Source organism: Elephas maximus, chromosome 15 (genome assembly GCF_024166365.1).
Source record: "Elephas maximus indicus isolate mEleMax1 chromosome 15, mEleMax1 primary haplotype, whole genome shotgun sequence".
Lineage (NCBI taxonomy): Eukaryota > Metazoa > Chordata > Mammalia > Proboscidea > Elephantidae > Elephas > Elephas maximus.
In genome coordinates this window covers 10,256,892-10,400,773 of record NC_064833.1, presented here as the reverse complement: position 1 = coordinate 10,400,773, position 143,882 = coordinate 10,256,892, and the positions used below count along the sequence as shown (strand labels likewise).

At 49.1% G+C, this 143,882-nt stretch overlaps 1 protein-coding gene across 2 annotated transcripts; it reads right to left on the bottom strand.

The window, feature by feature from the left end:
* Positions 1–34,978: 34,978 nt before the first annotated feature.
* On the bottom strand, positions 34,979–139,296 carry ST3GAL1 (ST3 beta-galactoside alpha-2,3-sialyltransferase 1). Of its 2 annotated transcripts, none has more exons than XM_049853565.1 (8): positions 139,004–139,296; positions 112,306–112,459; positions 54,878–55,776; positions 48,634–48,830; positions 47,387–47,566; positions 45,630–45,675; positions 41,319–41,438; positions 34,979–40,137 (listed from the first exon to the last, which is right to left on the bottom strand). In XM_049853565.1, the coding sequence occupies exons 3-8, from the start codon at positions 55,181–55,183 to the stop codon at positions 39,964–39,966; spliced, it is 1,023 nt and encodes a 340-aa protein (XP_049709522.1). In that variant the 5' UTR covers positions 55,184–55,776; positions 112,306–112,459; positions 139,004–139,296; the 3' UTR covers positions 34,979–39,963. The 2 variants fall into 2 exon arrangements, with proteins under 2 accessions (XP_049709522.1, XP_049709523.1); XM_049853566.1 differs by having other exon boundaries at positions 112,306–112,456.
* Positions 139,297–143,882: the final 4,586 nt, after the last annotated feature.

Sequence of the window (143,882 nt, the reverse complement as noted above, 5' to 3'; positions counted from 1 at the left end):
TTCATTCCGATCTGGTGTGTCGTTCTCCACAGTCCCTTCCTCCTGCTGTGGAAAGCAGAAGGTCAGGATGGGGGCCTCTGTCAGCCTGCCTCCCTGGGTGCTTATGATGACCAGGTACCTCCCAGCCCCATTATCCACATTGTACATGTGGCACGAACCAAAAAGAAACTTCTATTGTTTTAAGTCACTGAGATGTGGGGTCATTTGTCACTGCAGCATAACCTACTTTATCCTGACACAGTGCCTACTCTGTGCCAGGTACTACTTACTAGGTATAAATTGGTAAATAAAAACCAAAGCCAAATCCTTTGCCGTCAAGTCAATTCCAACTCATGGCAATCCTACGTGTTACTGAGTAGAACTGCTCCATAGGGTTTCCTTGGCTGTAATCTTTCTGGAAGCAGACATTTCTTCTGCTGGGTGAGTTCGGATGCCCAGCATTTAAGTTAGTTATTGTTGTGGTTGTTAGGCGCCATCAAGTCGCTTTCAACATATAGCGATCCCATGTGGTAGAGCAGAACTACCCCACAGGGTTTTCTTGGCTGTAATCTTTATAGATGCAGGTTGCCAGTCTTTTCCTTCAAAGAGCTGCTGTATGGGTACGAACCACCAGCCTTTAGGTTAGTAGTCCAATGCAAATCGCTTTCATCCCCCAGGGCCTCACTTACTTGGTGAAGAGGAAAGACGTAATCATTGCCCCTGGTGAATGTACCATTTTGTGAGGGAGAACAACAATAAACAAGAGAACAAACAAATAAATACATGCCTATACATAAATAAATTGTGATAAATGCTATTCTTTTTTTTTTTTTAATGCTATGAAGGAAAAGTAAAAAGAGAAAGGTCCGTGACAGGGGTTGGGGAGGGGGCAAGGGAACCACCTTGGACAAAGTGGTTTAAAAAAAAAAAAAAGGAAACATTTAAGTCCAAATTGGAGGGTGACATGAAGGTAGCCTGGCAGAATGGGCTGGGATGTGAGAACCAGAGGCAGGCAAGGCTGGTTTGCTGTGGAAGTGAAAGGAGGCCCGTGTGGCAGGAGTAGGGGCCAAGGGAGGGTGTAGAATGAGGATGAGGAGGGGAAGGTGGAGGCCTGCAGGCTCAGAGCAGGGCTGAGGCGTTTGGGTCTTGTCTGAGGTGCATGGAAACCCCTTTCAGTGCTGGGCAAACCCTTGTTCGAAGCTTCCTCTTCCCACTGAGATGGGTTGCTGGTCACAAGTCCCCTTCTCCTGAGCATAAACCCTGGAGACTCCAAAGCTCACACCAGCCCTCTCAGCTGCCTCAACGAAAGGGAAGTGTGACTTCCCCCACAGTATTTTTAACACAGCACAACAAACAACGCCTCTCTTCCTGCTTGGCTGAGGCGCGCCTGGCCCAGTGGAGACTGGTCATAAGTCCTCCCTGAGCCCCTGGTGCAGCCCTGGAGCCCGCAGAGGGTGGGGTGGACCAGGGAGTGACCGGGGACCCTGCCTGCAGCTGCCCACCCCCTGACAGGCATAGACAGGAAGGAAAGGTGGGCCCAAGCCTGGCAGGAGGGACACAGGGGGTGCTTAGAAGACAGCACACGTTGGCCAGACCTCTGGGAACCACGGGCGTCCACCCGTGAGCCCATCCTCCCCATAGCCTGTGAGCAAGGCGGTGTGGTGTCCATTTTACTTATGAAGACTGTGGCCAGGGGGGCTCAGGGACTGAGATTTGACTGTGAAAAGCCATTATTCCCGCTCAGCCCATCCCCAGGCTGTGTTATTACCTCTGTGATGGCCACTGCTGGTGAGTATGTCAGGGCCTAGAGGGAAGGCTTATCTGCTGGACGGCAGCTGGGTGTGGACGTGGAGAGGTACGTTCCACTCTCCTCATTTCTGCCTGTGCACAGACACACAGACACCATACACATACCACACACCACACATACATGCACACACACACCACATCACACACCGTGCACATACCACACATACACACACACTACACATACAGCATACACATACATATACGTTCTACACATACATACTATAAATATACCATGCACACACCACACACACAATCACCTTGTATACACCACATGCGCCTCCACACACTACGAACAGCACACATGCCATACACACACACACACTGCATATACATACCACACATACACACCACACATACCACACACACTACACATACACACACACACCACACACACACCACACATAGAAACATCACACACACACCACACACACACGCCGCACATACACACACCACACATACACACCACACATACACACCCCACACACACCACACATACACACACACTACACACACCCCACACACACACCACACACACACACCACACATATGCACACACCACATACACACACCACACATACACACACTACACACACACCACACACACCACACATACACACCACACATACACACACTACACACACACCACACATACACACCACACACACACCACACATACGCACACACTACACACACACCACACATATGCACACACCACATACACACACCACATATACACAACACCCTTATGCACACACCGCATTCACACGTGCACGCACACATTATACATACCAGCCCCCCAACACACACACCACCCCCTGCCCTGTGCACCTCAGAAGGACAGTAGTGGGGCCTGCAAGGGGCGAGGTGTTTCTTACATCTGGTTGTCTTTATCCTTCCAGACATTTGATTGCGTGTGTTTAGAAGCGTTACTCTGAGGAAGGGCCCCTGGGCTTCAGCTGTCTGAGAAAGGGGGTCCTTGAGTAAGAGCAGTGAGCCTGCTTGCCTCTCTGAGCCCACACGCTGTAACGTGGGCTCCTGGTACCTTCTTCGGGGCTTCCGTGAGAAGCCAGGCAGAGGGAGGCTGCCCTCTGGGTGGCAGGGAGCTTGCTGAGGTCTTTCCCCCCTCCCCTCGGTATGTAAGGATGGGGCCTTAGTCGAAGTTGCTCCAAGCTCTGTTGACAGATGAGGAAACTGAGCCCCATAGACAGCAAGGTGAGGCTCAGGCCACATGCCAGTCACTGACAGAGCTAAGAGCCTGCCGGGGCGGGGTTCTGAGAGCTTCGGGTGCCCTGTGCAGACCCAGAAGCGAGGACGGGCTTGGCTGGTCTGAGGCACTGGGCACGGGAGGAGGCTGCAGGCGGCAGGGAAGGGCCCCCTCCAGCCCTGCTGAGCCCTGGAGGAGGAGGCCCGCTGCAGCCTGGCGGCCTGCTCTGGGATCGCTCCCTTGAGAGGCAGCTTGCCGGCCTTCTTAATCAGAACCTGCCTTCAAGGGAGAGGCCAGGAACCACTTCTCAGGAAGGCACGAAGGTGCGGTCGGGACGTGGTGAGGGCAGACCTCTTCAGAGCCACAGACTCCTCGGGGCCAGGATGCTGAGAGGGTGCCCCCTTAGGGACTCTGTGTCTCCCCTGCACTCCACAGACAAGGCAGCTGGGTTCAGAGAAGGGGCCCGAGTTGCTCAAAGTCACACGGCCAGGAGTGGCAGAGCTCCGGTGTCCCGGGCTGCTTCTAGCGAGCACTGGGCCTCTACGTGGCATTCATGCAGTCCCAAAGTTCTCATTTCACAGCCGAGCAAGCTGGGGCTGCTGAGGAGCACAGCTTTTTGATTTGGGAGCAAAACAAACAACGTGTGATGTAGGCTCTTGTTTTGCTCACAAGCCCAGGTCTCCCAGGGCCCAGTTCTTGCTGGGCCTTTCTGAATTGTTGATTCTGGGCATGAAGGTCTTGTTTGGAACAGCAGGCCACAGAGAGGGAGAGAGAGAAAAGCCAGCCAGAGAGGCGGAGAGAAGTTCTGGGGGTGGATGGGGCAGGGGGATGGGAGTGTCTTCTTCCAGCCCCCGGGGGCCAGTCCCTGGCTCCCGACACGTGACCCAAGCTACTTCCCTTCTGAGAGTTCCTTGAGGGGCCACAGGGGCTCTATGGTCTGGCAGAGCCAAGTTTGTATTCTGGGAGCCCGTCTCACTTGCTGTGTGACTTCAGTCAGGTTCTTAACCTCTCTGTGCTCTGTAGTCACCTGAATGTCCAGCTCAGGCATGGGGAAGGGGAAGGCCCCCTCTGTCCAGTGTCGGGCCCCATGAGAGCTAGCTCCCTCCACTGCACCCCCGACCGTGAGGGCGGTCCCTTTCCAGAGGTACAGACAGAATGCTGAGCAACTGGAATGACTGTGTAAAAGAAGTTTCTGGCTGAGAGGGTGTGTCTGCACAGCTTGGTTCTCTGCCCCCAGGGCTCTGGGAAAAGGTCCAGGCCTGAGCAAGTTTATCAAATTCCATTCTTTACCCACCCAGCCTTGGATTTCATGGAAAACAAAACAGAGAAGGAAAAAGAGCCTAATGCTTGATGTGTCAGTGCGCGGACTTGAGTCTTTTGAAGCAGGGTTTCTGTGCTCACCACCTGCCGACTGGGTGTCTGTGGGCAAGTCATTTCAACCTCTTTGAGCCTCAGTTTCCCCACCGCCTGCATTTTGCAGTGTGTCTAAGGACAAGCCGGCGGTCACGGAGAACGCACAGTTCTGCTCTTGGTGTGGAGTCAACGATCAGAGAATGGCAGAGATCGCTGCTGCTGCTGCTGCTCTGGGTGGCCCGTCCTCACGCTCTGTTACGTGGGTCTCTTGCAACAGCCACTGGCTGTATTTCTGTGGTCATCCAGAAATTTCTCTTTCTTCTTTGCATGATTGCTCAAACACTCACTTGCTGGTGATCTCAGGCAAAATACTGCTCTCTTTGAACCTCGGTTCTCACTTGAGTCACTGGGCTGTGCAAACGGTTAACTGCTCCACAGCTAACAGAAAGGTTAGAGTCTGCTCAGAAGTGCCTTGGAAGAAAGGTCTGGTGACTTACTCCTGAAAAATAAGCCATTTAAACCCCGTAGAGCACAGTTTTACTCTGACACACATGATTAAACCCGTAGAGCACAGTTTTGCTCTGACACACATGATTAAACCCCACAGAGCACAGTTTTACTCTGACACACGTGGGGTCGCCTTGAGTCGGAGTCAACTCAGTGGCAACAGGCCCTGGTCTCTCACCTGAACAAGGGTCAGGGTCATTCCAGGGACTCTTCCGGCTGTGACAGCCTCAGAGTGATGTGGCCATTCCATATTTTGGGACAGCTACAGTGTCCTTCTCCTCACACCTTAGCCTTCTTTTCTCCAGCCCAGGGTAGCGAATATGTGTTTTGCCTCTCCAGCATATGAGCCCCCGGTTTCGTTTAAGGAGTTACTTCTTCCTTACTGTGGGTAGTCTTGGTGGCCTCAGGGTGAGCTACACTCTCCTGGTCAGGTGGTGGGTGTGTGGTCAAAGCCAAGCTCATCGGTCTGCCCACCTGGACTTTAAATCTTTAGCACAACGACCCAAGGTTGGAAAAATGAACAGAGCTCATTCTTTCCAGTGGTGGGACTTTGTGGTTGGCTGAGTCATGGCCCCCCAAAGATGCCCCATCCTAGTCCCTAGCGCCTGTAAGTGTGGTGCCTTACATGGCAAAGAACGTGGCAGATGTGATTTAGTTAAGAGCCTTGAGATGGGAGATTATCCTGGATTGTCCGGATGGGTCCAATGTAATCAAAGAGTCCTTGTGACAGGGAGGCAGGGGGACCAGAGTCAGAGATAGGAAAAGGTGATACGAGGATGGAAGCTGAGGGAGGAAAGACAACGTGATGCAAGGCTCTAGGCCAGGAATGCAGGTGGCCTCCAGAAGCTCCCCTGGGCCTTCAGAAGGAATGCAGCCCTGCTGGCACCTTGAGACCCGTTCCACACTTCTGACCTCCAGAACTGTGAAAGAATTTCGTGTTGCTTTGAGCCATCTTGTTCGGGTAATTTGTTGCAGCAACAATAGGAAACTAATAAAGGCAGTGTTGGTTCAGCGGTAGAGTTCTTGCCTTCCGTTCGGGAGACTCGGGTTCTATGCCCGGCCAGTGTACCTCAGGTGGAGCCACCAACTGTCAGTGGCGGCTCATGTGTTGCTGTGATGCTGAACAGATTTCAGTGGGTGGAGTTTCCAGATTTAGATGGACTAGGAAGAAAGACCTGGTGACCTAGTTCTGAAAGTTAGCCAATGAAAACCCTGTGGATCACAATGGTCTGATCCAAAACCGATCGTGGGGATAGCACAGGACCTGACGGCTTTTCTTTCCACCACGTCTGGGTTTCCTTGAACGGGGGGCAGTTCTGACGAGATGACATTGCTGAGACCTCGGGGCTCCCTGGTTTCTGCCCTTTCCTGAGCTTGCCCCTCCAGCCTTCTCTCCCATTCCACGAGCTTCCTGATGCTCTCTCTGTGTTGCTCACGCTCTCAGCCCCAAGCGCCAGGGCTCCTGGCTTTGCCGAGCTGGGTGTGTTCTCCACTGAGCGAGGTGCCGCCTCCTCCACTGTGAGTGTTCCTTTGACTGTTTACTTCCCATCTAGGTTGGCAGTTTTGACTCATACTAGCTGATAAAACACATGCAGATGATTGCTTGGACTTGCTGCAAATACTCAAAGGAAGAATTTTCTGCTGCACGTACCAAAAGCAAGTTCTCGGGTTGCTCGGGCTGCCTTTCAGGAAATGCCTGAGAAAATCAGGAGAAAGATGAGCCAGCGACTGGGGTCTGGGATTTCCCTGCAGCCTGAGGGGAGAGGCCACATGCATGAATTCTGGTAACTGATAGATCACCTACCCCACTTCCTGACTCCAGGGTTTGAAGAGAGAGAAGCAGTTCCCAGCGTGTGATACTGTTATGGATGGGATTGTGTTCCCCGAGAAGGTACGTTCAAGTCCTAACCCCTTTACCTGTGAATGGGACCCTGTTTGCAAATAAGGTCTTTGAAGGTGTTATCAGTTAACATGAGGTTGTACTCGAGCAAGGTGGCTCTTACCCAATGTGGACGGTGTCCTTAATAAAGGTACTCTGAGCCCCGAAGACCAGAGTACCTCTTCCGCAGCCCCTGGGGTTATCGGAAGTGGGAAAGCTGGTCTGGGGTTGGGGCTTGAACGTACCCAGCTTGTCCTGTAGGTTTATATGCAGTCCAACGGGCCCTCGTGGTTTTCACCTACGTGCAACAGTGTCCTAAGGAAAACCTCTGCACCGCTGCTGGTGGCTGATGCTGCCGCCATCCCACCTGTGTGCCCTCAGTGTGGACTACCCCCTTCCCCAAGCCTCTGCACCGACTGTGTGAGCAGAAGCCAGCTGAGCCCGGGCCTGCAGCTGGCCAAGGGTCCCTGGGCTCAGTCCAGAACCAATGACGGGGGGGACGTGGGGGACCCTGTGTCTAGTCTCTGGGCCCTCAGGTGAGATGGTGCTGAGTTATGCTCCCTGAAGCCCCCTGAGAACCCCCATAGGATGGAGCCTTGGAGCCTACAGTGGTAAGACATCCATTAATGCCTTCCATTTTGGAGTCCATCCCTTCTCTGCCTCGTTTTCCCACTCCCTGGTGCTTCCTGAGATCACTTCCCAAATGAACCACGAACATGCCAACCCATGTGTTAGAGGCTGATTCTTGGGAAACTCAGCCTAAGATCTGATGCTGCTTGCAACTCTGTTCTGCCATTTTGAGCATTTGTCGTGCCTTCCTAAGCCTCACGTCAGAAACACATACAAGGCATCAGTCTTGTCTCAGCGCCTCCTTTCTCACCTTTCTGGCTTGCCCTGCCCTCATTTCCCTTGCTCACTACTCCAGTGCTTCAACACCCAATGGCCTTCCTCTTTGCATAAAGACCCACATGGGCTTTCTCTGATGGCTTTGCAAAGTCAGCACCCATTTCACCCAGGCTTTCCTCTCCAGTATTCTAATTCCTCAGGTACCATAACTGTGCATGAGAGACAAGCAGTCCCTCAGATGCCACCCCATCCCCTCAATCCCTCATCTTCCCCTGTGCAATCCCTTCCTCCTCTGAGCCAAGCGATGTGGATGGAAACCTGTAAGGAGTTTGCTGGAAACACTGAATGAGATGAAGAGTGTAGGAGCCACGCACAGTACCCAGCACCCCGGGCGTGCTCAGTCTCCCTGCTGCCTATGAACTTAGTGGAGGACCAGTGCACTTGGGTTGAGTTCTGCTGCTTACTTGGTGGCCTGGGACTGGAAGGGGGGCCCAGGGAGGCAGCTCGGTCTGGGTCTCGTGAGTGGAGTGTGATAGTTCATAATACATTCACAGAAACCATGGCATTGAATGTTTTCCTAATGGCCCGGAGAAAGGGATTGAATTTAACCCAAATGATGGCCAACGATCAACTCAGAGCTGTTCATGACACAGCAGCCATATTGCTAACAACAGAAATAATCAATAATGGTTATTTCTTCACGTTCTCATGGCTTTCCATCTCACTCAAAGGAAAAGCCAAAAACTTTAAAATGACTACTAAGCCATATGGAGCCCTGGTGGCACAGTGGTTAAGAGCTCAGCAGTTCAAATCCACCAGCTGCTCCTTGGAAGCCCTATGGAGGCAATTCCACTCTGTCCCGTTGGGTCGCTATGAGTTGGAACTGACTTGGTGGCAGTGGGTTTGGTTTGGTTTTTTTGTACCAAGTCATACATAATCTGCTTTCTTTTCTTTTATTTCTAATCTTACCTTCTCTTCCTCTCTTTTCCTCAGATTGTTCCAGCAATGTGAGAAATAAGGTAAAAATAGAGGAGCATGAGATATGGGAGACAAACAGAAGATACCCAGCATATCTGTAATTAGGGGTTTCTGAGAAAGAAAACAGAAAAATGGATGAGCCATTACTAAGATAAATATGCAGATTCAGTGGGCAAAGTTCCAGAAGAAAAAAATGCCTACAAAATACCCAATGCCAAGGCAGAGTTGTTGTTGGGTGCTGTTGAGTCGATTCTGACTCATAGCAACTCCATGTGACAGAGTAGAACTGCCCCATGGGGTTTTCTAGGCTGGAATCTTTAAGGAAGAAGACCGTTCTCCTGTGGAGAGGCTGGGAGGATTTGAACTACCAGCCTTTTGGTTAGCAGCCACGTGCTTAACCACTGCACCACACCAGACCTCCTGAAGGCATAGTTACTGAACTTCAGTGCTAACGGAAGAACCGTGAAGACATCTGTGTAGAAAAAGCAAATTGAGTATAAGAAAAGACAAAGCCAGATAGGGTCCAGATTTTTCTCCAGAAGTTTTAGTTGGCAGAGATAAAGACAGTGAAGTTTTGAGGGAAAAAAGTGAGACCCAAATACATAAAATCCATGCAAGTTGATTTTTATGTACGAAAGCAACAGAAAGACATTTGCAATCAAGCATGAGACTAGGAACCATAGTGTTCATGAGCTCTTCTTAGGGGCAAAAAAAGAAAACAGAAGAAAAACCACTGGGTGATAAGATCTAGTCATCCAGGAGACAAATTGAAACATAGGAAAAGAGATGGAAATGCTGTTGTAAAAAGAAGATGAACCCTGAGTCCATTGAAGTGTAGATGTCATTCAAAACAAACGTGAGAACTGCGGTTCTGACACAGAATGCGCGTTATATCAAATGATACTGGAAAAATGGATACCTCATGGTTGTGGATGTAGAGGCCTGGTGGCACGGTGGTTAAGAGCTCAGCTGCTAACCAAAAGGTTGGCAGGTGGAATCCAGCAGCCACTCCTTGGAAACCCTCTGGGGACATTCTACTCTGTCCTATAGGGTCCCTATGAGTCGGGATCAACTCGACAGCGGTGGGTTATGGGATGTACAGGAAAGTTAGAAACATATGTAAGGACACAGATTTCCTGTTTTCACAGTGGGAAGTTAATAGACACTGCTTAAAGTTAGAACATGTAGCTATAAAAAGATACCAACTGCTTAATGTTTTTTCTCATTTTATGTATATATTTAACTTTAGAGGAAACCTTTAGAAAATAGTATCTTTTCCTGTGAGCAAGTTTTTCAAGTTCCTCAATTTCTTGAGTTTCAATTCCATTTCTTTTCAAAACTTCAGTTAAAGTAAAACTGCAATTAATATGCTAGTGGTCTAGAGTATCTCACTGTTGAATTACTTTGATTATCCATTCAAGCGCCGGGCACCGTTCTGGAGGCTGGGGATACAGCAAGGAACAGGCAGGATGAACAGATTTGCTGCTGATTCTTCAACTTACAGAATAATGTTGACCAAACAACAGCAATAGTTTGTTTTTCTGGGTGGTGGGACTTTGGATAATTTTTTACTTTTCTGTATTGCTTGAATAAAAAAAAAAAAAAGGTTTTTACAAAAACACTGAAGTGTCCTTTTGATGGTTTGATATGTGAGGACCACCCACGAGGGCATCAGAGAAGGCTTCACTGAGGAGGTGATGAAAGCTGGAGAGGTGTCTCTAGGATCAAGAAAGCCTTCCAGAAAAGCAGAGGGCTGAGGGTACCTGGCCCTGCAGATGTTTCTGTTTTTTAGCCATAAGGGGTGTGTGGATGTGTGGTGGGACACAGGGCTGAGGAGGGAGTCAGTGTCCAGACCAGAGGCCTGTGCTGGGCTGAGCAGTTTGAAGCATTTCCCACGGGCTTTTTTTCTATGTTGTTATTTACCACATTAATATAATTGGCTTTATTCAATTGTTAAGTCTTCTAGAATCTCAGGTATTTGAGGCAGAGATTGTCTTTTGTGTCTTTGTGTTCTAAGCACAGTGGCAGGCAGAGAATAAGTAATAAATAAATGTTTATTGAACGTATAGATGAGCGAATGGACTACAGAATGGATTGGTAGATGGATGAATGATGAATTAAAAACAGATATATAGATATTTGAATGGATGGATGGATGTGTAGCTGTATAGATGAATGACAAACTAAGGAATGGGTAGGTAGACAGTTGAATGGATGGATGGACGGACGGACGGACGGACGGGTGGGTGGGTCGTTGGATGGGTGGTTAGGTGGGTGGATGGGTAGATGGATGGGTGGGTGGATGGGTGGATGGATGGGTGAGTGGGTGGATGGACGGAAGGAAGGAAGGTCGATGGATGGATGGATGGATGTTAGTGGGTAAGTTTGTCTCCCCTTGTGTAGCATCACTCTTTACCAATCCACATTCCATTTCTTATCATTGTACACTAGAAATTTAATGATGTCATACTCCTGCCCTTAACCCTTCAGCTTCCCTACAAGCTCTTTATTGTGACATATAATGCCCTCTATGACCTGGTGTCTTCATTCCTCTTTAGGCTCACGTTTCAGAGCCACACTTCATATATACGTATCTATGTGCTGTAAGCTGAAATTATATTGAACTCCCGGAATACCACAAACATGGCCCCTAACTAGTATCTGTCCTGCCTTTCTGCTTCTGCTTATGCTGCTCCCTCTACCTGGAATGTCTTTCTCACCCCAGGCCTCTCTGCCCCATATAACTGGTAAAAACTCACGTATTTCAACATTCTACTTGAACATTACTTCCTCCAGGAAATTCTTCTTGCTTCCCTCCTTCTGTTCCTCAAGAACTGACACTTCCCTCCTTTTTATCCCTCTGTTCCATGCATGGAATTATGTTTTTGCATCTGAAACACTTTGGCTTACTTATTTGTTTACCTATTTATCACTCACACTGGTTCCTGAGTTCACTGAAGATAGGATCTAATCTTTTTTTCAGCTAGGAATAAGATAGTGTAGCTGGCAGAGAGAAGGTACTCATAAATATGTGTTAAATTCTGATAGTAACAGCAACATGCTCAGCGTGTTGCATTTGTTATTTCACTTAGCCCCTGAAGAAACAGAGGCTGAGAGGAGGGAAGTAATTGCCATATGGGTAGTAAGTGGCAGGCGGTAATTGGAACCCAGGCAATCTGGCTCCAGAGCCCCAGCTCTTAGGTGCTCCCATGAATAAGAAAGAGCTAGGGATCTTCAGGAGTCCTTGGGTGTTGCAAATGGTTGATTGCTCAACTACTAACCAAAAGATTGGTGGCTTGAACCACCCAGAGGTACCCTGGAAGAAAGGCCTGGCAATTTGCTTCCACAAAAGATTATAGCCAAGAAAACGCTATGGGGCTGCTGTGAGTCAGAACTGATTCCACAGAAATGTTTTTTGTTTTTGTCTTTGAGGGATCTGAAGGAGTCCCTAAAAAAAAAATGGGGCTGCTGTGAGTCAGAACTGATTCCACAGAAATGTTTTTTGTTTTTGTCTTTGAGGGATCTGAAGGAGTCCCTAGGTGGTGCAAAACATTAACACACTTAGCTGCTAACTGAAAGGTTGGAAGTTCGAGTCCACCTAGAGGTGTCTCTGAATAAAGGGCTGGTGATGTACTTCTGAAAATTGGCCATCAGAAACCCTATGGAGTGCAGGGCTACTCTAACACAGGCGGGGTTGCCACGGGCTGGAATTGACTGGACAGTAACTGCTTGGTTGTGTGGTTGGTTGATTAGGGACCTTCATCTCTGTGATCACCTCACTGATGACTGACTGTTTCAGTGTCAATTCTGAGGAAAATCCAGAATGATCCTAGTTCTTCCCTTAATCCAGACCCCAGAGGCTGGAACCTCTTTCTCCCTCTTCACTTTTTCTTGGTCTACACTGGGGAAAACAGCCTACAGTGGTGGAGGCTCAGCCCTGCTAGGTGCCACGTGAGCCCGGAGGCAGCTCCCAGCAGCAGCCACGCTCCCCCTCCTCTACCAGGGCTCCCCAGACCTGGCCTCCCACTGAGGCGTCTGGGTGCCAAGGCAGCTCCGGACAGCAGCCAGGTGGGCTGTGGCTTTTCCCAGAAGCCTGCCTGCTGTGCCAGTCTTCTCCTGGAACCCTCTCTGCCCACCGTGGGAGGCAACATCTGGTTCTGCTGCTCGGGTCTGCCTCCACGAGAGCAGCAGGATTTGACTTGGAGGGAATCATAAGAAAAATGAAGAAGAAAAACAAAACAGAGATGTGGACAGTGAATTACGTAGAAAAACCATCACTGCAGTGCTATTTACAAGAGTGAAAAATACCCAACAGCACAAATGGTAGACGTTAGGGAATCAAGTAAATGACTTTTGGCAATTCCATATGATGGCATGCTAAATAGACTATAAAAATGAGGGCCTTTTAGGACATTGGAAACATTGGAGAATTCTTTGTGTGAGAATAAAACATTGTAAACACGCACGTGCTGTGTGATTCAATAAGAGCATTGTGCACATATATATACATGTATGCTCACACAGTGCACATAATACACATATGTACAAATACTCACATGTATACACATATTAACAAATACATATACACACATGTACATAAACACACATGCACGTGTGCATATGTATGTGAAAGCTGGACATTGAATAAGGAAGACTGAAGAATTAATGGCTTTGAATTATTATGTTGGCAAAGAACATTGAATATACCCATGGACTGCCAAAAGGATGAACAAATCTGTCTTGGAAGAAGTACAACCAGAAGGCTCCGTAGGAGCAAGCTTGGAGAGACTTCGCCTTACATACTTTGGGCCTGTTATCAGGAGGGACCAGTCCTCGGAGAAGGACATCATGCTTGGTAAAGTAGAGGGTCAGCAAAGGAGAAGAAGACCCTCAACGAGATGGATTGACACAGTGGCTGCAACAATGGGTTCAAGCATAACAAAGATCGTGAGGGTGGCGCAGGAGCCCGCAGTGTTTTGTTCTGTTTTATGTTGGGTCGCTATGAGTTGAAACTGACTAGACCACACCTAACAACAATAACAACATACACATGTACATACATACACGTACATATTTAGACGTATGTACACGTGCACATATACACACACGCACGCATGTACACACATAGTACACACATATATACATGCACACATGCATATACACGTGTATACCATTGTGTACACATAGGTACATATGTGTATGTGCTCTCACACGTACATACACACATACACACACATATGTGCATACGCACGCATATATACATACATACACACACATATATATATATATACATACACACACATATATATACATACACACACATATATATACATATATACACATGACCAGGAGAAGACCTGGTGGCATAATTGCTAAGTGCTCCGCTATTAACCAAAAGGTTGGTGGTTTGAACCCACCAGCAGTTCCACGGGAAAAAAAGCCTGGCAATAAGCTTCTATAAAAATTACAGCCTAGGAAAACTACAGGCAGTTCTATTCTGTCCTTTAGGGTTGCGCTGAGCTGGAATCACTCAACAGTACACAACAACAAAATACACACACACACACGCACACAGCACAACTTACATATACTCACATGCATACACATATATAAATACATATAGACGTAATATACACATATATTGTCTTAGTTATCCAGTGGTATAACAGAAATACCACAAGTGAGTGGCTTTAACAAACATTTCTTTTCTCACAGCCGAGGAGGCTAGAAGTCACACTTCAGTGTGCCAACTCTAGGGGAAGGCTTTCTCACTCTGCCAGCTGTGGAGGAAGGTCCTTGTCTCTTCAGCTTCTGCTTCCTGGTTCCTTAGGGATCTCCACGTGTCTTGACATCTATCTTCCCCCATCTCTGCTGACTTGCTTGTTTGTTTAATGTCTTTTATGTCTCAAAAGAGATTGATTCAAGATACACCCTACACTAATCCTGCCTCATTCACGCAACAAAGACAACCATTTCCAGTAGGATTACGACCACAGGCCTAGAGGCTAGGATTTACAACATGTATTTTTGGGGGACACAATTCAATCCGTAACACAGATACACATTCATACACACACACACACACACACACATACACGGACACCTATATATACATACACAAACATTTTTAAAAAGAATACACCAGAATGTTAAGAAATGTTTATCTCTGTGCCTGGGTTATTAGATAATTTTTATTTTCTTACTTACAGTTAATCTGTCAGACGTACCTTAGTCTTCAAGGTGACATCTTTGCTTTTCAACACTTTAAAGAGGTCTTTTGCAGCAGATTTGCCTAGTGCAGTGTGTCATTTGATTTCTTGACTGCTACTTCTATGGCTGTTGATTGTGGATCCGAGTAAAATGAAATCCTTGGCAAGTTCAATCTTTTCTCCATTTATCACAATGTTGCTTATTGGTCCACTTGTGAGGGTTTTTGTTTTCTTTATGTTGAGATATAATCCAAGCCAGGGTGTTTTTAATCACCTCATATGCATGAGAAAGCTGGACAATGAATAAGGAAAGCCAAAGAAGAATTGACACCTTTAAATTATGGTGTTGGTGAAAGAATATTGAATATACCATGGACTGCCAAAAGAACGAACAAATCTGTCTTGGAAGAAGTACAGTCAGAAAGTTCCTCAGAAGCAAGGATGGTCAGACTTTGTCTCACATACTTTGGGCATGTTGTCAGGAGGGACCAGTCCCTGGAGAAGGACATCGTTCTTGGTAGAGTAGAGAGGTTCAGTGAAAAAGAGGAAGACCCTCAAGGAGATGGATTGACACAGTGGCTGCAACAATGGGCTCAAGCATAACAAGGATTGCGAAGATAGCATAGGACCGGACAGTGTTTTGTTCTGTTGTACATAGGGTTTTTTTTACATAGGGTCACTACGAGTCGGAACTGACAGGACGGCACCTAACAACAACAACAAATAATTAATCTGTGCTTGCTGAAATGACATTATAATAAGTTTAAGTTGTTTTTCAATCAGAATAAGCAATAGATGTTTCTTGTTTAACCCACATCAGAGACACACTGCCTCATGCATTTAAAATATCTACCAGGTGCCTACTATGTGCTGTTGCTGTTAGGTGCCCTCAAGTCGATTTCAACCCATAGTGACCCCAGACGACAGAGTAGAACTGTCCCATAGGGTTTTCTAAGCTGTGGTCTTTACAGGAGCAGATTGCCAGTTCTTCCTCCCATGGAGCCCCTAGGTGGGTGTGAACTGCCACCCTTTTGTTTAGCAGCCGAGTGCTAAGCACTAGTGAAGTCAGGAGTGACAGGGATGATTACGACCTAGTGTCCTAGTCCACCTTCCAGGGGCTCCCAGATTTATAAAGGAGGTGGTGCTATGACAGATCTGGTAACACAGAACCTAAACCAATCCGTTTTTCTTAAAGAAAGAGACTGGTTGCTGAGCTCTGGCTCTGGCTGACTCCGGTGCCATGAGCCGATGTCGCAACAGCTCAGGGCCATCTCCTCCCTTCAGAATCTGCTTCAAACAGGCCTTCCTGGGCAGAACTCCAGACCTCTCAGGTGAACGTGGATATTTTTGGAAACAAAACTGATCTACAACAGCAAAGACATTTCCTAACTCCACTTTTTTTTTTTTTTAATTATATATATAACAAAACATTTGCCATTTCAACACCTAACTCCATTTTCCAGGGGACTGGTCCTGGTTCAAGAAGCCCAGATCTGATCTCACGGCCTCTCAAACCCCTTCCTCGCCCTCCCCGGGCCTGATGCCTGGCCCTGTCTCGCCTCCCCTGCAGACAGCCCTCAGTTTCCGAGCACTCTAGTACCTCACCATCTCCCTCCTGCTGTGACGGTTCTCTTTCCTCAAAAGGCCTGGCCTTGCAGAGGAGAAGTAGACAGCACAGCTTTGGAGCCAGAGACCTGAATCAGTAATTCCAGCTTCACCCCTTACAAGCTGTATGCCCTTGGGCAAACTACTACATTTTTAGAGCTGTTTCCTCATCTGAAAAATGGGGGTAACAGTGGCCCTCTCAAAGGAATGGGTTGTTCACCAATTAAGTATTTACTGAATTCCTACTGCCTGTGGGCCCTGTGCTTGTTACCAGCAATAAAGACTGCTGGTAAAACACACTTTGCAAAAGAAGAAAAAAGCCCTGATGTGTAGCCTTTGCCAATTCCTGTGGTGTAAATACTCCCATCAGGACTGATGTCAAGCTACCGGGAGTTTAACTGGTTGGCAAACTTCCTGAATGTTTAGCCGTCGGCTTTTGGGGTCTATGAGGTCTAGCTCATCGCCCATCTGAAGAAGACAAGCTTTGTCCTGGTCTTTATGGGGCTTATAGTTTAATGGGAGGAAACCAAGAGCTGTTTGCATAATTATTTAGTATGTATCTGTCCCACCTCCAGACCAAAAGCTCTGTGAGGGCAGGGACAATTTTTTCTTCAAATTTTTTGTTTTCTCTGCCTGTGTTATTCTGGTCCTGGGAGATACAAAAAACAAAAACAAATTGCCATCAAGTTGATTCTGACTCATAGCAACCCTATAGGATAGAGTAGAACTACCCCATCGGTTTCCAAGGAGCAGCTGGTGGATTTGAACTGCCCACATTTTGGTTAGTAGCAGAATGCTTAACCACTCTGCCATCAGGGCTCCTCCTGGGAGATAGTAGGTATTTAATAAATATTTGTTGAATGATAGGATCCCTGGTGGTGCAATGGTTAAGCTTTTGGCTGCTAACCAAAAGGTTGTTGTTCCAACCCACCCAGCGGCTCTGCAGAAAAAAGACCTGGTGTTCTGCTCCGGTAAAGATTACAGCCTAGGAAACTCTGGGGGAGTGCTACGCTGTCACATGGGGTCGTTGGAAACTCTGGGGGAGTGCTACTCTGTCACATGGGGTCGTTGTGAGCTGGAATCAACTCGACAGCACCCAGCAACGACAACAAATAAATAAATAAAATGATCAAAAGTTGAGCTCAGGGTTGAGAGGGAGAGTAAAGAAAGTCACTGCTTTGATAGCATAATGTTGGAGGGCCCCTCTGAGGAAGAGAGATTTAGGAATTAAATGAAAAAATATACTTAAAGAACAGAGCATGATGCCCAGTACATAGAAAGTGCTGGATAAAGGTTAGCCAATGTTTCCCTTCCTTTGTTCTTTGAGGCTAAATCTCACCAATGCCCCTGCTCAAATGGCACGTGACTTCCTGTCGCAGGCTTTTCCTACTTCCTGTTCCCACTCTTGTCCTCTGTGGAGACCCTCTGGCAGCCCTGCTGCAGTGTCCTGGAGGTTCCTGTGTCTCCCTGGCCCGTGGCCCTAGCGTCTGAGCTGAGTTGCCCTCAAGTTCCTGCAGCCCTGCTCCAGCATGAGCCTGGCTGTCAGTGCCCGGTACAGGTACCGCATCTTCTCTCCATTAGGGTGCACGGGAGCATGAGGAGGCTGGAGGAAGCCTTCAAGGCTAATTTGGCTTGAGTGAGGCCACAGGTCTGTCTGTTCTGGGTGTTGTCCCAGTTATAAAGACCTGGTTGGATGCCTGGCTATCACCTTGGGCAGACCCCTACCCCTTAGGGCCTCAGTTTTCTAATTTGCAGAACAACGGTTTGGACCTGCTAGTGTCTGAGCTCCCTTTCAGCTCTAACACAGTTATGAGTCTATCAGTGGACATTCTGTGAAATGCTCCTGAGGTCCTCAAACCCTCTGGACGTCAAGTACAAGCTGTGCCTTTTGAATGACCACAAAGGTGCCTCCAGCAAGAGGATGCAGCCCACACCTGTGTCCTGATGGAAGGCAGGGCTGATGGACCCTGAACTTGACCCCATTACTGCCCACCACTCTCATCCTTCCTGGCTTCCTGTCTCCCCCGATGTTCGGCCTTCCTCAGGGATCCTGCCAGCACTGAGTGAGACTGGGTCCTTTCGTAAACCCCCCACGGGGAAAGGTCCAATCTCTGCTGGAATAACTTCAGCCATGGGGAGCTCCTTACCATACAGGAAGCCAGTCTCCATTGTTGGGGGCTCCGAGGGCGTGGTGTGGAGACAGTGGAGGCGGATAGAAGAAAAGGGAGCCGGCGTTTACTAAGCCCCGCTATGCAGCATCCGCAACTACAAAGCTTCCTGTAAGGGATCTTATTTAATTATTGTAATAGTTTTGCAAGATGTCTTAGTCACCTAGTGCTGCCATAAAGGAAATACCAGAAGTGGGTGCTTTAAATAACGGAAATTTATTTTCTCACAGTTTAGCAGACTACAACTCCTAATTCAGGATGCTGGCTCTAGGGGAAGACGTTCTCTGTCTGTTGGCTCTGGGAGAAGGTCCTTGTCTCAGCTTCTCTGTCCCAGCGTTCCTAGGTTCCTTTGTGATCCTCATGTGGTATCCATCTTCTACCTTTCCTTCCTGTATCTCATCTGCTCTTTTCATAACTCAGAAGTAATTAGGTTTAGGGCAGCCCTACCCTGATACGGCTTCACTGTCGTAACAAAGAAAACCCTATTCCCAAAGGGAATTACATCCATAGATGCAGGGGTTAGGACTCCAGCACATAATTTGAGGGGACACAAATCCATAACATGAGGCATGACTAACTGTCCTCATTTTGAAGATGAGGAAACTGAGGGTCTGAGACTTTGGGTCACTCGCTTGAAGACACACAGGTGAGATGCCTGGACTTGGGCACTTTCCATAGGACCACATGCTGCTTGGTACACAGAGCACAAACTGTCACCACCGCAATGGCAACCTCTGTTGCCATGTTGTTGTTGTTAGGTCCTGTTGAGTCGGTTCCATAGAGTTGGCTCAACAGAACAAAATGTCGTCCCATCCTGCGCCATCCTCACAATTGTTGCATGTTTGAGCCCATTGTTGCAGCCACTGTTCCAACCCATCTCGTTGAGGGTCTTCCTCTTTTTCGCTGACCATCTGCTTTACCAAGTATGATGTCCTTCTCCAGGGACTAGTCTCTGCTGATAACATGTCCAAAGTATGTGAGACAAAGTCTCGCCATCCTTGTTTCTAAGGAGTATTCTGGCTGTACTTCTTCCAAGATAGATTTGTTCATTCTTCTGGCAGTCCAGGGTATATTCAATATTCTTTCCAGACACCACATTTCAAATACTTCAATTCTTCAGTCTTATTCATTGTCCAGCTTTCACATGCATGTGAGGCGACTGAAAGTATCATGGCTCTTGTCTTAGTTATCTAGTGTTGCTATAACAGAAATACCACAAGTGGATGGCTTTAACAAAGAGAAATTTATTTCCTCACAGTAAAGTAGGCTAAGAGTCCAAATTCAGGGTGTCAGCTCCAGGGGAAGGCTTTCTTTCTCTGTTGGCTCTGGAGGAAGGTCCTTCTCATCAATCTTCCCCTAGACTAAGAGCTTCTCCGAGCAGGAACCCCGAGTCCAAAGGAAGCACTCTGCTCTCGGCGCAGCTTTCTCGGTGGTATGAGATTCCCGTCTTGCTCCTTGCTTCTCTCTTTATATCCCAAAAGAAATCGGCTCAAGACACAATCTAATCCTGTAGATTGAGTCTTGCCTCATCAACACAACTCGCAACTGCCACCCACCCCCCCTCACTAACATCATAGAGACAGGATTTACAACATATAGGAAATTCACATCAGACGACAGGACGGTGGCTCAGCCAAATGGGTACACACATTTTTGGGGGACACAATTCAATCCATGACAGTTCTTTACCTTATTTGCCTTAAATATGCCCTCTTGCCCACATGACACTATTTTCTTAGAGACCTGGGATTCTGGAAACCCCTGAGAAAAATGTACATCAGCTTCACTGAGGTCCATGGACTGTGGAGAAGGGAAGCATCATGTATTAGCTACCAGAAGCCCCTGGGTGGTACAAAAGGTGAACACACTTGGCTGCTAATGAAAGCTTGGCTGTTCGAGTGTACCCAGATGTGCCTTGGTAGAAAGGCCAACAAGCTACTTCAAAAAATCAGTCATTGAAAACCTTATGGAGCACAGTTCTACTCTGACACTCATAGGGTCGCCATGAGTTTGTGTAGACTCAACACCAACTGGCTTGGTTTTTTGTTAGCTACCAAAAATTCCCTCATCTACTTTTCATTCATCATATAATATGCCCCTTAACACAACCCTTAGATTTATGATGGATAAGCATCTGTCACATGAACAAAGCCATGTCCCTTGCAGAGGCAGATACTTGCTGGTCCCACAAACTGGTAGGTCAAACTGGGACTTGACCCAAAGATGGTTGGCCTTGGGGCTCAGGCCCCTGTCTCCAGAGGGGGTCCTGAGTTCTCAAGCGTATCAGTTTGTCCCCAGCCCAAAGTTCCCAGGGAGCTTGGAGCCAGTCAGCTGTGTTTATACAAGGCAGAACAGGAGTCTTGGGATGCTGGTTATTCATTATATGTTGTTAAATGCTGATATGGCAAACCCTCATAAATGGGCCAAGGGGTGCTAAGTCACCGAAAGGCCAAACCAGACAAACAGGAGCCTTACTGATTAACCCGGCCTGCTTTCCAGGCCTGCCAGCTGCTCAGGCCGCCTGGAGGAGGCCCTAGCCGAGCCTCTGCCAAGGTGGCCCAGGATCAAAGGCTGGGCTTGTTTATGGGCCTGGCTCCTCGGGAATCATGAAAACTAGCATAGGCAGGGAGCCCTGGACTAGGGCGCCCACTCCTGGAGCCTCCTAAATGGCCCAGTGCTGAGGGTTTTTCAGGAAGGCCCTGTTTTCTCTGACCCCAGGAGGCCCACTGGGTCAAAATGGGCTTCCTCTGCCCCAGCCCACCCAGGGCTCTACCACCCATCTGCCAGTTGGTGGTACTGTGGCGGCTCACATGTTGCTGTGATGCTGGAAGCTATGCCACCCTATTTCAAGTGTGACCTCCCATCTTGCCTGCTTTCCTGTTCTTATCAAGATGTGGGGTCTCTGTCCCTTCCCTTGGAATCCAGGCAGGCGTGTGATGGCTTCAGCCACGTAGGAGGTAAAGGAAGCACTGCTATGTGACTTCCCAAGCCAGGTCATAAAAAGGCAATGTGGTTTCTTGGTCATCCACTGGGATGCTGGTTTTTGGAAGCCTGAAATGACATGTAAGAAGCCTGGCCCTCCTGAGACCACCGTATTGTAAGGAAGCCCAGACCACATGAGGAGGCCATGATAGATGGTCCCGGGAACAGCCCCAGTAGAGGTCCCATCTGAGGAAAAAAGCAGCATCCACCCTCAGACTTGAGAGAGGAGGTGCTTTTGTTGTCTCCAGCCCCCTGTGTGAGCCACCCCAGTTTGCTGCTGAGGCCTAGGATATCCTGGAGCAGGGACAAGCTACTCCTGCTGTGCCCCATCCACTTCTCAACTCACAGAATTCATGAGCGTAATAAAATGGTTGTGGGCCATTGCTAGGTGTCGGGATGGTCTGCAACACGCATGAGCAATTAAAACATCCCTTCCCTGCTTTCTCAGGGGCAAAAAAGATATGCTTCATTTTCGTAGGCATAGCTGTTGAGCTGTTTCTTTTGGTTGGTCCCTGCCCTCGGGGTCTCACGTTTTATCCCAAGTGGCTTGTCAAGGTACGTCTCTACACAAAATTTCTATTTATGATGGGCGTCCTCATGTAGGCAATTAAGATAGCAAAGGCCTTTCTCCCTGCCGAATTTTTTAGTGTTTGGCACAGTAAAGTAAGGAAGCCCGGTGGTGTAGTGGCTAAGCGCTACAGCTGCTCACCAAAAGGTCAGCAGTTTGAATCTACCAGAAACTCCTTGGAAACCTTATGGGACAGCTCTACTCTGTCCTGTAGGGTCACTATGAATCAGAATAGATCTGATGGTAATTTTTTTTTTTTTTTGGCACAGTAAGATGCTTAGTTAATGTTAGTTTATATTCTCTTTTTCTTCTTCTTTGAATTCCTGGGAATCTGGAAGGTGAGTAGATGGCTGGGATAAGGGAGTAAATTTAGGATTCCAGAAACATACCATTGGCTTGTGCTGGACGAGCATCTGTATCAACTGGGATCTAGCAAGAAAAGAGCCCTACCAGAAAGTGTAGCAGAAGAAATGTAATACAGAGAATTGGGCACAGTGTATGGGAAGAGCTGAGAGGCTGCATGTGTGGGGTTGCCAGATGAAATTTAGGACGCTCAGTTATATCTGCATGTCAGATAAACAAAACCTTTTTTTTTATATGAGTAGGTCCCATGCAATAGGTGGGAATACTTATACTAAAAAAATATATTTTTTACCTGAATTTCACATTGAAGTGGGTATCCTGTACATTTATTTGCTAATTCTGGACACCCGTGCTCACAGAGGATTTTAAGGGAAGCTGGTGGCACAGTGGTTAAAGCACTCAACTGCTAACTGAAAGGTCAGCGGTTTGAAATCCCCAGAAGCTCCGTGGGAGAAAGATGTGGCAGTCTGCTTCTGTAGAGATTTACAGCCTTGGAAACCCTATGGGGTTGCTATCAGTTGGAAACAACTCAACGGCAGTGGGTTTGGGTTGTGTGGGAGACCTTGTCAAGGTGGGTGAGGTTTCCAAAATTCAGAGACGTTCAGAAGTTTGCCAAAGTACCATCAAGATGAAGCCCATGGTGGTTCAGTGCTAGAATTCTTGGCTTTTGTGTAGGAGACCCAGGTTTGATTCCCAGTCAATACACTTTAAGTGCAGCATCTACTACTGTCAGTGGAGGCTTGCATGTTGCTGTGATGCTGAACAGCTTTCAACAGAGTTTCTAGACTAAGACTAGGAAGAAAAGCCTGGTGATCTACTTCCAAAAACCAGACAGTGAAAACCGTATGGATCACAATGGCCTAATCTTGTTGTGCATGGGATCCCCACAAGTTGAGGGCCAGCTTGACGGCAGCTAACAACAGCAACAGGGGTCAGCAACAGCAGGAAGCGTCCCTCCATTAGGGCTGGACAACAAAGGAGAATGGGGTGTTACCAGAGTCCAGGGGCTGAGGTTGCCCAGTGAGCTGGAACCATGTCAGCAGCCGCTTGGCAGAGGCTGGGACCAGGGAGGGACACAGCCACTGCTGAGCTGCTGCTCGAAGCAGAGCGAGAGGGGCCGAAATGCCGCAGCTTCTTCCTTCCACCTGTCCTTCAGTCTCCTACCAGTGCCTCCCACTGGCTGAAGCTGGCCAGAGCAGGTGGACCAGGGGGCCTGGGAAATGGAGTTTGCTGGAGTCAGCCACTGGGATGCAGGTGGAACAGAGCATGAGCACAGAGTCCACAGGATGCATTTCACCGTATTTATTAAAAATAAAATACATGTGATACGTGTGGTCACCGTGAGTTGGAGCTGACTTAACGGCAGCAAACAGCAGTACGACAAACCCTTTCTTGCACCTTCATAATGTTTATGGTGCCACATGAAACAGTTTATACACATCGTCTGCATTACCTCATTCAATCCTTAAGCAAACCATGAGGAAGGTGCCATTGTTTTTCATATTTTACAGCTGAGGGAATTGAGCTCAAAGAAATTAAGAAATTTATCTCAAACCCCACACAGGAAGTATGTGACAGGGCGAAAACAAGGCTCGTACTCTTAACCCCTTCACTACACCAGCAGGAGGCACTTGAGTCCGTGCAGGCAAGTGGCCGGAAGGGGAACCACTCAGAAACAGCTATTCATAGAGCTGTGGGTCTGGAAGAGCCGCCATCTTCTTCCATCTTTATATGCTTTGGCTAACACCGTACCCGAAATGCCTTCTCATTCTCTTTCTTCCTACAAATATTAAATCCAATAGCCTCTTCTGTCCAACATCCCAGACGTATACATTGGCAGCAAAATGTTATGAATGTCGCAGGGGGTGCTCCCTCTCCTGGTTTCTAGTCTTCTGACCGCTTCATTCTGCTGCAACTCTTCCATCTTCCCATCTAACCACCCATGCGACATTTTAAAGAATGACTCCCTTTTCCATTCAAACAGCACTTGTCACACACCAACTCATGGCCTGCACTGTGGTAGGCACCGGGGATGCAAAGATAACTCCCACCTTTGATTAAGAGATCCTCAGCAAACAACAGACAGAAAGCCAAAGGAACAACTGTAATGTAATGAACAGGAGGATTGTCATACTGGGGGCTCTGGAAGTCTGAGAAGGGAGAGTGTATTAGTCCCCTAGAGCTGCTGTAAAAAAATGCCACAAAGTGAGAAACTTCAAGGAACAGAAATGCCTTGCTTCACAGTCCTGGAGTCTAGAAGTCCAAATCAGGGTATCAGCTGAATATTCGATTCCTTCTGAGGCCCTGAGAGAAGAATTGATCCATGCCTCTCTCCTAGCTTCTGGAGGCCGCCAGCAATCCTGGGTGTTCATTGCTGTTTGTAGATGTATCTTCACAAGGTATCTTTCCCCATATTTCTCTGTCTCTGTGTCTGTTCTTCCTTTGTAAGATACCGCTCAGAAGGGATTAGGGCCACCTTACTCTGATATAGGCTTCTTAACTGTTAACATCTCCAAAGAAAGACTTTATTTCCAGAGTAGGTCACATTCATAGGTACACGGTTTAGGACTTCAACATACTGTTTGGGGGGACATAACTCAAGCCATGACAGTTGGTGTGGGAAATGCAGTGAGGGAAGAGGTGCTGGTCAGCAGGTGATTTTCCAGTGGGCCAGTGGCTGCTCCCACCCAGAACGAGCCTTGCTGAGGCAGCAAAGGAGATGACCCTAAGGTGGCAGCAACAACAGCTAGCTCAGCAGGGTTGGGGGACAGGGTGCCTGGGAGCAGGGTGGCCTTTTTTCATCACAGCTGGGACTTGGGAAGCACCTGACCAGAGGCACAAACTGATCAGCTTGGCTTTTTCTAACACTTGCCCTGCATCTGTGCCTACATACTTCAGGATGGCACAATAATGCCCACAGAGTCTGAACCATGCTTTGTCCACTTTGTCCGGGAAGTTCAGTTGACAAAGGGAAGCCATGCTGACATAAGAGGAAGTCCAAGTTCTAGGACATGCAATGCAAGCACAGTGCTATTTTTGGAACAATTCTGTGGGCTCCGATTTCCTTAGAAACTCAGATGAAAGCCCCACAGGCCAGTGGGCAAAGGATGGGCGCAGCTGTTCCCTGTCACACTTCCTGGTTCTCACCTGTCCTCCTTCCCTTTCTCCCTTCTCCCCTGACCTCCGCTCCAACCCTAGAGGCCGAGCTGCCATAGCATGTAACCAGTACCCCTTAGCCACAGCTTTAAGGAGAATCCCACTCATTGGACCCAGTGGGCTGGACCAACTGCCAGGAGACTTGACCCAGAGAGCAGGCTCTTCTCTCCCTCACCTCTGGCCATGGGACCAATGGTGAGGACACGACCCCTAGATAGGCCCCCACAACAAGACAGTGAGGGGAGCAGGTTCTAAACTTTCTCCTGCTGCTAATACCCTGTGAGACTTTGAACAAGTCTTTTAACCACCCTGGCCCTTGGTTTTCACATCCATGAAATGGGATTATTAATACCTTCTCTGCCCACTTCATAGGGCCCATGCATCAATTGAGAAAATATGTGAAAAAGGATTGATTTTTAATACTAGTTAGAAATAACTCAAAAGGAAAAAGTTAAGTATTAGTAGCTTTAGCATTGTCCTATTTATGTATTTATTGGACACTAGCTGTATTCTAGAAAACCTGTGCTAACAGCTTTCCATGTGTTTTATTTATGCTCGAGGTATTATCACCCTTACCTTACAGCTGTTAGCGTTACTATTCCCATCATCTAAGGAGCCCTGGTGGCTCAATGGCTAAGCACTCAGCTGCTAACTGAAAGATCGGTGGTTTGAACCTACCCAGCTCTGTGAGAGAAAGACTTAGCAATCTGCTTCTGTAAAGATTACAGCCAAGAAAACCCTATGGAGCAGTTCTACTCTGTCATATGGGGTTGCCGTGACAGCACCCAACAACATTGCCATTATCTAAAAGAAGGAACAGATACCCATAGAGGGTCTAGTGTACTAGGCAAGATACTAAGAGCCTCTTGCATTGCTGCTGGACAGAGCAGATGGATGTTTGCAATGGACTAGAGCCGTGGAGATAACACAAGATGGACAGGCTTGCAGCAGGTTTTGGAGGCTGAGCTCATTGATTATTTGGATGAACTGAAGGTTGAGGGTTGGGTGAGAGAAAGGGGAATTAAAGGGACCCCCAGGTTTTGGCTTAAGCAATTGGGCTACTCCATGAAGTGTGCCCTGCCTTGTGGAGTAGGCGTTCACTTGGTATTTACAGTTCCCCTGTGTGAGCTTCCCTCCTGGGTCAGGCACCTGCCAGGCTCTGAATGTGTCATAGCGAATAAAATCTGGATCCCAGCCTCGGGGGGTCCTAGGCTCAGGTAGGAGCTGGACAAGACAGGATGATTGTGACAGTGTGATAAGAAAGCTTGGGGTACTTTAGGCCTCTGTGCTCCCGTGGGGCAGTAAGGGAAGGCTTCCTAGAGGAAGTGACATCAAAGCTGGGATCTGAAGATTGGGTAGGAGTTGGCTAAGCCAATGGGAGAGAGAAAAGCATAATAGGCAATGCCAACAGCAGGCACTAAGTCCAGCAGATGAAGGACCACATGGGCTGTCAGGAATTTTTAAGTACTCGGTGTGGGGGCATAAAGACTATGTTGGGAAGAAAAGCTCTCAGCCCTATTGAAGAGTCTGGACTTTATCTTAATGGGGGGACGGTGAGGGTCTGAGCAGATGTGTGACATGCTCACTGTGATAGATTAAATTACTGGTCCCAATACTTTATTCCCTTGTAATAGAAGGAGACACCCACACCCTTGCTGTGGTTTCCAAGTAGGAGGAGTGTCCTTCCCGACCCCTGACATCAGGCTTAGTCATCTCTTCTGGCAATTTATTGCTGAGTAACAAAACTTACTGATCAATACAACAACAATACTGAGCTCACAAATCTGCAGTGGGGGCAGGTCTTGGTGGGGATGGCTTGTCTCTGCTGTATGTGATACTGGTTGGGGCTGCTCCGTGAGGGCTGGAGAATCCTTTTCCAAGATGGTGACTTCACGGGGCTGGCAGCTGGGCTGTCCACCAGGGGCTTTGGTTCCTTTCCACATGGGCCTCTCCCTGGGGCTGCCTGGACATGCCTGCAGCATAGCACTGAGCACCAAAATCAAGTGTCCCCAGAGACAGGGGGTAGAAGCTTCCAGACTCTTAGGGCCTGAGCCTATAATTGGCACCGTTGCTTCTGCCATTTTCTATTGGCAAAGGAGTCATAGAAGTTACAGAAGTTGCCCAGATTCAAGGGGAGAGGACACTTATATATATATAGTAATTTTGATTTTTTTATTGTGGTGAAATGTGTATATATATATATATATATATATATATATAGCTGTTAGGTGCTGTCAAGTTGGCTCTGACTCATAGTGACCCTATATACACACAGAACAAAACGCTGCACGGTCCTGTGCCTTCCTCACATTTGTTGCTGTGTTTGAGCCCATTGTTGCAGTCACTGTGTCAATCCATCTCATTTTCATTGACCCTCTGCTTTACCAAGTGTGATCTTCTTCTGTAGGGACTGGTGCCTCCTGGTAACATGTCTAAATTACATGAGACAAAGTCTCACCATCCTCTCTTCTAAGGAGTATTCTGGCTGTACTTTTTCCAAGAGAGATTTGTTTGTTCTCCCGGCAGTCCATGGTATATTCAATATTCTTTGCCAATGCCATAATTCAAAGGCATCAATTCTTCCTTGGTCTTTTTATTCATTGTCTGGCTTTCACATGCATATGAGGAGATTGGAAACACCATGGCTTGGGTCAGGCACACCTTAGTCCTCAAGGTGACATCTTTGCTTTTCAACACTTTAAAGAAGTCTTTTGCAGCAGGTTTGCCTAACGCAATGCATCCTTTGATTTCTTGACTGCTGACTCCATGGGCGTTGATTGTGGATCCAAGTAAAATGAAATCCTTGACAATATCATAATGTTGCTTATTGGTCCAGTTGTGAGGGTTTTTGTTTTCTTTATGTTGAGGTGCAATCCATACTGAAGGCTGTGGTCTTTGATCTTCATCAGTAAGCGCTTTAAGTCCTTCTCACCTTCAGCCAGCAAGGTTGTGTCATCTGCATAACACAGGTTGTTAATTAGTCTTACTCCAATCCTGACGCCTTGTTCTTCTACATACTACATGTATGATATTTGCCATTGCAACATTTTTTACATGCATAATTCAGTGACATTAATTATATTCATTTCATGCAAACATCACCACTGTTCATTTCTCAAGTTTTCCATCACCCTTAACAGACACTGTCTTAATGGCAGGCACGTCGAAGAGTTTGTGGCCATCTTTAATCTGCCTCACCTATGGGTTGTTTCAGCTGATCTGATTTTGTTGTACACAGCACAAGCAGAGACTTACATGTGGTTTTGCAGTGGGACTTGTCTTCTTGCGCTCCTACTTTTTCCACGTGGGCTGCACTAAGAGCTACGAGAGACAGAGGGAGAAGACCCAGGTCCAACCTACAGCTGGAGCCAAGCCCAAGGCAGTGCCTTCCCAGTTAACTCTAGACCTGAGATTTGTTATACAGCGTTATTGTGGCAACAGCCAGCCGACACCATCAGATTTGGGCTTTAGATAGGTGAGTGTGAATGCAGTGTGGAGAATAGACTAGAAAGTGGCAAGATGAGTTGCAGAAAGAGAAGTCTGTACTTAATGGGCCCTTCATATCATCTAAGTGCAGGATGACCAGGGCCTGAAATAGGATGGAGAGGATGAGCATAGATATTACAGAAGAAGAAGGGGCAGGATTTGGTGATGGGAAGGCTATGGTGGGTGAGAGAGGGAGCCAGGGGTGGTCCCTGGTTTCTGCCTTGCATATCGGGGAGTCAGTCGTACCTCTATAGAGTGTATATATGTGGTTGTAAAGGGGACCCAATGAGTAGGATCAGACAAAGAAGGAGAGGACATTTAGTTCAGATTTGTGGGTATGTGAAGGGCCTGGGGCAGGGGAGAGAGCCCTGGGAGACCACTGGTTAAGTGCTTGGCGACTAACTGAAAGGTCAGCAGTTCAAACCCACCAGCTGCTCCAGGGGAGAAAAGTGTGGCAGTCTGCTTCTGTAAAGATTTGCAGCCTTGGAAGCTGTATGGGGCAGTTCTACTCTGTCCTACAGGGTCCCTCTGAGGTAGAATTGACTTGACAGCAACAGGTTTGGTGTTGGTGTTTTGGTAGGGGTAGTGTGGTTCTGGGGTAGAACTGGAGACCCAGGTTCGATTCCTGGCTGATGTATCTCACGCACAGCCACGACTCGTCTGCCAGTGGAGGCTTGCTTGTTGCTATGATGAGAACAGCTTCCAGCAGAGCTTGCAGACTAAGACAGGCTAGGAAGAAAGGCCTAACAATCTACTTCTGAAAATAAGGCAGTGAAAACCCTGCGGAGCACAACGTTCCGGGGTGCATGGGGTCACCATAAGTAGGGCCGACACGACGGCAGCTGGTAATAACAGGACAACTGAAGGAAGACATCCAGAAGACAGACAGGTATGTGGACCCGGAGCCAGGAGGGAGGGAAACAACCGGGTGCGTGGCAGCAGAAGTCAGGAGGGGAGTGACTGTGCCATGCAAGAAGAGGGACAAGGACGGGGTCTTGGTAAGCCCAGACATCTCAAGACTGGACGGAGGATGGGAACCAGCAAAGTGCCTGAGAAGGAATCAGAGACGGAGGCGAACAGCCATGGAGGATGAATGGTGGGCTCGCTGCGCCCTCTGGTGGCCACCCTCCACAGCACTGTGTCTGGTCAGCCCGGGCATTACATTCCCCCAGCTAGCCAGGCTCTTCCCGCGGTGAACCAGGCAATCAGGCTCACCTCCAAAGGGCCTCAGTTTAAAGCAAAACCGAGAGTCCCAAGGCCATGGTGTTGTTATTTATTGTTAGGTGCCGTCAAGTCAGTTCCAGCTCGTAGCGACCCTGTGCACAACAGAATGAAACACTGCCCGATCCTGTGCCATCCTCACGATTGTTATGCTTGAGCTCATTACCCCAGCCACTGTGTCAGTCCACCTCACTGAGGGCCTTCCTCTTTTCCGCTGACCCTGTACTCTGCCACGCATTATGTCCTTCTCCAGGGACCGATCCCTCCTGACAACATGTCCAAAGTATGTAAGACACAGTCTCGCCATCCTTGCTTCTAAGGAGCATTCATTCTGGCAGCGCTTCTTCCAAGACAGATTTGTTCGTTCTTTGGGCAGTCCATGGTATATTCAGTGTTCTTCGCCAACACCACAGTTCAAAGGCATTAATTCTTCTTCGGTCTTCCTTATTCATTGTCCAGGTTTCACATGAATATGATGCGATTGAAGATACCATGGCTTGGGTGAGGTGCACCTTAGTCTTCAAGGTACATCTTTGCTCTTGAACACTTTGAGGAGGTCCTTTGCAGCAGATTTACACAATGCAATGCGTCATTTGATTTCTTGACTGCTGCTTCCATGGTTGTTGATTGTGGATCCAAGTAAAATGAAGTCCTTGACAACTTCAATCTTTTCTCCATTTATCATGATGTTGCTCATTGGTCCAGTGTGAGGATTTTTGTTTTCTTTATGTTGAGGTGCAATCCATACTGAAGGCTGTGGTCTTTGATCTTCATTAGTAGCTGCTTCAAGTCCTCCTCACTTTCAGCAAGCATCCCAAGGGCATAGAGCACATATACAGGTTAGCCAGGACTCCTGAACCCAGCACCTAGCTTTTTAAGCTCTGGCTATACCCCTTCCTCGCTGGCAAGTTACTTAACCTCCCTGAGGCTCAGTTTCCTCTCTAAATTCCCCTCTGAAGGAAACGATGCCTCTTTGTAGAATTGTTGAAGCCGCTGGTGGTGCAAGTAACTAACACACTTGGCTACTAACCAAAAGGTTGGGGGTTCAAATCTACCCAGAGTGCCTTGGTAGAAAGGCCTCATGATCTTCTTCCAAAAAATGAGTCATTGAAAACCTTATGGAGCACAGTTCTACTCTGACACACATGGGGTTGCCATGAGTTGGAGGTGATTCGACATGTACTGGCACTAGTACGAGGACCCAATGTTTCAGCTGAAGATGACCCAGAGGGTTTCCCTTCTGACGTATGGAAGAGGCTTCACCTTGATCCTGGTCTTCAAGGTTTAGACAGGTCCAGCATTAGAGAGAGGGTAAATATGTTATAACAGCACTCCCATGGGTGGGTACTGAGTTGGGGGTGTTTGAACCTGATCCTCGGAGGTGCTTGTTGGGTGTTGAGTAGGTGAACAAAGCAGAAGCAGGGCTAGCCCTTCCCCAGTGGGCAAAGGGGTCCAGTATCCACCAGGCAGTTCCTCTCCAGGTTCCTTAGAGGATAGCATTCTGGACTAAGGCAACCTCTGTCACTTAGTAAGGGATGAACCTCTGAACCGATACATTTATTTATATTTCTTTTTGTGACATGAATTCTGGTATAAGTAAACCACCTGTCAAAGGCATTCTGAGGACAACCAGGTCTCCTCATGAACCAGGCTTCAAAGCACCCCAGGGCCTTGCCACCTTTGTCAGGGGTGTTGTAGGCAGGACAAAAAAGCAAACCCACTATTGTCAAGTTGATTCTGACTCCCAGTGACCCCATGTGTTACAAAGTAGAATGGAACTCCACAGAGTTTCCTTGGCTGTGATCTTTACAGAAGCAGATTGCCAGGTCTTTCTTCCGTAGCACCACAGGGTGGGTTCAAACCACCAACCTTTGGGTTAGTAGCAGAGTGACCTCTTTTGTATCACCCAGGGACTGTTTGTAGGTAGGCAGGACAGCTACATTTCCAGCTCACTCATGCACACAAGGTATCTGACATGTATCCTTAAACAGAAAATCAACAACAAGAAAGAAAGAAAAAGAACAAATGAGGGGGCATCAGCGGGAAACATTCCTTTTAATCCTTCTGCACGCTTCGAAGTCCTTATAAAGTAAAAAGAGATTAGAAAGCGCAGGAACTTCTTTTTCAGTCCGTTAGCTCTTTGTGGCCAGGTGGCCAGTTAGCTCAGCTGGTTAGAGCCGAGTGCTGACAACACCAAGGTCATTGATCCCTGTAGGGCCATTGCGGGTAGGTTTCTATTTGGGAGCCTTGGTGGTGCAGTGGTTGAAGCTCTTGGCTGGTAACCAAAAGGATGGCAGCTCAAACCCACCAGTGGCTCTTTGGGAGAAGGATGTAGCAGTCTGCTTCCATGAAGATTTACAGCCTTGGAAACCCTATGGGATCGCTAGGAGTCAGAATCAGCTCGAAAACAGTTTTTTGGTTTTGGTAGCTCTTTGCTGAACAGCCAAGCATGTGTGTGGAGCAGCTTGAGAGGTACTCCTAGGAAGACTTTTCCAGGGCTTTTGAGACCAGACCTGCCTTTGTAGGAGGGGTGGAGGGTGAGGAAGCGGGTGGACTTTGTGCCTGGGGCTCTGGATCCAGGCAGGTGCCTGGAGGGTCCTGAAGAAGGGCTTGTAGATCTTCAGGGCTCTCCCCAGAGGGCCCTGGCTATTTTCTTTCTCTTCCAGGGACTCCCGCTGGCTGGAGCCTAGGGTGTGGTGGGCAGGGAGCAGGACAGCTAGGCACTTGGGAGCTCCCACCCAGCTGAGTGTTCCCAATCAGGCCTGATTGCAGTGTGTTGCCACCTAGTGGCCTATTGTTCACGTTGCATCTTCAACTTAAGGTCAACTAGAAGGGAATTTGGGGAAAATGAGGCAGTTGAGGAGTCCCTGGGTGCAGGACATAGTAAATATGCTGGGCTGCTAACAGAAAGGCTGGGGGATGGAGTCCACCTAGAGGTGCCTCAGAAGAAAGGTCTGGCGATCTATGTCTGAAAAATCAGCCTTGAAAATCCTCCAGAGCTCAGTCCTACTCTGACGCACACGGGGTCCTCATGACTCAGTGGGCTCCACGGTTAGGTATGTGGAGTGGAGGAACGGGGCAGCATGTTTACTGTAGATACGAGCGGGACTTTGTTGATGAGGAGGGAGAAGCCGTGATGGGGAAAGGCAGAAAGGGAATTTTAGAGTCTAAGTAGAAGCTTGGAGAAGATACAGAGGCGATGTGAAGGCCTCCAGCAATGCCGGGGGAGGCGGAGGGCAGAGAAGGCAGGAAGGAGAGATGTATGGAGAGAGAAGAGGGGGCCAAAGAAATCAGACCGGGGGTCCGAGCAGGGCCTTGCTGTCTGTTTCACTGTTGCTGGCCGTGTAATACTGTAAAGCCTGTGAAAGCTGGAGCCTGTATAAGGGGAAAACCTGCCAGAGAGGGAAAACCCAACTATTTTCCACTAACGACGGTGATAGAAAGTGGTGACTGCGCCCTGTCAAAGGTGGAAACCTTGTAAGACCCAGAAAAACAAGGCAGTCCTGACGAGTTCCAGTCCTCACAGGTTTCACTGTAATAGCGTTTATTGAAGGTTTGCTGTATCCCAGACCCTCTCCTCAGCGCCTCACGTGTGTGAGCTCACTTAATCCTTAATACATGTCTATATGGTAGGCGATTACATCATGCCAACTTCATCCATAAGGAGACGGTGCAGAGAAGTTAGGTAACTTGGTCAAACCCACACAGCTAGGGTACCTGAGCTAATCTGTGTACCATCGTGGGCTGCCTTCAAAAGGTCACCAAGGACCAACTCCTCAGGAGGACTTGGGAAACTTTCTCTTGGCTAAGTGGAGAGTAGCTGGGAGGCAGCAGAGTAGACAGGAAGCCCAGACCTGGAGAGGGAAGGCCTGGGTTCGAATCTCACCTCTGCCCTGGACTGGCTCTAAACTCGCTGCACCTCTTTCCTCAGGCAGAAGCCCGGGCCCATTCTCAGTGCTGCAGGGCTGTCTGAGAGCTCAAGCACATCGCGGCCAGGAAGGATTTTGCAAGCTGGGAAGTGCCACACAAACTGAGGGGTGTTATTGTTACTGGCACTGATTTTACACTACAGAGGCCCAATACTAGCTTTCTGGAGTCACTAAAAAAAATTCCAAATAGGAGATATCTGCCAACATTGGACCAGCCTCTTGTCCGTGCACTGTGAGCCCACCTGTCGGGGAGGCTGGATGGCACTAACTCGCCCGCACTGGGCCCTGGCCTAGGCGACTTCATTCCATAAATGTTCAGATCAGCTGGTGTTTGCTCTGGCTCCTGGGAGCCAGACGCTCTGTTTTTGATTTGACGCCCCCTAAAAAAAAAAAAAATAATAATAAATTTTTTTTTTTTCCTGAAGGCTGGTATTACCAGGCCCATTTCACAGATGAGGTAACTGAGGTTCAGAGAGGTTAGGCAAGTTGGCACAGTTACACAGCAATGAGTGGCAGAGCCACATTTATGGAGAGGCACCTCAGATGCCAATGCTAACACTCCATCTTCTGAACCTCTGGACACTCGGAAGGGGCAGGGGATAACACGGGGCCCTCGGCAGGCAGAACGTTGCAGTTTTATGATTGAGAAGATTTCTCAGATGGAAAAAGTGAGGGGAGCGCCAACCCTGGCCCTTGTAGTAAAATGACAGTCACACCCAAAGGATAAAATAGCTCTTCTCTTTATTCACTTTGATTCTGATCACTGGAAATATTTAACAATAAATAAAATAAAGCAGGGGCCGAGGAAGGCAGACTCTTGCTAACTTCATTCAAAATGCAACCAGATTTAACACTCAGCTGGGAAACAAACAGGAGCCAGGTCAGGAGAGAGAAAGCAGATTCCAAAACACCAACAACAAAACAAACAAGGCTGCAAAGAAGAAAAAGTGCTCAAGAGACTTTGGCTTTGAGAGCGAATTCAGGGAGGTGCTGACGCGATTGTGCAGAAGGGGGGTGAGGCCAAGTTCATTCTGGCGGGGAGGGGCTCCTGACACGCTCGGGATAAAGCTGACCTCTTGGCTCAGGACCATAGCAGATGGGTGACTCTGCACTGTGCTAGCAGGCTGAGCAGCAGGCTTGGCTTCAGCATGCGTGTGGGCACATCGGATGGGCAAGGAGGGAAAACGCGGGGCTTGGGGCAGCCTTGCCTCTTACGGTGCTCTTTTGGTGAGAAAAACAAAGTTGCTAATGCCCAGATATTGATCCACTATGAGACGCTCTGTGCCTGTCTCTGCTGCCTTTCCTCCTGACTCTACTGTCGGTTGAATGGCCTCCCCCCAAACATGGGTTGAGATCCTAACGCCTCTCCCTATTTGCAAAAAGGATTTTTCTTTTCTTATGTTAATGAGGTCACACCAGTGTAGGGTGGATCCTAAACTTAATCCCTTCTGAGTCATAAAAAGACCAGAATAGACACAGAAACACACAGGGCGAAGACAGATGGCGAGGGACACCAAGGATCACCAAGGATCGCCACAGACATGAGAAACTAAGAGGGAGGCTCACAGAAGGAACTGATGTGGCTGACACCCTGATTTGGACTCTCAGACTCTAGAATGGTGAGAAAATAAGCTTCCATTCTTGTGGCATTTTTGTTACGGCAGCAGTACATAACTAAGACGCTCCCCCTTTGTCTCTGCACAAAGGTGTTGTGAAGCACCCCAGGGGTAGGAGAGGTGGCATTTTCATGACAAACGAGAGGAAGATTTCCGGGGATGACCAGAGGGTTGGCATATGGCCATGTTTGCTGTAAGCCAGACAGCCAAGCTGGAGGTGCTCATATTGAGCTCTCCAGAGGAGCGAGGACAGGTGACAGTCCCTGAGAGCACATGGCTGGCACTCAGCCATCTTAGCATTGTGGGCTTCCCTGGAGAAAGCATGTTTGACCATAAATGTGCGAGAGAAAGTGAGATCTTTTCTGTCTTCATTTTTCTTTGTGTTTGGGCCACCTTGAGGAAAACGGTGAAGCCAACATCACGGTTGTAAATATCCTCTGAGGTCTGGAACATTCCAGCTTTGGTCCAGAGGCCCAGTTCACATGGAGGCAGGGCTGGCCTACCAGCTCCTCCCAACCACCGCGGGGACTGGGGCCCTTTGAGGGCTCCCCACCAGCCCTCTCACTAGGAGAGTCATCTAGATGCTGTCTACCCACTTGTCTAGTTTCCATACTTTATGTCCTACTTGCTCGTTCCTGGCATCTTCCACCAAGCCCAGCCCATACGGCTTGCTGGATAATGCCTGACAAAGCCAGAGTTTCAAGGGTTATCAATTTAAGGACCTTCTTCCCAGCCCAAATCCCTCTGCAGAGCCAGAGGCTACAAATCTACCTCCTTCCTCCCCTAAAAGGAGGGGAGAGCAGAGCATGGGGACGCAGGAAGCGGGTGGGGAGTGATGGGGGGCGGTCCCAGGGATGCAATGCAGGTGTTGGCTTTGCTGCTGGGGGCTCCAGCTCCAGGAAACCAGTGCCCTGGCCCGCTAGGGTTTGGTGGAGGCTAGCACATTGCTGAGGTCTCTGAGGCCACCCTCACCAGTTCTGCCTTTGAGGCCTCAGGTCCAGCACATTGGCTGCAGACAGGACCAGGGACCCCTCTGCCCCTGCCCAGGGCCCAGGGCCCAGGGCTGGTCCCTAAGGAACTACCTGCCTACAGAGTGGACAGAGCCCTGGGAGGAGCTGCAGGGGCGTGAGTGGGCATCCTGCTGGTGCCCCAGCTCTGACTATGGCGGACACATGAGCACCTCCCTAGCATCCTCCAACCCTTTGGGAAACTCCCTTACCTGATTCTCAGCCACCCTCACTGCTGGCATGGCTTAGACCAGTTGGTGCATTTTGTCCTGGCCACAATAATTGGCTTTTATTTGGTTAAGTGCCCATTGTTAAGCCACTGAGATACAAAGAGATGTTTGCTGAGGCTTTAGGAAAGAGGTACACTGTCTCCTCCATGGGAAGGTATTGGGGGAGATGGTAGAGACCGGAGGTTGTGAGGTCCACCATGGGCAGCCGGGGGGTGAAGCTTGGTGGTGGGAGGTGGAACAGAGATCTGAAACCTACATTTCAGTTACAGTGGGGGGATGGGGGGTGTTGGATACAGCCTTGCTAGAAAAATCCATGGCTGAACATTTTAGACAAGGAGCCAATAACATTCTATCCTTGATCAAAACCTGATTGAATTATGTTATCTGTCATGAGTGGTTCACTTTTGCAAGTCATTTCCATTCTCTGGGCCTTGGTATTCTTATCTGTAAAATGGGAGAGCTGGGAGGTCTCTCATAGCATGAATGTTCTAGAAGGAGGGAGGAGGAGAGCAGACCAAGGCCAAGAAGCTGCCCTAGGTGGTGCCAAGCTCAGACATGGACATGTCTTCCCTTGATGGGGCCTTTTTTTTCTTACTCAGGAAAACCATGTAAGTAGATTGCTAAGCCTGAACCCCTTGTCCCTAAATAGACTGCGCTTTTAGGAAAAGGGAGCCCTGGTGGCACAGTGGTTAAAAGCTCGACTGCTAACCAAAAGGTCAGTAATTTGAATCCACCAGGTGCTCCTTGGAAACCCTATGGGGCAGTTCTACTCTGTCCTATATGGTCGCTATGAGTTAGAATCAACTCCATGACAATGGGTTTTCTTATGAAAAAGGCAAAGTGTCCAGGAGTCGACACTGCTCTCTGTATAAGTATGCATTTATCTCAAGGCCTGTTTCTGAAAATCATCAACCAGCCAACGCTTGCTGAACACTTCACCACCACGCTGCTGCGAGCTCTGGCGTTTGAGGTTTTACCATCAGAATGACCACCTCGTAGTAATTAAGAGCCTTTATCAGTCAAGAGAACCTTACTTTTTGGAGAATTTTAAAGTTGGAACAATTTTTTGTTTTTAAAACTTTCTGAACCTCTTGGCAATTAAAGCTCTGGAGCCTCTCCCCAGAAAGATGCTTATACGCCCAGACTCAGAAAGAAAGGGGGGCGGGGGGAAGCTTGGTATGTAACTTCTGAGGATTCTTGTGAATGGCCTGAAGCCATCGATGCCCCTGGCCAAGGGCCCAAGCATCCATAATCCCTCTCTCCTGGTTTGCAGAGGGAGACTGTGAGGCTGATGAGAACAGAACTTTCTGGAGTGCGGAGGTCCGCAGGGGCAGGCCGGGGCTTCCGAGGCTGGCATTCCAAACACCCCATCCGGAAACAGCCGCACCTCCCCAAGAGCCATGGCCTTCTAGGAAGGCGCTTTCAATGGGAAAAGTGGTTTTTCTGATTAAATGTCAGAAACTAGAGAAGACAACTGCAGGCACCCAACCACACCATCGGCTCCACCAAGGTTTTTGGGCATTTCTAGCCTGAGACTGAATCCGAGCCCACAACAAGAGAGACCAAAAGTTAGGCTGGAAGGCAGGGCCGGGCATTCCATAAACCTAGCACCTAACGCCACAGGACTTCTCCCACGTCCTAGATGCCCCCGAAGCCCCAGGTCCCAGAGTTCATGGAAGCCTTCCTTTAAGCTGCCAACACCCAGCTGCCTGATGAAGCCACAGCAAGCTGAATTAGGACACCAGACCGTCAGCAGAAACACAGGGTGCACAAAATGTCAGTTGAATTAAAAAAAAAAAAATCAATAAATAATCAGGAAGGCTGAAGAGGAAGAAAGAGACCCATGGGGGAGGAAGAGGATGAGGTATGATGTGTCCTGCTCTGTCAGTCACTGTCCCTTGGCCTGCATTCCAGCCCCAGGACACCAAGTAGTTGGCCAGCGTGAACTTGTCCGGAGCCTGGGCTCTGGGGGAAGATGCTGGGTGAAAGAGGCCCCCTATGTGGTGTGGGAAGGTTATGGGTGCCAAGTTCAACAGTCTTTAAAATGGAAACAATGTCCCCAGCTCCAGAGCAAGGGTGGCTGTGGATGGAGGTCCCTGTCCAAGTCAGGGCTTTGCCTCGTCTCAGCCCACGCCTGAGTTTCCTTCCCAGATACGAAGGCACATGGAAGTAGTCCGATCTGCTCTCAGCCATCATTATAACAACAAAGGAGCATCTGTTTGGGAAGAAGACATCTCCTGAAGCCAGAACCACCTTGCAAAGTTTCTGTGAAGACCTTTGGGGTGGGGAGGCCTCCTGGCCATCACGAACGAGCTTTGGGGCAGGAAGGGAAGACGAGCTTATCTGGCCAAACAAGGGGCTGGGCTTGGCCTCCAGAAAAGAAGGTATCATTGCACCCCAGTGCTATGTGGGCCCATGGCTCTGTTCCATAAGTAATCCTCACCCAGGAACATCCCAGGAAGGAGTGGAGCTGAAGTCAGCCAGGACTGCTCCACAGAGGAGGTGTCTCTGCCCATCCTCAAGGGGAAATGGTCCTTTTCCTTAGAATCGGGGGTCTTCAGGATTTGACTCCCTTTGCATCTTGAAGCTGACATGACTGGTGCTTTCAGAGTGAACCTTGCCCAGCATCTCCCCACCTTCCCCGGCCCTGAGAGCCATGTTCTCTCCTTCATGGCCAATTCAGAGACCTGCTCTCCAGCCTGGTAGAGCTCAGTGACCCTGTGAGCAGATGCTGCCAAAAATTGGGGTACCCATGGCTGCGAGAGGGCTGGGCCCTTGAAGCTACCGGAGCGGGGCAGCTCTGGTGAGGTGCAGGGGCTGGAGATGGAGAGGAAGGAGCCGGTGCAGCGGTCCTGACCCTTCCCCACGTCATCTCCCCTTGAAGATGCGAATTTTGTGGATGGAGGCCAAGGTAGCCGTCACGTTGGACTCAAAGTCTCCGTCGTGCACCCCCGTCTTCCGGAAGGCGCCTGCCGACGGGTTGTTTTCCCAGTAGTGGTGCCAGTTCCCTGTGCTGTCAGCCCCGAAGCCGTACAAGTCCACCTGAGGGGGCAAAGCAGAGGTGAGAACAGACCACGGGGTAGTGGGCACAGCCTCTGAGAATGGGAGCCTCAGGCATGCCCAGAGTCTGAGGCTGCCTATTACGGGCTGGATTGTGCCCCCCAAAACATGTTGAAATCCTAATTCCTGTCCCTGTAAACATACCCTGCCTGGAAATAGGAGTTTTCTTTTTTATGCTAATGAGGCTATATTAGAGTAGCCTGGGTCCTAAACCTAATCACTTCTGAGTTATAAACAGATTAGCCACAGAGACACACGGGGAGCATGAGAGATGAAGGAAACAGAGCATCTACAAGTCCAGGGGCCCCAAAGATTGCTGGCAGCTCCTAGAAGCTGAAATAGAGTGGGAAGGACTTCCGGCTAGAGCCGTACCTTGAATTTAGACTTCTAGCTTCCTGAACTCTAAGAAAATAAACGTCTGCTCTTTAAAGCCACTCACTTGTACTACTTCTGCTCTTGAAGCACTAGGGATCTAAGTTCGTACCGCGGACACCGTTTCCGAGGAATCATAAACACCCTTCTTTATGTTCCTGGAACTCCCACGGGCTTGGGGATGCCTAAGCAAGCTTAAGTAAAACCAAGTCCAAAGCCTTCCACAGGAGCCATCTGGGTGGTGTTGGGGAAATTAGGGACATGTGATGAGAAACCTGTGCCCTCACAAGCCCCTGGGCCTCAACCTTGGGGTAGAGAGGAACTTCCTTAAAAAGTACAGATGCCTGGTTTCCATGCCCAGAAATTCTGATGAAAATGGGTCAGGGCATGGCTTGGGCACTGGAATTTTTTAAAACTCTGAGGATAACTCTAACACACAACCATGACTGAGAACCACAGCCTGTGGCAGCTCCCTACTAGAACCTGCTCCTTTATGTTGCCCCAAACCTTTGAGGCCACTGGCCCTGGTTCAGCCTGAGCAGGTGACCAGAGGGCAGGGAGCTCTGGCTTCCCACCCACACCATAAAACACCTGTATGAGAGGCACTGCAAATGCCGCTGTGGCGGTATGGAACCTGCGCCCCGGAAGGGAAGGGCCAGGCCTGGATCCTACTGGTCACTGGAGGGAAGGTCCAGATCAGCCAGGCCCCAGGCTCCATCACTGCTGCCCCCACCCGCCTCCGGGGAACCAGGATTGGCAAGCCCCTGTGTCCCACAGCCCGGTGGGCGTACCTCGTCACAGATGTGCAGGGAGAAGATGACAGAGAGGATGCCAGTGGATGGGTACCGCCCGTGGCCCTGCAGCCAGTTGTCGAAGACGTACTTGATGAAGGCTGGGTGGTAGATGAGGATCTGCAGAGACGGGAGGGACACAGCTTGAGTGAGACACAGAACCCTGTCACGTGCCACACACTGTCAGCGCCATGGGGGACACACAGGGAGCAAGTTGACAAATGCCCCTGCATTTCTGAAGCTAACATTCTAGTGGGAGAGATGGACGATGACCTCACCCACTGGAAGAAAAAGGATAAGTCAGTCACATAAGAACCAATACTGTGTGATCCCGTTTACAAGAAAGATCTAGAATAGGCAAATGTATAGACAGCAAAGTTTATTAGTAGTCACAAAGGGTGAGAGGCAGGGGGAAAAGAGGAGTCATTGTTTAGGAGGCATTAAGCTTTGTTGAGAGTGATGGAAAAATTTGGAAATGGATTTGTGGTGACGGCTGTATACCATGATGAACATAAGTAATGCCACTGAATTGTATACATAAAAAATGTTGAAACGGCAAATGTTTTATATATATATATATATGGCCCTGGTGGCACAGTGGTTAAAAGGCCAGGCTGCTAACCAAAAGGTCAGTAGTTCGAACCCAACAGCTGCTCCTTGGAAACACTATGGGGCAGTTCTACTCTGTCTTATAAGGTCAAGTTGAGTCGGAATCGATTCTACGGCAACGGATCTCTTTATATATACAAATGTGCGTGTGTATGTATATACGTATATATATATATATGTATATACCGCCAGGGTTTCTTTTATATGTGTGTGTGTGTGTGTATATATATTATTGTTGTTAGGTGCTGTCAAGTCGGTTCCGACTCATCATGACCCTATGCACAACAGAATGAAACCCTGCCCAGTCTTGCACCATACTGACAATCGTTATGCTTAAGCTCATTTTTGCAGCCACCGTGTCAATCCATCTCATTGAGGGTCTTCCTGTTTTTCACTGACCTTCTATTTATCAAGCATGATGTCCTTCTCCAAGGACTGATCCCTCCTGATAACAAGTCCAAAGTATATGAGACACAGTCTCACCATCCTTGCTTCTAAGGAGCGTTCTGGTTGTACTTCTTCCAAACAGATGTGTTCATTCTTTTGGCAGTCCACGGTATATTCAATATTCTTCGTCAACACCACAATTCAAAGGTGTCAATTCTTCTTCGGTCTTCCTTATTCATTGTCTGACTTTCACATGCATATGATGTGATTGAAAACACAATGGCTTGGGTCAGGCACACCTTAGTCCTCAAGGTGACATCTTTGCTTTCCAACACTTTAAAGAGGTCTTTTGCAGCAGATTTGCCCAATGCAATGTGTCTTTTGATCTCTTCACTGCTGCTTCCATGGGTGTTGATTGTGGGTCCAAGTCAAATGAAATCCTTGACAACCTTAATCTTTTCTCTGTTTATCATGATGTTGCTCATTGGTCCAGTTGTGAGCATTTTTGTTTCCTTTATGTTCAGGCGTAATCCATACTGAAAGCTGTGGTCTTCGATCTTCATCAGTAAGTGCTTCAAGTTCTCTTCACTTTCAGCAAGCAAGGTTGTGTCATCTGCATAATGCAGGTTGTTAATAAGTCTTCCTCCAATCTTGATGCCCTGTTCTTCTTCATACAGTCCAATTTTTCAGATTATTTGCTCAGCAAATAGAATAGATACGATGAAAGGATAAAACACCAATGCACACCTTTCCTGACTTTAAACCATGGAGTATCCCCTTGTTCTGTCTGAACAACTGCCTCTTGATCCATGTACAGATTCCTCATCAGCACAATTAAGTGTTCTGGAATTCCCATTCTTCGCAATGTTATCCATAGTTTGTTATGATCCACACAGTCAAATGCCTTTGCATAGTCAATAAAACACAGGTAAACATCTTTCTGGTATTCTCTGCCTTCAGCCAGGATCCATCTGACATCAGCAATGATATATATCCTTGGTTCCACATCCTCTCTAAATCTGGCTTGAATTTCTGGCAGCTCCCTGTAGATATACTGCTGCAGCCGCTTTTGAAAGATCTTCAACAAAATTTTGCTTGCATGTGATATCTTTGGATAATTTCCACATTCAGTCGGATCACCTTTCTTGGGAATAGGCATAAATGTGGATCTCTTCCAGTCAGTTGGCCAGGAAGCTGTCTTCCAAATTTCTCGGCATAGACGAGTGAGCACTTCAAGCACTGCATCCACTTGTTGAAACATCTCAATCGGTATCCCGTCAATTCCTGGAGCCTTGTTTTTTGCCAGTGCCTTCAGAGCAGCTTGGACTTCTTCCTTCAGTACCACCGGATCCTGATCATGTGTTACCTCCTGAAATGGTGGATCATCAACCAATTCTTTTTGGTATAGTGACTCTGTGAATTCCTTCCATCTTCTTTTGATGCTTCCTGCGTCGTTTAATATTTTCCCCATAGAACCCTTCGCTATTGCAAATCGGGGCTTGAATTTTTTCTTCAGTTCTTCCAGCGTGGGAAATGCTGAGTGTGTTTTTCCCTTTTGGTTTTCTATCTCCAGGTCTTTGCACATGTCATTATAATACTTTACTTTGTCTTCTCAAGCCGCCCTTTAAAATCTTCTGTTCAGCTCTTTTACTTCATCACTTTTTCCTTTTGCTTTAGCTACGACATTTAAGAGCAAGTTTCAGAGTCTCCTCTGACATACAGTTAGGTCTTTTCTTTCCCTCCTGTCTTTGTAATGACCTCTTGCTTTCTTCATGTATGATGTCCTTGATGTCATTCCACAACTTGTCTGATCTTCTGTCATTAGTGTTCAACGTGTCAAATCTATTCTTGAGATGGTCCCTAAATTTAGGTGGGATATACTCAAGGTTATACTTTGGTTCTCGTGGACTTGTTCTAATTTTCTCCAGTTTCAACTCGAACTTGCATATGAGTAATTGATGGTCTGATCTGCAGTCGGCCCTGGCCTTGTTCTGACTGATGATATTGAGCTTTTCTATGGTCTCTTTCCACAGGTGTATTCAATTTGATTCCATCTGGTGAGGTCCACGCGTATAGTCGCCGTTTATGTTGGTGATAAAAGGGATTTGCAATGAAGAAGTCATTGGTCCTGCAAAATTCAATCATGCAATCTCTGTTACCGTTTCTATCACCAAGGCCATATTTTCCAACTACCAGTCCTTCTTCTTTGTTTCCAACTTTTGTGTTCCAAGCACCAGTAATTGTTAGTGCATTCCGATTGCATGTTCAATCAATTTCAGACTGCAGAAGTTGGTAAAAATCTTCGATTTCTTCATCTTTGGCCTTAGTGGTTGGTGCGTAAATTTGAATAATAGCCGTATTAACTGGTCTTCCTCGTAGACATCTGGATATTATCCTATCACTGACAGCCTTGTACTTCAGGGTAGATCTTGAAACATTCTTTTGGATGATGAATGCAACGCCATTCCTCTTCAAGCTGTCATTCCCGGCATAGCAGACCATATGATTGTCGGATTCAGAATGACCAATACCAGTCCATTTCAGCTCACTGATGGCTAGGATATTGACCTTTATGTGTTTCATTTCATTTTTGATTTCCAATTTTCCTAGATTCATACTTCATACACTCCTCATTCCGATTATTAATGGATGTTTGCAACTGTTTCTTCTTATTTTGAGTTGTACCAAATCAGCAAGTGAAGGTCCCGAAAGCTTGACTCGGTCATGTCATTAAAGTCCAGTCTACTTTGAGGAGGCAGCTCTTCCCCAGTCGTATTTTGAGTGCCTTCCAACCTGAGGGGCTCATCTTCTGGCATTATATCAGACAATGTTCCACTGTTATTCATAAGTTTTTCACTGGCTAATTCTTTTCAGAAGTAGACCACCAGGCCCTTCTTCCTAGTCTGTCTTAGTCTAGAAGCTCAGCTGAAACCTGCCCACCATGGGTGGCCCTCCTGGTATTTGAATATGGATGGCATAGCTTCCAGCACCATAGCAATACAGAAGGCCCCACAGTACCACAAACTGACAGACACATGGGGGATATATGTATATATATATGTGTGTGTGTGTGTGTATACATGTAAACTTGTTGCTGTTGAGTTGATTCTGACTTATAGAGACCCTATAGAAGAGAGTAGGACTGCCCCATAGGGTCTCCAAGGCTGTAATCTTTATGGAAGCAGATTGCCAGGTCTTTCTCTCACAGAGTGGCCGGTGGGTTTAAACAGCTGACTTTTTGGTTAGCAGTTGTGCACTTAACCACTGTGCCACCGGAGCTTATGACAGTAAAAAAAAGTTGAAGGATCAACTCACCTTCTCCTTTTTCACCTTGATCTTCATGGGGACAGGGACATATGTGCTGCAAAAAAAGAAGAGCAGGTGGTTAATGTAGGGAGGAGGCCCAGAGGACTGCCTGCGCACACAGCTCTACAGCTCTTGGGGTAACTGCTGAAGGGGGGACCAGGGTGAGGCAGGGCAGAACCCTTCCCCAACTCTCATTCCCAGGGACACCACCACCCTGCCCAGTCAAGTCTCCTCTGGTCAGGCCATCATACCTCATTGTATACACCAGAGGGCAACCTTGGCTAATTTGAGGAGGCTCTGCTTGTCCACCTGCTTTACCCCCAACCCCTTCCCAGAAGGGCTAAAATGAGGGATTGGCTCCATGCCCTTCACACAGCCTGAAGGAGTGTAGTGGAGGGCTGTGTGTCTGTCCCGTTAGGGGACCAACGCTGTTGGGGGTGTTGACTGATGATGACCTCAGCTGTGCCTTTCTCAGCAGGGAGGCTGCATGTATCCTGCAGTTTAAAGGTATAAAAACCTGACCACCTGGCCTCACGGTGGATGGAACCTTGTGATGCAAGTCCCGTTCCAGATTGCCCATGGGATCAGGCCGTAGTGAGGGCCTGAGACTACACTTCGTTCAGCGCCCCCCTGCTCTATCTTGCTGCCCTCACCCCTTTCTCCTGTGACACACCTCATTCAATCGCCTGCATGTGAATCTTTGCCGCAGGCTCTGCCTCTGGAAACCTGACTTAAACAAGGAGGCTTTTAGAAATCTGGAAACTGAAGCCACTTCTTTGCAGAAAGAACAAGACATGTTAGTTACGCATTGGTCCCAGATGCCAGCACTGGCTTTGAGTAGAGGTCAACCTTGGGTGAACTGCTTGGCCAAGCCTTGTTTCCTCCTTGGGAGAATGGAGACAATGATAATGACTTGCAAGTCTACTGTGACGACTACATGAGATAACCGGTGTCAAGTGCCAAGTGTGAGGCCTGGAACAAAATTAACACTCAGAAAATGTGAGTCCCCCTCACTTTCAAGGAAGACTTGCAAACAATGACCATGCCATAGCTGATGACCTCTGTCATGGCAGTGGCGGAGGCAAAGGTGTCACACCCCTTTCCCTTGGTTCAGGTCCCCTGGGCAGTTTGAAAGGCAGGCCCTCATCCTCAAGGGTCTACTATCACTATGGTGCACTTTAGAGATAAGAGGGGTAACACTAACGTGTCCTAGATACTTTCCAGTGGGGCCCCCCCAGGATGTTTGGAGTACCTGGGTGGTATAAACAGCCAGTGTGCTTGGCCGCTAACCAAAGGGCTAGAGGTTCAACTCCACTCAGAAGCACCTCGGAAGAAAGACCTGGCAATCTACTTCTGAAAAAGCAGCCATTGAAAACCCTATGGAACACAGTTCTACTGTGACACACACGGGGTTGACATGAGTTGGAACAGATTGAAGGCAGCTGGCTTGGTAACTTTGGTTTTGGGGGAAGCAGATTCTGGAAGTCCACCTGGATATCATTAGGAGGAGGAAGGCTAAAGCTTGTAATATGTTAAAAGCGATGGAGTGCTAGGGGTTGGGATAGTCTGGGAAGACAGCTGTAGGAGGTGGGGCTGTGTGTGCCTAGGAGGCCTGAGGAGGGGAGCCATTCCAGATGGGAGAAGTACTTGAGCAAGTGCATGGTGGTGGGACTGGCATGTTGGGGAGACAGCGGCGCCCATTGTGGTGTGGAGGGAGCAGGAAGAGGCATCGGTGGACACCATCCAGGCACCTCGAGGGCACTTACTGGGAGATGGTGCCCTTGGTGGTGGCACTGACCACCCACTGCAGGTCAGTAATCTTAAAGGGGACCAGGATCATGCTGACGTTCTCCGCCAGCTCCCTGAAGCTCTCAGGATACACAAGATGGTGGGTGGTCTTGCTCCCGACATCGGCCTCAAACCCCATTGTGGGGGCCTTGTTCATCCTGGGAGGAAAGGAGAGAAAGGCAAACATTGCATCATGGGGCACCCATTCTCAAAGTTTGCTTAGCTCCACTAGCCTGCGACTTCATGTGTGGAAACTCCCTTCTCTGGGACTCGTTTTCCTCATCTGTAAAATGGAGACAATTATGACACAGCTCAAAGCCTTTCTGGTTCTTCTTTTATGATCTTGAGAGAAACTTGAGAGGATTGTCACCATTAATTGATCACCTATGATGTGCAAGGCACTGTCATGGCCAAGCAACCTATTGCATTAAATCTAATGATCACCATACCCAGCAGATACTCATATCCTATTTCATGGCTAAGGACCCCTGAGCTCAGAACGCTTGTCCAAGGCTGCAGAGCTCCCAAGTGGCAGCCTCAAATACAAGACCATTGGCTCCAAACCTGACTCTTCCTGCACCCTCCCTATGGGTATTCCCACTGGACACCAGGCACACTGAGCCCCCATGAGGCCCCGTGAGTGGTCTAGGACACAATGTCAGAGATCACAGGAACAAGAGGCCATTCTAGAAGACACCTGGGGACCGCCAGCCCCATTTCTGCTTGTACATCTCACCATGGGGCTCCTGGGCCCTTGGATTTTATTAGGGATATGATGGGGATTACAAGAAACCCAGGACAGACGTGGGTATCTTCAAGGGATATCTATTCTACTTGATGATGTGGGAAAGTACATTTTACATTAAAATCAAATAGAGTTATATTATGGTCTGGATCGTAAAATGCGGATGAAATTTAAAAAGAAAACAAGAGTCTCCAAATAAATCTTATCCTCTCAACAGGCCTGACTACGCTAAGCTCCCAGCATCTGGAGCCATGCCTTTCTCTCTTGTCCCCAGAGAAGCACTTCAGTCCAGCTCCATTCTGCAATGCAGACATGGGGAAACTGAGGCCCTAAGTGGGCAGTGAAGGGCCTGGGATTCCTGGGAAGTCAAGGCCAACCAAGATTGGAATCTTGGCCTCCTGATCCAGAGCCAAGATGCCTTCTCTAGCTCCAAGGATCCTACCGGGTGCGGCACAGGGGCTGGGGGCCAAGCCCGCTCACCTCAGAACAAAGTCATGCTCATCTATCTGGGAACCATACTGTGACTGCTTCAGGTTGCCTGAGTTGCCTACGACAGCGCAGCGCCGGCAGCCCACCGACTCGTTCTCCAGCATGGGGTCTACATCCCCAGGCACCACGCTAAACAGCTCCTTGATGGTATCGTTCAGGTTTTTGGGGTTCTTCTCCCGTTGAAGCTTCTGTGGGCAGAAAGTAGGGGGTGGGTTAACCTGTTGTGAGCTCTGGTCAGGGTGGGCTCTGTGCCCCCGCTGCCGGGCCCCGAGCTGTCCTCCAGCTACTCGTCCAACATACTGGACATGCCCATGTGGGTGCCCTTCTCACCACTGGGTGCCTGGAGACTAAGGGGCTCAGACACAGCCCAGGCTACTTGGGGAGATAAAAGGAAATGGAGCATGCATCACTCATTCATTCACTCACTCACTCACTCATCCACCCACCCACCCACCTATCCATTCATCTATTATGAAGAAGGTTACTACGGTACGTGCTAGGTACTGGTCCAGCCAGCTGAGACGGAGACTGGATGAGATGAGTGAGGTACTTTTGAGAAGCTTAGGTGGCCCAGCTCATCTCTGCTTCAGCAGGCTTGACCTGCCCCCTTCCCTCTACACCTAGCTTCACTGGCCCCTCACACTCATAAGCGCCAAGTGGAATTCATCACCTCTCCCCAGTCTGCTCCTCCTTTGGGGTGCCTCTCTCTGAATAGCCCCTCTACCACCTAAGTGCCACAAACACCTGGGAGTCAGCCTCAATAACCTCCCTGCCCCTCCTCACTAACCGCCCACTCCAGACACCACGTCCTGTGGACTCTAAGCTCTCATTGTAGCTTGGGCCAGGCTGGTGGAGAGCAGTGAATGAATCCTTCATGCCCATCTCCCCACCTCTGCTCCCTTCTGGCACCTCCCTGCCCCTCAGCCTCCCCAGCCCCGGGACTACTGGGCTCCAGCCAAACCAAAGGCTCGGCGTTTGCAGATGCACAAATTCCTTCCCCACCTTTTGCATGTCCTGTTTCTAGGCTTCCAAAGTCTGTCTAGCAAATTCTTTTCATTTTCTAAGACCTAGCTCGAGTTCAGTTGCCCCAGTACACCTCTCCTGACCCCTAGGCAGGGTTGAACACAGGTTTACCTCAAGGGTGACTATTATGGATTGACTTATACCCCACCAAAAAGATCATTTTGAAGTCATAGGCTTCAGTATGGATTACACCTCAACATGAAGAAAACAAAAATCCTCACAACTGGACCAATGAGCAACACCGTGATAAACAGAGAAAAGATTGAAGTTGTCAAGGATTTCATTTTACTTGGATCCACTCTCAACAGCCATGGAAGCAGCAGTCAAGAAATCAAAAAACACATTGCATTGGGAAAATGTACTGCAAAGGACCTCTTTAAAGTGTTGAAAGCAAACATGTCACCTTGAAGACTAAGGTGCGCCTGACCCAAGCCATGGTGTTTTCAATTGCCTCACATGCATGTGAAATCTGGACAAAGAATAAGGAAGACCGAAGAAAAACTAACACCTTTGAATTGTGGTGCTGGCGAAGAATACTGAATACACTATGGGCTACCAACGGAATGAACAAATCTGTCTTGGAAGAAGTACAACCAGAATGCTTCTAAGCAAGGGTGGTGAGACTTCATCTCACATACTTTGGACATGTTATCAGGACAGGTCAGTCCCTGGAGAAGGACATTATGCTTGGTAAAGTAGAGAGTTAGCAAAAGAGAGGAAGACGCTCAATGAGATGGATTGACACAGTGGCTGCAGCTATGGGCTCAAGCATGACAACAATTGTAAGTATGACGCAGGACCGGGCAATGTTTCATTTTCTTGTACATGGGGTCCCTATGAGTTGGAATCAACTCAAAGGCACCTAACAATAACAACAGCAACAGTCCCTACACCTGTGAATGTGATCTTGTTTGGATATAGGGTCTTTCTTCGAAGATGTGATCAGTTAAGTTCACATGAGGTGATACTGGAGTTGGGTGGGTCCTAATCCCATCTGACTGGCATCTTAGGAAAAAGGAAACAGACACAGAAAGACACGTAGGAAGGGAAGACACCATGTGAAGTCGCATCTACAAGCCAAGAAATGCAAAGAAATGCCCAGGGCTACCAGGAACGTTCAGGTCTTCCAGGAGCTGGAAGAGACAAGACAGTATCTTGCCCTCAGCAGGCAGAGAGAGCAAGGCCCTGCTGATACCCGAATTCAGGCTCCTGACCCCCAAAACTGTGAAAATAAAAGTCTGTTCTTTAAAGCCACTCAGTTTGGTGTATTTTGCTATGGCAACCCCAGGACACTAAGGCAGTGACCAGCCATCCTGGTCTGCGTAGGACTGAGGAGATTCCCAGGACATGGGACTGTCAGTGCTAAAACCAGGACCATCCTGGGCAAATTGGGACTAGATCGTCACCCCACTCATCGCCTTCTTGGATTGCCCGTGTCCGCCTCCTACCGCAGTCGTGCTCTGGCCACACTGTGCAGTGACCACCCGTTGATGGTCTTATCTGCCGTCCTCACTCATGGTGAAACCCAGGAAAGATGTCCTAAGAAGCATCACACTAGCTCCGCCAGCACACCACAGCGTTGTATCATTTCCAGCACAGATGAGGAAGGAGGCTCTGGGCAGGACAGATTGAGTGGTGTGTCCCAAATCCAAACCACGCCTTAGCCTAGGCTTCTAGAAACCCACTTGAAACTTCCCCCACAACACTACCATTGCCTCCTTTAATCTTGATCTTCTAAAGCCCAATCCTGGGGGTGTGGGGAGGTGGGTCCAGCCCCAGGGACCGTGGTGTGGCTGGGACAGAACTGCCCAGGATGTTGGTGCCTAGAGGGTGTGCAGGAAGACACCTGGGGTGCTGAAGCCCACCTCAGAGGGAAGGAAACAGCATCTGGTATGGATGAAATTACGTCCCCCAAAGTGTATGTTGAAATCCTAGCCCCTGTGCCTATGAAGGAAACCCTGGTGGCGTAGTGGTTAAGTGCTGCAGCTGCTAACCAAGAGGTCGGCAGTTCAAATCCATCAGGTGCTCCTTGGAAACTCTATGGGGCAGTTATATTCTGTCCTATAGGGTCACTATGAGTTGGAATTGACTCGACGGCAGTGGGTTTGATTTGGTTTGGTGCCTATGAATGTGATTCTGTTTGGAAATAGGGCTTTCTTTTGTTATGCTAATTAATTAGATCAGCCAGTATAGGGTGGGTCCTAAAACTAATCACTTCTGAGTTCTAAAAAGACCAGAATAAATGCAGAGACACACATACATGGGGGAGACAGGGGCCACATGGAGATCATCCACAAGCCAAGGAACCAAGTAATGCCCGTCACTACCGACGAGGAAGGAATTGACACGGCCGAGACTTTGCTTTGGCCTTTTAGCTTCCAAAATTGTGAAAAAACATATTTCTGTTCTCTAAAGCCCCCCACTTGTGGAATTCTGTTGCAGCTGCAGCAGGAGCCTGAGACAACACACCCAAAGAGGTGGCACAGCAGAAGACCAGACTGTTCTGTAATCAAAGCCAGGGCAAAAACACTGCCCCTCCCCGAAACAAAAACACAGCATGAGACCGTCAGACAGCGGTTACAGGGAGGCTGCTGGCAACAATGTCTGCCCAACACCTGCTTCTGGTCTGATGGGCCAGGGCAGTGCCCAAACCTGAGTGTGCACACAGATCTCCTTAGGGTCTTGCCAACGCAGATCCTGAGTCCGAAGGTCCAGGGGTTGGGGAGAGAGGGGCGGCATTTCCCACAGCCCCCCAGGCGATGCAGCTACTGGCGGGGACCACACTCAGAACCACAGGGGTCAAGGCACAGCCAGCTCCCCTGCAGGAACGTCAGTGGGGGCCCTCTAACAAGGAAGGACCCCCGTGTGCCCCAGCATTGCAAAGATACGCTCAGGGCCCCCACAGTGTCATCATCTCTCTTGACCACGGAGCTCTTGGAAGAAGCATGACATGTGCTTATTGAATCAAGGACCAACATGGCATTCTTTAATTTGTCTTTCAGTGGTACCTCTGTAGGGCCTCCTCTGTGCCACAGAGGCCCACGGGTTGAAGACTCAAGGTCAGAGTGAGCGAGTACAGCATGCATCTTGCAGGCTCCCCTGGTACTTTCTCTGACCGACTATCATTGGCCAACTTTTCTTTAACAACTCACTTTAAAAAGAAAAGTAAATATGTTTATTTTAAAAGGAAGCCTGGCATCCCCACCACAACTGGGAAGCAAGGATTGCTTGGCAGAAGTAAAAAAGTAATTGTACAAGGCAATGAAAACAAAATGACCTTATCCAATTTCCGCTCCAGCCCGTCGCTTGCCCAGGCAAGCTCCCTTCTCTTTGTTAGAAAGAAGATTGGCAAGTGCTAGAAAAGGCGTGGAATGAAACAGGCCCAAATTAAAGTCTGTGCTGGAAAGATGGAGCAGGAATGAAGGCAGGAATTACTTTCTCGCTCCATGATGCGATGTTCTTTAATGCCTGCCCTTGTACCAGAATCTGGGATCTGTTCCAATCCTCCAGTGGGAAACTGAGGCCCAGCGCAGCAGAGGGGATCACCCAGGTCATATCGTGAGTTATGTGTACGGAAAGCTAGCTATACCCCGGCCTGGCTTCAGAGGGTATTCTTTAACTACAGTGGGCTTTGCCTATCCCCTTGACCAGCTGGGTGACCTGGGTAAAGCCAAGGTAGGGGGGACTTGCCCTCGTTGGCTGTAGTGGGGGCAAGGAGTAATACTGTAAAGCCTGGCCCAGGACCTCCCGGCCAAGTTGGCACTCAGTGTCAGGATAGGGGGTGTTATTGTGAAGTTGTGGGCCAAATATGGATGCTAGGGGTCAGCAAGGCCCTCTGAGAAACAGCAAGAACCAGGGCAGGGGCCCACAGTCCACTCTCCCTCCAGAATGCGCCCCTGGGTTCTATCCACGTGGCTTCTGGAATTTGGAGCAAACAGGGTGGGAGGATTCACCCTTCTGGGGAAGAGAGGACTCTTGTCCTGGATGGCTCGGGTCAGAGACTGAGGAGAAGGTCACAGGGGGCAGCAGCAATGGAGGGGCAGTGGGTACAGCAAGGACAGTGGCCTGCTGTTCCCCTCTCCAGGGGACCAGGCTGTGGTGATGTAGGCTCCTGGCTTGCAGGGTACATGTGGCAATTTGTAGATTGTACTGAGATAGTAATACCTTGTCATTGCTCCTGTATTCCTACTTGTGCCCAAGCTTTCGAATCCTTTGTCTCCTCAGCCAGCAGGAGTGATGCTGCTTGCATGACTGAGGGGGTTATGAAGCTTAGAAGCAGGCCAGAGCTCAGGACCTCATAATTCTCACCTAGACTCCTTCCAACCCACCTGGTTGGCCATTGAGCCCGGCATCGAGTTGATTCCACCTTCCCAAAAGCTTGGGAAAAACGGACAGAGGCTCCTGTGGGCCTGCCTCACCTAAGGCTCACAACTCTCATTGTCACTTCCTTAGGGTTCTTCCCTCTCAGCCTATCTTGTTTGTTTCTTATCTGTCTCTCCCTGCCAGAATATAATTCCAGGAGATTAAGAATCTTGCCTCTTTTTTTGTATCTTGATACCTGCAGTGGGTTAAATAGTGGCCTTCAAAAAGACATGTCCATGTCTTAGCCCCTAGAACCTGCAAATCTGACCTCACTTGGGAAAAGGGTCTTTGCAGGAGCAATTAAGTGAATGACTTCAAGATGAGACTATCCTGGAATTAGGGAGGGGCCGAATCCAATGACAGGTGTTCTTACAGGAGAAAGGAGAAGAGTAATTGAGACACAGAAAAGAAGATGAGGAGAAGACAGAGGCAGAGATTGGAGTGAGGCACCTACAAGCCAAGGAACGCCAAGGATCGCCAGCTGTCAGCAGAAGCTAGGAGAGAGGCACGGAACGGATTCTCCCCTAGGGCCTCCACAAGGAACCAACATCGAACACACCTTGACTTCAGACTTCTGGCCTCCAGAACTGGGAGAGAATACACATCTGTTGTTTTAAGCTGCCAAGTTTTTGGTAACTTGTTTCAGTAGCCATGAGAAACTAATACAGTACCCCCAGCTCCAACGTGCACATACAGTATATGCTCTATAAATACGTGTTGAATGAATGAATAAGTATACTCTGAATCATGCCAAGTGCCTGGCGGGGTCCCAAGTGCATGCTGGGGCTTGCGCACTTGGCTGCTGGAAGCCCCACATGCCTCCCAAGGTCACCCTCACCCCAACTCTCACCAGCCACCAGCTGTAGGTCTCCTCCTCCATGAGCGAGTTATGCAGCGTCAGCAGTGGTTGCATGGTCTGGTTGAACCTCTCGTCGAACCAGTGCGAGACTCTGAGCTCGTTGACACAGTGGCTGCAGGTGCAGGACCTAGGAGGGAGCTTCATGAGCTTCCGGAAGTTTTCCGAAATCCCGATGACCATCTGCTTGGGGAACCAGATGGTGGTCACCACGGTGTTGGTGTAGTTCAGGAAGAAGGAAGTGAGGAAGACGAGGAGAATGAGGAAGGTGAGCAACTTCATTTTCCTCATGGTCACCATCTTTTGCTTTCCTGATGGGCACCTCCCAGTGGCGGGTTGGAGGAAACACTCTTAATGGCAGAGGAATTTGGATGAAAGGTCCCAGAGCCAGAGGCTCGATCAGAAGGGAAGGCTGGGATTCCCACGGAAGCTTCAGGCCTGCTTTTCCCGACTTCACTGCTGCTGGGAGACAGCTACCCCTGAGTGCTGGACCTCACCGTGGGCATCACAAAAGCTAAGCAGACCACTCAGGGTGTGTTGGCTCTTCTTGCATGTAACTTGTCTTTCCAGGAAATAAAGTAGCCTGCTGCCTTCAGCAATCCCGACAGAGCTGATAAAGTCTCTTGCTGAAGTTTAATCAAATGTAACAACAGTGATTTCCTTTCTCATCTAAAGAGATTGAGGGGTAGTTAATCTTTTTCTAATCTTCGTGATGGTCCAGGGCCCCTCAGGGATGAGGACCTCGAAGGAAGTGTGTTTGGTGCAGGATGACAGGAAGCTGTCTTTGCCACCCTCCTCCAGAAAGTACGGTTTGCTGTGATCCTTAATTACAGCCTGGTCTCTTCCATGTTGCTGTCAGTGACGTGAGGAAGGCACTGAGAGTTGTCTGTCATCTGCAAGGAAAAGAAGGATGAGAACAGTGAAATTCTATGACCTTACTGTAAAAAAAAAAAAGCAAAGACGTCCCCTTGAAGGCTAAGGTGTGCCTGACCCAAACCATGGTATTTTCAATTGCATCATATGCATGTGAAAGCTGGACAGTGAATAAGGAAGACTGAAGAATTGACGCCTTTGAATTATGGTGCCGGTAAAGGATATTGAATATACCATGGACTGCCAGAAGAACGAACAAATCTGTCTTGGAGGAAGTACAGCCAGAATGCTCCTTAGAAGCAAGGATGGTGAGACTTCATCTCACGTACTTTCGATATGTCATCAGAAGGGAAGTCCCTGGAGAAGGACACCATGCTGGGTAGAGTAGAGGATCCGCAAAAAAGAGCAAGAGTCTCAGTGAGATGGATCAACACAGTGGCTGCCACCACGGGCTCAGGCGTAGCAGTGATCATGAAGATGGCGCAGGACCGGGCCGTGTTTCATTCTGTCCTACATAGGGCCGCTATGAGTCAGAACTGACTGGACGGTGCCTAACACCAATATCGTAAAAAACTATTCCTCTCCCCACCTCCACAAGGTGCATTTGGCTGCATTATCTTTCCTTTTGTTGCCAAGCAGTCTTGGTGGTTGGCTATGGAAGACTTGAAGGTGCCTGGGTGGCATAAATGTTTTCCACTTGACTGCTAATCTGAAGGTTGGAGGTCCTAACCCACCCAGCAATGCTGCGGAAGAAAGGCCTGGTGATCTGCCCTGTTAAGAGTCAAACCCATTGCTGTGGAGTCAATTCCAAACCCACAGGGTTTCTAAGGCTCTAATCTTTATGGAAGCAGACTACCACATCTTTCTCCTGTGGAGTGGTTGGTGAGTTCAAACTACTGACCTTTCGGTTAGCTGTCCAGCCCTTAACCACTGCTCCATCAGGGCTCCTCTTGTTACGATTACAGCCAAGAAAACCCTATGGAGCAGTTCTACTCTGTAACACAAGGGCTGGCCACGAATCAGAACCGACTTGATGGCAATAAGTTGTTTTGCTTTTGTTTTTTGGTATGGATAATTTCTTTAACCTCTTTGAGCCTCGGTGTGTGCTTGTGTAAAATGGGGGGTAAAGCCTCTATGGCAAGGTTGTTAAGGGACACAGAAGGTGTTCCGTTCTTTCCTGCCACCAGAGTCTGGTAGGTTTAAGTGTTCATTGAGAGTTTGTGAAACGAATCAAGGCCACACGGAGCAAATCACAGGGTGAGTGTGAAAAGTGCGTGCCTTCCTTTCTCTCTCCCTTCACTCTCTCCTGGATTCTGAGTTCAGGCAACAACGACAACCATAACGACAACAACAGCAATGGCATGCCTAGGAAGTAACCCGGGTTCTGTCTTCAAACTCCCCACCCTGGAATTCAAGCTCTGCCAATTAGTTTCTGTTCCATAGCACGGACTTTAGGTGATCCTGGTTCAAATTCTAGTTTACTGGCTGTGTGGCCTTGGACAAGCTGTTCCACTTTCCCGGCCCCTGGTTATGATGATAAAATAAAATGGTATGTGCTGTGTGTCTGGTATCTCTTAGGCAATTTCTAAATTTCAATTCATTTTTCAATATGTGAACAGATGAATTTTCTTGGATGATCTCCTAAGTACCGGACATGATAGTACATACATACAGACATACCTACCCCTCAGAGAATCCTAAAATACCACAAGCTAGGTATAGATATTAGTTTCTGTCCTGTGCTTGAAAGAAACCGAGAGTCAAAGACATAAAAGTACTTGCCCAAGATCACAGAGAAAGGAGGAAGCAGGATCTGAGTTCAAATCCATGCCCCTCTGAGTCCATGCACCATCCCCCCTCCCTGAGAACCTAGAAGGTTTAGGGGACCAGAAACTGGGACTCTAGTCTGGAGGTGACACCTTGTCTTGTTAACTGGTCTTCTGATTGTCACAGTTGGAGGGACATAAAGAAAGGGGAGAATAGTCAGTCAAGTAATGCCCATACCATGATTCCCCAGACTTTACTGACCTTCTGGGACTCCTGTAGGAAGTAATTGCTGTCAATCTCTGCACTCCAGCCTGGTCTCTTTGGTCTTTTCTTGGAATGCCTCCCCCACCCCTACTCGCCTGATCAATTCTTCCCCATCCTCAGCATGTAGACTGTCAGCAAGCAGGAGATTATTTCAAGGTAAGTGAGGGCTGAAGGCAGATTGATTACCTTTGTGTAGAAAGAGGGACAGCTCAAAACCAGATTACATCAATGCTGACGTTCTGGAAATAACCAAGGCTCAAGAAGAGTTTGGTTCAATTCCCTACCTCTTCCTCATCTCTAAGTCCTTTGCCTACAGGTTAAGGTCCAGGCTCCTCAGCTCAGATGTCAAGGTCATTTTGATCTGCTCTTGCCTACTGCTCCATTTTTCACTTCTCATGACGAGGTGGCTTGGATTTGGGACCCAGTGGTTGGTGCCCTGGTGTACACACTTGTCCCTTCTACCTCTCCCCCATGAAGTAGCAGCTCTGTCATTTGAGTTAGATGAACCTCCACCTCTTCAAGGGCAGACTCTGAGTGAACTATGCCAGGCAGGGAGTTCCCACCCTTCTTACCCCAGTATTTGGTCCAGGGATGGGGATGTGCTCTAATTGATCCCGTCAGTAAAATCTTGAATTTTGGTAAGGAGGAATGAAAATTTCTTTCGCTATGAGTGGTTTGTTGTTTAGATGAGGTAGCCAGGGAGGTGGTAGTCACTTTGCTTGCTGATATGGAAGAAGTCAGAGTTGAACAAAGCCCAGATGAATGGTGCTAACACCCTGATCTAGCCATGCCTGCAGTCCACCCAACACCTTGACTTTTCAATTACATGAGAGGATAAATTCCCTTTATTGTATAAGACAGATTACTAATAACTTGAAACTATGTGACTGACCACAGTCACATTTTCTCCTGCCTCTGGGATTCTGCCCAAACTGTCCCCACTCTCCAGAAAATCCACCCCACCCTGCTTGGTCAGCTGGCTCTTACTCATTCTTTAAGGCTCAGCTGGCACTGACTCCTGAGGGAAGCCCTGCCCACTCCCAGGAAGGGTTAGAGGTGCTCCTGGCTCTGACAGTGCCCGGACATGGCTCTGTCTGCATGGCTTACTCAGCTGTCCTCCGCCCTGGACTGGGAGCTGCATGAGGTTAGAAACTCAGTCTCATTTTTCATGTGGCCTTGCCTCCAACACAGACTCAAGGATGCCTGTGCCATGCAGGAACGCAGAGATGAGCGAAGGGACATGCAGGTTGAGCATTCCGAGCAGATGTCCCGGCAGGAAATCACAGACTAAGCATCAAAAGATTTTGGGTCTAACCCAGGCTCTACCCCCATTTGCAACCTTGAACAAGTCACCTAACCTCTCTGAACCACTCCCTCAATCAGAAAATGGGCCGGAAACACAGATTCTGCTCACTCCTCAGGGTTGTCAACCAGCCAAGGTCTGCCCATTCACCCAATTCACTCGCTACACATTTGCTAATCCCCACACTGTGCCGGGCACTGTGCCGGTAATACCTCAGGACGGGGTCTAAGGTGGGAACGTCCTGGGCATCCACAAGCCCCAGTGCCTTGGGGAGCAAAGAAGCTGGAGAGGCTGGATCAGAGTGGTGTGGAGGAGAACAGATGCAGCTGAGATAAGAGGAGGCGAGGGGGCTGGGATGAGGTGGGTGGGGGTGCAGAGTCTGTAGGGCCATGGAAGCCAATGTCTACACTGGGCTTTCTTCTGTGTGACATGGGGAGCCTCTACAGGGCTGAAGCAGAGTTGTGACATGGTCTCATTTACATTTGTTTTCTTTCTAATGAGTAGGACCTAAGATGATCTTACTGAGCCTGTACAGCCAATGTCAAGTGCAGGGGCAAGTTCACGTCAATGGATGGCTGTTGAAGTGCACTGATCAAGTAAGATTCCGGAAGAGGTTAGGTTCCCTCCCAAGTCCTGGCTCTGTGTGAAAGATGACAATGTTCTAAGTTCAGACTGGAGTGATGGTTCACATAGTTATTGTGCTCGGCTGCTAACCGAAATGTTGGAGGTTTGAGTCCACACCAGGGTGCCTCAGAAGAAAGGCCTGGGGACCTATTTCCAAAAAATCAGCCAATGTAAACCCTGTGGAGTACAGTTCTACTCTGACACACATGGGGTCACCATGAGTTGGATTCAGCTCAACGGTAACTGGTTTTGGCTTTTAATCTGAAGCTAGGGGTGGGGTGAGGTTGGGGCAGTGGGCAGGGCTAAGCTGCGGCAGCAGTGGGACTAGGGTACTCCCCCCCACATCTGGTACATCTCAGCAGCTGTATTTCAGAGGCCAGGGTGATCATTGGGCCCCACCTGCCAGCAGAGGCTTCTAGGCTGGCCTCAGTTAGTGCTTTGCAAGCCCTGAAAACAAACCTGCCCTGGAGGAACAAAAACATCCCTCCCCGCTTCTCTAGCCCAGGGGAGGTGGGGGGGGGGAGAAGAAATGGTAACTTCTCTGAGCTCTGTTAAGTGTGAGGCCACCTGCAATGGTGGGGAAGTGCCAGGCCTGGATCCCTGAATGGAACCTCAGCCAGGACCCAAGGGCCAAAGATCTCAGCAAGCCAACTGTGAGGTGAGGTCCCTATACCTCCTAGGATGGAGAGGAAGGAGAGGTGGGGACTGAAGACAGCCCCGTGCTCTCTTCTCAGAATGGCAGTGACCTCAGGCCCCATACCCGAGGACTGCAAGAGGCAACAGGACTCACATGTGCAAGGGCCTGACGGGGTGGCAGGCACAGTGGAGGATGCTGACAAGCACGGTTTCTGGCCCAGAGCGTGTGTACTCCTATGTCAGTTCTGCTCCCTCCCTACCTTGTGAAAAGTCCAACAGAACCCCTGGCCTGCCCTCCTGAGAGGACTATTTAAAAGACCCAAGCTTATTTAACCTGTACGCTGAGCAAATAATCCATAAAGCTGGACTATATGAAGAGCTCGCCACCAGGATTGGAGGAAGACTGTGATACGCAGATGACAAAGCCTTCTTTGCTGAAATTGAAGTGGACTTGAAGCACTTACTGATGAAGATCAAAGACTACAGCCTTCAATATGGATTATACTTCAACATAAAGAAAACACAAATCCTCACAACTGGACCAATAAGCCATAGCATGATAAACAGAGAAAAGATTGACGTTGCCAGGGATTTCATTTTACTTGGATCCACAATCAATGCCCATGGAAGCTGCAGTCAAGAAATCAAACACCATATGGCATTGGGCAAACATGCTGCGAAAAAACCTCTTTAAAGTGTTAAAAATCAAAGCTATCACTTTAAGGACTAAGGTGCACCTGACCCAAGCCATGGTGTTTTCAATCACCTCATATGCATGAGAAAGTTGAACAATGAATAAGGAAGACCCAGGAAGAACTGATACCTTTGAACTGTGGTGTTGGCAAAGAATATTGAACATACCATGGACTGCCAGAAGAAGGAACAAATCTGTCTTGGAAGAAGTACACCCAGAATGCTCCTTAGAAGCAAGGATGGCGAGACTTCATCTCACGTACTTTGGACGTGTGTTATCAGGAGGGACCAGTCCCTGGAGAAGGACATCATGCTTCCTAAAGTAGAGGGTCAGTGAAAAAGAGGAAGACCCTCAACGAGATGGAATGACACAGTGGCTGCAACAATGGGCTGAAGCGTAATGACAATGAAGATGGCGCAGAACCGGGCAGTGCTTCCGTCTGTTGTGCGTAGGGTCGCTATGAGTCAGAACGGACTCGACGGCACCTAACAACAATGAAATCAACTTCCAACAATACAAGCCATTATAGAATATGAATCATTACATACACCACGCTTCCGACGGGCTGCATTAGTTCCCTGGGGCGCTGGGCAGCTAGCCCTTCATGGTGTGAGGACTTAATAGGGTTTCCGTGGAACACCCAGCTCAGGGCCTGGCCCCAGGCCCATGGTAAGCCTCGTGTCCCTTGTTTGGTTTCCTCCCTCATCCTCAGCTCACTCCAGTTCAGCTCCACCCACCCCGAGGTGGCAGATGTACTCAGTGGCCAAGTCCAGGTCTGGGCCTGCTTGGTGAATCTCTCTCCCCCTGGTCAGGGAGGTCTCCAGTTCCCTCCAGAATACACTATCTGAGAGAAGCCTGGTCTTGACTTGAGAGGGTGCCAGGCCCCCCTGGTGAGGTCAACAGGTATCGAGTCTTCCTGTCACTGCCAGCACTGAGGGTGGCTGTTTCCCCCTTTGATACAGTAAACACCAGACCCCAAGTTAGCCCAGCTAAACAACAGTGCTGCTGGGGACTTCTTTCCACCCTGTCCTCCCAGAAGACAGGGGGATAGCCCCTAATTTGGGGCAGCATCTATGGTCCAGCCACCTGACATGCAGCCACCTCAGGAGCTTAGGCCAGTCCATGTCTCTGGGCCTTGATTTTTCATCTGCAAAATGGGAAAAACGATCCTAGCCCCTTCTCACCCCAGACTCAGTTGAGCTAATGAACGAATGGCGCCCTGACAATCACTCTCCAAAGAAATACTACCTATGTTTCTTTATAACAATGCTATTTATAACACTGAATTTTAATATGCATCAGAAGCCATACTAAGGAATTACAGGTACATACAGTGTCTAGGACAATTCTTGACCCTCATACAGGGCATTTAAAAGTAGTATTAAGAGCCCTGGAGGTGCAACTGTTAAGCATTCAGCTGCTAACCAAAGGTTGGCAGTTCAAACCCGCCAGCCACTCTGAGAGAAAGACCTGGCAATCCGCTCCTATAAAGATAACAGCTTAAAAAAACCCTATGGGGCAGCTCTACTCTGTCGCATGGGGTCATCATGAGTTGGAAATCAATTTGACCCAACAACAACAGTATTAGTATTAATATTAGGAAAAATTCACTCTGCCCTGGTGTCACCACTCATCATTCCCTTGAGAAGTGTGTGTGTGTGTGTGTGTGTGTGTGTGTGTGTGTGTGTGTGTTGAGTTGAATACCTGCTATGTGCAGATACTTCCCACCCGAAATCTCATTTCATTTTATCAACAACCCTCTGGTTTGGACATTGCTATCCCCTGTTACAGACGGTTTTTCCTCTCTTTCTTTCATTCCGCAATTATTTACTGGGCACCTGCTACATAACAGTCACTCTGTTAAGTGCTGGGCAATACAGTGAGTGGTTAAGGGAAGTAAAATGACCTCAGCCTGGCCCTCCTGAAACGTAAACTTTCACAGGATGTGGGAAAGGAAGCTGAGATAATTAAAGAATCACACAAAAAACAATGAACAGTCGCCATTGCTCTGGAGCAGAGAGGCAGGGGGTGGGGCTGGCAGCTGGCCCTAGGAGGTGGTGATGGCCCAAGGCAGCAAGGGCAGGAGGAGCCCCCCAGGCTAGGGAGCTGCAGGTGAATGGGCTCTTGGGGAGAGCAGGCTGGTCAATGGGACTGAAAGAAAGAAGGTCAAGTGGAGCAAAACGCAGGGTGGAGTGGAGGGTGCTGGGGCAGGCAGAGTCTGGCTGCCCCATAAGGGTTCAGACTACATCCTGGGAAGTTTTGGCAGTGGGGTTTGCTGAAGTCAAGGCTCACCAAAGTCACAGGGGGGGAGGAGGCAAAGTCAGGCCTGACAGAATGGCTTCTCCCATAGCGCCACCCCATGGCCCGGGCTGCTGAGTGGCTGTGGTGTTGCTGCTACAGTCCTGGCCCTTCAGGGGCTCAGGCAGTAAGCAGGGCCTCTTCATTTTCCCCTCAATGTTCTCCCCACCTGCTCTGTGCCCAGGAGGCTGACCTTAGGGACTGTGTCAGTGGCCTCTGTTCTGGCTTCCTGTTGGGTTTGGCCAATGAGAACCTTGGCAGAAGAGTGGAGCGAAAAAGGGGACTGAGGTTAGGTAGTTATTGCCCCCGCTCCTTTCCTGTGGGGCAGCCAGGGGCTGGACCCTCTTGCCCTGTAATGAGGTGTCTCCATACATTGGCTCTGGCTCAGGGTCCTATAACATCTCCCTCCCCTTGCCCCTTTAGTCCTAGGGTTGGAAACAGCACCTCCTGTGGCCTCCCTACAGCACAACATCCATGTTTAAAAAAAAAAAAAAGTTGTCAATTGCAACTCATGGTGATGCCATATTACAGAGTAGAACTGCTCTGTAGGGTTTTCTTGGCTGTAATTTTTATGGAAGCAGATTGCCAGGACTTTTTTCCACAGTTCCACTGGGTTTGAACTGCCAATCTTTAGATTAGCAACCCAGTGCAAACTGTTTGCACCACTGAGGGACCATGCCTTTGTAAACCACGCTTTTATTCCCCTGTTCTTTGTTGCTACTGTGAGGGCACCATTGCGTCCTGCCAGGGTGCTGAGGGGCACAGGCACTTCACTGTTCCCTTGTGGAATAGCTTCAAACAAACAAACAAACAAACAAATCCTGTGACGTTTCCATCCACCAAACCTAACAAGGCTATGAACTTGTGGTCTATGCACCTAGCATCCCTGCAGGTGTGCCCCACAGGTGGCTGGCCTCCGTCCACTTGCAGATCTGAGCTGCTCTGGAAACAGCCCCCTCTTGCACCACCCACAGAATCAAGCTGCTGTCACGGGGCTCTGGCAGCCTCAAAGGACTCCCTCAAATTGCTAGTTGGACCAGCTGGATCCTGGGCACTGGCTCCCCTCCTGGCCTCAGTGGCTGCTCCTTCTGGAATCCTCCCAACCTCTGCTCCAGGTCCTCAGCAGCCTTGTCCGCTGAGGCCCATACCATTGTTATGCCCTGTGACAGGGACAGAACCAGGGACTTGCTGTGGGCACATTCCAGTCTCAGCCGCACCACAATCCAGCTCCCAGCAGGAGCAGGAGGCGCTGTAGGGAGACCTACCCCCAAAGGGGTTCCTTGAAAACAGCCACCTCCCAACACTGCCTCCCTCACACACACCAGAGGCACCATGGGGTGAGGCTCCTTTAGCTATGCCTACTCCAGTTGGTGAGATGCCCTGATGTTGCACTAGTTAAGCACTTGGCTGCTGAGCAAAAGGTTGGCGGTTCGAACCCACCCAGCGGCCCTGCTGGAGAAAGACCTGGCAATCTGCTTCCATAAAGATTACAGTGAAGAAAACCCTGTAGGGCAGTTCTACTCCGTCACATGGCGTCACTATGAGTCAAAGTCGACTCGATGACACGCAACAACAACATTGCTCCAGTCGGTGACGGTAGCTTCACTGCACCCCGATCCTGGGCCCTTCTCTGCATCAGATTTGCCTGCCCTTTCCGACTAGTTTGCCCTTTGACTTCTGCTGAGCTCATGTATGGCGCCATCAGAGAGAATTTATTGTTTTTCCTCTGGACAAAGGTCGCTAGGCTATCTCTAACCAGATCTGGTGGTTGCTGGCTGCCTCCTCCTTCCTTCCTCCCTATCTTAGCATTTATTGGGTAGCTCAGCAGTCTCCATCTTATCTCTGCAGGGCTTGCTCAACGCAGAGTCAGAATCTAATGTATTGTTTATGCCAGATACCAGCTAAGGCACTTAGTGGCTCTTTGGGGCAGGTGCCATCAGCTCTGCTTTGTAGAAATAGAACCTGGGGCTTTAAGAGACTAAGCTTTCCCAGGCTATATAGCCTCTTAGGGACCAGCCAGGTGCAAACCAGGCTGCCGCAGGTCCTACCTATGAGCAAGGTGGTATCATCAACCCTATTTTACACACAAGAGTGTGGAGGCCCTGGAGTTAAGTAACTTCAAGATCACACAGCTAGGAAGGGCGAGGGCTGCATCTGGGTAGCAAGGGCACCTGTAATACTTCCCTGAACACACCTGGTAAAGACATGTCTACCTCCACCTCTAGAGTTAGGCCACGGCCTGGGCCATATTCCGCCCCCAGCTCCAGAGTCTAGGATATCACAATCTGTACGCATAAGTCACCACCGCAGAGGGAGCAGCTTTGGTACTGATGAGAGAGGAGAGAGGTGGGTAAGCCAAGTGGAGCAACAGCTCACAGACAAGCACATGGTGTTGATGGTGGTGAGGGGCCTTGACCCAGTATGGAAAACAGGGTGCCCTTCAGAGAAGCTGTGGTGGTGGGCAGGGGCCAGATTATGGACGTCTTAGGAACACAGACTGGGGTGAAGGCAGTGGGAAGCCACAGCTGGTTGGTGAGCAGCAGGCTGTAGTGACCAGAATCAGCATCTGGCAGATGGACTCCAGGGAGGTGGGCGAGATGGCCCCCGGGAGTCTGAGGAGCAACCTTGTGTCCATTTTGGTGACTTGGCAAGACTGTCTCCTTAGGGGTCTCAGGTTCCTCACTGCGCCCTGTACTGACTTTACTGTCTGCTCATTTCCCCACCCCTGAGTCAAGCCAGCAGAGCTGAGAGTACCTGTGTTGACGCTTTCGAATCTTTCTCTTCATACACTAGTACATCTCGTTGTTCCTTTGCTGGGGTTGTTGTTGTTTGCTGTCCAGTCAATTCCGATTCATAGCTACCCTATAGGACAGAGTGGAACTGCCCCACAGGGTTCCCAAGGCTGTAATCTTTACAGAAGCAGATTGCCACATCTTCCTCTCATAGAGCAGCTGGTGAGTTCAAATCGCTGACCTTTCTGTTAGCAGCTGAGTGCTTAACCATTGTGCCACCAGGGCCCCTTCCCTCTGCTGGGAAGTTGGAGGGAAAAAATAAAGATTCCTTGAAGCACAAACAGAGGCTGAGAATTGGCAGTTCTGGAGAAGTGCCTCAGAGAACCACGACGAACAGGATTAGGGTCACGTGAGAAGGAGCTGGATATATTTTCATATTTCGAGCTACACAAAAGGAATTTAAATCCACAAAGCTTCTTACCCTTGCGGATCAAGGGGTGCTAAATTTGGAGCCCGCAGACAGCCAAGCAACATTAGAAGTGAGTGATGTGGCCAGGAGTTTAAGGAGTAGCACCAGAGGCACAGCTGGGCTCACATCTGCCCCAGAAGAAAAGGGATTTCACCGATTTGGGTGGTTGCTGTAATTGAGACAAGGGAAGGACTACTGGAATGATTAAACCCCCACCTCGACTCTGCCTCAAGGGGTCTGTCAGCTCGTTCTAAAGAGCTTATGTATAAGGCTGCTCAGGAGCTGAGATTTAGGTAGTCTGACATCGGCTTAAAGAGAGAACCTGCCTCCTGCTCCACTGACTGGCATGGGATATTTTACCCTTCTTGATTTACAGAGAAGGTCCCAGGGTGGTGCAAACGTTTCTGCCTTACTATTAGCTGAAAGGTTGGCAGTTAGAACCCATCTGGCGGCACTGTGGAAGAAAGGGCTGGCATTCTGCTTCCGTAAAGGTTACAGCCACAAAAACCTTAGGGGGCAGCTGTGCTCTGTAACATGTGGGGTCGCCATATGTTGGAATTGACTTCATGGCCATGGGCTTGGTTTTTTTGGTTTGGATTTATGGGGGGAAATAGAAGGATCCTGAAGGGGGTGGGAGACAATCTCTTGTGGCGTCCAGAATGGGGATTCAGATTGCAGCATACAACCCAGCTGTTGAAATGGTGAGCGGCCAGTCAACAGTGATCCGAGATGGATGAACGCATTTAAGACAAGCAGGTAACTAGAACGAACCATCCCCAAAACCAAGAATTGGAGGGGGATCACGGTTTCCTGACCCAGCCCCACTGGTGCCCATTTGGGAGGAAAAAAAGGCAGCTGTCATTGGAGAACGCTGCCCTTTCTCCGCTGCAGCACTCAGGGCCCAAGCCATCTGCTGTGGTGCCCTCGGTGAGCGCAGCACTCAGGAAAGGGGTGAAGTCTTCACTTTACGTATACAGGGACTGTGACCACTCAGCCTGGCCAGAGCAGAAGAACATGGATTGGCATCATGGCAGGGCTAGGGGACCTTCTAGAGCTGGTGCCAGGCAGCATGAGGGGGCTCAGGACAGAAAATCAGAAAGAACACTGGGCAGCCTGGCAGCAGAGGCCAAACCTGAGAGTCAAAAGGACAGAGGCCAGGGGTGACCTGGAGCAGAGTAGGAGGGTGTGGAGGAATTCCTGGAGCCTGGGGCAGCTGAGAGGCCAGGGAGGGAAGACTCCCAGAGGACAGGGGGACACAGAGCCAGGAGATGAGATCCTGGTGCATCTCATTTGCACCCACAGCTGAGTCCTGGAGCAATGCAGGCTGACATTTGTGAGGAAGGTGGGACAGAGCCGTCCCCCTGATGCATGTCTGGGTGCTGTGCCAGGCAGAGCTGGCACTTCGGGGAGGTCATCTCAGGTGAGCTTCAGGACAGCTTGCACCTGGGGTCATCCGCCCCTCTCATAATGAAAAACCAGAGATAGCGCTGAGGCAGCCTGCACACAGTGAGCAATGGGCCCAAGATTCAAGGCCAGATTCAAAGCTGGGGCCCTGCAGTGAGCACCTTACCCTGCAGGTAGTCATGTTCTAAACCACACAGGGGCAGGGATTGCAAATCAATGACCCTATCTGCTGGGCCTTCCTGTACCCCACCTTGTGTGATTGGTGGTTATGAAGATGTTTGTCATGCAGTGCTTACTTGACCAAAGAGGCACAGAGGGTAAGACTTGCCCAGGGCCATGCATCTAGCGAGCAGTGGCTCCAAGAAGAGAACTCAGGTCTAGATCCCACTTCCCATGAGTAAAGTGGGTTTGGTTCACGGCCAGTGCACCTCAAGTACGATGCTGCTCATCTGTCAGTGGAGGCTTGCAGGTCGCTATGCTTCAGCAGAGCTTTCAGACTAAGATGGACTAGGAAGAAAAGCCTAGAAATCTACTTCCAAAAATCAGCCAATGAAAACCCTATGGACCACACGGTCCTATCTTGTGGTAAACGGGGTCTCCGTGATTTGGGGGACAACTCCACACACCTAACAACAACAATGTGGAAAGAGTGTGAGCACTGCAGTTCCAAAGCCTCTTCAGCCGTGTGGCCTTGGACAAGGCACTCAGCCACACCAGCCATGCCTCGTCCTTACATGCAAAACAGAGACCACACACTACCTGCCTCAGGAGCCACAAGGGAATAGGACGAGACGATCAGGAGCCTGCAGTTACTGCCTATCTGATCCCTGTCCTGCCTTTGCACTGAGCGCAGTTCCAAGAGCTAGCCCAAAAGCTTTAGTTGCTTTAACTCACTGAATCTCTGAGTATGCCCATTTTACAGGTGAGGAAAATGAGGCCCAGAGCAGTGAAGTCACTTTGCACAAAGGCAGCCATCTGGTAAGAGCGAAGCTGCAATTTAATCTGAGAAGTCTAGCTACAGAATTTGAGTTCCTCTCACTTTTTGCCGATGCAGTTCTCACAGCCAGGGTCTCCGGAGGAGTCCCCACCTCACCTGTGGTACATCCATGCAAGCAGTAAGACCTACTCCCCCCACTTCCCCCCAAGCCCTCCCGACTACTACTCACCCTCTAGCCATATGGGTAGGCAAGAAGGACAGGAAAGGAGGTAAGCAGTGAGTGGCAAATGTTGTCCTGGCCAGGGGTGTGGCAGGGACACAGCTGTCATGCCCCAGCTCTGGCTGAGCTGGCCAAAGTGTGGGCACTGGACACTGGAGTTTGCCAGCCTTCCCACGCTGGTCCCTCCTGAGCACTGGGGGTGGAGAACTGCACAGCTTGTCTCCTGCGCCCACCAAAGGACCTCCTACTTGGGGAGCACAATATTTTAGAAACATCTTGTTCTGCACAACTTGCATTACAACACACGGGTGGAGCTTTATTGCTTCCTAAAGTGCAGTAGGGAGAGGTGGGCTTTGAAACAGCCAGTGGCAGGGAGGGTGACCCTTGGGTCTCCAGAGAGACTAAGGCCAGGAAGGTTGCAAAGCTTCTGATGTTCCTGGGTGCAGCAGGGCACACACAACACACAGGGGCAAGAAACCTTGGTTTGAGTCCCAGCTGTAATGTGTCATCAACCACATGACCTCCCAAAGCTGTTCTCCATCAACTGGGATGACGCACACCCTGGCCTTCGAGCCTCCTGGGTGAACGCAGGAGCCACACGGGTTTGCACATGAGTGACACTGTGCAGTACAATGCAGGGCTGGAGTAAGGCGTGAGATCTGGACAGGGGCCAGCCCAGCTTTTTCTCTGCTCTACTCTTTGTCCCCTGGGGTTCTGACTCTTTTCGCCTCCTTCTTCTTCTCTCTCCCAGTGCACGACCAACACCACCATTTAATAAGAAAGACATACAGTAGTTGCCGTCAAGATGACTCCAACTCATAGCTACCCCGTGTGTGTCGGAGTAGAACTGTGCTCCACAAGGTTTTCAATGGCTGGTTTTTCCAGAAGTAAATAACCAGGCCTTTCTTCCAAGGTGCCTCTGGAACCTCCAACCTTTTGGTTAATAGCAGAGCATGTTAAGAATTTGTACCACCCAGGGACTCCAGGGAAGATACCAACAGGTTTGTTTTGCATGTGTGTCTGTGTGTGTATGTTGTGGGTTAACACTACAAACGAAACGTTATTATCTTCAGTAAAGAAAAATCATCAAAAACCTAGAAGGATGAATACTTGGACGAGTTTGCTAGTCTCTTATTAATGCAGATAGGAAACACATGATCTACAGATTTGACTTGTATCTACTTGGCCCCTCTCACATGCCTGGAAACCCTGGTGGCGTAGTGGTTAAGTGCTTTGGCTACTAACCAAAGGGTCTGCAGTTTGAATCTGCCAGGCGCTTCTTGGAAACTCTATGGGGCAGTTCTACTCTGCCCTATGGGGTTGCAGTGAGTTGGTAATTGACTCGACGGCACTGGGTTGGGTTTTTTTTTTTTTGTATCATATGCCTGTGTGCCAATTTTCCTCCTATTTTATAGGTAGAACACGTAGGCTTAGGAAACCCTGGTGGCATAGCGGTTAAGTGCTATGGCTGCTAACCAAGAGGTCAGCAGTTCGAATCCACCAGGCGCTCCTTGGAAACTGTATGTGGCAGCTCTACTCTGACCTATAGGGTCACTATGAGTTGGAATCAACTCGATGGCAGTGGGTTTGGTACGTAGGATTAGAGACAGGGCTTCAAATTGGTTTGTTCCAGTTCAAAACCCTACTGAGAATTTGCATTTCTAACAAGTTCCCAGGCAATGCTAATGCTGCTGGTTAGAGAACAATTCTGAGAACCCCTAGTGGTGCAGTGGTTCTCAAAATTTACTATACAAAAGAATCATTTGGGGATCTTGTTAAAATGTAGATTCTGATTCAGTATATCTGGGGTGGAAATGCAAATTCTCAGCAGGGATTTTAACCAGAATGAACTGGTCAGAAGCCCTGCCTAGGGACGGTAAGAGCCTTCTGATGAGCAGTGGCACAGGATTCTGTTTACTGGACTCAGTGTCCTGTCCTGTAACACATCTGCTGGCACCCATTTGGGCCCTCTGTGAGGCCCCCATGGTGCTTGGAGACCAATGTGGAACTGACACAAACACGAAGTTCATGCTGCTTGCTGTGCTGTGAGTTAATAAGGTCCCTTGTCTCTGGCCCAGGAGCCTCACGTCTCCTGCCAGCATCCATGAAACACTAAGAGGCCAACTTAGCGGCTTGTAAGTAGGAGAAAATCAAATCCCAGACCTTACACCTATGCTAGCTACTTTCCACCTAGTTAATTTATTATCAATAAAATTGTTCTCGTTAATGGAGTGGCTTTCTGTCTCATGCCTCCTACCAGCTGGTGAACATCTCAGATACCATCTTCTGAGAGAAAACTTCCCTGGTCTCGCTTCCCTCCCTTCTTCACAAACCAGAAATCCAAACCCATTGCCATAGAGTTGATTGCAACTCATAGTGACTCTATAGGACAGACTAGAACTGTTCCATAGGGTTTCCAAGGAGCAGCAGGTGGATTTGAACTGCTGACCTTTTGGTTAGCAGCTGAGCTCTTTAACCACTATGCCACCAGGACTCCTAATGCGTTGGATACAATGGACCAGAAGAATTGATTTGGTTGAAGAAGAGGGATTAGATTTAGTTATTAGACATAGAACATATTAAGATGTTTTGGGAAAACAAGGTAAAAGTTTCTGAATGTTTACACTTTTGCGACCACAAGAGTAAGCTAAGCCAAGAATTCTCTGGAGTTTCACCAAATGGAGAAAGTGGTCACGGTGAGTCTGAACTGCCATTGAGGGCACAGACTGTGCCTTGTTTAGTCTGTGTCCCTGGCACTGTCCAGAGCAGACTCTCATGAAGTCTTATTTGATGGATAGATGGACAGATGGATAACTCAGTGATGCTGATTGATGGTGGGCTTGCTGGATGACCCCCAAGCTGCCTGCTCCAGACCTCCAGGTCCCACGGTAGAAGAGCTTTCTGAGTGTTCCTTATGAGAAACGTTCAAGGAGCCCACAGGCCAGTAACCAGACAGAATTGCTTTTTGATGACTATTTTTCCAGCTGAATGAGATTCAGTTAATGGAAGACTTAATAAGTCCTCTGAGCCCCGAGGAAAGAGAGACATTCTGCTCCTCCCAGAAATGAGTTTCTGGCTCTGAAGCCAGGTCCTGGGTCAGTGGAGGGAGGACTGGGTGAAGCTCTTCACTGAAGACCCAAGGTATGACCACCAAGGTAGTGCCCCACAGAGGGTGTCTCTCTGCTAAGAGCTGGAATCTACAAAATCAAGGGGAGCTGGTAGGAGGCTCTGTCCTCCCACCCATGTCTGGCTGCTGCCTGCCTCGGAGGCAAAAGCCTGTGGCATTTCAAGATCAGAGATGACCAAACCTTTCTGCTTCGTTTTCCAGGTAAGGAAACAGAGGCCCAGCAGGGGAGCAGGACTTGTCCAAGGTTGTACACTAGGCCGTGGGGGCATTCAGACTAGAATCCAGAACCCCTGACTCCCTAAGCATGTCCCTTCCAGCACACCTGGCCCCGGGAGCTGCTCCAGCAGGAGCTGAGCAGGGACCATTATCACCACTTGGTGGATGGGAGAATTGAGCCCACAGACAGGAAGAGCCTGCCCAAGGTCATGGCCCTCTAATGCCTATCCCTGGTAGAGCCCGGGTTTGTCTGCTCCCCCGCACTCTGCCCAGAACTGCCAGCTGGAGAGCTCCTCCTCCTGAGGTCAGTTCAAGGTCAGCAGTACAACCCTCAATGCTATTCTCACGCTATTTGTGTAGTTCTGAATCCAGCATGCTGCTTCACTTAACAAGATGTCAGCTGAAAACTCACGCATTAAAAAAAAAAAAAAAAACTGCTGTTGAGTTGATTCTGACTCATAGCGACCCTATAAGACAGAATAGAACTGCCCCACAGGGTTTCCAAGGAAGCTGGTGGACTCAAACTGCTGATCTTTTGGTTAGCAGCCATAGCTCTTAACAACTGTGCCACCAGGGCCCCAGTCCTGCTCAAAAATGTGTTTTGAGACTAAATGCAGAGCAAGAATACGAAACATTCTGATGCCACCAAAGAGCAAACTGTACAAAAAGGATTAAGACACACGGGTTCCTGTTAGAGACACCTTCCTTCTATTGCTTTCAATTCTGTCTGATATCTTTTTCTTGCTAAACAATCTCCCCTCCCACCCCACCACCCTGCAGACTCTTGGAGGTGACAGATGGAGGGAACCATAGTTATGAGCCACGGCTCTCTTGGTGGGAGACTGGGAAGGCAAACATGCAGAGAATCAGTGCCCACGAACGTGATGACCTACCAAGCACATTCCCTGCCTCAGGGCCTTTGTATATGCTGTTCTTTCCTTCTGGAGCGTTCTAGTCCAGAATCCATAAGGCTCACTCCCTGTCCCAGAATCCACAAGGCTTACTCCCTTATTGCATTCATGCTTCTGCCCAAATTGCCCCTCCCAGAGACTTTTTCTTTCTGCCTACAACAGACTTGTGTCACTCTTTGTCCCCATCTGCTGTGTTTTCCTGCACAGCCTCAATCACAAAATGGCATATATACTGCATTACAGGTCATCCCTGGCTAACGACAGGGTTCTGTTCTGACAACCCTGTCATAACTTAATTCTGACCTAAATCTAATACCTCTTTTTTTTTTTTATTAGTTTTCATTATTGCCTGCTATATGGCTGTGTTTTGAACAGTAAATCGTAACACTGAACACCTGCAAGTGATCACCTGAGAATGATATAACACTAGCAAATTATGCGCCGCAATATTGTATGTGGTACGTATTGCTAAGGATCAGGTGTCCGAAAAAAGAAACGAGAGGTGATTGTAAGTGTGGTTCGTCGTAACTCCTATACGTTGCAAGTCTGCACTACTTGTACAGTAGTCTCCCCTAATCGGTGGTTTTGCTTTCCATGGTATCAGTTACCTGTGGTCACCCGCGGTCTGAAAATATTAAAGGGAAAATTCCAGAAACAAACAATATGTAAGTCTTAAACTGTGTGCTGTTCTGAGTAGAGTGATGAACTCTAGCACTGTCCCGCCTGGGACGTGAATCAGCCCTTTACCCAGCGTGTCCGTGCGGTGCACGCTACCCCGCCGTTACTCACTTAGCACCCGGCTTGGTTAGCTGATCGACTGTCTCAGTACATCGGTGCTTGTGTTCAAGTAACCCTTATTTACTTAATGATCGTTCTATTTTATTGTTAGTTACTATTGTTAATTGCTCACTGTGCCTAATTTATAAATAAACTTTATCATAGGTATGTACGTATAGGAAAACACATAGTATACAAAGGGTTCAGTACTATTCTCGGTTTTAATCATCCACTGGGGGTCTTGGAACGCATCCCCTGTGGATAAAGGGGAACTACTGTCCTTAGTTGTCTGTCTGTCTCACCCCACCAGAATGAGGCCTCCAGAAAGGCAGGACTTCGTCTGTCTGGCTTATGGCTGCGTCCCCGTGCAGAGATGGTGGCAGGCCCCCTGCGGGTCTCTGTGGACTGAATGTAACGTGAACTGAGACACAGCCCAGTGTTCAGAACTCAGGGCGCAGAGGTTCCTTCAGGTTTGGCACAGTGAGAGTTGGGGTGTCATGGTGATTTCTGGGCCTCGGGGTCCTCATATGGAAAACAGGATGATTATACAGTAAGACCTGTGAAAGCCAGAACGTGTGTAAGGCAGAAACCTGTCAGAGAAGGAAAACGTAAATATTTTCCACTAATAGAGGGCAATAGAAAAGTGGTAAGACAGCACCCTGTCAAAAGCAGAAAACATGTGAGACCTGGAGAAACAAGGCTGTGCCGTCCAGTTCTGCCTCCTCAGGTCTCACTGTAGATGCAACCTGAAATCAGCCCCTGTCTATGGACCACGCAGGCTGCTGCCCTCTGATCTCTGGACCTTGTGTTTGGAGGTTTTCTTCTCCTGGCTGAGCTCTGCTTGCCCCCGATTTAGCATCAGCCATCCTGGGAGGGAGGGAGGCAGAGCTTGGGCCTAGACACTTCCTTTGGCTTTTGCAAAAACAACAGAACCAGAAATACAGCAAAACAGCCCAGAGAGGTGCGTTCCCACAAGGCTGGGCAGGATGTGTGGCAAACAATATGTGAGGAAGTCCCAGGTACCACAGTGGGGCCACTGGGCCTGAACCCCACACAGCCTGGTGTCCTTGGAATGGAGGACACGGCCCACTCAGCCAGGCGGGCTTATTCCTCAACCCAGATGGGCGTGTGGCTCTGGGTTTGTCCTGACCTGTGCACTCTGGTGGGGAGCGGGGCTGTTTTATCAACTACCACCCATCTCAGCTCCCTGTCCCAGCGGCTTTTCCCTGTGATGCTATCAGAGGCCCCAGCTCAGAATCCCTGGCAGAGGGTCAACCGTCGCTGTCTCTGGCCCATAACCCACCCTATAGATGGACAAATAGTCTAGAGTGCAACATCCTGGACTTGGTGGTGAGACAGAGCAAAAGCAGCAGCAGCTGTGGGTCCAGTCACAGGGCTGACACTCTGTCTTACATAGGAGGAAACTGAGGTTCAGAGAGGCCAGGGTCACACAGGGGTGAGTGCCAGGGCGGAGCCAGAAACCAGGCCTGTATGTCAAAGGCAGCTCTCTCCCCACAATGGAGGTGGCTTGTGCAGGCGGAGCCTACAACAGGGCTGATGGCACTGCACAGATCATGTGGAGAGTCTGCTTCTGGAATATTCTTCTAATTGCAGGGAAACAAAGAGCTGGGAACTTTGGAAGGAAAAGAGAGAGAACTTGCACCTGAGAATTACGAGACGTTTTGTTGTTGTTTCGGCTTTTTTCCTAGACTTCAGTGGGGGGGGGCCTCACTAAACAACAATAATAATAATGAGACCCCTTGCAAGGAGTCCCTGGGTGCTGCAAATGGTTAAGTGCTCAGCTACTAACCAAAAGTTTAGAGTTTTGAACCCACCTAGAGGAACCTTGGAAGAAAGTCCTGGCAATCTACTTCTGAAAGCCACGAAAACCCCCTGAGCACAATTCTACTTAGACACGGGATCACTGAAAGTCAGGGTTGGCTCGCTGGCGGCTGGTTTGGCTTCCAGCCTGGGCTTGCAGCAGCATCCGGTCACACGCTGCTTTTGCTCTTGTCACCTGGCAGTGACAAGATGCTTCCCCACCAGGCGATGGGCATGGAAATTTTGCTAACTTTCTGAATTATCAAGACCGCCTTGGCTTCTTCCTCTCTGCCACTGAAGGTCCCTCCAGTCCACCAGTCAGGCCCCGGAGCGCCCTCAGAGCTGCTGGGCCTGAGCTTGCTGACTCTGAACATCAATAATTGATCCACGGAGGCCCAAGGATGCGAACACTGCTGATAGGCCGCCTGGGCCAGCCTGAGGAGGAGGAGCCCAGGATGCGCTGGAGGTGAGGTTGCCACTGGGGCCTGGCCTACCTCTGACTGACTCTCCATGGAAACGGCCCGAGAGGAGGACTTGTTTCAACAATAATTTAGTTAAAAGCAGAAAAAGCAGCATGTGCTGTTTGCTTCCTTTCTGCGTCACACGCGGTGGTGGTGGGAAGCACAGTCTGGCGTAACTAACATAAAGTGAGGCCATATGCACAGTGGATGGGGCAGGGGTGGTGGAGCTGGACCACTTAGGTTCAACACCCAGCTCTGCCACTCACGGGCTGCACAACTTTTGGTCAGTCATTTAACATCACTGTGCCTCAGTTTCCTCACCTGTAAAATAGGGATAATAATTGTATCTACCTCCTACAGTTGCCCAGAGGATTATGAGGGTCAATGTATATAAAGTCCTCATGTCATGGCCCGAAGTCAGCACGCACCCTAATAATAACTGTTGTTGTTATTATTACCTGTTTTGGGCTATGGAGTCCCTGGAAATTGCAAACAGTTAATGCATTTGGCTGCTAGCTGAAAGGCTGCAAGTTCAAACCCACACAGAGGTACCTCAGAAGAAAGGCCTGGCTCCTTTTAAGCTGAAAAATCAGTCACCGAAAACACTATGGAGCACTGATCTACTCTGACACACACGGTTGCGCTGTGAGTCACAGTCATCTTGACAGCAACTTGTTGGTTATTCTGGGCCAGATGCCGCACATCTCGTGGAAGGTGTCATTGCTCCCATTTCTTAGATGAAGTTGGCAGCTCAGAGTGAAAATGCCCTGAATTATTCACCATACCAGTAATTAATTAGCCATGAGCTGGAAGGCGGCCAAGAACTTTCGCCTCTTGCTCCCCTCTCTGCCTTGCTGGGCTGACCCCCACAGCAGGTGGGGGCTTGGGAAGGTCATCTGGCCCCATGCCCTTTGGTTATTTCCTCTCTGGCTAAAAGAGCCCTTTGCAACACAAAGGGCCTCTGTTCCGGCCCTTCCCAAGCAAGGCCAGAGGTGGGAGCAGTAACACAGATCAGGAAGGGGAAATAATGCAGGGTGTTTGGGTACTGGTGGCACAGTGGTTAAGTGCTTGGCTGCTAACCAAAAGGTCGGCTGTTCGAATCCACCAGCCACTCCTTGGAAATCCTATGGGACAGTTCTACCCTGTCCTATGAGGCTACTAAGAGTTGGAATCGACTTGACTAATGAGTTTGTTTGTTTGTTTTTTTAACGGGTTTTATGGAATCCCAAGAGGCCACTTAGGGTCTGGGTGGTCCCATGTCTATGAGTGGTTACTCAAGATCAAAACACACTGGGCTCACAAGCAAGACCTGGAAACCTCTGGAGACAAAGCGCAGTGAGGGTAAGTTCTTCTGATACCCCTCTACCCAGCTCTGCTGTGTGGGGGTCGTTAGGTGGTTTCTTAGTGGAGGTCAGAGCTGGTGGGAGGGGGACTGAGAACTATTGCCATTTTGGGTTTCACAACAGTGCTTTGTAAGAGGGTCTCTCTGAGTGGGCTTTGGGTATGAACATTCCCCCACTGTGTGGGTGCAGGCACAAAAGGCCACAAGAAGGTGAAATCTCCTGAGATGTTGCTGGTCAAACAACCTCATCTTAATGGGATGGATCCTGGTTGGCCCAGGACGACCACTGGTCCAGAGCCACACAGCAGGTTAGTAACTGTCATAGATTGAATTGTGTCCCCGCAAAATTATGTGTCAACTTGGTTAGGCCATGATTCCCAGTATTGTGTGGTTGTCATCCATTTTGTGACTATAATTTTACGTTAAGAGGATTAGGGTGTGATTGTAACACCCCTACTAAGGTCATATCCCTAATCCAATGTAAAGGGAGTTTCCCTGGGGTATGGTCTGTACCACCTTTTATCTCTCAAGAGATAAAAGGAAAAAGAAGCAAGCAGAGAATTGGGGAACCCATATCACCAAGAAAGAAGCACTGGGAGCAAAGTACGTCCTTTGGACTCAGGGTCCCTGTGTGAAGAAGCTCCTATTCCAGTGGAACACTGACGAGAAGGCTGGCAGAGAGAGAACGTCTTCCTCTGAAGCCGGTGCCCTGAATTTGGACTTGTAACTTACTAGACTGTGAGAAAATAATCTTCTCTTTGTTAAAGCCGTCTACTTGTCTATAGGGTCGCTATGAGTCGGAATTGACTCAATGGGACTGGGTTTGGTTTTGGTTTTTTTACTTGTGGTATTTCTGTTATAGCAGCACTAGGTGACTAAGATGGTGACATAGCTGGGGGCACACCCAGACCTCCTCTGACTCTCGTGGGCTTCCATTAACTGCCTGGGGCTTCATCGTATGATTCCAGAAATGGGTTTTCTGAGCACCTCATTGGTGCCAGGGATTGTGACAGGTGCCAAGGATTCAAAGAAAAATTAAGTGAGACATCATCAGCGCAGGGAAATGCCCAATTAATATGATGTGGGACAAGTGATGACAAAGATACCACTGATCATCTAGCATTTATCAAGTGCTTCCTTCTGGGCCAGACCAGTCCAAGCACGTTGCATGACTATGGTTCAGCTCTGCCATGAGAATGACGTACCCTGGATAGGGGTTGTCCCTGGGCAGTGCAAATGCTTAACACGCTTGGCTCCTAACCAAAACATTAAAGGTTGGAACCTACCCAGAGATGACTTGCAAAAAAAGGCCTGGTGATCTACTTCCAAAAAATCAGCCATTGAAAACCCTGCAGAGCACAGTTCTACCAGACTACCTCCAGCCAGGAGAGGATATAGGCAACAGAGCTGAGTGGCAGCTGACTGCAACTGACCCATGCCCACTGTAATGTGAGCAAAGAATAACATTTGCTGTAAGTCACTGAGATTTGGGGGTCATTTGTTACACAGCAATACTGACAAATACAAGGTTCCTTTTGCAATTATTCTATCTATCAACAAAACTAAACTTATAAGAACTAAGCTGCTGGTGAGATTTGGCTTCCAGTCCACGTTCTGCCATTCAACAGCCATTCATTCACCAGCTCAGTGGCCACAGACATAGGGTCACTGTGAGTCAGAATCGACTCAGTGGCAATGTTTTTCCTTCTTTTTTTTAATTGGTAGCCATGGAGGAGCCACTCCATCTCTCTGAGCCTCAGTTTCCTCACCTGCACAGAGGGATAATAACAGTACTCACCTCCTGGGGTGGTGGCAAAGATCCTGTAAGACCATGAATATAAAGACATCTAGGAAGTGCTTGATATGGTTGGCAGACAGGATGATGGTAGGACGCATTAAGGCTGAAACGGACAAGACTAGATTGGCGTCAAGTACTGCCTGACCCCGAGGCTGCACTCTCTCAGCACATCTTTCCAGAAACAGGGTAGTGGCAACTGAGAAGAAGCGAGTGCTCCCTCAGCCAGAGAGTTGCAGGGGGTGGTCTAACTACTCCAGGAGGGGGCGAGACCAGCACAGCACAGGGAGGCAGCAGGAAGCAGACTGCAGGAGGAGCAAAGAGAAGATGCTTGGAATGGAAGGTGGGGTGGGAAGACATCTTGAGGGGCCACCTCCTCTCCCCTTTGTCCCAGCTCCATTTCATAGATGAGAAACCGAGGCCAGGAAAAGGGGAGCACCCTCTTTCCCCAAGGCCACACAGCTGGTTAGCATCAGAACTTGGACTAGAACCTGGCCTCCGGGGCCCAGCTCGGGCATGGCGCCACTGCCTCCCAGACACTTAGGAGGAAATGAGATGCATTCCTTATGCTCGCTTGGAAGACAAATGTCAAGTTTCTCTACCCTCATGGGTGGGTTTGCCAAAACTCAACATAAGTCAACAAGCTGTTCTTTGAGTCACTTCAGAACTTCACCCTCCCCTTTCTGGAAAAGGGTCAAGTGCATTCACACACCCCTGGATGCTAGAATGGGAAGTGAGCAGCGGGTTGTGAATTCAGCTCAGGGCATAAGATAGGAGCCGGTGGTTTTGTGTCTTCGGTCCTTGTTGGTTAGTTTTCCTCCCTCCTGTATATACACCCCAAACCCTGTGATAGACAATGTGTGTGTGTGTGTGGGGTGATGTGGGACAATACAGGCTCTGCCCTCAAGAGCTGCCCATCGAGAATATGTGATAGGATGTGCCATGTCAGCACAGGCTGCGCAGGGAGACTTCAGGGAGGAGGTGAAACTGGCAATGCGCCTGGGAAGAAGGGAAGAATTTGGCCAAAGAATTTCAGTCTTGAAGGGTGAAATTTTGAAGGCAGCGAGGAAGATGAACATTCTAGGTTTTTTGTTTGCAGGTAGGACCAGTTATGAGTAGGGAGATCCACCCAATATTGCGGGTGGGGATATCTACCCTATGACATTCAGGGAGTGGGACTGGAGTGAGCCTCCATTTATTCATCTGCAAAATGGGGAAGCTGGCGCTAACCACACAGGCTCCTGGGATGGCAAAGGATGGAACACACGTGAAGCACAACGCCAGAGTAGGCACCCAGGCTCATCTGGAGCTGCTCTGTGCAACGTGGCAACTCCTGTGGGGACACAATTGTCCATAGGTCTTCCCTACTGCCTCGTATCTTACGAACAGAGGCACTGGCAGCTTTTCTTCTAGACTGTCTTTTCAAGAACGAATAGAGAATAGCCTTGGAAGAGAGAGCTAGTGTCTTTCCCCAGAGAAGAGGCCAGGATTGCTTACTGTCCAGGATAATGAAGATGGCGTCTTTCCCCAGGGGAAAGGTTGGCTAAGTTTCCTTGTGGACTATCAAAACTGATTAGGGTTTCAAAATCACAACACAAACCCGTGGGCCTTGGGGAGCACGTGGAAATGACGCAAATATGAAATCCAGGCTGCCTGCTGTGCTGTGAGTGATAAAGCCCTTTGCATTTAATCCAGGGAGCAGGCTAACTTCCTAGTTTACAACTAGGGTAACTTCTGAGGCTTTCATAGTTCTTTATAGACACTAACCACGTACGGCTATTTTAATTTAAAATTAAAAAAATACAATGCCTCAGCTCCACTAGCCAAATGGGATGGTACAGGTACAGAGCACTGCCATCACTGGGGAAGTTCTCTCGGGCAGCACTGGTCTGGTAGAGAGGCCCACAGGGTATGTGGCCAGATAAACTTGGGTTTACTCCTTGGCTCTACTATTTACTGGCTATGAGACCTTGAGTAAGTTACTTAAACTCTCTAGGTTTCTTTTCCTCATCTGTAATACATGAAAAACAAGACTGATCTCATAGGGTTCTTGTGAGGATTCCACAGGTAACTCACATGAAGTGCTCAGCCCAACCCCGGGCACGAGGTGAGGGCTCCCTAAATAGGAGCTAATATTTTCAGCGAGTGAGCAAACGCCAGCTTCCCTTGGCACTCCAGTGGGAGGTGGTGGTGGGCATTACCCAGGGATGGAAGTTGATAGGAAGGAAGGTGGCAACAACCAAGCGGCCTAGAAATCCAGGCCCCAAGGTTGGGACCTTAACCCCAGGGCAGTTGGAAGCCTAAGAAGATTCTAGGCAGAAGGATGGTTTTGCACTCTGTGGAGTCCAAGTAATCTGGTGCTTGAATCATTACCAAGGGACAAAAGGAAGAGAAATGAGGGTGTTGCCCTATTTTTGTTGGATGGATTGGAAACCCTGGTGGCGTAGTGGTTAAGTGCTACGGCTGCTAACCAAGAGGTCGGCAGTTCAAATCCGCCAGGCGTTCCTTGGAAACTCTACAGGGCAGTTCTACTCTGTCCTATAGGGTCGCTATGAGTCAGAATTGACTCGACGGCAGTGGGTTTGGATTCGATTGTTCAACTTATCCGAAGAGGAAAAACATTGGAAAGGGTTCAAGGTTTGACTTCCTTCTTTGCAATCTGAAGTTCTACTGTGCTTTATGGGGTTGCAAAGACGAGCGGGGGGAGAAGGAGGGGGAGGAAGGCTTCTTCTAGCCTCACCCAAGCTCACGGAGGCTGTGTGGGGGGTGGGAAGATCAGAGGCTTTGGTCCAGAAACTTGGGTGCGAATCCTGCCACTGCCCCTTTGCAAGGCCACATGCGGGTATTTCACCTCTGGGAGCCACAGCCTCCATCCTTCGGAGCCGGGCATTCTCAGACCTGCCTCCCAGGGTTGCTGGGAGAGTTCAATGAGATGATACTCTCAGGGGTGCTCCTGGCACCCAGTGGGTACACTGAAAAAGCCCGTGGTTTCTTTGTTTCTGGGCCTGCCCCAAGGACAAGTGGAAACCTGAGAGGCACGGAGGGGCAGGGGTTGGTAATCAAGAGATACCGGACTTTCCTGAGGTAGCAAATTACTCTGGTGCCCCTTGGAGTCTCTTCACCTGGACAGGCAGGTTTCAGGTGTTCATTTCCTCAGCTGGGATCAGGCTACCTAAAGGCACCAGGTCCCTGTGAAGGGGAAGCTGTGGGCGCCTTGCTCAGATCACCTTTTCTGGGCAGGGGCACCCACCCCTCAGCTGCTGTGACTGTTGGCTGCTAACAGGTGCCCCTTTCTCCAGAGAACTGCTCCAGCCAAACAGGAGCCGCCGCACGTGGGATGTCACCGTCGCCTTGCTCCCACCACTCTGGGCAGCCCACAGACGATGGCTGGCGGACACGGGCTGCATGAGGCTGGCCCTTTGTCACAATGTGGGACCAGCCCTGTGGGGGTTTCAGCTCCAAGGTCCCTGTGGGATCAGGCTGAAGGTGGACTCCAGCTGGGAGCAGTCTTTGCACAGCCCTGCCCCCTTTCCCCCCTCCCCAGGAGGACTTGCTGCTTCCCCCTTCCAGTTCTCCTGGAGCAGGTTCAGGAAACCCCTTGCACAGAATCCCTGCCTCAGGCTCTGCTTGGAAGGAACTGAGCCCCTGTGTGAGGCTGCTCTGAGCATGACCATCAGGGAGAGAGTCTCAGAAGCCAAGTGCTCCTTCAAGTCCAGAGAAGTTCAGAGAGCATTTTCAACAGCAGGGGAGGACCCTCAACAGCCACTGGTCCAAACTCTTGGTTTGAAAATGAGGAACCAGAACCACTGGTCATTTGGCAAAGGCTCATTGGGGCCCCTGACTATACCAGACCCCGTTTTGGGTGCTGGTGATGCAAAGGTGCACTTCCTTTCCTCCTGAAGCTGACATACACAGACAAAGCATGAAATAAGAACACAGAGCAGGCAAGGGTAAATGTTTTTGCAGAAAATTAAGGTGGGTGCCGTGCCAGTGAACTTCGGGGAAGGCAGCGCTGGGGAAGGCTCCAAGCTGAAACCCTGAGTGAGTCAGCCGTGCAGGGAGGGGGTAAAGAGAGCAGAGTTCAGGCAGAGGGGACAGTCAGCTCGAGATTGTGAGGCAGAAATCAGCTTGTTGTCTTCACAGAGTGGCCAGGAGGCCAGGGCAACGTGGGTGTGCTGAACACAGGGGTAATTTTACAAGATGAGGTCAGAGGGGCAGGCAGGCCTCATCAAGTTGCTTCAGGAGGGTGTGAGGTGGCACCATACATCACAAACTAGCAGAGGTGAAGGCTCCTCGAGATTTCCCTTTCTAGTCCCTTCTTTGGCTCAGCTTTGCCCCCGGGAAGCCATCCCCACACCTGCTCCCGCCAGAGCTCCTGGCCGAGACTGTCTTTCATGTTGGGTATTTCAATCCTGAAGATTAAACCTAGTAAATAAACCAATTAGTGGCCTTTTGAACAGCAGCTCCACTTTCCAAAGTGCTTCTCTGGGCTTTAACACGAAGGCACCAATCAGATATGTGGTCCCTAAATATTTCATTAGTCCTTCATTTCATCGTATATCAAATGAAAGGTGGGCTAGAGAGACTCAGGGAACACGCTAGGATAGACTGTGAGCCTTCAGAGATGGCTGCTCCTAGCAGAAGCCAGGGCCAGGTTGTGCTGCTTATTTGCTAAGCCCCTTTAAACCAGTGTTAAAGCACCTGGAGCCTCAGTCTTCCCCTCTGTAAAGTGGGCATGCCGCTAATACTGAGAGCAAGTTGACAGTCGCTCACAAACTCAGCACAACCTGAGCACGAGTCCCTGGCCTGTTTGCCATTACTAACAGCATCGCAGCATGCCTGGGCTTTGTGGTCCTATGACCTCCAGAGTTCCTGTCCCCCTGGGCAGCCACCACAAGCTAAGAGCACAACAGGGACTCAGGACAAACCCACCATCCTGGCAGGACAGGGAGTGAAGGAGGAGTCTGAAGAGGCTGGGCTTCAGGTCTTTTATCCTCAGTTCCCACACTGTATGATTCACATAAATAACCAGTGAGCGGCCTTTTCAAATAGGATTATAAGTGATAAACAGAGGTATTTGTAGTCTTAGCAGAAAGAGGGCAAAAAATGAAAACCTTGTCATTTTCCCTCTTTAAACCTCCACCATTATTACCCAGTGCCGGAATTAAATCCGTTGGATTCACTTGTACATTCTGGCAGTAAATACTCATCTTGGTTTTAAAAGATCGACAAACACATTTTGAAAATTCTCATGAAGCCAAAGCTTGCTAAGGAAGGGAAAGTAAGGTTATCAGGGCCCGGGGGCTTTTAGTTAGTTGTGCTTATAGGGAGGTAGATAGGCATTCAATCTGTAGGTTTTGCAAAAGGCTTAATATTGTGGAATTGTTCCAGCACGTAAATAAACACAGATGGGCAAAAACTCTTTATTCAACAGCTACTACGTGGCAGACACTTTACATGCAACAATGGCTGACATTTACTAACTACTTAGTGTACACTGGGAGGCCCTGGGTGGTGCAAATAGTTAGCACACTTGGCTGCTAACTGAAAGGTTGGAGTTTGAGTCCACCCAGAGGTGCCTCAGAAGAAAGGCCTGGCAATCTACTTCTGAAAGAAATTTGGCTGTTGAAAACCCTAGGGAGCACAGTTGTACTCTGACACACATGGAGTCCCCTTGAGTTGGGGTCAACCTGGCAATCCTGGAGAGGGGAAGGCTTTTGTTTCAAGGAAAATTCCATATTTACAGCAAAAACAAGGCTGAAGGCACAAGAATGATAAGCTTCTCTAAGGCACAAGTTGGCAAAATACAGCCTGTAGGTCAGCTGCTTGTTTTTGTAAATAAAGTCTTCCTGGAACACAGCCATGCCCATTCACTGGCTGCTGTCTGTGGCTGCTTTCATGCTACAAGCGCAGAGTGGAGTACTTGCTGCAGAAACTGTGTGGCTCTCAAAGCCTGAAATACTTACTGTCTGAAAATACCTGCCTACCCCTACTCTATGGGCTTAAATGCCCTAAACGAAAATGACAAATAAGTGGCAAACTAGAAAGCATATTTGCAGCAATTTTCAGATACCTGGTTAGTATTCATCATATGTAAAGAGCTCTTACAAAATAATGATAAGGCAAACACACACACACACAATTTTTTAAAAAATCAGGACATGGTTAAAGTAACTGATATCTAAAAATTGTATCCCTGAAAAACACTGAATTGGCAAATGCTGTGTGATATATATTTTTACAACAATTTAAGAAATCAAATAATTTCCAAATTAAAAAAAAAAAAATGGGGAAAGGACATGAAAGGCAAATCAACACAGAAAGAATACAAATGACCAGTAAGCTATAAAGAGCAGTTCTGCTTTGCTAATAATCTAAGTGACACAAATCACAAACAACAAAGATGTGTCATTTTTCACGTATCAGAATCTCCAAGATGAACATGGCTGAGCAACTGCTGGTTCATCTGCTGTGCGACCATTTCCGGCCTTGCACACCACGCTCCCTGGCAACAAGGAACAGGTGTTGTCACTTGGGTTTCGGGATCCCAGCAGTGGCTCAGAGTGAGCCAAAGCCATGTCTGTGTTGCTCCCTATCATATCACAGGCAGCAGTCAGGGCTTTTTCATTCTGTGGAAGAGAACTGGATGGGCCAGGAATCAGGACAGGCAGGGCTGCCTGGCAAGAGAGTTGTCCATTTGGCTTCCCAGCATCCTTTGCTCCCCTCTAACAGCAGCCCCAGTTCTATTCCCGGCCAATGAACCTCACGCAAAGCCACTGCTCATCTGTCAGTGGAGGCTTGCGTATTGCTATGATGGTGAACAGGCTTCAGTAGAGCTTTCGGACTAAGACAGACTAGGAAGAAAAGCCTGGTGACCCACTTTGGACAATCAATCAATGAAAACCTTATGGATCACAACAGTGTGATCCACAACTCATCATGGGGATAGATAGCTCAGGAACCAGCACTGTTTTATGCTGCTGTGGTCGTAGTCGCGGCTGACTTGATGGCAGCTAACAATAGCAACAACAGAGAGACTCTTCAACAATGCTCATTTTTAAATGTAAAATGGTACAACCACTTTGGAAATTGATTTGGCATTTCCTTAAAAATCTAGGAATAGAAGTACCATATGATCCAGCAATGCCACTTCTTGGAATATATCCTAGAGAAATTAGAGCCGTTACACGAATAGATACAGGCACCCTCATGTTCATTGCAGCACTGTTCACAAGAGCAATGGATGAATGGATAAACAAATTATGGTATATTCACACAATGGAATACTATGCGATGATAAAGAATAACGATGAATCCGCAAAACATCTCATAACACGGATGAATCTGGAAGGCATTATGCTGAGTGAAATTAGTCAGTCGCAAAAGGCAAATATAGTCTGAGACCACTATTATAAGACCTCAGGAAAAGGTTCTTTGATGGTTACAAGGGTAGGAAGGGAGGGATAGATAGACCAGATAGTAAACAAGAATTATGTCAGGTCAAAGGAAGGACAACATACAATACAGGGGAAGTCAGCACAACTGGACTAAACCAAAAGCTACGAAGTTTCCTGAACACAGCCAAACACTTCGAGGGTCAGAGTAGCAGGGGCGGGGTCTGAGGACTGTGGCTTCAGGGGACATCCAGGTCAACTGGCATAACAAAGTTTATTAAGAAAACGTTCTGCATCCCACTTTGGTGAGTGGCGTCTAGGGCCTTAAAAGCTAGTGAGCGGCCATTTAAGGTGCATTGTTGGTCCCAACCCACCTGGAGCAAAGGAGAATGAAGAACACCAGAGACACACGGAAAACATTAGCCCAAGAGACAAAAAGGGCCACATAAGTCAGGGACTCCATCAGCCTGAGACCCGAAGAACTAGATGGTGCCTGGGTACCACAAATGACCGCCCTGACGGGGAACACAACAGAGAGTCCTTGACAGAGTAGGAGAAAAGTAGGGTGCAGAACTCAAATTCTAGTGAAAAGACCGGACTTAATGGCCTGACTGAGACTGGAGGAACCCCAGAAGACATGGCCGCCAGACTCTCTGTTAACCCAGAACTAAAACCATTCCGGAAGCCAACTCTTCAGACAAAGATTAGACTGGACTATAAGGCATAAAATGATACTCATGAAAGGCAGTGCTTCTTAGCTCAAGTTGATACATGAGACTAAGTGGGCAGCTCCTGTCTGAAGGCAAGATGAGAAGGCAGAAAGGGACAGGAGCTGGCTGAATGGACACAGGAAATATGGGGTGGAAAGGGGGAGTGTACTGTCACACTATAGGGAGAGCAACTAGGGTCACATAACAATATGTGTATAAATATTTGTATCAGAAACTAACTTGATCTGTAAACTTTCACCTAAAGCACAATTAAAAAAAACTAACGCCCATTTTTTGTCTTTCAAGGGCCAGAACATGCCCTTTGATCAGACCTCGGGCATTCAGATGGAGGGACCCTTTAGAAAGACACCAAAGCCTATCTCGGCACATTCAGGGATGGAAGTGTTAATTCAGAAAACTCACAAACCACCCTCCTGGGGCAGAATTAGTGCCTTGGCAGCTCCCTGCCCACCCTTGTGTGAACCGTTTCCTGCTGGTTGGCAGCCAGTCAGAATTTGCCCTTTGCCAAGTACCTGGTTAGGTGTTTACTGAAAACATTTCAGAGTCACTTTCTGGCAACAGAATAGGCTGTACAGTCCATGGATAAGGGCTCAGGCCCCCCATCCCCACTCCAGACTCTGCCGTTACCCACTGTGTGACTTTGGGCGAGTCCCTCTCCCTCTCTGGTCTTGGCGGTTTCTGCCTTGCTGAAAGGTGGTGGTGAGGAGCCCATTCAGAGTGGACACTACATGGCTCAGACTGGACACAAAGGGCTTGTTCTTCACATCCGATGGGCTTACTAGTACCCAAGACTTTTGGCAAGTCTCCAAACTCTCTGAGCCTCAGTTTACCAATCTGCCAAATGGGGCACTAAATTAGAGGCTATGGAAACTGGTGCCTTGCAGAGATGTGTTTCGTCTGTCCCCACAGAGTGTGTGACAAAAACTTGAATTAGCTGCAACTTTGTGTGGGGGGGGGCTCCCATAGGGTTATTATTATCATCATTATTGTGGTAAAATGTATATGACAAAACAGTAGCCGTTTCAACCTTTTTCACATTGATACGATGTTCACATTGTGTAACCATCTCTATCGGTTTCCAAATTGTTTCATCACCCGGAATAAATCTCAGTGCCCCTTAAGCTACAACCTCCCCCAGCCCCACTTCCCCATCCCTGGTAACTACCAGTAAACTTCGATCTCTACGCATTCGCCTATTCTAGGCAACTCATACAAGTGAGGTCAGACCATACCTGTCCTTGTGTGTCTGACTTACTTCACCCAGCACGCTGTTTTCAAGGTTTATCTATGCCATGGTATGCATCAGAATTTTGTTTCTCTTTATGGCTGAATAATAAATCAGAAAACTTCATGTACAAATCTGGACCTCTGGTTTCCCTTGAGAAAGGGAAGGGTCAGGAACATTCGCCTTTAGCGACATATCCCGGGGAGATGAGCAGCAGCTGTCTCCTTTGGTCAGCACCTGGTCAGTTTTCCAGTTGGCCACAGCCCCACCACTCCCTATTGTCTACGAGGCCTCTCTACCTGTTCGTTTTACCTACCCGGCCCCTGTGGGCATTTGAGACTGGGACCCCTGGACTGGATGTTGTAAAGGTCTCCCCTACTCTGGCTGCCCGTGATTTTCCCGATGTAATTCCCAGGTCCTTGGGGGTAAGACAAGGAAGGTGGGATGGTCGGCTTGAGGCTCAGTCCTTCAGGGCTGCCTCCCACCTCCCTGCTGATGGGAGAGGCTCCGCCTCAGCCAGGATTAGATCCCCGGTCAGCAGAAAGATGATAGCCACCAAAATGGAGCAGCCAGCCACAGGCCCCGAGAAGCACTCCGCTGCCTCCTCCTGTAATTACCTGCACCATGTAATAAAGGCCCCATTTAGAAACCCTAGAAAGGATCCTGCAAGAACTTTTTCCTGGGTAATTTCCTGATCAGAGAATTTCAGCGTTGGAAGGGACTTTAAAAAGGCACCTCGACCAACCCATCATTTATGCTTAAATCAACTCCAGCAAGGCTGGCATCACTCCTCTGAGCTGCTCTTACTGTTTGCCTGGCACTCCTTGGTGGCAGGGGGAGGGGTAGGGGCTGGAATACAAAGATGTGGCGACCACAGCCTTATCCTGAAGACTCCAGGCCATGAGGCCAGTCTGGTAAACAGATAAAGGCAATGCAGGATTTCAAGGGCTTTAAAGCCCAATTAAAAAAACCCAAACCCACTGCCACTAAGTTGATTCCGACTCATAGTGACCCTATAGGACAGAGCAGAACTTGGAAACCAGGTTTCCAAGGAATACCTGGTGGATTCAAACTGCTGACCCTTTGGTGAGCACCCAGAGCTCTTAACCACTATGCCACCAGGGTTTCCTTAAAGCTTAATAGCTACCATTTACTCAGCCATAACATGGGTCAAACATTTCACATAAAATATCTCACTTAATTCTCAAGAAAACCACTCCCTAGGAGGTGCTACTTGTAATCCCCAGTTTGCAGGTGAGGGCCCTGAGGCTCAGAGGGGTTAAGACCCTGGATGGAGGTTGCATAGCCTGTGGGTGCTGAGCAGACTTTGACAAAAGCTTCACAAGACTCTGGGGCTGGGCTCATAAACACACCTTATGGCCAGCTATGTTAGAGGGAGACCAAGAGAGCAGAGAGGATGGGCTTGGGCCCAGAGTCTTCTAGGCTGTATCATGAAGGACAAGTAGAAGTGAGAGGGAGAGCCCAAAGAGGGGGCGAGGGAGCCTGTGGGGCCAGGCTGAGGGCAGAGCAGATGCAGTGGTCTAGGGCCTCGTTAGCAATCAGAAACACTGAACACTCGAGACATCACTTGACACCTATTAACCCAGCAAAAATTAGAAGGCACTGTGAAGCCGAGCATTGGCGGGCATGAGAGGACACAGGGCTCATGTCCTGCCGGTGGAAGGGTGAGCTCCTCAGCCATTCCGGGGAGCCGTCTCACAGTATTGCGGCAAATTATGAAGAGGCGTACCCTATGCCACGAGTAGGAATTGACAGCAACTAATAATAACAACATGCTTCGGCAATTCCACTCCTAGGTAAAGGCCAGAACTCTCCAAAGTATCTAGGAAAGTGTCAAGTTCCAGTGTGTTCGTATCCATGTTGGAGGAGGACAGATCCTGCGTCCTGACTATTGGTCATGAAGAGCTTTAAATAACGTGGAACAATGTTGCTGATATAATGACAGGTGGCTGGGATGGGGCGATAACAGAGCTGCCTCAGGTTACCTGGGAGGTGTCTGTGAAATACCTGCCAGGCACGCGATAACGCCCAATACATAAACATGACCAAGTATTGCTACTTCTAGTGACTGTGTTTTGAGGCCTTTGAGTGAGCTTTTACATTTTTCCCCTTTCACCCTTTCTTCATTCAGTAAATATTTACTGAGCACATTCTATGAGGAGACCTTGGGTGGTGAAAATGGCTGCTCACCAAAAGGTTGGAGATTCGAGTCCACCCAGAGGTCCCTCGGAAGAAAGGCCTGGTGATCTACTTCTGAAAAATCAGCCACTGAGAACCTTACGGAGCGCAGTTCTACTCCAGCACGTGTGGGGTCACCATGAGTCTGAGTTGATGTGAGGACAACTGGAAACACTTGGTGTGGGTCAGGTACTGTCCAGGAACAGCAGGGAGCAAAAGAGGTGAATGGAGCTTAAATTCCAGAATAAAGAGAGAGCCCCAACAAGGAAGTAAATGCGCATGACAGATCAGATGCTGGGAAGGTCAACGAGGAAGGCTGAAGAGGAGGGGAGGCGGATGGAGAGTGTGCAGAGAGCCCAGGGCTGCAGCTCTGTGCATATCCTAAGGGAATCCCATCTCTCTGGAGGTGGCCCCCTATTCCGGCACCACGGAGAACCTGACTCCTGACTCCTCTGTCTTCCCAGTGCCCCTGGTTGTCCCAGCTTCCACTGAAGCTTAACTCAGATCATCAGGACTCCTCCAGCTTCTTCGGAGGCTGCGAGGATGTTGGGCCTGGGCCCATCTGAGTCAGGAGCAGCGACGGGGTCCTTGGATTCTGTCACCTGTTTAGTAGAAACAGGAGCCGCTGGCAGAGAAGGCATGGAGAGTGCAGGCTCTGCTCCAGCCCAGCCTTCAGTCTGCACAAATGGACTTCCGTGGGGGCATCAAAGCCTCGCAAAGTGCTCCTCCAAGTCCACCTCCTGACTCCCCTTCTGGCCACAGACTCTAAGGAAATAGCTAAACATGCAGACAGTTTGGCATCCAAAGATGTTTATCTTCATGGTATTTTTAGTGGCAAAGTGCTGGAAAGCTCGAACGTGCACTACCTGAAGGGAAATATTAAGTAAGCTATGGTACGCTCAAGTATCTGTTATAAGACTGAAAATTCTGTCTCATTAATGATGTTCATGAAGACTTTAAAATAATATGGGGAAATGTCTGCTCTGCTACTAAATTGAAAAAAAAAAAAAGAGAGGAAACAATTTCAGAATCAGAATTACCTTTCCACTATGCTTTTAAGCACGTAAGACCCAAAATACAGCAAAAGAAATATTCTAAAATGTTAAGAGTGGTACATTCCAGGAGTGGTGGGTCTGGGGATTTTTTTTTTTTCCCCCTGTATCTTTATATTTTTCTCTCTTCTCCAAATTTTCTTCAGTGATCATGGGCTACTTTTATGGATCAGAAAATAAAAACTAAACAAACAAACAAAAAGTGGTGGCACCTTTAAAATCTCCAGCAACCCAGTACTAGGCTGGAGCCTCCCCCAGGACCTTGATCTGAGCAATCTCCCAGGGGCCATATATAATGCGACAGCCTCCTCCTTTGTGTCACCCAGGGTTTGAGATTCCATTTTTGGAGGCATAGGCCCAAAGCAGACTGGGAAAATAGGAAGCAATATAGGAAGCCAGAGAGGAAGAAGCAGACGGTTGTGAGTGAGGAGGCTGACCCAGTGAAGCAAGTAAGTATGTGTGTATGTGGGGGCAGGGGTGGCTCAGTGGTAAAAGTTTTGCCTTCTATGCAGGAGACCGGGCTTCCATTCCCAGCCAATGCACCTCGTATGTGGCTATCACCCATTTGTCAGTGGGGGCTTGTGTGTTGATATGATGCTGAACAGGTTTCAGCAGAGTTTCCAAACTAAGACTAGGAAGAAAGGCCTGGTGATCCATTTCAAAAAATCCCCAAAGATTGAATCTGAAAAATGGTGTCATCCTCAACTGATCATGGGGATGGCGCAGGACCAGGCAGAGTTTCGTTCTGCTGTGCATGGGGTCACCATGAGTTGGAGCTGGCAGCTTAAAACAGCATACATGTATGTATGAATAAATAAATAAGGCTTCCCCAGAAGGGGGCTCGAGAACACTGTCCCCAGACTCTGAGGCTCCCCAGGGACCCAAATCCATGTCTCCCCTCTCACAATCTGTCAGCACGTGTACCCAGGAGCTGAGACGACCCTTCCTTTACTTCCAAAGCAGGGTCATAGCTGTGATCTGGTTTTATCTCCTTGCCCTCTCCCTGTGGGAATGTACCGTAATTCCCATGTCCTGGCTCAGGGTCTGAGGCTCAGAGAGGTCAACCAACTTGCCAGAGGCCACACGGCTGCCAAGTGACAGAGCAGGAAGTGGGACCGCAGGCCCTCTGTTCTGACCCCTGAGTACTTTACCCCACACGACAGCTGGCCCATGAGGCTAGGGTACTGGTGTTCGAATGCCTTGGGTTTAAATCTCACCAGACTCACTCAGTGACTGGAATCTTAAGTCCTGTAACTGCTAGGAGGCCTGGTTTCATTTGCAAACTTGGAAGGAACATGATACTGGCCTAAGGGTAAGAGGCAAAGTGCCCGGCACCCCATAAGTAAACAGTAAACACTGTTGTCATTCTGTCATCATGGTCCCCTCTGGCGTGAAGCCCCTCCCCAGTTTTGGTGTGAGACCCAGCTGGCTGTCTCCCTCCTAACACCCCACACGGCAAGGAAGGGTCTTATTATGTCTGTCCCTCAGAGCCCAGGGCAGAGATGGAAGGGAAGACCTAGTAGGAATCTCAAGAGCAGAGACGGCGGAGTCCAAGGAGACACTTGGCAGAATGTTTCCAAACTGCTTTCTGGCTTCACAGAGGCGGTCTCTGGCCAAGTGGGCTCAATTAGCATCTAATTCCAAACAGATGTGCCTGCACCCCCACCCCACCCCACTCTTCTGTCCCCGCCTGCTCCAGGAGCCCCAGAAAGCAGCAAGAGGTCTCCCACCTTCCAACCAGAGAGAGGGGAGCTGCAGGGCTTGGGAAGGTGGTCACACCCCTTCCTGGGGGCCGTTCAGACCTCCACATGATGAGAGTGCAGACCAGGAGGTCCAGGCCTGCATTCGCCAAAGGACAGACGCGCCCCACCGCCCCGTCACAGCACCTGTCATACTTCCATAACCACACAGGTGCACAGCTGTCTCTCCCTCCATGATGACAGACAGGAAAACCTAGTGGTTAGGCATGTGATCCCTGAGGCAAATCGCCTGGGTGCTAGGCACCCTTGGGCAAGTCACTTAACCTCTCTGAGGCTTTGTTTTCCTCGTAAGGCAGGAAGCACAATGATAAAACCGGAACCTACGGAGGGTGCTCACCCAGGGCTCCCTCCAGCACACACTCCTGAGGCACAGAGCAGCGGCCCGGGTGGCTCTTCCTCACTCAGCCACCTCCCCGGGGGCTGCGAGCTGCGAGAGCTGGACACCAGCGGTATTGTTCAACCCGCACATTCAGTGCCTGCATGGAGCCCAGCACATGGTAGGTCTCAGATAGTAAATATCTGCTGACTTCACTGGCTCCCGCCCTCTGGCCTCACTTTATCTCTTCAACTGGCAAACAAATCAGACCCCTGATGGACTGTGCCTTCTGTGATGTTAAAAAACGAGTTACCATTGAGTCTGACTCATGGTGACTCCATGCGTGTCAGAGTAGAACTGTGCTCCATAGGGTTTTCAACGCTGTGATCTTTTGGAAGCAGGTTACCAGGCCTTTGTTCAGAGGCACCTCTGGGTGGGTTCAACTGCCAGCCTTTCAGCCAGTAGTTAGAGTGCATTGTTGTGTCCCGTGGAGTTGATTCCGACGCAGAGCGACCCCATATGACAGAGGAAAACTGCCTCATAGGGATTCCTAGACTATAATCTTCATAGGAACAGATCACTAGGTATTTTCTTCCACAAATGACTGCTGGGTTCAAAGCACTGACCTCTCAGTGAGCAGCTGAGCACTTAACTAGTACACCACCAGGGCTCCTTGTTGAGTGCATTAAAAAAACAAAACAAAACCAAACCTGTTGCCATCAAGTTGATTTCAACTCATAGTTGACCCTACAGGACAGAATAGAACTGCCCCATAGGGTTTCCAAGGAGCAGCTGGTGGATTCAAACAGCCACCCTTTTGGTTAGCAGCCTGAGCTCTTAACCACTGCGCCACCAGGGCTCCACTGAGTGCATTGGGGCAGTACTATTCAACGTGTTCTCCCTGGACCAGCAGCAGCAGCATCACCCAGGAGCTTGCTGGAAATGTGAATTCTCAGGCCTCACCCCAGACCTAGCCAATCAGAAATCCCAGGGCTGGGACCCAGCAATCTGGGCTTTAACAAGCCCTCCAGGAGGTTTTGATGCAGGCTATAATTTGAGCAGGCACCCTGGTGGCACAGTGGTTAAGAGCTCAGTTGCTAACCAAAGGGTCGGCAGTTCGAACCCACCAGCTGCTCTGCAGGAGAAAGATGGGGCAGTCTGCTTCTGTAAAGATGTACAGCCTTAGAAACCCTATGGAGGAATTATTATTTTTTTTTATAGGGTTGCTGAGTCCACTTCATGTCAATGGGTTTGGTTTTGGGTTTACAGTTTATAGTTTGAGCAGCATGGGATCAGATTATCAGCCAATATTCGCTTCTCCCCCTCCTTCTGAGGGGAGGGTATGTACACTTCTCCACCCCACTGATATTGAGCTTGACCATGTGAAAGACCTATAGGCAGCACTTAACTGCTTGTACCAGCCAGGACACCTAGAATAAAACAATCTCTTGCTTGCTGTTCTTTGTTAAGATGCAGCCCTATCCATCGCCAGGAGGGGACAATATAAACTTGTCCCTTAGTTGTCACAGATGTAGCCCTGGATCTGGAGTCAACCAGATCTGAGTCCAAAACTCACTACTTGAGCGGGCTTGGGCAAGTCTACATGCTTCCCTGAGCCTTTGTTTTCTGATCTGGCAGCTGATGAAAAAAGGTCAGACTTTGCTAAATTGTTATGCAAACGAAATGCAGGAGCAAGCCTACCCACTGCACTAGGCTGGGAAGCCCCCCGCCCCAAGTGGTCCCTCTTGCCCTTTTGTAAGCAGCCTGCAGTCTTCCTGTGTGAATTCTAACTCTGGGAAGCCAGGCTGGGCTATTTCTGCCCCAGCCAGGACCCACAGCAGCTCATTGTTTTGTTCTTGTCTTGGAATTGCAGGGGCTTCTGTGGTTCCTCTGCTGCCCGCAAGCCTCAGTGTTCTCTCACTTCTCTCTGACATGTGATTGTATCTCAAGTTCCCACAGCCACGAGGCCCCTGGCCCCTCAGCGGATGCCTCTTCTATAGAGACCTGTGTCAGTATAACAAGGAAGACAGCAGCTGGTTGAAGCAACCTGGGGTTAAATGAACCCTCAGATTAGGCCTCCACAAGATGAGGTGCTCTGGATGGTTGGGAGCCTTACTTAAAAGTCTTCATCAACTCTTTCTACCTCCATTCTCTTCATCTGGAACAATCTGTAGGAGCCCAGGCCCCAGGATCTGACTGGTGAATGAGCAATAGGAAGGTGAACTGCAGGGGTGAGGGTCTCCAGTATCCAGGAGACCCCCGGGTTGGGTAGAGCTGCTGCCGAGTCTGCCAGAGCCCAGGCCAACTTTCCCAAGTCAAGGCTGCCTGTTGTGAGAACTGGAAGAAGTGGCAGCGTGCCCACACCTGCAAGATGGGGGTGTCGGCTGGAAGTGGTAGTATTGCCTGCTGGCTGCGAGCTCCATCTCCAGGACTGCCTGGGTTTGTGCCTGGCTCTGCCACTTCCTAGCTGGGTGGCCTTGCACAAGTTCTTAACCTCTCTGAGCTTCAGATTCTTATCTGAAAAAATTCAGATGACAGTAACTCATTCAGCCCTCATTAAAAGCTTTAAAAAAAACCCAAACTGGTTAGTGAAGGAATCTGTCAGACAAATGCCAGGCAGACTGTGCCGGATGCCTTTGGAGAGGCACGTGGGGTATGTGAGTGGGGTTTTGACGAGGAGAGAGAGAAGGAGAGTGACCAGTCCATTTCGGGCAGGATGAAAAGGGTTCTAGAGCAGAGATGGCCTCTGAGAAGGGCCTTTGTGGCCAGGAAGGACTTGCAGGCAGCACTGGGGGTGTAGAGGCTGGGGATGGCTCCTGTCCAGGGCACTGAATGAACGAAGGCATGGAGTCATGAAACGCAGGACCAGCTGGTGTCTCATTGCGCAGGGGAAAACACAGAAGGCCCAGCCACTGCCTCTGCAGCCTTGTGGGGTGACAGACTGGCAGATGGAATAATTACCCTCTAAGTTGGAGAATTTTTTTTTTTTTTTTTAAGTTGGGGGTAGAAACCCTGGTGACATAGTGGTTAAGAGCTAAGGCTGCTAACCAAAAAGTCAGCATTTCCAATCTACCAGGCTCTCCTTGGAAACCCTACGGGACAGTTCTGCTCTGTCCTATAGGGGCACTATGAGTCGGAATCGACTCGATGGTAATGGGTGTGTTTTTCTGGTGAAGCTGGGGGTGCCGGGCTGGAGGTCAACAGGGGCTATCGTGGGAGCACGGAGAAGGAGCTCCAAGCCCAGTGACGGTGTGGGGAGTGGTTCCCCAGCAACAGGGTCACTGAAGACCGGTGAGAAGCACTGTGTCACCTTGAGAGCTGCATGTCATTCCAAGGTCGATGAGGTGCATGTGACCTGCCCCCCCACCTTGACTCACCTGCTCCTGGCCCCTCACTCTTTGCTGTGGGACCCCCAAGCATCATTAGAGGATGCTTGGATTCACCAGGCACACCCCTCCCACTTTAGCGCTTGGCAAGGGCTGCCCCTCTGCTTGGTGTGTTCTCCCCAAATACCTACGTGGATGGTGCTCTCACCTGCTTCAAGTCTCTGCTCACCTGTCGTCTTCTTGGTGCAGTCAACCCCACCACCTTTCACTGTCAACGCTCCCAAATCCCCCCCCGCCCATAGCACTAGTCATCTTCCAAAGAGCCCTGGTGGCACAGTGGTTAAACGCTTGGCTGCTAACTGAAAGGTCAGCAGTTCAAACCCATCAGCCACTCCTCAGGAGAAAGGTGTGGCAGTCTGCTCCCATAAAGATCACAGCCTTGGCAACCCTATGGGCCAGTTCTTCTCTGTCCTGTGTGGTCACCATGAGTTGGAATCCAGTCGACGGCATACAGCAACAGTCATCTTCCCACACATGTTGGAATCTCTTACGTGTTAACTTGGGTGTTGACCAGAAGTCTTCCCCACTAGAATGTAAGTTTCATGAGGGAAGGAAAATATTCCTGGTTGTGAGCTCAGGGAAGCATCCCCAGCTGCCTGCAGCATGCCTGGCTCTAGTGTGCACTCAGCAGATACGTGTTCATTGCATCACTTACTGAGCCGATGAGTAAGCTAGGGTGGGGAGTGACAGGATGAATCTGGACCAATTCAGGATGTCTGACAGTGAGCGTCACATGGAAAACAGTCAGAAGAGAAGGAAGAAAACACGTTTAAGAGCCATCCACATCCTGAACTCCTTAACATGCTCCACTGCTTTGGTTAGGTAAGCATGGCCAAGCCTTGTGGAGCCTACGTGGACTTACAATGGCTGAGGGACCGCGTGTGCTTTGTCGTTTCTGTAAAGCTCACGGAGAGAGCTTCCAGACAAAAGGCATTTCAGGAACACACTCTCGTGTGAGATGAGACCCCTGACAAAGCACCAGCAAGACCTTCACCAGCAGCCTGGGGGTTGTAGGCCCAGACACTGCCATGACCATCTTTGATTTCTGTCACCCAGCAGCCAGATGTTCCACTTCACCAGCAAATGGAGGAAGAGGAAATGAGGAGACGCAGTCAGGGGTCATCATCAAGCCCTAGATGGAGGCTCGAGGGAAACCAAGAGGTTGGAACAGAGGTTCTGAGGGCCCCCTGGGGCCTGCACAGCTCACCACTCATCTGGGCAAGGGACCCCTGGACAGAATGGAAACTCTCTCTCAGGCTCCTGTGCCCTTGGTCTCTGCCTTAAGTGACGGCTCTTACACCTTTGGATTCTTAGAAATAATGTCAAATGGGTAACTATTTTGCTAGCAACTAACAAATTCTTTCTTGGCTTCAGTATATACATGAGGCCCTGGTGGCGCAGTGGTTAAGAGCTCGGCTGCTAACCAAAAGGTCAGCAGTTCAAATCTACCAGCAGCTCCCTGGAAACCCTATGAGGCAGTTAGTTCTACTCTGTCCCTTCGGGTCACTATGAGTTGGAATGGACTTGACTGCAGCGGGTTTGGTGTTAGGGTTCTCTGGAGAAACAGAACGTACATACACATGCATGTGCGTGTGCGTGTGTGTGTGTATGGAGATGGGGGAGATTTAGTTTAATAAATTGGCTGATGTGATTGTGGGAGCTGCCAAGTTTAAAATGCACAGGTCAGGAACAAGAAGAAAAGAGTGGAGGAATTCTAGCAAAATGTCTGTTTATTGTCTAGAGGCAGAGTACACCCTAGGGAAACTCCCTTTTGGTTCGAAAGGCCTTCAAATGAGCCCCATCCACATTATGGAGAGTCATCTGCTTTCTTTACCGAACCCAAAACCAAATCCACTGCCACTGAGTCTATAGCGACCCTACAGAACAGGGCAGAACTGCCCCATAGGGTTTTTAGGGAGCAGCTGGTGGATTCAAACTGCCAACCTTTTGGTTAGCAGCCAAACACTTACCCACAAGGCCTCTGATTGAATCACAGGTAACCACTTCATAACAGAAACCAGACTAGTGATTGACCAAACAACTAGCCACATGGACACACACAACTATCCATCACAATAGCACAACACTGTTCTGACAGCTTCCCACACGTCCACTCATTCAAGCCTCATAAGAATGGTTCAAGGCAGGTAACTAATACCAGTTTTACAGAGGACAGGAGGGAGGCACGGAGAAGTTCATAGCTTGCCTAAGGCTACTCAACTGGCTGTGGGTAGAAGCAGGACGTGACCCCAGGCAGACTGGCTTCAAAAGCCAGATCCTGAACCACTGTACCTGTGGTTCCTAAATTAGGTTCCAGGGGCACACCGGGGTCATTGGGGCCCTTCATAATAATACTAAGACGTTCTTTGCTTTTGTCACTGTCATTCTCTTGGAAGGGTGCAATGGAGGTCCCCAAAGGCAAATGACAGGTGGCTTCACACCAGATTGGATGCAGATGCAGATATGAGAACCCAGGGGTTTGGCTTTTGGGCAGACATTAAAGAGCGGTGTGGAGCTGTATATAACGCTGCCCTTCTGGCTAATCTTCTGTTGTTTTGGGAAACAGTTATTTTTGCCCCAAAATGTTATTCAGGTCAACATGTAGTTCATTTACGATTGCTATATAATCAGAGGATGTTAATACTGTTGTTGTTGTCAGATGCCGTTGAGTCGGTCCCGACTCATAGCGACGCACGTACAACAGAACAAAACACTGCCCGGTCCTGCGTCATCCTCACAGTCATTGTTATGCTTGAGCCCATGGTTGCAGCCACTGTGTCAATCCACCTTGTTGACAGTCTTCCTCTTTTTCGCTGACCCTCTATTTAACCAAGCATGATGCCCTACTCCAGGGACTGATTCCTCCTGATAAGATATCAAAACATGTGAGAATACCAGTTTTAAGTTCTTCTATAATTTGTTGTTGGTGTTGTTGCATGCGTCGAATCGATGCCAACTCATGGCGACCCCATGTGACAGGGTAGAACTGCCCCATAGGGTTTTCTAGTCTGTAATCTTTACGGCAGCGGATCACCAGGTGTTTCTGTAACTGAGCTACTGGGTGGGTTCAAACCACCAACCTTTGGGTTAGCAGCCAAGAGCTTAACCACTGCACCCCAGGCCTCCTTCTTATATAATAAATGCCAGTATGCATAAGTCATGTAAGCAAAAGCTATTCAGGGCCCTAAGTGATACTTAAGAGGGTAAAGGGGTCCTGAGATGAAAACGTTTGAGAATCGCTGCACAACACTGTGTCGGGCTAACCCTCAACCCCAAATGTCCCTCGGCAGTTTGGACAGGATAAGTCTTCCTGCCCAGCACAGGACTGACCCATCTTGCAAGATACGTTGTATCCCTGGGTCCCTGCCTAGAAGATGCCAGAACTCTCTCCGAGGTACTATGTCAGCCAACACGTCCCTCTCCAGAGTGCACGTGCGGTTGAGAAGCACAGCTTTAATCGGATACTTTCTGCTGCATCCCTCCGGGTTCATTCACCCACTCACTCATTCCCATCTTCATTCATTCAAACGACTAACTAACCGATGGAGGTCCAGGGCAGACAGCTCAGTAAATGAGGGACTTCCAGGATAGGTATTTGCAAGGCCCTGTGGCACTGTGCAAAGAGCTCTGGTGGAGCAGTGGTTAAAGCAATTGACTACTAATCCGAAGGTCGGCTGTTCGAAACCACCAGGGTCTCCATGGGAGAAACATGTGGCAGTCTGGTTCCATAGAGATTTACAGCCTTGGAAACCCTATGGGGTCACTATGAGTTGGAATCAACTTGACGGTAGTGGGTTTGGTTTTGGATGGTGCCCTGTGCTGGAGTCTCTGGATGGGGAAAATTGTTAAAAAGCTCAGCTGCTAACGGAAAGGTTGGAAGTTCAAGTCCACCCAGAAGCACCTCATAAGAAAATTCTGGTGACCTAATTCCAAAAAACTCAGCACTGAAAACCCTGTGGAGCACAGCTTTACTCTGACACACACGGGGTCGCCGTGCGTCGGAGCGGGGTCACGGCGCGCTGGAGCGGGGTCGCCGCGCGCTGGAGCGGGGTCCCCGCGCGTTGGAGCCGGGTCACCGTGCTCTGGAGCGGGATCACCGCGCGTCTGAGCGGGGTCACCGTGCGTCGGAGCAGACTCACTGGCAATGGTTTGGTTTCCTCGGAGAGATGCCGTGCTGGGTCTGAGCTGAAGGAGCTGCAGGAAATTAATGTGTCTTTCTTGATTATTTTTCTTTCTGCTGTGAAATTACTCACAGTCCTGAATTCCCACTGAATGCTGGAATTCTGGAGACCTCTGGATTTCCATGTTTTTTATGATAATTTTTTTTTAATCACTTATAGGAAACCCTGGTGGCGTAGTGGTTAAGTGCTATGGCTGCTAACCAAAAGGTTGGCAGTTCAAATCCGCCAGGCACTCCTTGGAAACTCTGTGGGGCAGTTCTACTCTGTCTTATAGGGTCACAATGAGTCGGAATCGACTCCACAGCACTGGGTTTTTATCACTTATTATTTTATTCCCACCACGGAGACCTGGTGGCACCAGTGGTTAAGTGTTCAGCTACTAACCAAAAGGTCAGCAGTTCAAATCCACCAGCCACTCCTTGGAAACCCTATGAGGCAGTTCTACTCTGTCCTATAAGGTCGCTGTGAGTCAGAATCGGCTCAACAGCAATGGGGTTTTTTTTTTTTTTTGGTATTCCCATCACAGCCCAATAGCACTCGGAATTCTGTGCAGACTTGCAGTTCTTTCAAATCCTGGAGTCCTATAAAATTTCTGACTTCTGTGGGGCCCTGGGTGCCAAGGCAAATGGTCTCTAGAAGATGCAGACACCCAGAATCTCACGAGCCTCGTTTGCGCTACAGGCGTTTCTTTTCCGCTGAATTACCAGTTTGACAAATGGACTTGATAGAGCCCCGCGCTCTGGTGCAGCCTGCATATATTTGTGACAGCTCCTTCTGTCCCCATTTCAATGCCCCAGCTCCCAAGAAATGGGAGGAATGTGACCAGGCTTTCTCATCTCAGGACCCAGTTCCTCTGTGGGAACTTCCTGCCTCTTCATGGGTGTATCCACCCGTCCAGCTCAGCAGCGTCACCCCTCATTCCTCCCTGACCTGGACACTGGGACCAGCTGAAAGCAGATCCACTGGCCCGTCACGTGATCCAACAGCTGCTGCCTCCCAGCCTTTGGCTGCAGCCTCTCCCAGACCCTGCAGGGGTCATCTTCCAACTCTCTTCCCTCAACCCTCCTGCCTCCCGTTGTTCCACAACAAACTCCCAACTGATAACAGCTGGCAAGAACCCTCAGATGTCTTTCAGGTGTCTCTCTCTCTGTCTCAAGGACACAGTTCAAAGGAAGGAAAATGCTCAAAGCATGAACATGTCCAATGCAGTGTTGTTTATAGCAATGAAACCTATGAGAACCAGAACTCAACGGGATTGCCTTGTTTTTCTGAGTCCCCAACGTTTTTCTGGGTCTCCAAAAATCTTTAACACTTTTCTAATGCTCTCTATTGGTGAGAAATATTTGAGTTTTCCTTCTCTGACAGGCTTCCACCTTCCATAGGTTCTGGCTTCCACAGGTTTTACTGTAATGATGATTATACACATTGATATATATTATAGACAAATAAGCAGCAACAGGGATGGCTACATATATGGTACTGCCACTTGATGGGCTATATATCACACAGCCATGTGGTGTGATGATTGTGGGGTACAATTCCAGAAGACTCCCTGAGTGGCCCCACTTGGCCCAAGCACTGGGGATTCAGTGGGGAAGAACATGGTCCCTGCGCTCAGGAGTCCCAGTGAAATGACTGCCCGTCTACTGTGGTTTCCCAGTGCCAGAAACCGATTCCATTCTATTTAAGCAATAAGTAAACAAGCTTACCCACCACCCACAGCTTCCCTCGCTTCTCTTTTTCTGACAGCCCATGCTCCAGCATGGAGAATATTTTTAGTGCCTGTGAGAAAGTGTTTATGTGACGACCGCTGTACAACATGGTGACCTGTCTATTCAACCCACGGACCCTGGGCGGTAGCACACAGGATCAATGCTTGCCAAATGGATCCCAGGCAGGCTAGCTTGGGCTCCCTCCCACCCCTCTTTCTCCTTTCTGTGCCTTCCAAGTCGGAAAGTGCTGTGAGCTATTTTGGCAAGTGTGTTTTTTTTAACTGACTTTTTTGAGGCATGTAGATCTTTAAAAGGAGCCCTGGTGACGCAGTGGTTAAAGCGCTTGGCTGGTAACTGAACAGTCGGTGGTTGGAACCCACCAGCCTCCGCAGGAGAAAGATGTGGCAGTCTGCTTCCGTAAAGATTACAGCCTTGGAAACCTTATGGGACAGTTCTACTCTGTCCTACTGGGTAGCTATGAGTCAGAATTGACCGGATGGCAGCTGGTTTTTTGGTTTGCTTTGCAGATCCATAAAGAGCAGGCACTCTGAAAAACACATAGGCTGAGCTGTGTGCATCACACAGAAGGCAGCCAAAAGTCCCAAGCAAAGGACCCTGAGCCTCCAGAAATGGGATTCTCCCAGTTCCGTTCTCCACAAGCTGGAGGCAGAGGCCTGAGAAGGGTGGAAGGCTGGCTGATGACTGAGGGGCTGAGGAAGAGAGAGATAATCCCGAAGGGACCCTAGGTCCGTGTCCAGCAGAGAGGCCGGCTAGCTGTCCACAGTATTTATCCAACCAGCTAGCTGAATGGCTCTGTGTGGCTGAGCCAAGTGGATAGACTCTGGCTGCCTTTGGATATTCCCTCTCGTCTGGGAGATGCAAGGATGTACCAGGCACAGGTGCTCAATAAATCCCCAAGAAGAATGAATCGAACACTCGTGTTGTTCAAGGAGTTCCCAGCGTAACGGGGAAATGGACACACACAGGCCATTCCTGTCCCAATGATGTGGTCAGTGGAATGAAACAGAGACACAGGCATGCGGTGTTTTGGGGCTGAGGATGGGGCGCGGGGCAGGAGGAGGCTTCCCAGAAGAGATGATGCTTGACCTGGGTTGATCCACCAGGAAGCTAAGAGGTAAAGGGAATTCCATGTGGAAGGAACAGCAAATGCAAACCACACAGACAAAGTCCAGGAGACATGATATGACACTTCCTTTGGAGTGAATGTCATTTGGGGTGGTAAGAACATAGGATACACGTCTATTTCTATCTTTATATCTACATCTCTGTCTATAAAAATCAGTTGCTCGAGTCAAACTCTGACTCATGGCAACCCCACCTGCGTCAGAGGACAGCTATGCTCCCTAGGGTTTTCGAGGGCTGATTTTTCAGAAGCAGATCTCCAGACCTTTCTTCCAAAGCACCTCTGGGTGGACTCAAACCTCCAACCTTTCAGTTGGCAGCCGAGTGTGTTAACTGCACCACCCAGGGATTCCTTCTATATCCACAGCCACATCTGTATCCAGGTATCCTGTATATAATGTTAGCTATCAGGGATTGATAAGTTTTTATCAGGGATTGATAAGTGCACAGCAGGGTTTCTGAGCACTTTTACATATGGCAGATTCTTGTTATCTGCCGTAGTTAGAAAGTCGGGGCAGACACTGAACCAGCAGACTACAGAAGCACTGCTCCTAGGGAAAACACAGGGTTAGGTGTTTGCGACTCTGGTCACATTTCTATCAGCTGACCAACACATACCCTTCTTTTATGAGTGCTTCAGAAAGAAAAAAAAAAAAATTTTTTTTTTTTTTTTCAGTTTACAGTAGCTGATTCAGTAGTATCGAACTCACGTCAACAGCACTGTAACTTGTGTATGAACAGTTTATCTGCCACACCCGTTTTCTCCATAAGGCACATCCCAGTCTTCCTGCGCTCAGGAACGCCAGACAGCACCGCTATTCTAGGCTTGGCGGCCATTTTCAACAGCGAAATCACCGACAAAAAGTGCAAAAACCAGAAATGTGGCACTAAATAGACCAGAAAAAGTATACTCGAATATTGAGACCTAGGCTAGGAACATGTGTGTAGGACAACTCAAATTTTTCTCCACTTTGCAAATGACTGCAAAAGCGTGGCAAGTGCTGATTTGGGGGTTACATATAAATTTTAGCAAGTAGGCGAATTTGCAAATATGGACTCCACAAATAATTAGGATCAACTGTATTAACTTATTCAACAAATTTTATTGAGTACCTATTATATGCTGAGAGTCCTTGGGTGGTGTAAATAGTTGATGCACTGACCGCTACCTGAAAGGCTGGTGGCTCGAGTCCACCCACCGGTGCCTTGGAAGAAAGGCCTGGTGATCTACTTACAAAAAGTCAGCCACTGAAAACCCTCTGGAGTACAGTTCTACGCTGACACACATCCTCGTGACAGCTCTATGAGGATGGTGCTATTGTTATATTGTTACACCTGGTGGCGTAGTGGTTAAGAACTACAGCTGCTAACCAAGAGATCGGCAGTTCGAATCCACTAGGCACTCTTTGGAAACCCTATGGGGCAGTTCTGCTTTGTCCTATAGGGTCACTATGAGTCAGCATTGACTCGATGGCAATGGGGTAGCTAGTTATGTCCATTTTGCAGATGAGGAAACTGAGACACAGAGGTTAAATGGCTTGCCAAAGATGACACAGTAAATAGCAGAGCTATGATTTGTCTTCAGAGTCCACACTCTTAAAATTGATTAGCAGGTGGTGGGTGGAGGAAGGCGGAAAGGGGCAGGTAGAGCAGAGATCAGGCTGGGATGTTGGTGGGGCCGGTCATGGTGAGCCTTGCCCATCCTGCTATGGAATTTGGACTCTCTCCCAGGGCCATAAGGGACACAAAAGAGGAAGGACACAATTAGATGTACACCATGACCTCAGCTTATCTGTAAATGTCCCCATGCTTATCAGTCGGGCATGACCAGAATGAAAATTAGTCTTTTGAAAAGGACTAAAGCTGTGGGTTTGGCTTCTATATAAGCATGTAGGAAATTTCCAAACATCTGGTGGCTACCCTCTTGTCTTCTTCAAGGACTTTCGGATGGGCCAGAATGGTTACCACTGGAATGTCCCTTCTTTCTAGAAGAATGTCTTTGCTCCAGCCAGACATCCTCCCCAAACTGACAGGGAAGAAAGTCTTGGGTCTTATCCTCACATGTCCCACCATCAGTGTGGCCCAGCTACAGACAATAATAAGAAGCCGTATTCCGCGCTTACTATGGGTATTAGGTGCTATGCATTCATCATTTCCTTTCACCCGTACCAAAGCCCTTTTGTTGTTGTTAGTTGCCTTCAAGTTGATTCCGAACCCATGTGTGCAGAGTAGAATTGCACCCCATAGGGTTTTCAAGGCTGCAGATCGCCAGGCCTTTCTTCTGAGGCACCCCTGGGTGGTTTCAAACCACCTACGTTTAGGTTAGCTGCCATGCACTTAACCATTTGCACCATTCAGGGACTCCCACAAAAGCCCTAGCAGGTGAATTCTATTATCATCTCCTTCTGCACAGATGGGGAAACTGAGTCTCAGAGAAGTGAAATGCCTGCCCAGCTCCCAGAGCTGGAGTGTTGTGAGTGTGAGGTGCATACTTGGCTTGTCTCACTCCAGGGCCCATTCACTAGAACCCTCTACAGCTTGCAAATCCAGGTGGAGTCCATCTTCCCTGGTGGGCAGAGTTGGCCCCGTTTTACAAAGACAATGGGGCTCAGCAGGTTGCAGGTCACACAGCTGGCAAGAAGCAGCACCAGCTCCACTCCCTCCTTAGGATTCCAGAGCCCTTGCTTCCTCGCCTCCAGCCCGGTGTCAACCAGGATTAGAACACTGAGCATCCAGGGAGGGCGCTTGTGGCTGCTGGCTGCCCTGGTTTCAGCTGTCAGGAGGCTGACCTTTCTAAAAGATGGTAATATTTGAGTTACGACAGCAAAGCCTCCTGCAGACAACTGTGAGACCTCGGTTTACAAAGGGGACAACAGGTGCAGGCAGGGTCTGGGTCCGAAGGCACTGGGGAGCCTGTGGGGGCCGATACACCCAGTGCCATATGGAGGGAGCAAGTACAGGCAGAGAGGTGAGACAGAGGCTGTCCTGGGAGCTGCGTGGGAGGAGACACCACGGCTGTGTTCTCTAGTGCAGCATCCCCAGTCTCAGCACGTCATCACCTTACCTCACCAGTTGCAATCAAGTCACCTCTCCCCATGCGTGTCGGAGCAGAACTGTGTACCATAGGGTTTCCAATGGCTGATTTTTTGGAAACTGATCGCCAGACTTTTCTTCCAAAGCACCTCTGGGTGGACTCAAACTTCCAACGTTTTGATTCGCAGTCAAGTGCATTAACCGTTCATACCAGCTAAGGTCTGCCAGCACATAGTAGGTACTCAGTAAAACTTGTTGAGTGAACGAGTGAATGAATGAGCCTGTTACAACTGTTGAGCAGATGATACAAAAGGCTGAGAGGAAATAGCAGTGCTGCTAACATGTAGTCACATCCTTCCAGGCTGGTATCTATATAAGGATTCCACCTTTGCACCAAAGATAATGACCAAACTATTTCACAGTTCTGGTAAGAACTCTTTGTATAGATCAAACCCATATCATCCCAATCTGTGGATATTATACTTAACTATTCTCCTAGTCTTGCCCATTCAGGGCGTTTCCAATATATTGCTTTAAAAAAATCAGGCAGCAAGGATCAAGGAGTGGCAGTATAGCAAGCGGACTGGACTGTGGTGACAGGCTGTGCTTTCAAACCCAGCTCCTCCACTGTGCTTAGCTGTGTGACTGTGGGTAAATTACTCGACCTCTCTGTGATCAGTTCCCTCATTGGTAAAACAGGGAGAAGGACGGCAGCTAGCTCACGGGGTGCTTTGGGGTTAAATTTGTCAGTGTGTAGGGGGCTGTTGAGAGGAATAGCTGGCTCACAGTAAGCTCTGGGTAAGTGCATGCAAATATTCTGCCAGCAGTGACGAGTTCCAGATTTCTAACCATTTCCTTAGAATGCAGTGCTGGATGTGGGATCACTAGGTCAGCCTTTAGATTTGTTAGGACAGTGCCTTTGAAAATTCCCACAGTGCTAAGATGTGCAAAGGTCTTTAGCTCTGTCTCATTGGCTTAAGAACAGGACTCAGAGGGTGGCACAGTAGTTAAGAGCTTAGCTGTAAACCAAAATGTTGGCAGTTCGAATCCACCAGGCATTCCTTCGAAATCCTATGGGGCAGTTCTACTCTTGTCCTATAAGGTCGATACGAGTCAGAATCGACTTGACAGCAATGGAAAAAAAAAAGAAAATGGAACACCCGGGGGGCGGTGGTGGTTCGGTGGTAGAACTTTTGCCTTCCATGCACGAGACCCAGGTTTATTTCTTGGCCAGCGTACCTCATGAGCAGCCACCACCCATCTGTCAGCGGAGGCTTGCGTGTTGCAACGATGCTGAACAGGTTTCAGTGGAGCTTCCGGACTAAAACAGACTAGGAAGAAATGTCTGGTGATCTATTTCTGAAAATCAGCCAATGAAAACCCTATGGATCCAAATGGTCTGATCCGCAACCGGTCGCGGGGATGACACAGGACTGGGCAACATTTGGTTCTGTTGTATACAGGGTCACTGTGAGTTGGGAGCTGACTCAGCGGCAGCTGACAGCAAGAAAAACAACGTGTACACCAGAATTCTCATTGCCGACTCTCTGCCAAGTGTTTTCCTTGTGCTAACCAGTCCCAGCGGTCTCCAGGTACCCTGGGAAAGAAAGCTGGCTAACCCGCACCTTGGCTCACAAATCCAAGAGGACAGACCCCAAGTTGATGAAGCTTGAGTTCCTGGGCCCCTCAGCAACACTACAAGTGCCCAGGGCTTGTATTTTACTTTAAATTCATAGCATAGTATGTTTTTTTAAAGGAGTTCCCCAGATTACATAGTCTCCTCGCTCCGCTGAGCCCAGAACCACCCTGCTTCTCCCATAGATTATTAGCATCTCGAAGACAAGCTCTGTCCTACTTTCTGGTCCTTTCCAGTGCTCAGCACAGTACCAGCGACCTAGGAGACACTGGTGGATGTTTGCTGAATGGATGAATGAGAAGAAAGCAAGGAAGGAAAAATGGAGCCTGAGCTGAAAGTTTGCTCCTTGCCTTTCACTCAGCCCTCTTGAATTCCTTCCCTACAAATTGCCCTGGACAAATTCATCCTCCCCCGTCCCTGTTGGCAGCTTTTCAGATATGCAAAGACTGCTCCCCCAAGGCTCCTCTCTCCCTGGGAGTAACCCCATTTCCTGCAACTGTTGCTCTCATCTTAAAGGTCATCAGGAAGGGACATTCCACCAGCTCTCCACACTGCCCATGTTAGTATCTGCTAGCTGCCAGGATGGCCAGTAATCTAATCTGAATTCCCTGGCCTCCAGCCTGTCTCTGGGCCAGCTGACAACGCTTCTTTTCTGGGAGGAAATGCGTTCCTGTGCATGATTCTTCAAGCAAGAAGGAATGCAGAGATAAAAGGGGGCCTGTAGCTGGAGCCCCACTTGTCTGGCCTGTGACCAGCAGCTCTGCTCTCCTTCATCCTCACTGTCTATTCTGTCAGATTTGGTTCCATCATTACCTTCTCTGAGAAACCCTCCTTGACCAACACAGTGAATACATGACTTCGTGAGGCTCCTCCATAACAACTGAGGGTCTTGGCTGTGAGCAGCCCTAGTGCTTTCCACTGTACATTGGCTTATTGGCCAAATGGAACCTCCTGTTATGCTCCCAATCCTGGTCTATCCAAGATGGCGCCATGACGGGGGTCTACGGCCAGGTCCAAGGCTCTCCGCACTTGTCTATCGTATAAACTGGCCATGCTTAGCTCTGTTCTGAGATGGGATGAATTCCCAATCACTATTATTTTGTTCAACATGTTCCTTGAAAGATTAAACCCCTAACCCCTTCTCTATTGTCTTTTGTCTCCACTCATCCTCACTGTCTTCCTTTCTGTTTCTTATCTCCTTTGTTCATATCTTCAGCTCCTAGGGAACACCATGGCCATTGCATCTTTCCTTCTACAGGAGGCCCCATACTGAGGCCCCAGAAGGGCTCAAGCTCATCTCTCTACCTCATCTATCTATTCATATACACAAAACTAATAAATCTCAAGACCCAAGTGGCTCAGTTCCTATAGGAGTGGCCCAAAGAAAGGTCAGGCACTGGTGGTCCAGTGGTAGAATCCTTGCCTTCCATGAGGGAAACCTGGGTTCAAGTCCTGGCAAGTGCACATCAAGTGCAGCCACCACCCATCTGTCAGCGGAGGCTTGTGTGTTATTGTGATGCTTACAAACTGAGGCAGACTGGAAAGAAAAGCCTTTTTACTTCCAGAAAAAAAAAAAAAAAAAACCTGTAACGACCCTACAGGACAGAGTAGAACTGCCCCATAGGGTTTCCAAGGATCGGCTGATGGGTTCAAAGTGCCGACCTTTGGGTGTGTAGCCAAGCTCTTAACCACTGCGCCACCAGGGCTCCTCTGAAAAATCAGCCAGTGCAAACTCTATGGCGCACAGTTCACAACAGTCCGATACCTTTGTGCGTGGAGTTGTCACGAATCAGGGGCAGACCTAACAGGAGCTAACAACAACTACAAATATATACACATTTATACACGAATCAACTCCATGGCAACTGATCAATCGATCTATCTATCTATCCTTACTGACAATCATATAAGATTATAGTTACCTACATACACACACACACAACTATCTTCCTTCTTCTACTATAAAAAAAATTTTTTTTTTATAGCTACAATTAAACCCCAGTGTATAGACTGAACTGTATTCCCCCCAAAATATGCTGAAGCCAAAACCTCCAGTCTCTGTGAATATCTGTGGCTGTGTCCCAATAAAATTTTAAGTACAAAAACAGGCCAGGCCAGATTTGGCCCTTGGGCCAGAGTTTGCGGACCCTTACCTGGGGAACCCCAGAGTGTCATTCTAGGCCTTCTTTGAGATGACAGGCACTTGTCATAGAAGGGCTTTTCTCAACCTGTTTTTTGACTTAACAGTTTTCATGAGATCCCAAGAGGCTTCCCTTTAAGAAAAAGATAGTCCCCTTCCACAGGCATTCCCTCTGTAGAAAATCTCTGGCAGAGCAGGGCATGTTATAAAGAGACCAAGAAACAAGGGAACATCTCCCCTCTGCCCCCAACATAATCCATGGAAGAAACCAGTGACAGACTCGTTTTAATTCTCCTGGACGTCAGATTACTGGCTTTCATGGGAGTTGCCGTAACCCACACAGCCCACTGCCCTGAGGTGTCCTTTTGAACCCTGAGCCTTGAAAAAACTGGTTCCTAAAAGCCACTTTGGAGTGAAACAATGATCTAGATAAACTAACAGGACCGTTTTGCTTTGGGCGTTGTGCTGTTTGAAGAATTCAGTCAGACTCCAAAGGTCAGACTGGGAGCTATGTTTAGGATAAATCGGTAATTACTGTAATTGTTCTTCAAGGCAATGTGGTATGAAGATCCTTCCTGACCGCAAGTTTATCAGTTCTGTTCCACTCCTTTTTCCATGGCAATGTTGATAAGATTGGGTCTAAGAATTTTGGAAGTCCTTCTGATCTTTGAAACATTTTTGATACTCTAGTCAAAATGTTACCCTAATTTGCAAATTGTATATTCAACAAACTTCGATTTTTTTTTATTGTTGGATTAATACGATTTTTGTTTTAACACCAGAAAAGATAACATATCCCACGTTTCTTCCCATTTGTGTGCAGAAAGGTTACTTGACATTTACCTCAGTAGCCTGAGAAATCGTCCATCTCAGTCCTCAGATGCAAGTATCTTGGCCAGAAAGCTTGAAGCATCAGCTTGTCACAGCCCTTGGGGATGCTAATTACTTCTTACTGGCATTATCGGTTCAGAAAAGTGGAGTCTGAAGACGGCACCTGCTGGAAGGAAGGAGGAGGAAAGTTTGTGTCCGTTTTGATATTCGGTTTATCTACTGCCTTGTAAAGACCGTTCAAGGTAATTAAAGTGTATTCACCTATATGTCCACTCACCCAATTATTTATACAGTTAGTCCCCAATTTACAAAATGTAAGAGTTATGAGGAACCGCACTTACAACTGTCTGTTTTGCTTTTTGTACATCTTATCGTCAGCAGTATGTCCCACATACAGTGTTGTAGCTGATGTTATCATTCTCAGATGTTCACTCACAGGTGTTCAAAGGTCGATTTATAAAGATACTGATAATAAAAGGCAAAAATAATAAAGAAGTATTCAACTCATGGCAGAACTGATTTACGATGGAGTGTTTGGAACGGAACCCCGTTGTAAGTCGGGGACTTCGCGCAGGTCAAATATGTTTTATACAAGCACCTGTTTGTGTTGCATGGAAACCCTGCTGACACAGTGGTTAAGAGCTATGGCTGCTAACCATAAAGGCAGGCAGTTCAAATCCACCAGCCACTTCTTGGAAACCTCATGCAGCTGTTCTACTCTGTCCTATACGGTCACTATGGCTCAGAAGTGACTTGATGACAACGGGTTTGGTTTTGGTTTTATACACATTCATTGGTTTTTGGCCTATTCACAGATATGTAAAACCTACATCGCATTCAGGAAGCCCTGGTGGCGCAATGGTTAAGCACTCAGCTGCTAACCAAAAGGTCTGTGGTTCAAGTTCACCAGGGGCTCCTGGTGATCTACTCCCATAAAGGTTACAGCCTAGGGAAACCCTATGGGGCGGTACTACTCTGTCCTATAGGGTCACTATGAATCGGAATCGACTTGAGGACACAAAACAACAGCACCACATTCAGTTTTAGAACATTTTCATCCCCTCAGAAAGAAATCTGTATCCTTTAGCTATAGCTTCCCCGCCCCCCTGCATCCCCTCTAGGCCTATGTAAGCACTAATCTACTCTGTTTTGATAGATTTTCCCGTTCTGAACATTTCATTCGGCTGGAATTACACAACATGTGGCCTATTGCTTCTTTCACTCAGCGTAATGTTTTCCAGGTGCATCCACCTGGTAGCTTGTTTCAGTACTTTATTCCCTTTTATGGCTGAATAATATTCCATTGTATGGCCACACCACATTCTGTTCATCCATTCATCAGCTGATGGACATTGAGGTTGTTTCCACTTTTGGCTACTGTGAATAGTGCGGCTACGAACATCCGCATATGAGTTTTTGTGTGGACATATGTTTTTATTTCTCTTGGGTATAGGCCTAGAAGCGGAATGGTGAGGTCATACAGTAACCCTACATTTAATACAAATTTGTGGAGTGTGTACATACACATGAGCCATACACGGAAGACAAATTAGATATTATCTCCATTTTATGAGAGACACAGAAAAGCTCAGGTGACTTCCCAAGATCACAAAAGGGGAAACTGAAGCCCAGAGAGGCGGGCTCCATCAGTGTCACATGGTTGGGGAGCAGTGCGTTTGGAGCGTGGCCTAGGTCTTCTGACTCTGGGCTTGTTCCACCGCCATGCTGACCTGCTCTCATCCTGTGCTGACCCATCCCATCTCCTTCACTCTATTTATTCAATGGATGGCTATGAGGTGCCAACCCAGGCTCTAAACCAAAACAAAACAAAACCCATTGCCGTCCAGTCAATTCTGACTCATAGCGACCCTAGAGGACAGAGTAGAACTGCCCCATACAGCTTCCAAGGAGCACCTGGTGGATTTGAACTGCCAACCTTCTGGTTAGCAGCCGTACTTCTTAACCACTACACCACCAGGGTTTCCATCCAGGCATTAAGCAGGGCTTAAACCAGGAGACTTGGAGGCAGGAATCATTTCTACTAACTCTAGTTGGAGCACAGAAGATTAGGACAAATTCCAGCCAAAGAAGCAATGGTTGTGTTCTGCTTCTTCTCCTGTTCTGGATCCAAGAATCGTTCCCCCTTGGTTCCCATCGCTGCAGCCATCATCTGCAGCTCCCCGTGCCATCTGAAGTGCCTTTCTACTGCATAATGTCATACAATAAACCTCACAGGAGATTGTGTTTTCCAACTGTGTTTCTTCTCGGGGTGGGGCAGGGGATAGGAAATAAAATGCCACATCATTCCCGGAGAAGCAGAGTCATAGCCTCGTAAATCATAGCTTTTTCCCCCCAAGCAAAACGTGACCATCTGAGTCATTAGGAACACGGCTCGGATGACAATACTGCCGTGTTTTTAAAATTACAGGAGTCTTTCCTCAGAGGCCTGGGGTCATGTCATGTTCCTAACCTGTGTGGCCTGCAGCTAGAGGTGCCAGCCAGGGAAGCGGGTCAAGTCAAGCTGTGGCATTTTAGAAAAACAGCCTTTCTCTGAGTTAGTTTACTCATTAGGAAAATGGAGGCTGTACTGCTTCAGCTACTTTGCAGGGTTGTGTTGAACACTGGACAACAGCAACGAACAACAATGTGAAAGCACTTTAGTAGTAACAATAATAAAGTAAAAACAGCAGTAGCAACAGTAAGCAGCAAATGATATTTTCAAGTGCTTACTAGCACTTTGCTAAACTACACGCCTTGTTCTCAAAGGCTCGGTTAATCCTTACACGGTCCTGTGGTATATGTACTTATTGTCACTATTTTGCAGACGAGTAAACGGAGGCTAGAGTCCCTAGCTAGAGGAAATGGTTAAGTGCTTGGGTACTAAACAAAAGATTGCCAGTTTGAATCCACCAGAAGAGCCTCGGAAGAAAGGCCTGGAGATCTACTTCCAAAAGATCACAGCCATTGAAAACCCTATAGGACATAGTTTTACGCTGAAACATGGGGGTCCCCATGAGTTGGGGTCCACTCAACGGCAACTGGTTAAACGGAGGCTGAGAAGATTAAGGAACTTGCTCAGAGTCATATTACTAGTAAAGATTGGAGCCTGAATTATAGCCTAGGTCTTCACTCAACTCTATGGTCAAATCCAGGACTAACACCATTTATTTCACACCAGCCTTGCTGAGTCAATGTCTGCGCTGTGCCGAACCCTGCGCTCTGGGTTGGCAGGGGCAACAGTACGCTCCTGGCTTCTGCCGTTGAGAAGCCACTGTGTTGGGAGGGGCAACACAGGTCTCACCAAACACGGGGCCACTCTGTACACCACTCTGTACCCAGAGGAAACTCTTAGCTGTACAAGTGGGTGTATGCGGGTTTCTTAATCTGAACTCCAATCTAGAACCCGATGATCAGGACAGTGAGATCAAGACTGAGACTATCTGGCCAGACAGTTTGTAATGGGGACAGGTGACCCAGAAGTAGGAAGGAGCGAGGGCAGTTACAGAGGGTGAGAGAATAGAAAAGCCTGGTGTGAGTGGTGGGAGGTTGGACAGGCATCGTGCAGAGAGTGGGGTTAGGGACAGAGATTCTGGGTGTGGGAACCACCCGACATGGCCATGCTCTGGGTGCAGGAAGCTGAATGGGGAAGCTCCCCCGCCTCTTTTAGGGTCTTGTTGCACCTGCCTCCCTCAAGGCCCAGAGGTGGGGAAGCCAATCCGGCTGTGCTGAAATCAGAACAGAACGGAGCTTTAGGCAGGAAGCAGGTGTGTTGGTTTGGCTGGGAAAGCTTTCGCTGAGTTCTTATAGTTTTCCTCTCTGGAATGGGCTCAACTTGTTGGATTCCTAATAATGAAGTGGATTTTTGCATTCGAAGGTTAAATGCTGAGGTCTGGCTGATTTACTCGGGGAGATACTATTGTTATGAATCGCTACCATGAGCCTAAAGAATGTAATCAATGTCACTGAACTGTACATGAAGACATTGTTGAGATGGAATGTTTCGTTATGTGTTTTTTCATCACAATAAAACAGGAATAGCTACCATGGATGGAGTGTGGAGCATGCAGCCAGCACTGTGCTAAATATTTCATGTGCATGAATCCATTCAGTCTTCATGGCAATCCTCTGAGGCTGGTAGTCTTAGCCCCATTTCACAGATGTGGAAACTGAGGGTCTGAAAGAGTTAAGTAATTTGTTCAAGGCCACACAGTAAGAAATTGGCAAAGGTGAGATTCAAAGCCAAGGTTGTCTTGACTACCAAAGCCCAGCATTTACGCTCATAAGTTTTACCCTAAGCAGCATCCTGAATTCAAACACAGAGACTTGACCAGGGTTGACACGACCTTGAAGGGCACCCGGTCCAACCACACAAGCTCCCCAGTCACAGCCCCCGCCTTACACAAGAAGCCCTCCCCGCTCCATTCTCTGTGCTATCATCACCCCTCAGCACCGCAGGGGCCGGGAGCAGTGTGGCCGGGACACTGCACGCACATGACAGAACTGAGATGACCAAGTTCTACCCCTCTCCACCTTCAGCTCCCGTGGGCGATCCTGACACCCAGCACCTGCACGCCTAGGACCCAGCTCCTGTCACACCAGCCTTTTCTCACCTGTAGAGTGGAAACGATGATGATGACGAAAGAGAAGAAGAAATCGTGCCCCACTAAGCCTACCAGTCATAAGTGACAAACAAATAATGACTTGGTAAATGGCTGTGGCATTGGCTAACTGTGTCTTTGGCAAGTTTTCTAACCACTTGGTACTTGTCTCCTCATTTGGTGATGAGGATGGTAAAAGTACCTGACCTCACAAGGTTGTAAGAAGGAACTAGAAAACGCATGTAAGGAGCATATCAATAAATGTTAGCCAGGAGTATCCTTTCTGTTAGCATTGTTCCAGGGTGGTGCAAATGGTTAACCACTGGGCACAATGGTTAAAGCACTTGACTGCTAACTGAAAGGTTGGTGGTTCAAAGCCATCTGTGGCTCTGCGGGAGAAAGGCGTGGCAGTCTACTTCTGTAGAGATTTACAGCCTTGGAAACCCTATGGCATCACTATGAATCAGAATTGACAACAGTGGGTTTGAGGTTTTTTGACTAGCTGAAAGTTTGGAGGTTTGAATCCACCCAGAGATGCCTTGGAGGACAGGCCTGGTGATCTGCTTCTGAGAGATCACAGCCCTGAAAACCCTATGGAGCAGTTCTACTCTACATGCATGGAGCCACCATGAGTCAGAATAGACTCAACAGCGACTAACATCAACAAGCATTATTCCAGGGCACTTGGTGAAGTGCGGAGCCCTCGGAGCACATCGGCTGTGATAAGGACCAGGGGGCGAGGAGTCCACAGGCTCCTTGTTCCTCCTTCAGGGCCCTCTCTCAGGGCCAACCTGGGGCTGACCCACAGCCTGGACACCAATTTTTCAAGAACTAACCTGTAATGCCAGTTGGGAGATGACCTGCACAGGGGAGTCCCACTGTGAGAGCCAAGAAGGAGCCAGTGAGCAAGGAGGTGGAGATACCAGGGACAAGAGACACAGGGGATACAGGCTAGGCAGACGTCCGGGGCCTCACTGCTTCTCCAGAGTCCACTCTTAGACAAGTCGCACAGAGCAGTGGGCCTCATCCCCGATACTCTTAATCAGGCCCATACTGTTAAGAAGCTCGCCAGGATCTCCTGACTCTCATTAGCATTGGAGGACCACTCTCTTCAAGGGATAAGACTGTTCATTGTTGAGACCCTACTATATGCCAGGAACCATTCCAAATTTTAATTTCACAACTACTATGAGTGAGTTAAATTCTTCTATCCATTTTTCAGAGTCTAACTTGCCAATAACCAGGCTACTGGGGGAGACACCTAGGTGCACATGCATTTCTGCCTCCTCCATAGCCATCCCCACCCACCCCCTTGCAGTGTATGACCCGACTAAGCCTGCTGGCAATAGCTTCAAGCTTCTGCACTTGCCAGAGAGAGTTGGAAGTGGAGGCAGGCAGAGGGGCTGAAAGCTGGAGTTCGGGGGAGACAAAGAAGACAAGGCCTTTGTAAAGTGACAAAGGAGGCTGAATTAGTCTCCTCGTTGTTGTTAGTTCCTGTTGAGTTGATTCCAACTCACGGCATCCCCACGTGTGCAGAGCAGAACTGCTCCATAGGGTTCTGGTCTTTGAAGATGTTATCATTTAACATGAGGTCAAATAGGAGTAGGGGGTCCTAATCCAATCTGAGTGGTGTCCTTATAAAAGAGACGAGACAGACAGAGACAGACAGACAGAAGGAAAGCAACCCTGTGACCTCAGAGCTATGCTGCAGCTGCAGGCCAAGCAACGCCTGGGGCTATGAGAAGGCAGTGACCTTTTAAAGGCAGATTGTCAGGCCTGTCTCCCAAGGTGCTTCCGGCTAGGCTGGAACTCCTAATCTTTTGGCTAGTACTCAAGTGCTTAACCATTTTTTCCACCCAGGGACTCCTGTATAAGTTACCTAGGGCTGCTGTAACAAAGCACCTCAAACTGGGTGGCTTAATAGAACAGATATTTTACTGTGTCACAGTTCCGGAGGGTAGGAGTCTGAGTTCAGGGTGTTGGCAGCACCATGCTCTCTCCAAAGGCTCTCAGAGAAGATCCTTTCTTATCTCTCCCAGCTTCTCATAGCCCCAGGCGTTGCTTGACCTGCAGCTGCAGCCCAGCTCTGAGGTCACAGAGTTGTTTTCCTTCTGTCTGTCCCTGTCTCTGTCTGTCTCTTCTCTTTTATAAGGACACCACTCAGATTGGATTAGGATCCCCTACTCCTGTTTGACCTCATGTTAACTGATAACATCTTCAAAGACCAGAACCAGGAACGCCCAGGGCTACCAACAAGGAAGAAATCTGCACAGTCCAGGCCTCGATTTGGGTTTTAGCCTCCAGAGCTGTGAGAACATAAATTTCTGTTGTTAAAAGCCAAGAAAAAGAGAGAGAGAGAGAGAGACTATTTCCGAACAAGGCATTCACAGGCTACCATTACAGGGGGACGCCAATCAATCCATAATCCACAATGGATGCCAAGGAGGAAGTTGGGCCCGCGCCTGCTCAACACGAGGAGGGGCATTCTCCCTGCAATCCAGTAGACTCTCCTCCTCCCTACGCCTGTGACTCCTGATCAGATGAGAGTGAAGAAACCTGGAGGGCGCACCCGCTGTCCACTCAGACACTGGTCTAAGCCCTTTAACTGTGCTTCTCTTCTTGGAGCCCTGGTGGCACGTGGTTAAGAGCTCAGCTGCTAACGGAAATGTTGGCAGTTCAGTCCACCAGCCACTCCTTGGAAACCTTATGGGGAATTCTACTCTGTCCTATAGGGTCGCTGTAAGTTGGAATCGACTTAATGACAACTTTTTTTTTTTTTTTTTTGGAAGGAGCTCTGGTGGCGCAGTGGTTAAGGTCTCTGCTACTAACTGAAAGGTCAGTAGTTTGAACCCACCAGCTGCTCCACAGGAGAAAAAAATTGAGGTCTGCTTCCCTGAAGATTGACCGAAAAACAAGCCAAACCGAATGTCATCAGGTCAAGTATGACTCATAGTAACCTTATAGGACAGAGAACTTCCCCATAGGGTTTCCAAGGAGAGGCTGGTGGACTCAAACTGCTGACCCTTTGGTCAGCAGCCAAGTTCTTAACTGCTACGCCACCAGAGTCCCTCCCCAAAGATTACAGCCTAGGAAACCCTATAGGGTAGTTCTGAGAGTTGAAATTGACTCCACACAAAGGGTTTAGTTTCTCCTCTTGGATCAAAGGACTGGACATGCAATGGAGAGGAGGGAATTTTCCATCAGGCAACTGAGCTGCTTGTAAGGAATCAGGACACATCCTGCAAGGGACTGCCTGAACGTTTCCGGAGGCTACCTCGGTTTTGTGACTCTGCCACAGCTTCCTCTTTCCCCTTTTCTGCCTGGCTGGTCTTCAGATGTTAGCTTCCCCAACTCAGGTCTAAAGGCCCGTCATGAGAGGGACACCCTGGTCTGTAACTCTGTTGCTGTGATCCCCGTGGTCATCCAGGGCTCCTTGGTTCTCTCAGCTACCAGGCTGGAAGTTCCCACGCTGCTTTCAAGTTCTAGCTCCTCAGGGCCCTAGTGCACCAGTTCTCAGACCCAGAAGGGTGTGGCCCCCGGGCCTTCTCGCCTGGCAGCCTTCTCTGCCCTGCTTTAGGCTCAGCTCACAATGCCTCCCGCCTGGACTGTGGGAGTCATGGTCCCCTCCCTGCCATCCAGTGTAATTCTGGCCGTCCTAAAATGTGGGTCTGGTGAAAGCCCTTTCTGCATGCAGAAACAGAAACCTTGATTGCCCCTCCTTACTGTAAGTACACAGGTCATTTAGGACCCACCAAGTTGAGGCCTCAGCTTTTTCCTCTTACAACCTTTCCGTCCAATCACATCACTGGGAAGGTGTCCCGGCTCCATCTGGGTTCCTGCCGAGGGGCCCCACTGTTTCCTGGTTCCTCTCCACCCTCACTCCAACCATCGGAAGGCCCCACCTGCCTTCAGAGTCCTTGCGTGAACACTGCCTCTTCTTGTGGTCTTCTCAGATCCTTGATTGTTTTACTTATCTCACCTGGGGAGATGGGTGGTGTTATCATACCAGAAGCACAAGTGGGGAAACAGAGGCTCAGACATGGCTGTCACCGGCCCCGATCACACAGCTAATAAATGGTGGCCTGGTGAGCCCAGAGCCTTGCTCTCCCCTCTGCCCCTTGCTGCCCCTTCCGCCCCCATGGCCTCAGGGACAGGAGGCATCCTTGACCTTCCTGTTGGGTGAGGGATTTGCCTTCCAAGGAGGGAGGTGCAGGCAGGCTGAGCCCCCCTCCTCTGTGCCTGATGGACTCGTTTCGTGTTTTCCCAGAACTGTGCTCCCTTCTCAGATCTGGGAGGGATTGTGCAATGTTGGTCTGTTTGCTTTCCTACCAGTGTTAGTTACAGAGACACAACTATGTACTTTTAAACAACTATGAACTTTTCGATGAGGGGGAGAGGAAGGAAGAAAAGGAGGGAAGGAAGAAGAGAGGAAGGGAAACTTGACCATTAAAACCTTGGGCCAAGGGACAGGGAGGGCTGACATAATCTGTCCCTGGTGAGGGCGACCCAGGGGGCCACCATTAACTGCCCTATTTATACCCTTTGAAATGGTAGAGGGAAACTGTTCTTTTGGTCTCTTATCTGATCCTTGAGAAGAAAGTGAAGGGGTGTGGGTGGAGGGAGGTTGGCTGAGGTCCTGTGAACATGGTGAGTGAAACCAGATACACGGCCGGAAACTTCCTGGGTACACATGCATTAGAGGAAGACGCCATGATGTGGGGAGAACGTGGGTCCCAGCCCCCAGCTCACCGCTCCTCACCTAGCCACCGGGGGTCAAGTGGCCCTCTTCAGTGAGCCTCAGTTTTCTCAGATGGCAAATCTGGAGCACATCAATGACCTAGAAGCCCTGCTTGGAGGTTAGGTGAGTGCAGGATGTCCGGTACACGGCATTGCCTGGCAGAAGCTCAGAAAGCAGAGGGCAGAGCAGAGGGCAGACAGATGCCAGAAGTCACAAACGCCCACCCCGCAGCTGGGCTATAACAGGAGAGGCACAGCCCACAGTCCAGGCCCTCTTCCTGCCCCCTCTGTGTGCGCAAGGGCAGAGAGGTGGGCCCTCCAGGACACCCTGAGCTGCCCAAGTCAGGAGGAGCCCCAGAGTGAAAGCAGCCTTGGGCAGTGTGAAAGTGGGGCTGGCTTCTAGCCCTGGCTCTGCCGGCTCATGGGCTGAGGGTGTGGCACCAGTCTGAGCCACCTTCTTAGCTGTAAAATAAAGGCTGTGGTGTAGATGGTTCGAGCTCATCTACTAACCTAAAGGTTAAAGGTTGGTATCTCACTCACTCCATGGCTCAGCGGAAGACTGTCCTGGTGATCTGCTTCCGTAAAGATCACAGCAGAGAAAACCCTGTGGAGCACTGCTCTACTCTGTAACACATGAGGTTGCCATGAGGCAGAATCCACTCAACAGCAATAAATTTAGTTTTTTGGTTTTGGGGATCCTAAGATCCCTTCCACATCTAAAATCTTAGGTGTGTCTCACCTGCCTCTGACATCTGGTGGCCACACTAGCTTCCTAAGCCCAGACAATTTACCTGGCTTTTACACCTCTGTTTTTACATTCGGAAAGCTCTAGACTGCCCTGCCCTACCACCTCCTCCAGGAAGTCTTCCCGAGTTAGAAGCTCTGTATGAGGAGTTGCTTCCTAACCCACAGAGCTGGCCAGAGGTCAAAGGGCCACTGTGTGGGGCAGTGCTCATCATCGCTGGGAGTGTTCAAGCCAGGGCATAATAAACACCTGGTGCAGTCACAGCCAAGGGAACTGCTACTTCAGGGGAGACTGAGTAAGACAGTTTCCAAATGTCAGTGACAACCAGGATGATGATGGTGACACCTCGCCCATCTATTTAGCAACCACTTACCAGTGTGTTCTCTGCACCCAGCACTGCTCTAAGCACTTTCCAAGTATTAACCCACTAAGTGCTCATTTGGTACCTGCCAGGAGGTGGGTACTGTTATGTTGTTACTGGGTGCCATCGAGTCAGTTCTGACTCATAGTGACCCCATGTGACAGAGTAGAACTGCCCCATGGAGTTTTCTTGGCTGTAATCTTTATGGAAGTAGATTGCCAGGTCTTTCTTCTGCAAGGCCGCTGAGTATGTTCAAACTGCCAACCTTTTGTTTAGCCATTTGCACCATCAGGACTCCTTAAAAAAAAAAAAAAAAAAATCCATTACCGTAGAGTCAATTTTGACTCACAGAAACCCTACAGGACAGAACAGAGGGCTCCTTAGGTCCTATTATATTCTACATTTTATAGATGAAGACACCGAGGCACAGAGAGGTCCAGTGACTTGCTCAGGGTCACACAGCTAGGAAGTGGCAGAGCCCTGATGGTTATTTAAATGAATCAACGAGTGGCTCATTGGATGAATAACTGGGAGAAGGCTGAACATGGGCACTGCTGAGGCTCTCTGCAAATGCTAAGATTTTACAGTTCTTTCCTGTTTCGCGCTACTTAAACGGGCGTCCTCTGCAACTTGCTGTCATTCACCTGCTCATCCAACCACCCCACTCTCGTAACCGTCATGCTTGTGACACCTTGGCTTATGTTCAGAGAAAAATAGAAACCTCCTTCACCCCATTCAAGGAGCAGGGTCCTTGATGGTGCAGTGGTATGCCGATATTCAAAATTGTCTCCCGGCTGCTAAGTGTTTTCTCTCTGCTTGCTTCCTTGGCATTGTATAGACATCAGTTTAACTTATAAAATCCTGTAGTTCATGGATGAGGCATCGATGGTTCGGTGGGAGAGGGTTTGCCTTCCAGGTAAGAGACCTGGGTTTGATTCCCGGCCAAGGTACGCATGTGCAGCCACCACCCGTCTGCCAGGGGAGGCTTGCGTGTTACGATGATGCTGAACAGGTTTCAGTGGAGTTTCCAGACTAAAGATGTGCTAGGAAGGAAGGCCTGGTGATCTACTTCCAAAAACCAGCCAAAGAAAATCTTACGGATCGCAACAGTCTCATCCCAAACCAGGCTTGCGAATGGCGCAGGACCAGGCAGCGTTTCACTCCGCTGTGCAACGCGTCGGCATGAGTCAGAGGCTGACTGGCCCCGGCTAACAACAACAATATAGTTCATAGATCATGTCTGCTTAGCTCACTTTGTTCCATGTCATAAGCCAGAGACAGAAAAATAGCACCAGGCCTTATGCCGAAACCAACTCTTCAAACCGTTAGGAAAGGCATACTTTTCATTTAAAGTTTCTATCAGGTGGTTGAAGGGAGCTCAGGCTTGCTGTCTGCCAAATCTCTGCCTTTCGTTTTAATTTCCTTTTTGCTCAAAAGACTGAATTTTAAAATTTAAGATTACGCTTTAGAAAGCTCCAGAAGAGCACCCCACAAAGACATTGTTGTTTGTGGCAGCTAATATGTTTCCCAAGCAACAGTCTTTATTCATCAATCTCTCCACCAGGTGGTAGGATTAACAGGGCTTTCAAGTAACAAGAACAGCAGACCTTTCTCTCCACTGCGAAGCTGTTATTAAAGGGAATTTTCCAACCCTGCAACAGTGACTTTTACTATTTGTTTTACTTTACGCAGGTGGTCCCAAGACACACCTATCTAGGGATTTGGGTAAATTTACATGCCCGATTACAAACTTTGTACTAACCCATCTGCTCCCAGTCCCGTCTCCAGCCCCCTGGTGGGTTTGCCATCCTTCCTCAATCCCCAGGCACCGTGGGGCTCTCTGAATTCAATTTATGTCCACAATCCAAAGGAGGAGTGATTACAATCAGCAATACAGAGTCAACATGCAGATCTAAAACTGAAGCCAGACTGTTGTTAGCTGCCATTGAATCAGCTCTGACTCATGGAAAGCCCGGGTTCAACAGAGCAAAACGTTGCCTGGTCCTGCGCCATCCTCACAATCGGCAGGTTTGAGCCCATTGTTGCAGCCACTGTGTCAACCCATCTCATTGAGGGTTTCCCTCATTTTCATTGACCCTCTACTTTACCAAGTATGTTGCCCTTTTTTAGCGATCAGTCTTTCCTGATGACATCGCCAAAGTAAGTGAGACAAAGTCTCACCATGCTCATTTCTAAGGAGCATTCTGGTTGTACTTCCACCAAGACATATTTGCTCGTTCTTCCGGCAGTCCGTGATATATTCAACACTCTTCGCCAACGCCACAGTTCAAAGGTGTCATTTCTCCTCCAACCTTCCTTTTTCACTGTCTGGCTTTCACACGCATACAAGGCAGCTGAAAGACCATGGCTTGAGTCAGGCGCACCTTAATTCTCAAAGGGACATCTTTGCTTGTTAACACTTTAAAGAGGTTTTTGCAATAGATTTGCCCAATGCAATCTGTCATTTCATTTCTTGACTGCTGCACCCGTGGGCACTGATCACTGAGTCAGGTAGAATGAAATCATTTACCATTTCACCCTCTTCGCCATTTATCATAATGTTGTTTATTGGTCTAGTTGTGAGGAGGCTACTAGAGCCACAGAACTAGCCCAAAGTGGTAAATCAGGGTGAAGGCTTTGAGCCTCAGCCTTTAGGAGGACAAGGGTGCTGGTATAAGACTTCAGAAGCAGCAACTGGAGAAAAAGTCAAGAATCACAGAATTTGGGGTCATCATCACTAGAAGACATGGGCCGGTGGGCCACGCTTCCATTCCGTACACTCCTCATGGGCTGGCCTTGGGGGTAGATACCCAATGTGACGTTTCATAGCTGAACCTCTTAAGGAAGCTACCCCATCCCCCCACAGTCTCTACTGACCTAGAGATATATAGGCAGGGATGGATTATCCAATCGGCAAGGTAAGTGCAGTGCCTACCTTGCTTACCAGATCATCTGTCATGAACAATTTCACATTTTTTCACCACATCGAAGATTCGGCTTTTAGGTATGGCTGGCGTCTGTCTCTCTCCCGACCCCACAGCACCTTCCTGCACAGTCAAAGCCTCTTTTCAAATTTACAATCCCTGACAAGGATGGAGTATCCAATAAGCCAGGTATGCACAGGCTGACTTGTGCTTACTTACAGTGATGTGAAATTGTTCACTACAGATTAGTAAGTAAGCACAAGTCAGCCCATGCATACCTCGCTTATTGGGTACTCCACCCCTGCATAGAGGATGACTCTGGGAACTACATATCATGGTATCTGAGATTTTGGGTTTTGGACACAAATGAAGCAATTACGAATCCCAGCTCTGCCACTTTCTAGCTATATAACCTTGGGCAAGTGACTTAACCTTTCTAAGCCTCAGTTTCCACATCTGTAAAACGGGATTAGGAAAAACAGCAAAAACACCAACTCTGCAGGGCTATTGTAAAGACGAGGATTAAAAGGGATGAGAAATTTGAATGCACACCTGGCCTAGCTCAGAGGAGGTGCTGATGGTAGGACCTGGGCAGACACCAGCACAGAGACACTGATCGTGCACACTCCACAGTTCATCTCTGGAGGTTTTCTGGAAAATCCATGAATTATTTTCCTTGAAACCCTCCTGAGGGATAGACTGTTCAGAGTGACAGCTTTGCTCACTGCCAGTTAATCAGTTAACCCCCAGAAAACACAGCAGCAAGATTCACAGTTCCCACATCCAGTTTAACTGGCAGAACATAGTTTATAAAGAAAATGTTCTGCATTTTACTTTGGTGAGTAGCGTCTGGGGCTAATGGACCACAAGTACCACAGCCTCCGCCAGACTGAGTCTGGCACAACTAGATGGTGCCCAGCTACCACCACTGACTGCTCTGACAGGGATCACAATACGGGGTCCCAGACAGAGCTGGAGAAAAATGCAGAACAAAATTCTAACTCACAAAAAAAGGCCAAACTTACTGGCCTGACAGAGACTGGAGAAACCCTGAGAGTATGGGCCCTGGACACCCTTTTAGCTCAGTAATGAAATCACTCCTGAGGTTCACTCTTCAGCCAAAGATTAGATAGTCCTGTAAAACAAAATGAGACTAAAGGGGCATGCCAGCCCAGGGGCAAGGACGGAACAGGAGAGCTGTAAATAGGGAACCCAAGGTTGATAAGGGAGAGTGTTGACGTGTCGTGAGGTTGTTAACCAATTTCATAAAACAATGTGTACTGTTGTGAGGTTGTTAACCAATGTCATAAAGCAATATGTGTATTAACTGTTTAATGATAAGCCAGCTTGTTCTGTAAACCTTCATCTAAAGTACAATAAAAAAAAAAAAAAATTAAAAACAAAAAAAAAGATTCACGGTTCCCAGACTATTTGTAGCTTTTTTCTCCCTCCTCCTCTGTCCCATAAATCCTATTGATGTCGTTGTTCCCTGAGTTTGACTCTGTCTGCTAGGTGACTCCCCCTTCCAAGTGAGAAAGCAATTTACACACAAAATAACTAAAAAAAAAAAAACAACAGCAGGCACATTAACTAAATGTCTCTGAGCTATCTGTCAACAGGTCGTTTGTGGAGATTCCACTGTGATCTTGCATACCTGGGTCTCATTATCAGAACCTGGGTGCCTTGGTCCTCGGCTACCTTACCTTGACCCCTCCACTGAGTCTCTGCTGTGGTGGCTAAGCTCTTTGGCAACTTAATGCTAACAACTATTGTGATCAGTAGTTGTGGTGGTTATTATCATTACGATAAAGGTTTGGCTCCATAAGCTGGAAGAAATACAGCCAGAATGCTCCTTAGAAGCAAGGATGGCAAGACTACATCTCACATACTCTGGACAAGTTATCGGGGGGACCAGTCCCTGGAGAAAAACATCGTGCTGGGTAAAGTAGAGGGTCAGTGAAAAACAGGAAGATCCTCAGCGAGATGGATTGTCACAGCAGCTGCAACGATGGGCTCAATCATAACAATGATTGTGAGGATGGTGCAGGACCCGGCAGTGTTTCGTTCTGTTGTATACGTGGGGTCACTCTTAGTCGGAGCCAACTCGACAGCACCTGACAACAACGACAACCATAAGTGAACTCCGGGATCTAAGTAGGATCTGAGGCTGACATTTATGTTTCTTTGCCACTGTTCTCAGGGCCAGCCAAGTGGACAGTAAGAGAGAATGGGGGAAGGTGGAGAGAGAAGTGTATTGGGATGAATGGAGGTGTTCAACCAGGGTTCCAAAAACAAAAAACCAAACCAGTTGCCATCAAGTCAATTCCAACCCACAGCAACCCCATGTGTCAGAGTACAACTGTGCTGCATAGGGTTTTCATGGTTGTGACCTTTCCAAAGCAGATGGCCAGGCCTTTATTCCAAGGCACCTCTGGGTGAGTTCAAACCACCAACCTTTCCATAACTAGCCCAGTACTTAACTTTTTATATCAGCCAGGGCTCCATCAACTGGGGTTAGAGGTCTGGATTACTGCTCCTCAGCCACATGGCCTGGTGTTGACCAGGTCCCTTTCCTAAGCCTCAGTTTCTTCATCTGTACAGTTCAGGGTGGGAAGGGTGGAGGGGGCCCTGAAAGGGTGAGTAAAGGAAGATATGCAACAAGGCTACAGGCTATTCCTTTCCCAGTAGTTACCCCCAGCTGCGCTAACTTGTGACCTTCACTAAGGCCTTGTGACCTTCACTAAGGCACTTTGCCCCATGGGTCTGCATCTTCATCTACAAAGGGGAAGAACTCTGATCCCCTCCAGGAAGCAGAATCCTTCGAGTGAGGGCCAAGTAGGGTCACGACTGTGGATGTGAATGGCCCTGAGTGCTGAGGTCCTTGATTTAGCGCTCAGGCCCCGGGAGAGCCCTGCAGTTATTACGGCGGCAATACACACGACAGGGAGGCAGGAGAGTGGAGGCCTTTACCACTTGGCCAAACAACTTCAGAGGATTTATTTTGGGCTCCAGTCTAGTCTTCCAAGGAAAGAGCATTTTTTTGTCTCTCTTTTCTTTCCACTGAGCCTTTTATTTCTGAAAAGGTAAATGCCCAATTAGATGGATTTTGTCTTTCACGTGGAGTTGTTTTAAGCTTTTTGAGCAAGAAACGAGAGTTTGGAGCCGTTCCAAGCTCTCAGTTAGAGAAGTAGCGGGGTTTGCTTTGGTTTTTTCGGTTGGGTTTTTCACAAGTGCTCCTGCTGAGTAAAAATGCGAGAGGGGACTTTTGCGCCGCCCCAATCTACTAGTTCAATGTGGACTCAAATGGGTTTTTTTTCTTTTTTAATGTAGTAAAATCTACTACAAGGCTATCTATTCGGGCTTAAGTTTTTGTTTTTTTTTTTTAAGTGTTTGGTAAAATTTAAAGAAAGGACTTTCTTTGCACACCCAAATGTGGACTTTCCAAAAATCATTTGTAACTCTCTTTCTAATTCTGCCAAATAATTTAGAACTAATGCTCTTTTCTTCTCAACTTCTCTGAATTATTTTAAGTGATTTTTAACTCGTATTTTATGTTCCCTCAAGGGCTCCAGAATCATACCTCGTTAAATAGATTCCATTTATTGTAGAGAAGGAATCAGTCAATGTATTTGCAGAAGTATACACACACACACACACACACACGTACACATATATGTGCAGCCCTGGTGGTGCAGTGCTTAAGAGTTCGGCTGCTAACCAAAAGGTCAGCAGTTCGAATCCTCCAGCCGCTCCTTGGAAACCCTATGGGGCAGTTCTACCCTGTCCTATAGGATCGCTAGGAGTGGGAATCAGCTGGACGGCAACGGGTTTGGGTTTTAGAATAATATCTTACACCTGGTGCTTTTATTTTACTAGGGGCGATGGAGCACAATGGGTTAAATCCTGGGCTCTGTCAGGGTTTCTGGCTTCCACTCCTGGTTCTTCCATCACCTGTGTGACCTTAGGCAAGGGTGACAGCATGGCTGTGCCACAGGTTCCTCACCTTCCAATTGGAAATCCTGAGATATCTCCCTCGTGGCTGTTACAGAATCAAAGGAGAGGGCCGGTGTATGCATGATTGCCTCCATCCACCCTCCAGATCCGCTTGAAGTCCGTCTCCTCCCTGCCTTGTTCTCAGGAGGTGGTACCAATGAGCCCAGGGCTCAGTCCTTGCTGGCACTGGGGTTATGGAGGGCAGCGGGAAGAGAACAAGGTGGTAGCATTTATCCTCCTGGCTCCTTCCCTGCCAGTTGGCCCCACTCAGCTCCTATTGCTACACTCTCCAGGTTTCTCTACCCGATCCCTCCTTTGCCTCTCCTCTGCTTCCCACCCCTCCTTTACCTCCCCTCCCCTCTTCCCTCTTCCAGGGTGGTAACTGGGCCCAGGTCCTGCAGCATCCTTGCTGGTTTCCCACCTCTGTAACTACTCCCTTAATTAAACTGTCCACTCAACTTGAGCGTGATATGTTTTTGCTGAGATCCAGAAGGATACAACATCTAAGATGCTTGACACGGTCCTTGGCACACGCCAAACCCTATAAGAAGGAGATATTACTAAAACTGTTACAATAAGGCATGTTCTGATGATGCCTCACCTTGTGGGTCCTACAACTGTCCTGTGACAGAGGCTGAGTGGGGATTAACAGCGCCACCTCCAGGACAGGAAGGCACTAAGGTTAAACCACTCACCCAGGGCCCCTCCCAGGAACAAGTGTGATGGGACCAGGACCAGGACCCAGGAGTTCTGAGTCCTAGGCCAGTGGTTTCCCTGCCTGGGTTCCTTTGCCTCTCCAGGGTACTTCCTGACGCCAGAGCCCTCTCTCTAGAAGGTCATTGTGTGGATTGAATAATGTCCCCCAAAAATGTGTGTGCCAGTTTGAGCTTTCCACTGGAGCTGATGCCCTGAATTTAGACTTCTAGCCTACTAGACTCTAAGAATATAACTTTCTGTTTGTTGAAGCTATCCACTTGTGGTACTTCTGTTATAACAGCACTAGATGACCAAGACAGTTGTCCAAGGTGTTAACCACAATGTACTGAATCCTTAGGCACCTTCGACTTTGACACGGATCTCACCCCTGCTGACCACCCAAGCTACACTCAATGGGCTCTACCGAGCAGACAAAGGCTCATGGCACTAAGCACCCTCCACCAGCTCCCTCCCTAGATGTCCCTGCTCCTTCCAAGGCCACAGCTCTGGCAAATTGGTCATTCTCAGTGTCACAGCCCAGGGAAAAAGAAACTCTGAAGGCTTTATAGAATCCATAGGAACAAGGCAACCACGCTACTCCAACACTGTCACTCCACTTTGCTCCTTCCAGGGGTGTAACTCACGAACCATGTTAACATTGAAACCAGCTTTGTATTTTAAGTGTTTTCTGTAAGCTTTCCAGAACTTTCCACCTTCAGCCAACTCTTTCATTTCCCATATGCCCTGTTCTGATGCTGTGTCCCATGCAAGCACCTCCTCTTACGACCTGCTCGCATAGACTCTTAGCTGGAATACTGAGAGGCTGCAGGAGCTAGGCCCCATGCCAGGTGCTCCCAGGGGGCTCTCCTCTAGTCCTCACACTGGCCCTGAGTCACAGGGGATAATTGCCTCACAGCATCTCAAACCTGGCTCGTGGAGGCAAAGGGGCTTGCTGGAACTCACACAGCAACACGATGGCAGCGACCTCCGGCAAACTTGACCCACTTTCTCCAGCACACCACCTGCCATGCTTTTTGACCTCCTCCTGAATCAGCTATTGAAATCTGAGATCAATTACTGTTGTGGATAGTTGCCGTCAAGTTGTGTAAAAATGGCGTGGTGGCAGAGTCTGGTCTGCTCTAACTTCACAAAGCAGAGGAGAACCAAGATCAACAGCCCCAGGCTGACTGCTATGAGATGGAGGTCAGACATATCTCCTCTTGCCAGTCCTTTATACCAATTCTGACACCAAACATCTCTCCACGGCACTCTCTACTTCTCTGCTAGGTTTGAGAATTTGTTGCAATGGCCACAGAATTCACAGACAATACTTACAGTTATACTTATAATATTAGGGAAGTAATTTTTTTTTTAACAGGTTACGGCTCAGGTTCGGGGATGCTCAGGACACAGCTCTCCATCAGGACAGCTTCTTCTCAGCTGTGCCCACGGGCAGGCCTCTCTCTGGCCCTTGGCCTCCGCCCTGGTTGGGCAAGTGTTACAAAACTCTTAGCTCTACCAGTAAGTGTCCCAAGGCACCCCACTCTGCCCGTAAGCCTCATCCCGAAATTGCTCAGCTTTCTTGCTCTGTGGGTCGGCAAACCTAGCCCCACCAAGTGCCCGGAAACCCCCATTCTGCTAGCAAACCTCCTGCCCAAAAGCACTCAGCTTTTTCGCTCTGTGGACCCAGGAGCCCAACGCTGCCTCTGCTGCCACCACTTCTCTGCCGCCACTTCCCATCATCTCCAGTGTTACTGCTCTCTCTCTGTCTCCTGGTTCCAGGAACTTCTCATCGCAGGAATCCCGAGTCCAAAGGACGCACTCCACTCCTGCCTCCTCTTTCTTGGTGGTGGTGAGGTACTCTCGTTCCCACTTCTGGGATGACTCAGTTTAAGCCTAGTCGGATGGCAAAACTGACCAATCTCTTCATTAGGTTTCCATATACCTTATTTGGAGCCCTTGTGGCATGGTGATTAAGAGCTCTGGCAAGCTATGGCTGCTAACCAAAAGGCTGGCAGTTTGAATCTACCAGCCGCTCCTTGGAAACCCTATGAGGCAGTTCTACTCTGTCCTATAGGGTTGCTGTGGGTCAGAAGTGACTCAACAGCACTGGTTTTTTGTTGTTGTTGTTATCTATACCCTGTTTGCACGGTCCCGCGCTGAAATGGGTGCCATGAACTTTATTTGCATTCTTAGCAAGCTATCCAATCCCCTTTGTGGGCCACAATTACTTCATTTGTATAGTCCTACCCAATCACTCGAAGCCTTGGTGGCTCAGTGGTTGGGAGCTCAGCTGCTAAAGACAAGGTTGGCAGTTTGAATCCACCAGCTGCTCCTTGGAAACCCTGCGGGGCAGTTCTACTCTGTCCTGTAGCGCTCACTGCTACGAGTTGGAAGAGATTCAATAGTAATGGGTTTGGTTTGATTTGGTTTTGGTACTCAATCACTTGGGTGAGCGTTAAAAGACCATGGTGAGAAGGGCCGTCTAAAAGCAACCCATTGCACTGCAAGTTGGTTCAGATCCCTGGTGACTGCATGTGTAGAGTAGAGCTGCGCTCCACAGGATTTTCAAGGTCGTGTGACCTTTTGGAAGCAGATCGCCAGATCTTTCTTCTGAAGCAGCTCTGGGTGGGTTCGAACTGACAACCTTTTGGCTAGTAGTCACGTGCTTAACCATAAAGACAAAGTATTAAAGTTAAGCATTAAATTTCATTTTTAAAGCAAAAGCAAAGCAGCGAGTCTCTCTGTTACACACAGCTGTCCTGAGGCTCCTAACCCTTGGAGGGTCACAGAGTTGAGGGACCTGCACTGTGCCTGGGCCACCAGGTTAATCCCACATAAACAAACTAGAGCTTGGGACACACTGAAGGAACAGGGGGCAAAGCACTGACGCCCTAAAAGTCCTAGTTCCTCACCTCTTCAGAACCACACAGTACGGATTTACGGCCAATCTCTTATTTTATTTTTCTTGCACACACAGATTGAAAGCCACTTCGATTAGCTATCAATTCTAGGCATTCAAGAACACACCTCTGCTCTCCTGCAATCTGACTTATATTCAGACGAATGCCCGAAGTTGCTCAAGTTTTGTCTCCGTGAATTCATCCCTGGGTTCCTCAAGGCAGAGGAAGCCATTCCCTTCTCTGTTCCAATCCTACTCATGCATATTTCTATTCTCGTACAAACCGTACTGCAGTGTAACTCTGTGTCCCATGTACCCCACCACCACCCCAGCACTGGGACCTCTGCAAGGGCAAGAAGAAAGGGCCACATCCTCTTCCATCTCTCTATCTCCAGCAACTTGCATGGTGCTTAGAATGTTACAGAATCCACTGACATCAAGTCACTTCCGGCTCACGGTGACCCCACGTGTTACAGCGTACAGCGGCTCCATAGGGTGGTCTTGACTGTAATCTTTATGGAAGCAGATCACCAGGCCTTTCTTCCCCAGCACTGCTGGGTGGGTTTGAACCACCAACCTTTTAGTTAGTAGCCACCTAATAAATGTTGATTCAGCTGAAACCAAGACAATCCAACCAGCAAAACAAGCAATAAAATCCCCAACATTCCCAAGGCTATGTTGGCTTTTTAATAAGGCAACAGAGACTTAAGCGTATAGACAAGTGTGTGAGTCTGGGGAAGGGGGTGCACAGAGGGTTAACTCATCTGGAGTTGATGAGCTCAGTGGTCTAGCCAGCTTGCCACCAACAGTCCCTAGGACTTCCCCTCTGAGCCTCAGCATTTGTGTTTTTTGAGCAAAATGCTCTCTAAGGTCATTTTCAACTCCGAGATGAGGAACAAGGCCAGCCCTTTTGAGGCGACCGTAGTTCCTGTTTATAAGGTGCATCATTTGGTAGTTTCCACAGATGCAGCCTCAGCTCTAACAGGTTTCAGACCCCAGGGCCTGAAACTTCTAGGCCATCTCTGAATGCCCAATGCTGAGAGTTGCTGGAGAACGCCTTAGGCCAGTTGAGTGTGGGCTCTGCAAGGCCCTGGCACACTCTTTGGGTGAGAGTGGAGACGCCCTTGGCATAGGTGGGAACAGCATAGTCTTCCCGGGTCAGGGATATCTGTCCTTCACGGAGGGTCTGAGGGCAGAGCAGGAGCAAAAGTAAGTGAGGTGGGGGCTATCTTACAAAAGAAAGGCTTTATAACCCAAGACGATTGTCAGCAGGACTCTATGCCTCTCATTTTTCAGAGAGGGAAACTGAGACCTAGAGCCCAAAGACTTGGAGTGCCAAGTTGCAAAGCAATGGAGCCTTGGCACCAGGGCTAGACGGAAGCTCCCTCTGGTGCACAGGTCTGAGCTTCTCCAGCAGGAGCGAGCTCTCAGGCTCCAGCTCTGTGGGACATGCCCTGAAAGTCCCACCACAGGTCCACAACAGAACACAGTTGTTTGAAGTCCCTGGGTGGTGCAAATGGTTAAGTGCTTGGCCATTAATCAAAAGGTTGGTAGTTTGAATCCACCCAGAGGTGCCTCGGCATAAAGGCCTGGTCATCTACTTTCCACAAGATTGTTGTTATTATTAGTCCGTTCTGAATCATAGCAACCCTATATACAACAGAACAAAATGCTAACCAGTCCTGCACCATCCTTACTGGTCCCTCCTGACAACATGTTCAAAGTATGTGAGACGAAGCCTCGACATCCTCGCTTCCAAGGAGCATTCTGGCTGTACTTGTTCCAAGACAGATTGCACAAGATTACAACCACTGCGAGCCCTACAGAGCACAGCTCTACTATAACACACGTGGTGTTGCCGTAAATCAGAACTGACTCAACAGCAAAAAAAAAAAAATTTTTTTTTTTTTTAATGTAAGGCTTATTCTAGAATTCTCTGTGACTAGACCAGCTCTTCCATCGGTCTGTGGAATGTGTGTGTGTGGAGCTGACTGGAAAGCAGTGTAAGGACAAGATGAATGGTGGATTTTATTTTTCTATTCCTTGGTTGCTTTTTGTGGTTTGGGAGGGGGCCTGAGGTGCGGGTTAAGGTTAAGACTCCACCAAGCAAAGCTCTGTCCAAATACAAAGCCTCTGAGTCAGCAGCCTTCTACCCAGGAACTGACTCAAGCAAGGTTAACTGACCAGGAGGTCCAAAAAGTCACACATCCCAGAGGCCCAGTCCTGGGGGCTGCCTGAAACTTGCCTACAGTGTAGTGTCCTGGCGTGGAGGGCTGATTGGTGGAGAAAGGAAACAGAGACCAACCCAACCAGAGCACCACTGCACCCCAGATCCAGGACCTCAACAGATCCCTCACTGCCCTATCCACAGATGGACCCACCCCACCATACCTCAGGGACAGGGCTCCTTTATCAGCAAGAGCCAATTCTGTGATGGTCCCAGACTTCAAGAGGGGTGCTAGTGAGCCAGGCCAAAGACATGCCCAGCCTGAGCCTCCCAGCGGAACACAGCGCCGGGTACAGCTACCAAGAAGGTTATGGCTTCTGTTTGCTGGTGCAGAGCTGTTGCAGAAGGGCAGATCCACACCCCTGCCATCGCTTCTGGCAACACTTCGTGTTTTTTTCCCTGGGGTTGGGGCAGGGCATGCTCCAGCCAGTGAGGTGAGGCGAAGACTAGCTCAGGCCCGGGCCCTGCTTGCCCAACAGGACAGCTAATATGGATCCAGCAAAATGAGGGACAGCAAACTCCCGAGCTTGTGGGATTGGTAAAAGGTGACCCTTTCATTTATTTATTCAGTAAAACTGTATGATGGAACTCCTTTCCCCAGCCCTTGAAGCTAAGATACATCTTATCTCTTCAATACATATATATAGATTTTTTTATATATCTACACATATGTACACACACACCCCAATCTATCTCATGTGTCTGAATGTGTGTATATATATCCACATATATAAACATATACACACTTATGTGTAAATGCATATTATATGTAATCTTTATGCATTGTATTTTTGAGGTACTAAGAGTCCGAATCCACTCGGCGGCACTGGTTTTTTTTTTTTAAGAATGACTCTGGTCCCTGGGTGGTGCGAACAGTTAACACACTCTCAGCTGTTAACCAAAATGTCAGAAGTTCAAATCCACCCAGAGGCACTTCAGAAGAAAGTCTGGTGCTCTACTTTCAGAAAACCAGCCACTGAAAACCCTAGGGGCACAGTTCTACCTTGACACACCTGGGATCCGCCGTGAGTCGGGGATCGGCTCCGCGGCAACTGTTAACTGGCTAGAATGATCCCATTTTACAGATATGGAGGCGAGGCTCTGAGTGGTTAAGTCTCACGCCCAAAGCCAGAGAGAGACAGGTTAGAGACAGTAAAGTCCCCACCCTGCACCCAGATCTGAGCAGGTGCAGGAGGCACAGAAGATTGAACTCCTGATGGTCTTTTCAGCCATCCGCGGGATTTCAGAAAATGGCCGGCAGTGTAGGAGCAGAAAGAGGGGTGCAGGGATGTGCAGCCAGGGGTCCCAGGCACCCTGTCGCTGGTGCCCCTTTCCCAGCTTTGAGCCCAGTGGCAGTTCCCGTAGGTGCCAGCAGGGGGCAGTGCACCTCGTCTTTTCCGAGGCTCAGGACGCTCTCAGGCAGCTCCGGAGGGGAAAACCAGGGGCTCTGCCTTCAGCTTCCAGGAACAAGCCCAGCTTAGAGCTGGGCGCGTAGCAGGTGCTCAACGCATGTCTAGAAGCCAAAAAGGCTTCACTGGGCAGATAAATGTGAATTCAACAGTAGAACTAGGCACAGGAAGTGGAGAAGAGAATGACCTGGATAGTCAATGCCTTCAGTCACATGGGCCTTTACTACAAACACAGCTTAAAAAAAAGCGCCTACTAAATCCTAGGCTGAGGAGCCCCGGTGGCGCAGTGCTTAAGCGCTTGGAAGCTAACCGAAAGGTAGGCAGTTCGAATTCATCGGCAGCTCAGCAGGAGAAAGATGTGGCAGTCAGCTTCCATAAAGATTTATGGCTTTGGAAACCCTATGGGGCAGTTCTAGTCTGCCCTGTAGGGTCGCTATGAGTCAGCAGCGGGTGAGTGCTGGGAGCGGTGGCGACCTCTGGACACACTAGCTCCCCCGCATCTCCTTCCCCCGGGGCGAGCACACAGGCACACGGACACACATTCAGCAGCGGGTGGGAGTGGGGGGACTTGCTGTCTCCCTGGGGAACCATCTCGGCCAAAACGCGGGCGTGGGGACCCGAGAGAGATGAGTCGGGAGAGGCGAGGGGGGACCTGGAGGATGGCACTTGAAAGCGGGCCAGATGCCTGAAGTGAGGACGCGGCGAGGAGGTCATGCCCTCAGGGTCCTGGCTGTCTCCCACTGCGGGACACTCCTAGCCCGAGAGACGCAGTGACCACCCCAGCCCTCGCTCACTCGTGTTTTCAAGGAGTGCACACGTCCTGTCTCCCAGAGCCCCCCCCCCCCCCGCCACACGTCAGAGGCGCCAACTGGGACCCTCGGGTAGGAGGGAGGAGAGACTCAGGGGTCCAGGCAATGAAGAGAGCCCAGATGATTGAGACACGGGAGGGCCTGACAGTAGGGCAGGGCTAAGCGCGCCCGGACCTATCTGTGCCTGGCCAAGGCTAAGCCTCAGCCCCTTCTCAAGTTCAGCCCGCTTCCTCGGGCAAGGTCACGCTCACACACTCAGGCGGAGTGAAGCCAGGAGCTCAAAGTTACACCACGGTTCCGGTTCCGAATCTGGCCTTGCCCAGTCCCAGCGCCCTGCCCCAGTGTCCCCGCTCTCCCCTACCTCTGTGCTCTCCCAGAGGGGACAGCCCCTGCCCGGCTCAGGTCACACATCCAAGACGCAGACGAGTTGCTAACTTGTGTCAGATTATTTTGCCACAGCTGCGGTGCCTAACAGGGTTGGGGCAGACTCGGAGTTTCGAGTTGCCACCAGCACCACCCCTGCCGTGCTCCCCTTGGACTCCTCAAGAGCCCCACACTGTCCACCACGTTGCGTCCGGGTGCCCGGTCCAGGGCGCCAACTTCTCCCCGGACCCAGAGCGGCGCTGGCTGGAGGCGTCCTGGAGGCGGAATGCCACCTCCCCGGTCTGCGCCTGCTCGCAGCGGATTTGGAACCTCGATTCGGATTCCATCCCACGGCCGCTCCCCAGTATCACCGGCGGCCTCGGGGCGCCTCCGCGGCGTCCGGGCACCGAATCCCCGCTCCTCGAAGTGAGCCCGAGCCCCGACGCCGCGCGGGGTCTCCTCCCCGGATGGCCCCCTTGGCGGCTCCTGCCTCCCGCGGCTCCGACCCAAGAGATCCCAGCCCGGGGCCCGGTGCAGTGTCACAGGGGCCACCCCAGGGACTGCTGCCCCGATGAAGCACAGGCTCCCCGTTGTGCTCCTGGCACCTTCTCCAGTAAGCACTGAACCCCTGAACCCAAGCCTAGTCTCTGAGCCCCTTCCTCTCCCAAAGACTCCGGTGGTCGCCGCGGCTAAGGCGGGGGTCTCCCTACGAGTGTCTTCCTCCTGGCATCTGGTGTCAGGGTCATCAGTCCCGCCTCCAGGAGCACACCCTCCCAGTCCCTTCCCCACCACTTCTGTTCCTGGGTCGGGGCAATCACCCCTCCACTCGTAGAACACGCAGGGGACTGCCCGAGACCCAACTCTGGCGGACGCCAACCCCCGCGCACCCCGGGTATCCCCGCACCCGGGGTACCCCGCGCCAGGCTCGACTCGAGCCCTTACTCACCACGGTGGGAGACACGCTGGAGTTTCCTGGGCTTTGGGGAGGAGAGATTCGGAGAATAAAAAGGGGGTGTCCCGCACACGCGCCCCCTTCCCAGCTCACAGCGCCTCTTCCTCCTCTTCCTCTTCCTCTCCGTCCTCCTCTTCCTCCTCCCTCTGCTCTCCAGCTCTTTGTCTTTGCAAAGTGTAGAAACTGTCTGGCATAGTGGGGCTCCGGCGGCGGAGACCAGGGCAGGGGACGCGCGGGGCGGGAGGAGGCGGGGAGCGGCCTCGGGAGCACCGTCCCCCTGGTGTAAAGGGAGGGAGGGCGGGGCTGCGGGCCGGGCAGGGCGCGCCCGAGCTGGGCCGAACCTCCCGCGCGGGCCCTCCTCTTCCTCCGCCCAACGCCCGCCCCTGGGCCCGCGCCCTCAGCCGGCCCCCCTGCGCCCTGGCTCAGCTCGGCTTTCCGGGTTCAGCTCGGTTTTCCGGGCTCCGGCTTCCTGCGAGCGGAATATAGCGCAGCCGAGCCACGTGGACCGCGGCCGCTTGGCGCAGGCCAGGCTGGGGACGCCGGAGGCGGCGGTGGCGGCGCCGGGACCGACCGCTGCCGCGAAAGGAGCTCTGCGGGGACAGCTCCGCCGCTCCCCGCGCCGACAGCTCCTCGGCTCCCCGCGCCGGGACAGCCGCCGCAGCCCAGCAGGGCTGGGAAGAGCAGCCAGGTGGCCCGGAGGCTCGGGGGGTCAGTCCCGGGGACGAGGGACTAGCGCGCAGCGAGAGGACGAGACGGTGCCCAGAGAGCCCGAGTCGCGTCCACGAGGGCGACAAGGGGCTGATTCCTCCTGCCGGCGACCGGGCAGAGCCACCGACTTCCTCTAAGGGCGCGGGACTCGAGGTGGGATTTGGGGAGGATGAGGGAGGAGCGCAGCGGGGCTGGGGTGCCGCTGAGGACAGGCGAGGGCCCGCGCGCCTCGCGGTTCAGAGCCTCAGAGCCGGCACCGCGGCCCGGCCCCCACCCAGGCCCGCCCGCCGCTGCTGGTTTTTTCCTTCCAGGTGCAGAGGCTGCAGCGCGGTCCAGGAGCAGAGGCTGGCGCCCAGGCCAGCCCCGCGGAAGCCTGGGGCTAGGGCCTAGGTGTGAGAGAGTCAGATTTGCAGTTATTTCACACTCCCTCTTTATGATGGAGGGAGTGGGGACGGTTGAGACTTATTTCGCTGAATGGTTGAATGGCGGTCACTTAATGGCTGAACGCTGGACACAAGATTTAAGAGACATTTTTTAAAAATCTGGTTTTACAGCTCGTATTCCCTTGCTGGGACTTTAACTCTTTCGCATCTTTGCTGGAAAATCTTAAGAGGCACAGTTTGGCTTAAAAAAAACAAACCAAACCTATTGTCATCAAGTCGAATCCGATTCACAGCGACCCTATAGGACAGAGTAGAACTGCCTCACAGAGTTTTCGAGGCTGTAATCTTTACCAAAGCAGACTGTCACATCGTTCTCCCGCGGAAGGGCTGGTGGGTTCGAACAGCGGACTTCTAGGTTAGCAGTGGAGCCCTTAACCACTGTGCCTGCACTAGAGGTCAGTTAATTTTTCCAGTTTCCATTGCCCCAGGAGAAGAGGTCAGCCTTTTGCAATGGAAGGGGAGAGAGCGCTGGCGCCCACTCCCTCATCAGAGAGCCGCTGTACTATATATATAAAAAAAAAAAAATATATATATAGTATATATATATAGTATAAGTATATAGTATATATATAGTATAAGGCTTCAGACCAGGGACCCAGGGTCAGAGTTCTTGGTTTGTCGGTGCTGCCGCTCACTGAGGTGTGAGCTTTAGTTATTAAATCTCGCAGCTTCTGTAACCCTGAACCTTGGTTTCCTCATCTGTAAAAATGGACTTAATAACAGTGTCTATCTTATAAGGTACTTGGGATGATTAAGTGAATTCATACAGGTAAAGCCATTAGAACCCTACTCAGCATATAATAAGTGCTCAATAAAAGTCAGACCATGTGCTGCTCTGAGTGTGGGGTCTCTGCCCACTGCCAGGAAGGAGATGGTGGAGTGGGAGCACCTGGGTGGTCCAAAGGGTTAATGCAGTCAGGTTGAAAGTTTGGAGCTTCGAGGGTACCCAGAGGCATCTCCGAAGAAAACCCTGGCAATCTGCTTTTGAAAAAATTAACCATTGAAAACCCTATAGATTACAGTTCAACCCTGACACGCATGGGGTTGCTGTGAGCTGGCTCAGTGGCAACTGGTTTAGGAGGGTGGGGTGGAGGTTTTAGGGAAAAATTTGGGGACTCGGGAGAGATAATACGAAAGGAGAGAAATAGAAGAGAAACCGATTTAAAAAGGGGGGGGAGGAGAATGTGAAAAACAATTTCTAGATGGGGGAGAAGAAAAGGAGTAGAAATGCGTAAATGACATGCAAACAACCTGTGCCAGAAGAGAAAATAAAGCCAAAGCAAGCAACAGAAAAACCGAACCCACCCGTTGCCATCGAGTCAATTCTGATTCATGGTGACCTTATAGGACAAAGTAGAACTGCCCCATAGGGTTTCCAAGGAGCGGCTGGTGGATTTGAACTGCCGACCTTTTGGTTAGCAGCCATAGTTCTTAGTCACTTTGCCACCAGAGCTCCAAAACAAAAACCCAGGGATATCAAGAATTCTTCAAGATAGTAAGAATGGGTGCACAACTTGGAGAATGTAATCAATGTCACTGAACTGTGCATGGGAAATCATTGAGATGGCATGCTTTGCTATGCATATTTTCACCACAATAGAACAACAAAAAGAATTATTTAAGAAGCTATGTAGTGCTGCCCTGGGGGCTTTGACCTGGTGGCCTTGTTCCCTGCCCTCCAGGAGTTTGGAGAGAAAAGCATGAGGATTTTCCTAAGCTACTCTGAGACCTCTTGCCTGACCTGTGGGGGCTAGTTGAATCTTGTTTAGATTCTAGAGGGGGGTGAGCCCCTGGACCTGCCTGCAGGCATCTTGTGAGCCTTACTCCTGAGACTGGGTGTTCAGTGCACCTGTACGGGAGGAGGGCAGGGCACTGTGTTTCTGGAAGCATAGGCTCCTGTTTTCTCCAGCAGCAGCATCTTCCAGCAAGGGAAACCTTCTAACCTAGCATGGACCACTCAGACTCCTAGCACCTGGAATTGTATCTCGGAATGTCTTCTAGGCCATCCTCTGAAATACAAACACGGTCCCTTGCTTTCCTCCCAGGGACACACTGGCTGCAGTGTCGTACTGATTTGCATGATCACATGTAAGGAGCCCTGGTGGTGTAACAGCTAAGCCTCTGCTACTTACCAAAAGGTCAGCAGTTTGAATCCACCAGCCGCTCCTTGAAAACCCTACGGGGCAGTCCTCTGTCCTATAGGGTCGCTATGAATCGGAATCAGCTCGAGGGGAACAGGTATATATGGCGGGCATGCGCCTCCCGATTTGACTCTAAGTTTGCAGAGAATGTGTTGGGTTTTGCTCCCTGCTGACTGCAGCCCATCTCACTGCTTGCTACATGGTAGATGCTCAATAAAGAGCCGCTGGATGAATTAATAAAAGAAGTGGTATTTATTGTAAGGAGAAAATAAAATGATGTATGGGAGACACTTTGAAAAATAGAAAATGTGATGCTTATATAAGACCTGGATCCAAGTAGAGTCAGTGGAGAGAGGATCAGACTCGGCAAATAAGTAGCCTCAGGTCATCCAGCTGTTAAACTTGGCAGCCAAGAACCGAAACCGGCTCTGGGCTTCAGCCCTGGGCTGTTGGCAGTTCCCCTCGATGACTCCATGGTGAGAGGGAAGTTAGCAGTAAGTGAGTCTGCAGTGAAACATGCGTCAGTCATCACCTTATCTCTATAAAAAGATCCCCCTCAGGTGCGCTTTTTCCCGTCTCTGAGGGGTTAACCCAGCCAAGGCTCTTTCTCCTCCACTTCCTCTCTGTTGTAACGTATTTCTTCCCTGGTTGTAGGGAGGGTCTCTCTCCCTTTTCTCTGGAGGTGTTGTGATATCCGTTTCATCCCTTTTCGTGGATGAGTGGTGTTTTGTGGTACGGCTATACCAGTTTGTTTAACCATTTGCATGTTGAGAAGGGCATGTGGGATGATCCCAGTTTCTGGCTATTACAAATAAAGTTGCTATGAACCTTTGCGTTGAAATAAACATAAAACTCCTGTATGGCCCTCCTTCCACTTGGTCACTCATGCGGTGGACACACACTGCCTGGACAACACATTCAGAGCTGGGCTGATGACCTGTGACACTGGGTCGATGACCCCCATGACACAATAATACTGCCAATTAGATTCATCTCCTGGAAAAACTAAAGCACCAGGTAGAAGAACAGTGAGAAGTGGAGCTGAGGAGACTTTCTATATAGTTGCCATGATAGAGAGGTGGTGGGTCCACAAACATGGAGAAAACTTGCAAGGCAGACTCCAGAATTCAGCAGAGAAAGCCTGTTGGCAGGGAAAGAGATTGAGAGAGAGAGAGGGAGAAAGAAACAGGCACAGGCTGCCTCTCCTTCCATCTGCTTCCAGCTTCAGTCCCTAACTTAACCTCCTTTTTCCCTCTGAGGAAACTTGAGTAGCTCTGCCCAGCACCTTTGTTGCCAGAGCTTCCACACCTTTAATTAAATAAGGTCCTTGCCTCTCACTGGTCAAGAATGAGCAGGTAAGGCATGGAGAGTTTTCCACACCGGTAAAGCTTTATCGAAAAAGCTTGCAAGCAGAGACGAGGAGGGCCTAAGCTACACTTACCCCCATCTCGCAAAACAAAGGACTTGCATGGGCTTTTAAAAATTCTTGAGCAGGGGAAAAAGCTTCATGTTTATTCAGAGGCATAGGCAGGGTTTTCTGGCAAGTAGCTCGTTTTGGGCGGGGATAGGTTAACTGAGGTG

Coding starts and splice junctions, on each gene's coding strand:
- ST3GAL1 (XM_049853565.1), bottom strand. CDS start 55,183: ATGGTGACCATGAGGAAAATGAAGTTGCTCACCTTCCTCATTCTCCTC. Junction 48,831..54,877: donor AGACCTACAGCTGGTGGCTG/GTGAGAGTTGGG, acceptor TTCTGCCCACAG/AAGCTTCAACGGGAGAAGAA. Junction 40,138..41,318: donor CCCTGCACATCTGTGACGAG/GTACGCCCACCG, acceptor TTGCCCCCTCAG/GTGGACTTGTACGGCTTCGG.